This window comes from Nicotiana tabacum, chromosome 19 (genome assembly GCF_000715075.1).
Source record: "Nicotiana tabacum cultivar K326 chromosome 19, ASM71507v2, whole genome shotgun sequence".
Lineage (NCBI taxonomy): Eukaryota > Viridiplantae > Streptophyta > Magnoliopsida > Solanales > Solanaceae > Nicotiana > Nicotiana tabacum.
In genome coordinates, this window is record NC_134098.1 from 6,299,530 (window position 1) to 6,412,304 (window position 112,775).

General features: G+C 36.2%; 4 protein-coding genes across 6 annotated transcripts; 1 reads left to right on the forward strand and 3 right to left on the reverse strand.

Moving 5' to 3' along the window:
* The first annotated feature begins 22,381 nt into the window (after positions 1 to 22,381).
* LOC107812486 (mitochondrial arginine transporter BAC2) lies at positions 22,382 to 31,173 on the forward strand. 2 transcript variants are annotated; one of them, XM_016637610.2, is made up of 7 exons: positions 22,382 to 22,539; positions 24,251 to 24,451; positions 24,569 to 24,644; positions 24,763 to 24,858; positions 25,594 to 26,110; positions 29,374 to 29,509; positions 30,660 to 31,173. In XM_016637610.2, exons 2-7 carry the CDS (start codon positions 24,335 to 24,337, stop codon positions 30,852 to 30,854), a joined length of 1,137 nt encoding a protein of 378 aa, XP_016493096.1. In that variant the 5' UTR covers positions 22,382 to 22,539; positions 24,251 to 24,334; the 3' UTR covers positions 30,855 to 31,173. The 2 variants fall into 2 exon arrangements, with proteins under 2 accessions (XP_016493096.1, XP_016493097.1); XM_016637611.2 differs by having other exon boundaries at positions 22,383 to 22,539; positions 29,374 to 29,591; positions 30,660 to 30,795.
* Positions 31,174 to 31,317: 144 nt separating this feature from the next.
* On the reverse strand, positions 31,318 to 47,445 carry LOC107812485 (non-specific phospholipase C2). The gene is made up of 5 exons (XM_075239619.1): positions 46,929 to 47,445; positions 36,621 to 36,951; positions 35,618 to 35,938; positions 32,558 to 32,737; positions 31,318 to 31,760 (listed from the first exon to the last, which is right to left on the reverse strand). The coding sequence occupies exons 1-5, from the start codon at positions 47,367 to 47,369 to the stop codon at positions 31,456 to 31,458; spliced, it is 1,578 nt and encodes a 525-aa protein (XP_075095720.1). The 5' UTR covers positions 47,370 to 47,445; the 3' UTR covers positions 31,318 to 31,455.
* A 2,479-nt stretch (positions 47,446 to 49,924) lies between these two features.
* Positions 49,925 to 55,735, reverse strand: LOC107787179 (uncharacterized). 2 transcript variants are annotated; one of them, XM_016608715.2, is made up of 3 exons: positions 55,598 to 55,735; positions 50,616 to 51,276; positions 49,925 to 50,343 (listed from the first exon to the last, which is right to left on the reverse strand). In XM_016608715.2, exons 2-3 carry the CDS (start codon positions 51,208 to 51,210, stop codon positions 50,201 to 50,203), a joined length of 738 nt encoding a protein of 245 aa, XP_016464201.1. In that variant the 5' UTR covers positions 51,211 to 51,276; positions 55,598 to 55,735; the 3' UTR covers positions 49,925 to 50,200. The 2 variants fall into 2 exon arrangements, with proteins under 2 accessions (XP_016464201.1, XP_016464209.1); XM_016608723.2 differs by lacking the exon at positions 55,598 to 55,735 and adding an exon at positions 55,522 to 55,584.
* Positions 55,736 to 61,565: 5,830 nt separating this feature from the next.
* LOC107787194 (rho GTPase-activating protein 7) lies at positions 61,566 to 89,921 on the reverse strand. Its single transcript, XM_016608733.2, has 22 exons — positions 89,534 to 89,921; positions 88,821 to 88,857; positions 87,013 to 87,089; positions 82,006 to 82,076; positions 81,855 to 81,933; positions 81,177 to 81,321; positions 80,932 to 81,051; positions 79,673 to 79,750; positions 77,903 to 77,958; positions 77,726 to 77,795; positions 72,429 to 72,516; positions 70,762 to 71,005; positions 70,003 to 70,224; positions 69,100 to 69,429; positions 68,821 to 68,870; positions 65,609 to 65,669; positions 65,450 to 65,533; positions 64,674 to 64,787; positions 64,423 to 64,592; positions 63,983 to 64,052; positions 62,861 to 63,061; positions 61,566 to 62,113 (listed from the first exon to the last, which is right to left on the reverse strand). The coding sequence occupies exons 1-22, from the start codon at positions 89,585 to 89,587 to the stop codon at positions 61,928 to 61,930; spliced, it is 2,607 nt and encodes an 868-aa protein (XP_016464219.2). The 5' UTR covers positions 89,588 to 89,921; the 3' UTR covers positions 61,566 to 61,927.
* Positions 89,922 to 112,775: the final 22,854 nt, after the last annotated feature.

Here is a 112,775-nt window from a genome sequence, read left to right on the forward strand (position 1 = left end):
TCAATTACAATTCTTTCATATAATTCTTTTTGAATAAAAATCCTTCCAAATAAATATTTTGAATATAATTCTTTCAATTAAAAAGGTCACCACGTGACACCTCATTTCATAGTCATAAAAATACGTGTCTCAACCCATTTTTATATTTTTCGTAAATACGGGTCTCAGCCCATTTTTCATATTTTCACGGCACTTCATGCCCATAATCAAATCATATTATTACCCCGGTACCCCGTGCCCTCATTTCATATCACAACTGTACGGACAATTCACGTGCCAAATATCATTATCATTTAATCACAGTACCTCGTGCCCACATTTTATATCACAACTGCACGGACAATTCAATATCCTCATTATTTACTCACGGCACATCGTGCCCACATTTTATTTTATAATCCGCCTGAAAATAGCCACATGCTCCCAATTTCAACATAAATCAGATTATTATCAATTTACCAACAACAAGACAAATTGCACAAAGCATAAAAATAAACACAAAAAAATCACAACATCATATGAAAATCACCAACACCACAACTCCACATCGTCACATATCGTTCCTGACAATAGCCACCCTTATTGCTCCTATTGCTACTCTTATCGCTCCTATAGCCACCCTTATCGCTCCGCCCAGACAACATCAATAGCCACCCTTTTCGCTCCTATTGAACGGGGAGTTAATTCTTAAACCGACAAGTCGGGTCGTTACATTCTCCACCTCTTAAACAAACGTTCGTCCTCGAACGTTCTAAGAATTATTCTGAGGTTACCAAATTGATGATTTTACTTTTACATATACACTCACGGTTGATTCCACGCTACCGCATTTGAGATAACCCGACAACACCATCTCATTTGAGATTATTTCTTTTTTTTTCTTCCATATTTGTAAACTTTAAGACTAATTTCTTACACTCTAAACCTTTTCAAAAGGCTTGATTTTCACAACAACGCATGATTTTAGTCTGAACCGGCTATAGCAACTCGTGCCTACGCACGCATCAGCTTTCTTGATAGTTTGGAAGTAATTCAAAATTTTTCTAGGGTGTTACATTCTTCCCCGTTTAGGATCATTCGCCCTCAAACACATAACATAATTTATCTCTTCTTTCGCACATATCAATCTCCCGAATTTTTTTCTAACTCCTAAATTTTCAGAAATTTCGGCAGAGTCTCCCCTATAATTGGGCCTAACCATCTGCCAGAGTAACACCAAAATAACTCCTACAACACACCCGCAACCCAACAAAACACCACAAGGTATATATCAATAACACTAATCTCAGCATTGCATTATCATAGTGATATCAGGACATGAAGCACATCATATGTATGCTCATCACCACATCTATGGTCTTAAAAGCTGTTCATAATTAATTCCAGCATCATTAATTAATCTCATATTAACCACCACCTTATTTCGAATTTTTACAACACTGACAACAGAACGTGAGGCATGAAGACATCATGATTACTTACTCGGATTAATGAGTCACATTTAACGCCACCTGGGCACTCACTCATAGGCTCAAACTCAATGTTTACATCACGAAAATGGCTGAATATGAATAGAAAAATATACAAGAATTATCAAATAAGCCTAACAGGCATGACTCCCTATTAATACTATTGTACAAATTAAATTTCACAAAGGGAGAATTTAAACTCATAAATATTTCACCACAAGGACCTCGTCCTTATATAACTTCCACCGCGGTTTGTAGCCCGGTTTAAATATTTCACATCATATAAAAATGCAAGGATCTCGTCCTCAACTCCGAATCACAAGTATTTCGCACATTGTGCCAACTGAAATTTCAATTTCCTTTCTTTCTTCTTTTCAATAAATTTCGTAAATATTTTTCATAACACATAATGAATCCTCATACCGGTAGGGCATATAATTCATAAAATTGAAATCAATTATTCCGAAACACATCAAACCCACTGTAATGAATAATAAAAAGTTACTTTTGGACTTATAGTCCTCAATGGTGCCCAAAAATAAAAATGACAGACACAGGTTCACATCTTCAAATCTCTCAACATGGATAAACATATAAGTGGGTCATAAAATTACAAAGCTTACCCATACGCGGAGCATAATAGGAGGACTAACCTCAATATTCAGAACCGAATCAAATTAAGGGAAAATATATTCTTCTTTTTTTAAAACAAAATCAGGATCAAACCTGTAACGTCACCATCTGGTGTATTGGCCTCAGCCAAATCATAGCGATTATATCAACGGGTCGGGTCTCCACCTCTTAGGCTCCACTACCCGACTGTCCTCCACCTCTAGTTGACTGTGCATGTGGAGTATTAACTGGAATAAAGCTTGTAGTTGGAGTGTTCTTATGAAATCCACCCCTCTAAAGTCTGGGACAACCTCTCATGATGTGCCTAGTATCACCACACTCACAACAACCCCTATGAGGCCGCGGTTGCTCGTACTGAGTCTGTGCCGGATAATTGGAATAACCATTATAGGAATCCCATGCCAGTGGTGCATCGTAAGAACTTACTGGAGCACTCCGAGTAATCTGATGTGTAGATTGAGCTGGCCGACTGCTCGAGCCTCCGCTATAATGGGTCCTAACTGAAGAGTAAAATCCATTGAACCCTCCAGATCTTCGAGACCTTTTGGCCTCCTTAGACTCCCTTTCCTCGCCTAAAACACCCTCAATCTTTCTCACAATCTCCACTACTTGTTGAAATGGAGTATCAGTTTGCAATTCTCGAGCCATGCATATTTTAATATCATAATCGAGCCCCTCAATGAATCTGCGGACCTGCTCTATGATTGTAGAAACCAAGATAGGTGCATGACGGGCTAACTCACTGAACCTGATAGCATATTCTGACACTGTCATAGTACCCTGACGCAACCGTTCAAACTCTGTGCACCATGCATCTCAGAGAATCTGGGGAACAAACTCTTTCAAGAATATTTTCGAAAATTGAGCCCAAGTTGGTGGTGTTGCATCGGCTGGTCTACCTTTTTCATAGATTTTCCACCACCGATATGCTGCGCCTGACAGTTGAAATGTAGTAAAGGCAACTGCGCTCACTTTCACAATACCCATGGTGCGGAGAATACGGTGATAATTTTCTAGAAATCCTTGGGCATCCTCTATAGCTGTGCCACTTAAAGTAGGTGGAGTATACCTCTTAAACCTTTCAAGTCTTTTTTGTTCTTCTTCTGATGCCTCTGGCCTGACCTCAGGCCAACCCGGAATAACAGGTTGTACCGATACTACACCCGGAACCTGACCAACGTGAACCTGCTGCTCTGGAGTTATGGTAGGAGTCTGAGCTACTCCCCCAATCTATGAAATATTTGGTGCAATAGAGATCAATCCCGCCTGAGTTAATGTACCAAACATACTCAGGAACCGTGCCAAAGTCTCATGAAGTCCGGGAGTAACAACAGGTGCTTCTGGTACCTGTCCCCCAACTGGAGCTACTGGCGGCTCCTCAACTATTATTTTGACAGGTGCTCTAGTCGTGGCACGTGCCCTTCTTCGACCTCTGCATCGGCCTCTACCTCGGCCCTAGCCTCTTGTAGCCTTAGCAGTATGCGCGGATGCCTGCTCAGCTAACCTGGTAATACTCATTCTCACCATCTGTGAGAGAATAGAGATACAAAAGCTCAAATCCCACAATCAACAAATCCGCACGACAAGAATGAAAGAAGTGGAAATTTCCTAACAGTTTTGTAGCCTCTCGAAGATAAGTACAGACGTCTCCGTACCGATCCGCAAGACTTTACAAGACTCGTTCGTGACTCGTAAAACCTATGAACCTAGAGCTCTGATACCAACTGTCACGACCCAAAATCCCACCACAGGCGTCGTGATGGCACCTAGTCTCTAAGACTAGGTAAGCCGATTATAATTACATTTCAAGCCATTTCTTTTTTTTTTATAAACCAACAGCGAAATAATTACAAATATAACAGCCTCCCAAGACTGGTAGTACTGAGTCACGAACTCTAACTGAATACATAGAATGATCACGAGGACCGAATATACAGTATCGTTTGATTAAAAATTAACAGTACAATGAAATGAAAAGACTCTAAGGGACTGTGACGACCAAGCAGATCTACCTTGAATCCTTGCGATCCCACTCTAACTCTCTCCGAGTCCGATACCTCCAATACCTAGCTCTGCACAAAAATGTGCATAAGTGTAGTATGAGTACACCACGGTCGGTACCCAGTAAGTATCAAGACTAACCTCAGTAGAGTAGAGACGAGGTACAGTCAAGACACTCACTAGTCTAATAACATGTGCAATATAGTATATAAAATAATAGGAAATAAATAACAATGCGGGCAACATAAAATAACCAGTGATGTGCACAGTAAGACAATAAAATCACCATTAATATCGCTCAACAATTGATAAATACAATTACACTCAGTTAAATCAAGTTCTTCAATTAAATATCTTTCACACATCATTCTGACAAATAAAACTCTTTTTCAACTATAATTTCCTCAAATAAACCTCTTTCGAATATAAAATTCTTTCAATAAATCTCTTCTAATATAATTTTCTCAAATAAATATATTTCAATTACAATTCTTTCATATAATTCTTTTTGAATAAAAATCCTTCCAAATAAATATTTTGAATATAATTCTTTCAATTAAAAAGGTCACCACGTGACACCTCATTTCATAGTCATAAAAATACGTGTCTCAACCCATTTTCATATTTTTTCGTAAATACGGGTCTCAGCCCATTTTTCATATTTTCACGGCACTTCATGCCCATAATCAAATCATATTATTACCCCGGTACCTCGTGCCCTCATTTCATATCACAACTGCACGGACAATTCACGTGCCAAATATTATTATCATTTAATCACAACACCTCGTGCCCACATTTCATATCACAACTGCACGGACAATTCACGTGCCAATATCCTCATTATTTACTCACGGCACCTCGTGCCCATATTTCATTTTATAATCCGCTTGGAAATAGCCACATGCTCCCAATTTCAACATAAATCAGATTATTATCAATTTACCAACAACAAGACAAATTGCACAAAGCATAAAAATAAACACAAAAAAATCACAACATCATATGAAAATCACCAACACTACAACTCCACATCGTCATATATCGTTCCTGACAATGGCCACCCTTATCGCTCCTATTGCCACCCTTATCGCTCCTATAGCCACCCTTATCGCTCCGCCCAGACAACATCAATAGCCATAATTTTCTCTCCTATTGCCACCCTTATCGCTCCGCCCAAACTATATTCCAACAAACACATCCACAGCACCCTTATACCCACATAATATCAACGGTGAAATACCACCCTTATATCCTCAAAATAATAATTAACACAACACAACAATTTACACGAGAAATTATCACGGCAACATAACAAAATCAATTTATATCACAATTTCTTAATGGCCACAACCAAATTCCAAAGCTACAACCAAGTCAATTAATTTCCCAACAAATAGCCAAAAGCTCCACACAATGTGTACGACACCCAAAAACAATCAATAGAGATAGAAATTACTTAACATAAAATAAAGTCTTCATTAAATTAAAATTTTCAATAATTATATAAACACCTCTTATCAAGCTCATTTAATTAATTATTTGTAGAGGGAAAATCCATAATGAAATTAAATTCCAATAATTATCAAACCACCAAATTAACGGAATTACATAAATAATCAAGTAACAATCACATCAAATTATCATATAGCAACAGATTCAACAACATTAAGGATTTAGGCACGACAAATAGATGATTAAATATATACCAACAATTATCCAATTTACCACACAATATGCTCAAGACTTTAACTCAATAAAATTTACAAATCTGAATTAAATGATGAATATAATCATGGATTCATGAAATATAAATACTTTATGATATAGAACACTTACCCAAGTCAAAGTCATGAAGAACTCCTCCAAAATCGCCCAAAAACCGAGCTCCAAAATCTCAATCGAAAATGACAAAGTGACTGATTTTTTGTCCTTATGGTGCTGCCCAGTTTCGCACCTGTGGTACTGTTCTATCACGACCCAAAAGCTAACCCCTGTCGTGATGGCGCCTATCGTGGAACTAGGCAAGGCGACTCATTTCCAAAACAAAACGATATTTTCATTTCAAAGAAAATTTCAAGGTTATTTAATATAAAACCTTCATTTAAAGAGTTCAAATAAAAGAAAAACAGAAGTGCGGAAAAGAAAAGCCCGACTTCGGGGTGTCACTAGTCATGAGCATCTACTATAATCTGTCTAACAATATCAAGGCTAACTCAGCCTAGAAAATAGTTAAATACTAGAGGGAGAAGAGTAGGGGGCTGTGATTGCCAAACAGCTACCTTGCTATCTCCAAGAAAATCTGCAACCAGAACACTCAATAACCGCTACCGTGTCCAGCTACACTTGAATCTGCACACAAGGTGCAGGGAGTAACGTGAGTACGCCAACTCAGTAAGTAACAACAATAAATAAAGACTGAGCAGTAGTGACGAGAAATAAGGCATGTAACGTTCATATCAGGAAAATCTCAGTAAAATACCATATGCTTTTAAAAATTAGGATTTGAATCAAACATCTCGTTTAAACCCAGTTTCAGTAAAAATCATTCAAAGATATTTCTCCAACAGTTTTTCAAACAAAGGCTCAATGCAAAGGTGAGCAAAAATGATGAAATCATAAACAGCCCCTCGGGCAAACCTCACAGTCACTCGTGCCACTTGGGCATACCTCACAATCACTCTTGCCACTCAGGCATACCTCACAATCACTTTTGCCACTCGGGCATACCTCACAATCACTCTTGCCTCCCAGTCACTCAACACTCGGCACTCACACTCAGTAGGTACCTGCGCTCACTAGGGGGTGTGTACAGACTCCGGAGGGGCTCCTTCAGCCCAAGCGCTATAATCTGCACGGACAACTCACGTGCGATAATAATAAAGTATGCTGCAGACGGGCAACCCCGATCCACAATCATCCTCACCAATCAGGCCCTCGGCCTCACTCAGTCATAAGTATGCTGCAGGCGGGCAGCCCCGATCCACACCCATCCTCACAAATCAAGCCACTCGGGCATTTCAGTAAAACATGGCATTCGGCCCAAAACATTTATATGCATCAAAATAGAGTCATAAAACTGAGTTATGCAGTAAACAAGTATAAACATGACTGAGTATAGATTTTTAATCGAAAACAGTGAGAGGATGATACGAAACAGCCACTAAGGGTCCAAACAGCATTGGCGCAAGGCCCAAACATGACATTCAGCCCAGTTTATAGAAAATCTTTCTAAATCATATAAGTATCAATGGTTTCAACAAAGTATGCAACTTTACAGTTGCTACGGGGCGGACCAAGTCACAAATACCCAACAGTGCACGCCCACACGCCTGTCACCTAGCATGTGCGTCACTAAAAATAGTAGAATGATACAAAATCCGGGGTTTTATACCCTTAGGACTAGATTTACAATCGTTACTTACCTCAAACCGGTCAAATCTCTACCCCGTAATGCTCTTGCCTCTGGACTCTGCCTCTAAATGCTCCAAATCTATTCACTATCAGTATAATACCATCAATATACGCTAATGGAATGAATTCCACAAGAAAAGCTTCAAAATTATACCAAAACCCGAAATTGGCTCAAAAATTGCCCGTGGGACCCATGTCTCGGAATCCGATAAAAGTTATAAAATCCGAAAGCCCATTTAACCACGAGTCTACCCATACCAATTTTACTAAAATCCGACCTCAACTCGACCCTCAAATCTACAAATCTTATTTCCAAATTTTCCAAGTTCCAATCTCTGATTTACACCTCAAAATCATGTAATCTAGTCGGATTATTCGATGATAATTCAATATTATGGAGTAGAAATGATCACAAGGGACTTACCTCAAGTTTTCCTTGAAAATATATCAAAATCGCCTCTCCCCAAGCTCCAATTTGTCAAAAATGACAAATGGGACGAAGTCCCTGTTTTTATAATTCTGCCCAGACATCCTCGGTTCTGCCTCGATCTTGGCCTTCGATCGAGGTCCTCGATCCTGGTCCTCGGTCCTACCCCTCAATGCTGGTTCTCGATCCTGGCCCTCGATTATGTTTTCGACTCGGCCTTCGACCGTGACCCTCGACCCCGGACTCGATCATGCCTTCGATCGTGGCCCTCGACTCTGGGCTCGATCGTGGTCCTTGACTCTGGGCTCGATCGTGGCCCTCGACCCTGAGATCGATCTGGGCTTCGATTGTGGCCCTCGACCCTAAGCTCGATCTGGGCTCACATCTGGGCAGAAGCAATTTCCAACAGAAGGAAATTGCAGCAGCTGTTCTAGTTCAATTTTTGATCCGTTAACCATCCGAAACTCACCCGAGGCCCTCAGGACCTCAACCAAATATACCAACAAGTCCTAAAACATCATACGAACTTAGTCGAATCCTCAAATCACCTCAAACAACACTAAAACCATGAATTACACTCCAATTCAAGCCTAATGAACTTTGAAATTTCTAATTTCTACAAACAACTCCGGAACCTATCAAATCACGTTCGATTGACCTCAAATTTTGCGCACAAGTCCTAAATGACATAACAGAGGTATTACAATTTTCAAAATCGGATTCTGACCATGATATCAAAAAGTCAACCCCCGGTCAAACTTCTCAAAAATAAAACTTTCGGCATTTCAAGCCTAATTCCTCTACGGACTCCCAAATAATATTTCGGACATGCTCCTAAGCCCAAAATCACCATACGGAGCTATTGGAATCATCGAAATTCAAATCCGAGATCGTTTATATATAGGTCCATATCCGGTCCACTTTTCTAACTTAAAATTTTCAATTATGAGACTAAGTGTCTCATTTCACTCTGAGTTCCTTCCGGACTCGAACCAACTAACCCGATATAATATAATATAGCTGAATAACACAAAAAGAAGTAGGAATAGAAAAACAAGGTTATAACTCTCGAAACAACCGGGCGGGTCGTTACATGTTCACGCACCTGCGAAAAAAATAGCAGCTACCCAGAAATTCTAGCAGCTTTTCTTCAAGTCCGAATTGATCCGTTAACCTTCCGAAATCCACCCGAGGCCCTCGGAACCTCAACCAAATATACCAACACGTCCCAAAAAATAATACGAACTTAGTCGAGGCTTCAAACCAAGTCAAACAACGCCGAAATTACGAATCGTGTATCGAATCGAATTATAATTTTTCAAATCTTCCAATTTCTATATTTTGCGCCGAAACGTATCAAATCAATGAATGACTTCAAATTTTTCACACAAGTCATAATTGACTTAATGGAGCTATTCCCATTTTCAGAATCGAAATCCGATCTCGTTATCAAAAATTAACCCTTCGGTCGGACTTTTTCAAAATCTTATATTTTTCAACTTTCGCCAAAATGTGTCGAATTGTCCTACAGACTTCCAAATCTAAATTCGAACATACGCCTATGTCCGAAATCATCATACGAAGCTATTGCCATCCTCGAAATTCTATTCCGGGGTCGTTTGCTCAAAAGTCAACTCTCTGGTCAACTCTTTCCATTTAAGCTTCTAAATAAGAATTGCTCTTTTAATTAAATTCCGAATCTTCAGTAAATGAAACTCGACCACACCCGCGGGTCATAATACATATTGCGAAGCTGTTCGAGACCTTAAACCACTGAAGGGGGCGTTAATTCTTAAAATGACAAGTCGGGTCGTTACAACACATAACAACAATGAAATGTCACCCTTATACTCACATAATATCAATAGTGAAATGCCACCCTTATACCCACATAATATCAACAGTGAAATGTAACCCTTATATCCTCAAAATAATAACTCAAATAACATAACAATTTACACGAAATATTATCTCGGCAATATAACAAAATCAATTCATATCACAATTTGCCCAATGGCCACAACCAATTCCAAAGATATAACAAAATCAACTAATTTCACAACAAATAGCCCAAGGCTCCACACAATGTGTATAAAACCTAAAAACAACAATAGAGATGGAAAATACTCAGTATTGGACAACGCCTTCATTAATCCAAATTTTTGATAATTATATAACGCCACGTTTTAAACTTATTTCATTAATTATTTGCAGATGGAAAATTCATAATATAACTATTTCCAGAAAATATCAAATCACCCAACTCACGGAATTCACATAAATATACAAGCAATAACCACATCATATTGTCATATAAAAACAAATTCAACAAACGCGAATTGAGGCATGGCAAATAGATGATTTAATAAATGCCAACAATTATCTAATTTCCTACAAAATATGCCTAAGGCTTTAACCCAATAAATATTTCACATATAAGCCCGAGTACGTACTCGTTACCTCGCGTACACAGTTTTTCACATTTTACAAATGGCACATAAGACTCGATGCCTAAGGGGTAATTTTCCCACTCAAGGTTAGGCAAGATACTTACCTCGTTTCGCAACCAATTTCAAGTTTCCAATAAACCTTTGCCTCACGAATCAGTGTCCAAAAGCTTCAAATCTAGTCACAAACAATTCAATATGCTCAACACGAATCGTAGAAAATAATTCTATATGAAAATACTAATTTTCCAGCAAAATCCGAAATTTAACTCAAAAATTGCTTGTGGGACCCACATCTCAGAATCCGATGAAACTCACAAAATCCGATAACTCATTCAATTACGATTCCACCCATACCAATTTTACCAAATTCCGATATCAGATTGACCTTCAAATCTTCATTTTATATTTTTGAAAGATTTTACAAAAAATCTGATTTTTCTTCCATAAATTCACGGATTCATGATGTAAATGAGCATGGAATCAGGAAATATAATCAATATAGGATAAGGAACACTTACCCCAATCTTTACCCGTAAAAATCGCCCAAACCGAGCTCCCCAACTCTATTTTTGTCAAAAATGGCAGAAAACCCCTGTTTATAGGGTCTCAGCTGTTTTGGGCGCCACAAGTGGCGTGGGGCGCTGCCTGTGGCGCTATTTCTAGTACCTTTAAACATTCCAGTGCCAGGGCTAGCGCCCCACGCTACCCTTGGCACTAACGGCGACGGAAAATCGTTCCTGACACGGAAATGGACATAACTCCAAAATTTCAATACGGATCTAATGCTTTAATCAAAACTGAATTTGGAGCTCATTTGCTTAATGTGATACCATGTATTCTTGAAGAATCGATGTCGAAATATCCTAGGTTCGATGCTGAAATATAGCAAATCAAGTCTGATTGACCTCAAATTTTGCACACAAGTCATAATACATCATATAAAGTTATTCAAAACGTCAAATAGTAGAAAAGAGAGTAATAACTCAAATCAACAAGTCGGGTCATTACATTCTCCCCTACTTAAACATACGTTAGTCCTCGAACGTGCCAAGAGTTATTTTTCAAGCCATCAAATCACAGTTCCATCTTACCACGCACATACCCGGGGGTGATCCCATGTCACCCTATTTGACATAAGCCCAACAACACCATCTCAATTGAGATTATTACTTTTATCCATATTTGTAAACTTTAAGACTAAATTTCTTACACTCCAAACATTTTCAAAAGGCCCGATTTTCACATCAACGTACGGTATTAGTCTTAACTGGCTATATCAACTTGTGCCTACGCACACATCAACTTTCTTGATAGTGTTGAGGTACTTCGAAATTTTTCCGGGGTATTACATTCTCCCCCACTTAGGATCATTCGCCCTTGAATGAGAAGTAGAGTCCGCCCTCAAATACATAACATAACTTATCTCTTCTTTCGCACGTCTCAATCCCCCAAATTTTACTAACTCCCAAAATTTTAAGAAATTTCGGTAGAGACTCACCTGTAATTGGGCATATTCACCAGCCAGAGTAACACCAAAACAACTCCTAACAACACATCCACAACCCAACAAAGTACCACAATGTATATATCAATAACACTAATCTCAGCATTACAAGCACTGCATTATCATAATGATATCAGGACATGAATCACCTCATATGTATGCCCATCACCACATCTCTGGTCTTAATAGTTGTTCATAATCTATTAAAACATCGCCAATTAACCTCATGTTAACAAAATCTCATTTCAAACCTCCACTTTACTAACAACGAGACACGAGGCATGAAAACCTCATAATTATTTACCCAAATTAATAAGTCATATTTAACGCCACCTAGGCACTCACCTTGTAGGATAAAACTCAATAATTACAACACGAATATGGCAAATTATGCACAGAGAAATTCATACAAGAATTTTCAAATAAGCCTAACAGGCATAACTCCCTATAAATACTATAGTACAATTTAAATTTCACAAAGGGAGAATTTATACTCATAAATTTTTCACCACAAGGACCTCGTCCTTATATAACTTACACTGCGGCTTGTAGCCCAGTTTAAATATTTCACACCATATAAAAATGCAAGGATCTCGTCCTCAACTCCGAATCGTAAGTATTTTGCACATTGTGCCAACCGAAATTTTCAATTTCCTCCTTTTCTTCTTTTCAATAAATTTCGTAAATAATTTTCACAAGACATAATGGATCCCCATACCAATATGGCATATAATTCATAAAATTAAAATCAATTATTCCGAAATCACATCAAAACCCACTGTAGAGAGTAATAGAATGTCACTTTTGGACTTATAGTCCTCAATAGTGTACAAAATAAAAATAATAGACACATGCTAACATCATCGAATATCCCGACATGGATCAACATACAAGTGGGTCACAAAATTACAAAGCTCACCCATAAGCGAAGCATAATAGGAGAACTCGCCTCAATAGTCAGAACCGAATCAAATTAAGGAAAAATATTCTTTTATAACAAATCAGAATCATACATGTAATGACACCATCTGGTGTAGTGGCCTCAGTCACACCATAGCAATTATATCAACGGGTTGGGCCTCCCTCTCTAGGGCGCCCTCTACCCGCCTGTCCTCCACCTCTAACTAGCTGTGTACGTGGGGTAGTAACTGCATTGGGGCCCATAGCCTGAGTGTTATAATGAAATCCACCTCTCCCAAGTCTAGGACAATCTCTCATGATATGCCTAGTATCACCACACTCATAACAACCCCTCTAAGGTCGCGGCTGCTCGCACTGAGTCTGTGCCGGATAACTGGAATAACCACTATAAGAATTTTGTGTCGGTGGTGCACTATAAGAGCTTACTGGAGCACCCCGAGTAATCTGATGTGCAGACTGAGCTGGCTGACTGCTCGAGCCTCCGCCATAATGGGTCATAGCTGAAGAGTAAAATCCAATGAACCCTCCAGTGCTTCGAGACCTTTTGGTCTCCTTAGACTCCTTTTACTCATTTAGAACACCCTCAATCCTCCTCGTAATCTCCACTACTTGCTGAAATGGAGTATCAGTTTGCAACTCTCGAGCCATGCACATTTTAAGATCATAATCGAGCCCCTCAATGAATCTGCGGACTCGCTCTCTAACTATAGGAACCAAGATAGGTGCATGGAGGCTAATTCACTGAACCTGATAGCATATTCTGACACTGTCATAGTGCCCTGACGCAACTGTTCAAACTCTGTGCTCCACGTATCTCGGAGAGTCTGGGGAACAAACTCTTTCAAAAATATTTCCGAAAATTGAGCCCAAGTTGGTGGTATTGCATCGAATGGTCCACCTTCTTCATAAACTTGCCACCACTGATACACTGCGCATGATAGTTGAAATATAGTAAAGGCAACTCCGCTCACTTCCATAATATCCATGGTGCGGAGAATGCGGTGACACTTTTCTAAAAATCCTTGGGCATCCTCTGAAGCTGTGCCACTGAAAGTAGGTGGACTATACCTCTTAAACCTCTCAAATCTCTTTTGTTCTTCTTCTGATGCCCCTGGCCTGACCTCAGGCTAAACCAGAATAACAGGTTGTACTGGTACTACATCCGGAACTTGAACGATGTGAACCTGTTTCTCTGGAGTCGTGGTTGGAGTCTGAGCTACTCCCCCAATCTGCGAAATATTTGGTGCAACAGAGATCAATCCCGCCTGAGTTAATGTACCAAACATACTCAAGAACTGTGTTAAAGTCTCCTGAAGTCCGGGGGTAACAACAGGTGCTTCGGGTACCTGTCCCCCAACTGGAGCTACTGGCGACTCCTCAACTGCTGTTCTGACAGGTGCTCTAGTCGTGGCACGTGCCCTTCCTCGGCCTCTACCTCTACCTCGACCTCGGCCTCTTGCGGCACTAGCAAAATGCGTGGGTGCCTGGTTAGTTGACCCAGTAGCACGTGTCCTCACCATCTATGAGAGAATAGAGATACAAACGCTCAAATTCCAAGATCAACAAAATTCCGCACGACATGAATGGAAGACGTGAAAATATCCTAACAGTTTTGTAGCCTCTCGAAGAAAAATGCAGACGTCTCCGTACCGATCCGTAAGACTCTACTAGACTCGTTCATGACTCATAGAACCTATGAACCTAGAGCTCCGATACCAACTTATCACGACAAAAACAAATCCCACCATAGGCGTCGTGATGGCACTTAGTCTCTAAGACTAGGTAAGCCGATTACAATTACATTTCGAGCCATTTTTTTTTTTGAAACCAAAAGAGGAAACAAATATAACAACCTCCCAAGATTGGTAATACTGAGTCACGAACTCTAACTGAATACATGAAATGATCTCAAGGATCGAATACACAATACTGTTTGATTAATAATTAACAGTACAATAAAATGGAAAGATTTCAAGAGACTGTGACGACCAAACAACTCTACCTTGAATCCTTGCGATCACACTTTAACTCTCTCCGAGTCCGATAGCTCCAATACCTGGCTCTGCACAAAAATGTACAGAAGTGTAGTATGAGTACACCACGGTCGGTACCCAGTAAGTATGAAGACTAACTTCAGTGGAGTAGTGACGTGGTATAGTCGAGACACTCACCAGTCTAATAACCTGTGCAATATATTAACAAAAATAATAGGAAACAAATAACAATGATGACAATAATAATCAACCAGTGATATACACAGCAGGGCAACAAGAACACCATAAATATTGCGCAACAAATAATGAATACAAGTACAACCAATTAATCAAGTCCTTCCAATATAAATCTTTCGCCTACATATTTTTCAAATAGAAATCTTTAGGATATAATACTTTCAAATAAATCTCTTTCAATCTCTTTCAAATATAATTCCTTCAAATAAATATTCTTTGAACTAAATCTCTTTCGAATAAAAGTCACCCTGTGACACAGCATTTCAAAATCATAAAATACGGGTTTCAGCCCACTTTTATATTTTCACGGCACCTCGTGCCAATTTCTCTATCACAACCGCACGGACAACTCACATGCCAAATATCATCATTTATTTAACCACAGCACCTCGTGCCCACATTTCATATCACAACTGCACAAACAATTCACGTGCCAATATCATTATTATTTACTCACGGCACATTGTACCCACATTTCATATCACAACTATACGGATAATTCACGTGCCAATATCATCATTATTTACTCACGGCACCTCGTGCCCACATTTCATATCACAACTGCACGGACAGTTCACGTGCCAATATCATCATTATTTACTCACGGCACATCGTGTCCACATTTTATTTCATAATCCGCCTGGCAATAACCACATGCTCCCAATTTCAAGATAGGTCACACTATTATCAATTTACCAATAACAAAACAAATTGCACAAGGTATAAAAATGAACACAAGGAAAATCACAACATCACATGAAAATTACCAACGCAATAACCCCACATCATCACATATCGCTCTTATAGCCACCCTTATCCCTCCGCTCTGACAATATCAATAGCCACCCTTATCGTTCCTATAGCCACCCTTATCTCTCCTATAGACACCCTTATTGCTCCGCCCAGATAATATCCCAACACACATAACAACAGTAAAATTTTACCCTTATGCCCACATAATATCAACATCTAAATGTCACCCTTATATCCTCAAAATAATAACTCAAATAACACAACAATTTGCATGGAATATTATCCCGGCAACGTAACAAAAATAATTCATATTACAATTTGCCCAATGGCCACAACCAATTCTAAAGATATAACAAAATTAATTAATTTCACAACAAATAGCCCAACGCTCCACACAATGTGTATAAAATATAAAAACGACAACATATATGGAAAATACTCAGTATAGGACAACGCCTTTATTAATCCAAATTTTTGATAATTATATAATGCCTCGGTTTAAACTTATTTCATTAATTATTTGCAGATGGAAAATTCATAATATAATTATTTTCAGAAAATATCAAATCACCCAATTCACGGAATTCACATAAATATACAAGCAATAACCACATCAAATTGTCATATAAAAACAAATTCAATAAACGCGAATTGAGGCATGGCAAATAGATGATTTAATAAATGCTAACAATTATCCAATTTACTATAAAATATGCCTAAGACTTTAACCCAATAAATTTTACACATATAAGCCCGAGTACGTACTCGTCACCTCGCGTACACGGCTTTTCACATTTCACAAATGGCACATAAGACTCGATACCTAAGGGGTAGTTTTCCCACTCAAGGTTAGGCAATATACCTACCTCGTTTCGCAACCAATTTCAAGATTCCAATAAACCTTTTCCTCGCGAATCCGTGTCCGAAAGTTTCAAATCTAGTAACAAACAATTCAATACACTCAACACGAATCGCATGAATTAATTCCATATGAAAATACTAATTTTCCAGCAAAATCTAAAATTTAACTCAAAAATCGCCCGTGGGGGTGGGGACTACGTCTCGGAATCTGAAGAAACTCACAAAATCCAATAACTCATTCAATTACGAGTCCACCCATACCTATTTTATCAAATTCCGATATCGGATTGACCTTCAAATCTTCTTTTTATATTTTTGGAAGATTTTACCAAAAATCTAATTTTTCTTCCATAAATTTACGTATTCATGATGTAAATGAGTATGGAATCATAAAATATAATCAATATAAGATAAGTAACACTTACCCTAATATTTACCCGTAAAAATCGCTCAAACCGAGCTAAAAAATGGCAGAAAACCCTTGTTTATAGGGTCTCAGCTATTTCGAGCGCTACAGGTGGCGTGGGGCGCTTCCTGTGGCGCTATTTCCAATACCTTTAAACATCCCAGTGCCAGGGCTAGCGCCCCATGCTACCCTGAGCACTGACGGCGACAGAAAATCGTTTCCGACACGGAAATGAGCATAACTCTCTCATACGATGTCCGAATTCGACGATTCTTTTTGTTATGGCTCCAAAATTTCAATACGGATCTAATGCTTTAATTAAAACTGAATTTTGAGCTCATTTTCGTAATGTGATACCACGTATTCTTGAAGAATCGATGTCGAAATATCCTAGGTTCGATGCCGAAATATAGCAAATCAAGTCCGATTGACCTCAAATTTTGCACACAAATCATAATACATCATATGAAGCTATTCAAGACTTCAAATAGTAGAAAGAAGAGTAATAACTCAAATCGACAAGTCGGATCGTTACAATTGGGCTCTAATTTAGATGAAAATCAAGGAACTCTAAATCCTAGTACTGAAGGACTTACGAAATATGATAAAATGAAGGATCATGAGGAGTAATAAAAAATGATTGCTTTGGGTTGTCTACCTTTTTCTTTTGCTTCTTCATCATATCTTATTAGGTATGTTCAAAGGATTTATAATCCTTTATTTAAAGGTATCCCTAGAAATGCTTGTAGATCTAATATCTTTAGACTTCATGGACAATATCATACATACATACGTTATTTGTTTGACCACCTTCCTTGTAGAGTTTCTTTAACTTCTGATATTGGCCATACTGTTAATGGAAATAATTATTTGACAATTATATATCATTGGATATATGACAATTATTATATGCAAAAATGTGTTATCGCTTTTAAATATGATGAAGATCAAAGTCATACTGGTATTTTTATAAGTACTACTATTTGCGAAGTTGTTGCATTTTACAATCTTAATAAAAAAGTATTGCGTATGTCTTTTGATAATACTTCTAACAATAATGCCGCTATTTAAATATTAAGACTATATTTGAAACCACCACTTGACGAAATTTTTCATGTTAGGTGTGCATGTCATGTTTATAATTTAATTGTTAAAAGTGGCTTTATTTTATTTTCGACTGCAATTACTCATGTTAGAAGAGTAGTTAGTGTTATTCAAGGAAATAATAGACAATCTAGAATTAGAGAATTTATGACTAAGTGTACCGACCATAACCTTAATCCCAGATTCATGCTAGATGAAATTGTTACTAGATGGAATTATACATACTTATTTTTAAAATATTGCTACAAATATAGATTGCCGATAACTGAAGTTGCTAATGCGCATTGTACTGATCCAAACCGTATGTTAAAAACTAATACTTGGGAGGCCATTAATGATGTTGTTAAAATTTTACATAAATTTTATACAACTACTGTTGAGTTTTCTGGAGCATATTACCCTACTGTTACTATGGTTTTAGTACATATAGCTGAAATTTCTTTTCTACTATTTGAATTTAATATAATTATTATACAAATATAATTGATGATGTTGCTATTAATGTAGGCAATGTTAATCCCACTATGCATTTGTACTACTTTTACTGTATCTGCTACTATAGATGAAGATGAATGCCTTGATGGTTATAATATTTGGTCTACACTTCCTTCCACTCAAACCAGTAGCAGGAACATTGATGAACTTCAATTCTACTTGCAAAAGCAAACAGAGCCTCGCACAAAGGAATTTTCACCATTAGAATGGTGGCATGAGAATGAAAAATAATTTCCTATTCTTTCCGCTATGTCTCGGGACGTGCTAAATGTGCCAATTTCAACGGTTGCATCAGAGAGTGCATTTAGTCAAGCAAGACATCAACTAGGAGACACCCATCACTCATTGGGAAGCAATGCTTTGGAAATTTTAGTATGTTTCAGAGATTGGATTAGATCGGAACGAAAAAATCAGGGACGTGAAGATGTTGATAAACCAGAAGACGAGTAACTTGGAGATATATTAGCATATGGTAACCCATCTGAATTTAACACTCCAGAAGATGGCCAAGAAGTTCATATTGATTATGAAGAATTTACTAAGGCAATGCAAAACCTTTGAAGTTCTTGATTTATATTTAATAATTCAAATTTGAATTTACTATTTTTTCTGTAATTTAGTTGTTGTAAAATGTAAACTTTAATTCGCAAGTTTGAATTAAAAAAAGAACTTGCAAATTATAAGTTAAATGTTTATCCATCTTCATTGTATTATCTTAAATTCTTAATGAAATATTCAAATATAAGGCTTTTAAAGCCTTTGAAATTTATTTAAACACACTTTTTATAAGATTATTTTTATGTTTTATATTTTTACTTTATCTTAATATAAATTATGATAGTTATACAAAAATCAAAATACACACACAAAAGAAAAAATCAAAAACCGGCCCGACCCCTTAGACCCAGTACTGTTCCGGTTCAAATTTTCACCGGCCAGACACGGATACGATAAAATCGATATTTGAAACCGGTAACCGGCCCAGCACGAAAACCGACCGGTCTCCTTTTCCAATAATCCGGCCCGGCTAAGCCAGGTCCCTTGACACCCTTAATTGCAGTGCATGCTTCTTCGTGAATTTCTACTTTTTAAGGTGAAATTTTCTGTACACTTTGAACTTGGTATTATGGGTTTGCTATTATTTATTTTTGTTTTTTCACCGTTTGCTATCATCTATTATGAAGGTAATTATCATTTTTGAGATTGTGTAATTATAGAAAAACAGTACTTTCGCCTAATTTTTCTTTCTTTTCTTTTTTGTTATTGCGGAGGTTACTGTAATTTTCCGCCACCATCCTTTGCTAAACACCATTTTCGATTTAGCCGCCACCGAATGAGTTTTGCCTGTCATTTTTAGCCACCTTGTGTTTCCATCAAGTTAAATACTAAAACTTTTGAATCAATTTGGTTGGTTTGAAGGGCGGCAGCTACGTCGGCGATGCCCGATGGGACTTGGGAAGGGATATGAAAAGAAAAAATAGTGAAAGAAAGAAGAGAAAAGGAATTAAAAAGAAAAGAAAAAAAAGTGAAAACAAGTAAAATTAAATAATATCTGACGTGGCAAACATTTTACTTCCAAATTGACCATCTTATTATAAGGGGTCGAAGATTTTGCCAAGAAAATGCATTCTCCTATAGTAAACAAAGTTGGATTGTCCATCATTAGAATCTGATCATATGTCAGTAATATTTCCTTAAAATTTTGAATATATGGATGATGATATCATGTGGAAAGTTATCAGACATTCTGATATCAAACTGGTTTTTTGGCTTGAGCTAATATTCCTTAGGGTTAGGGTTTAATATTAGTCGTTTGTGTTTTGAGTTAACATCGATAAACCTTTGATTTTTACCTTAGCTATACCATATTAAACACTTATATATACTCTCATTTTGAAAAATTTTAACTTAATTATAATTTGATATACAATTATAAAATATATACAAATTAGTCTTGAATGAGTATCTATTAATTGTTGCTTTTTATTCTGAAAGAATGAATGAGGGATCTAAATTAGCAAGAAAAAACTGAAAATCTTTTTAAAGAGGTGGGAAAGAATTCAAGAAACACAAGTGGGAGAGAATTCACCAATGGATTTCACGTTGTTGCATGTCACCAGCGAACCGGTTGCTGTTCGCTGGCCGCTATCCACCAATCATTGACATCCATTAGAAAGTTTCGAAACTTTAAATTTAAATTCACATTTTCTAAAATTATTATTCATTTGGATTGTGTGGTATCGCAAACGATCGACAATATCCTTTGGTGCTTATTCTTAATTTAAGGGTGTTTGATGAAGATTAGAGTTGATTCTGGCTAGATTTTCAGATTGAAACTCGTAGAGAAATTAGAACAAATTGTAGATGTGTTATAGTTATATGAAAATTATATTCAAATTGTATTCTATTATAGTTATATTTTTTGTATGAATATTATATGAAAATGATAAATACATAATAATTTCTTTTATACTGTATAAATAGTTGGATGAAGGTTGTATGATATTGTATGAAGCATGACAGACAAATTGTAACTCACAACAGTTTTATTGATATATTAAAATTGTATTAAAAGTGTATTATAATTATATTTTAATTGTACATTATTGTAATTCTATTTAATCTTTGAAATAGGGATTTTTTCCCTACACAGGAGGATGTTGGCGCTTGAAAAAGAAGTAACGGAAGTAAAGAAGAAGAGGGAGGAGAGAGAAAAAGGAAGGCATGTAACTCAATCTCTTAATTAAAGGTGCTAATCTTTGAGTCTTTTTTGAGAAAATATATACAATTTGTATAGTTAATTCGGATAACTAACGAACTTTAGTTAAAGTGGGTAAATAAATTTGTATTATAGTATATATAACAAAAGATCCCCAAAATAATAGGCCATAATGAAACCCGTCCAACATCCAGTCTCGCTTCATTTTTATTTTGTTTTTTAATCTCAATTTTATTTCCAAATTTATACAGTATAATTTTTGGTATACAAATTTGATTTATGTTTGGTTTTGAGTTGTATTTTACACTATTTTGACCCATTTGATCAAGATAACTAACATTCAAAGCAAAATGTCTTGTACTTATTATAATAACCACTATTTATTTATTGTTTGAGTGAAGTTGACATTAGAATTACAGGCTATCCTAACGAATACTGATGCAATATAAGAATTCAAGAAGAAACTAAGCTAAAAACAAAGTTAAGCTAAGGAAAATGAATTAACATATTTCATTCATTGCCTCTCAAGATGGCAAGCTCGATACAAATAGGGGAAATAAGACCTAGGGGTCAAAGTGAAATAAAAGAAACATAGGGGAAATAAAGTAATTACTTATTGGACTGAAATGTAAAAAATAATAACTGATAAGTAAATAACCAACCAACTCCCATGTACACTTCCAGAAACATAAAGTACTACTTCCCACAGCTGATTCATTTTGTTGCTTTCAGTTATTGCAGTAACTTTTTTAGCAAAATAAGTTGTTTTGTTTTAGGATGAATTTTAATTTTAAATTTTTATATATTAGATTGTTTAAGTTAGTATATATATTTTAGGTTTTTTAAATTTTAAATTATGTGAATTTTTTATTTCTAATTGACTATTTAAATCTTTATTATGCTTAATAAAATTATTGAGACACATTTTCAATCAATATTTTTAATATTTTCGCTGCCCATCTTTTAAAAACAAACACATTTCCATATCGTATCAAAAACAGTAAAAAAAGAAAAGATAAACGAACCGCTGCAGCTTGGTGTATGAGAAGCCACCTTTCATTTCATCGCTACTGCAGCCTCCGGCGGCAGCGACTGTGAAACAAACTCTATGTTGCTTCATTTACAAACTCTATGTTGATCCTCCTTTACAGGTTATCCTTATTTCAATTCATGCTTAAAGTTTGATCTTCAGAGTTTCAAAAAGGAGGTCTCGGACTATTAAATTTGAGCGAGTTTCCAATTCAAACAGTAGTGTTCAGAGTTCAAATGCAATCTTAATAATCTCTTGTTTAAAATATATTTGGGGGTTGTAGGGAATAGCTTGAACATCCTTAATGCTCACCATCTGTTTGATGATATTCCCAAATCATCAGGTATTACTAATGAAACAGTGTGGACACCCTTAATGCTCACCATGTGTTTGATAGTAGTCCTCAATTAACGCCGCCAAGCACTAAGCTCTTTCACCTAATTGTTATTTTAAAATTAACTTGTGGAGCTCAAAATATTTTTCTAGTGCTATTATGAGTTTGAATAGTGAAATGGAAAATTTATATTGGGGTTGAGTTTATGGATTTTATAGTCCCTAACTGAGTTGGGTATCAAGATTGAGAAGTTTGATAGTGGTGAAATTTGATCAACTGGGGCTGAACCATAATATTGGTTTTACAAAATTGAAGGAATAGATAAAAATGACTTTAGGTGAGGCTGCCCCAGGGCTTAGGTCAAGTGGTAAAGGTTGAGGGCTTGTGACTTAGCCACTTAGATCACGTGTTAGCCCTGCTGTGTGCGAACTAAGCCTGGTACTTAAGTAGAGAAGGGTAGAGGGGCGGGCCCATTGTTCCCGATTTTCAAAGGCTACAATTGGTCCTAAGGGTTGCTCGCATACGCATTCTTGGTCATAAAAAAAAAAGAAACTTTAGGTGGGAACCGTAGTAGCTTGATCTTTTTACGTTTTAATTTGTATTTTTTTGATTAAGCATTATCTGAATGATAAATGGTGTTTCATGTATACTATGTATATTATTAGACGTCATGCATTCTTAGCTGTAAATGAAAAATATTTTTCGGAGGAAGCTCCAATAGATCTGAGGTTATATTTGCTTCCATTTGAACTACATATGCTCCAAGCTGGTTAAGACTTTATTAGATGTTTTGGTTGAGTTACTTGTTTATGCATAACGGTCCACGCCTTGTGAATGCTGTTGTTTATATTGTGCTGCTGAGTACCTAGTTTATTTCATTTGAGCTTAATAAAATAACTATTGTGGTTGTTGGGAATCGTAGTAGGTTATTTGAGATGGTACAAAACAGAGGAGACAACCGAAATTTCTTTACACTTAAGAGGCTTGCTAGGATGGGTAAAATGCCCCGTCACAACTCCTAGCTGGTTCGTGACAATAAGACTGTACAACAACAACAACCCAGTATAATCCCACTAGTGGGGTCTGGGGAGGGTAGTGTGTACGCAGACTTTACCCCTACCCTGGGGTAGAGAGACTGTTTCCAAATGACCCTCGGCATCCTTCCCTCCAAAAACTCCCCACCTTGCTCTTGGGGTGACCAAGAACTCCCCACCTTGCTCTTGGGGTGACTCGAACTCACAACCTCTTGGTTGGAAGTGGAGGGTGCTTACCATCAGAGCAACCCAAGTAGCTCTGAAGACTGCGAATCTCTAAATTTAGAAATCAATATATGGTTCTCGAAAGTTAAGATTAATAATTTGCAAGTCGTTTTAGAGATGAAATACTGAGACATGTATTATGAAATGAGGAAGATGGACTTCAACGGGTTTGTGGTAGGACCTATTGGAGAAAACATATGCAGTACTAACTGTTGGTGTCACTCTAATGGGAATTGCAGGGAATTTTGAATCTCTGAATATATTGATTGTGACTCGAGGAGAGGAGCAATTGTAACACACAGTCATCCAAGTTAATTTATCCAATGAACGAACTTTTGAAGAATCCAATATTTGCTACTCATGCAGTTGTTGCTGCAGGATCTGCTACATTAGCCACGGCTATCACTTACCCTCTCGATAGCCTTAAGGTCCTTGTGCAGGTGTGGAAATTGATGATAACCCTGAGCATTCACTTAAATTTACTATCTTTCAGTGAGAGCAGCATTTTTAATGTCTCCTTGTAATTTGGTTATATGTTCTGGTGGAATGAAATGCAGGTGGGTTCAGGTGTCAGTAAACAACTCACTGCTGCTGACGTCCTTAATAGGATTAAAACTTTGTCTGGGACTTCAGGTGACTCAATCAACTAGTTTTGTCTTGTGGTAACTATAGGTGATGCTTATCCGTAGTGACAGCTGTTTATATGGACATCTTGCTTATATTTTTCTTAAATCTTTTATGAACATTGAAGGCTTGTATAGTGGTGTGGGGTGGTTGACGCTTGGAAGATCATTGGGTTTGGGAGCTCGCTTTGGTGTTTATGAAATATTGACAGCATTCTACAAAGGTATGATATTCTTCTGTTGCTTAACTTTTTACAACTTTTCTGCCAGTCTTCTGACCAGAAAATCTATGAGGATTTTTGCATGATTCTGTTGGTTTAGATACTTGCCCTGTAAATGGAAGTTCTAGAATGTATAGGAAAGAATCATCGAAAATAATTGATAGAAGTACCCTAAGAAAGGCCATTGCAACATCCATCAAAGGAATAGTTCCCCACCTAGGAGCTACTTTACCATATTCCAAAACAAATGGTTTTAACAAATTTCTGACCTCAGGTCTTCTTAGACAATATCTAGAACTGTTTTCAGTAGTTTCTCTATCTCAACAAAGAGGAATAAGACAACACCATCACTTTTGAATTAAAATAAGATTTCTTTAACCATTATTTTCTCAACTATGTGATTATAACCGTAAATTTTAGATATTTTTTCTATCACTAGTATATTCACACAGTTCCCCTCTATAGATGTTATAATAAAAAGGGTTGAATAATGTTCCAAATTGAACAAAAATTGGTCTACTGTCCATCGATAACTGAACAAGCTCAATTCGGATGGGGGAAGTATGTCTATTCAATGGAACTAGTAATAGCAGCGGAAAAGAAGGGAATGTTGGAATGATGCACTACTATATTATATAAATGAATTGAATATTTTTGAATATAATTTGCTTCTTTTCTCATTATTAGAGGTTTGGGTGCTAATATATTGTGTTTCATCTGCACACCCTTCTTAATCAGATGGTCGAGAAGGCAATTATGTCCATATCTCTGAGGCTCTGTTGGCCGGAATTGCTTCTGGAGCAGTGGAATCACTAATAAGTTCTCCATTTGAACTTGTTAAACTCCGTGCTCAGGTTACTTCTGCTTCCCGAATTCCCAGTTCCATGTCAGTTGTTGAAAAGACTGCTGTTTCGCCTTTAATGTCAAAGTTACTACCAGGATATTCCCCGGATATTAGGGGATTAAACAACACAGTTGGTCTTTTGACCACTCTTCCCACCAAACATCCCAATTTGGTCACTGCCTTAAAAGATTATCCATGGATGATGACAGGGTCTGGGAGACCCCCATCTATCTCTGATGTTAAGAGGCCACTAGACATCATCTCTTTGGAAGGATGGGGTGCTCTCTGGAGAGGTATGAGATCTGGACTTGCTCGGGATTGTGTGTTTGGTGGTATATTCTTTTCGGCGTGGCAATTCCTGCATCAAGCAATGCTTGAATGGAAAGCAGTTGGGATGAATCCCCCACCTAGGTATTGCTTCAATTCTTATGTTAACGCGTTCAATACGTTTGTTGAGATGTTTGTTGAAGAAAAGTTTAGAAAATATTTTAAAAAAAAACAAACAAGTTATTTGAAAAAAGGTTCTTGCTTGGATGACTATCTTTTTCCAGAAATGGTTTGGATTTGGTGTTGTCTAAGAAACAAAAAACTTAATTTGCTATCTTTTACTTTATGGAAGGTTCAATCAAACCCATATTAAGGAATCTACCCCCTTATTATAAAATTTTGAATAATATCCGTAAATCAATATGCATTAAGCTATCAAGGGTTTTGCACCATAGTAATATAAGTTAATATGCTGGAAAAAGTAGCATAGAATGAAATGAATTAGAGACAATGTTGAACAATATAATAGGGAGGAAAGTAGGTGAAGGGGTAACCGTGGTTTCCAGGTTAGTTTGCATGCACCTCGATTATTCCAACTAGTAGTTCCATTCTCCCACCAATACACATACTAGATAACGTTGCCTATCAAGGCTTAGACAAATAAGAAGAAATAACCTAACTTTTTGTTACCTTTTTTTGTGATCTGAAGCATGGTCTCTCATGATTGTTATTCCAGCTTCATTAGCCGCTAGCGATGGCGTTCTTGGTTGCTTAACTTTGTATCATTCTTTATGTGGTCGCAAAAAAAGAGATTAAAAATAATAATAACTAAACACAAAAAACAAAGAAAAAGTCTACCCAGGAGTAAAACTATGGCTCTTCCTACTTTTTCCTTTTGTTACTTGAAACCCAACGTCATTGATTGCTCAACTTGTATCATATAGTTACTGTATTCATCAACATGTCTTCATCACAGGAAAAGTTAATTGAGATGCCTTTTCAGATAACACAGCTGCAATACTGACTAAAAAGAAGTTAATTGAAATGCCTTTCTGACTTTTCATGGTACTAAGCTTCTTTATAAACTCTGCTGAGATGTTCTGGATTTATGTCGCGCATGAAATGGTGTGGTGAATAGAGAATACAATAAATATGTCTTTCAGGCTTGTGCTTTAACTTTGTTGGACTAGCCTTCTAAGTTGCTCCGACACGGCAGTTTAGGTGCCGCACCCGTGTCGACACGACACTAGTAAAAATTCGAGACGAGATACAATTTGATTCCTGAAATTAGAACCAAAACTAGGGTAGATTTAAAGAAAATAGCACACCTTATGTAGGAAATCAATCATTTACTTATCTACAACTTGAGAATAAAAAAGACATCCACACTTTACAAGCTATACGCAAGTATTCCACAAAATTTCTCATAATTTAGAGATATTTTATATTTAATCTTTTTTTAAATATTAGCTGGATCCTCGCATCCGCATCCGTATCCGTATCTTGAAGGTGACAGATCTTTTTGTCCAGATCTGAGTGTCTTTTGCTTTACATATGTATAATTTTTTTTCTTGAAAGTGTGATTTGTGTGTGAGAGCGAGAGAAAAACTATGACCATATTTCCAACTACACACCTTTCCTTTACGGGGATCCTATTATCCAATTACTCCCTGAACTATTTTGGAGTAGAACAAATTCACCCTTGAAACACCACAACCAGAGTGCTGTTGGGTTGTGAACTAAACTCACTTGACACGTATATATTTCATTAAAAATAATTTTTTCTTATTCTTTCCCTTATTTTTCTTTTCTTTTTTTCTTTTCCTTTCTCTTTTTTATTCTTAGATGAAATGATTCATATATAATTCATGTAGTCTTCTTTCTTCTTTCATGCATGAAACGATTGGTATGTATGAAACAATTCCTAAAAACTCTAACTTGTTAAAACTCTAATTTGCTGCTATGCTTGGCTTGAGGCCTTTTAATGGTTATTGTGGTGGAGGACTTTTAGATGGTGGATACCACCAGTGATTATGGGTGGCGTAAAAATGGTGGTTGTTGGAATTCCAAGGACCATTTTTTCTGGTGCGAGAAAATTTTCCGGTGACAGATCTTTTTGTCCAGATCTGAGTGTCTTTTGCTTTACATATGTATAATTTTTTTTCTTGAAAGTGTGATTTGTGTGTGAGAGCGAGAGAAAAACTATGACCATATTTCCAACTACACACCTTTCCTTTACGGGGATCCTATTATCCAATTACTCCCTGAACTATTTTGGAGTAGAACAAATTCACCCTTGAAACACCACAACCAGAGTGCTGTTGGGTTGTGAACTAAACTCACTTGACACGTATATATTTCATTAAAAATAATTTTTTCTTATTCTTTCCCTTATTTTTCTTTTCTTTTTTTCTTTTCCTTTCTCTTTTTCTATTCTTAGATGAAATGATTCATATATAATTCATGTAGTCTTCTTTCTTCTTTCATGCATGAAACGATTGGTATGTATGAAACAATTCCTAAAAACTCTAACTTGTTAAAACTCTAATTTGCTGCTATGCTTGGCTTGAGGCCTTTTAATGGTTATTGTGGTGGAGGACTTTTAGATGGTGGATACCACCAGTGATTATGGGTGGCGTAAAAATGGTGGTTGTTGGAATTCCAAGGACCATTTTTTCTGGTGCGAGAAAATTTTCCGGTGACAGATCTTTTTGTCCAGATCTGAGTGTCTTTTGCTTTACATATGTATAATTTTTTTTCTTGAAAGTGTGATTTGTGTGTGAGAGCGAGAGAAAAAGAAAGCCGAGTGTCTATCGGAAACAACCTTTCTATCTTTATAAGGTAGGGGTAAGGTCTGCGTACACACTATCCTCCCCAGACTCCACTTATGGGATTACACTGGGTTTGTTGTTGTTGTTAGGGAGAGAAAAAGAATGAAAGAACGTAAGCAAAAATATGGAAGAAGAAATGCCAGAAGATGTCGACGTATGGTGTGTTCGAGGGGAACCTGATGTAAAGAAGAGAAGAAAAGAATATTATAGAAAAAGACAAAGAAAAAGCAAGAAAATATATATTTAATTTAAAAATCTACTCCTCACTCTCTTTGAGAGAGTGAAATACGCATACTCTGCCACATAAGTTTTTAGGGTGCAAATAATTCTATTTAAAATTTAGGAATAATTGGGGGGGGGGGGTGGGGGGGGGTGGGGGGAGGTTAAAGAAAAGGTGTGTAGTTGGAAATATGATCATAGTTCAGGGGGTACTTATGCCTTTTCCCTTTATTTATTGTCAAAACTTCTATATGCCATGTGTCTGTCTTGTCACTTCATTATTCCAAGATAGATACATGCCCTATTCAGTTTTAAATAACTTTGATTCTTCTTAACCATCGACTTGTTTTCATTCAGATCTGCTGAAGAAATTGGCCCATTGTCTCCTTTAGCTGTTAGTCTTGCGGCTGGATTCTCTGGTTCAGTTGCTGCTGCTGCTTCTCATGGTTTTGATACTGCCAAATCTCGTTCGCAATGCATTGTGCTGCCTAAGGTGTGTTGCTTGACCAGGATTTCAATCATCTGAATTTGATCACCTGCATGATATTCTGCTATATGAATATCTTCCCAAATAGGTACAAGTATTTGGGAGCTTATTAGTTACTAGTATAATACATATTTGTAAAGTTAAGCCCATAAAAATCTGTGGTTGTGCATATACATGCTGTGTGATGAGTTGGTGTGTCAGACAAACATTTATGGTCACACCCAAGGGTGTGGCCTAGTGGTCAATAAAGTGGGTTGAGAACTATAAGGTCTCACATTCAAATCCCAGCGGAGACAAAAATAGTAGGTGATTTCTTCCCATATGTCCAAGCTTTGGTGGATAGAGTTACTCAGTATTTGTGCTGGTAGAAGGTAACAAGTATCCCGTGGAATTAGTTGAGGGCAAGCGCAAGCTGATCCCAACACCACGGTTATTTAAAGAAAGAGGCAAACTTCTATGTTCAATTCAACTTATTGGCCTTAGAGTTGGGTTGAAGTACTTTTAAAAATTAAAACTGGTCAATTCCTTTCTTTTTTTTTGGTTTGGGGTTGGGGGGGGGGGGGGGGGTGTACAATGTCAACAGTAATCAATCAATTAACAACTCAATCCAAAACTAGTTGAGTTTGGTTATATGAATGCGATGTACCCATTTCGCGCTATTTAAGTCTGAAGTAATTTCTAAGTCATCTGTATTTGGGGGTATAGCTTTTCTCAAATGCTGCTACTCTGCCAGGATCTGACATGAATTCATTAGTTAATGTTAAACGTGCTTTTGTTCATACTGTGGCAATTACGGCTCCGGTGCAGAGTCATGAGACTTTGATAGGTCTTTTGCACATTACATCTTCTGTAGGTGAATTTTTCGTGCCCATTTCCCCCTTAGGATATGCATTTCGGGGGTGAGTAAATGAGAATGTATATTTGCAACCATATAATTGGAGCATCTGTTACATCAAGTCCTGTAGCGGCTATAATCGTACTAAATGAATGCTTCAACTACTTTTGACCTGTTGTCCTCGGGTTTTCAATGTTATTAGATGTATAAAACATGTGTTTCTTGGTTGTTATGGTATTTGTGAGAACATTTGGTGTTCTCTTTTTCCCAATAGGTGCAGCCCTTGTGTATTATCCTATTTTCTTTACTCTTTATGTGCAGTTTGTATCCATGGAGAGGAGGTTTCTTAAATGGCAACTACCTGGGAAGAGATTTGAGAGATGGACCGGGATCCACCCTGCGGATAGGAATATCTTATTTCGTGGCTTGGGATTGAGGATGGCACGCAGTGGACTCGCATCCTTTGTGGTTGTAGGTGGGTATCTTTTTGCAATCAATCAGCTGCTCCCTAAGTGAAGGTAACAAAATAACGGAGGAAGTGAGGACTAACCAATGGATGGAATGATGAGCCGTGTTATCAAGCGCACAAAATTTTCTCTAAGCGGCTGTCAAAGAAGCGTCTTTTTCTCTAGGAACAAGAAGCTTGGAGACGACTATTCACACATTAATGTTGGTTATACGTTTGGTGTCTGCATTTCTGGAGGCTCTGTATTCGTCTTCGTACATTCATTCTATTGACCAAATGGCCTTGTTTTTGGCTTCAATATTCAGTCATTTTGTACACAATTTGGCTGTTGAAGATGTTAGTAAATAGCAATAAACAGAAGTGTTGCTTCTCCTATGATTCCAACATTAGTTGGAACTTGAAGTAGGTACTTTTAACCTATGTTGCGGGACCGTTCAAAATGTTGTTGTACCCGTGTTGGATCTTTAAAAAATATAAGTACTACTTTTGGAGGATCCGACACACCTAATGATATTTTTGAAGAGTCGAGTAACATAGCTTTCAACACTTATAATTGTAACAGGAGTAATATAATTACATCATATCATGGCTTCAACAATACCACATCTTAGTATATTTGTACATTTCGTTTGAATATTTCTTAGTACATCTTTAAGGGTGCAAATTAGTAGATGATCTTGTAGTGAGAGAAGGCCTCATTTGCACAATCTGCTCTTCATCAACACCAATTTTCTTGGCAGAAAATCCAGCTTCAAAGAAGCGTTTTACGGCGTCTTCCATATAAGCTTTCCCTTCTCTTACAGTCATTTTCTTGCCTATCTTTTCTGGGTAACTTGTTAGGAGATGATCACCTTTTAGAACCGCCGCGAGTTGCACTAATTCTTGTTGGAATTCACTTATGTTTGCATCTTCATTTGCTTCTGCCTTTCTGATCTTTGTTGGAGTTGGAAGTTTCTCTGTGGAAAAACACAAAGTTAGGTTATATAATGTTGAGGAACCAAGATTTTGTTATAAGACAAAGGCAAAGGTTATATGGAAGGTGCTTTGGAAAGGGCAACCGAGTAAGGAAGCTACTCGGGAGACTGAGTCAGATATGCGGAGCAGCTATTCACTCCTTTTTAACAGTCCCGTCCAGGATAGGCAATCATTAAACGGAATGTGCAATAAATTTTGAACCCCATTGACATTATACGAAGATCTTCTCTTATGTAAGGAGATTCAACAATTTATATATAAGTAAACATATTTGCTTGCACAATATGATATCCTGATGAAGGGGATTCAAGTGAAACCCCTTTTTCGTCCACCTTGTTTTACACAATGGCGGAGCCACCTTATAATAAGGGGTGTCAATTGACATCCCATCGTCCGAAAAATACACTGGATAGGTAGGTAATTTTTATTTATATACATATATACTTTATGTTGATTCCTCTTGATCTTTTCGTATGATTACTTTTACATAATTTGACACCCCTTAATGAAAATTCTAGCTCCGTTACTGATTTCATAATCGATGATTGGTGATAAGCACCTGCCCCTCTTCCCTCCTCTCAACTTAAAGTATCATACTTTGTCCGCAATAAGGTTCGAACATGTGACGTATACTTAATATACACATGATGTGCTGGCAATATACTACATCCGCCACTGAATTAAATACTTCACTTGTACAAAAACTATCTTGTTATGTTTTTTTTGTTGAAATTAAATGTCAAAGAAATATAAAGTATTTGAAGTTGAGATGACTAACCAGGGCAATCAGTTCTGGGCTCCTTCCTAATTTGTAGAATGTGTTCAAAAGTGCCAGCCCATTCATCCCTTTTAGTAAGAAAAGGTGATGGCAAATCAAATATCTTCTTCACCGTCGCCGGAATCGATGAATGTTCATATTCCGACGTCGGAAACGGCGATCCATTAGGATCATGAACAACTGCAAAACAAAATCAAAAATAGATAATGTCATTTCAATATTCAATAAATTGCTTAGTTTTGTTTCTAATAACACAAGTTTTTACTATTGTTAAAATGTCGAATATACTTGTTCCGTTTTGATATTATAAATTCCACCTCCCTTAATCAAGTTTAAATGTTTGGATGAAAGTCGGGTAATAGGGGAGCGTGATGTCAAAACGGAACAAGTACAAATGTCATTTGACTATTCAGCCATATGAAAATTACAAGTAACTAATGAATATGCAAATCATACCCCCCTCCTCATCAATACAAATCGTAAACTTTATGCTAATGACAAGAAAAAGGAAGAAAAGGTAGAAATTATAACTCCCTTCAATGGAAATCATAAGCCTAGAGGAAAAAAACTAGTATTACCCTATACATATACAGACTACGTATATAAAATTTACACTAAATGCAAAAGTCAACCCTTTCAAGTAATAAAATCTTATGTATTTTTCATAAAAGAGTGTACTAGATTGAAAAAGTCATAATTAAAGAGGAGTAAACTAACGATTTCAAAGGAATAGTCTTTATGATTATTATTTTTATTACCATTTATTACTACGAAAAAAAGTGATTTTATTATTATCTATAGTAAAACTTTTTCTTGTTGTATTCAGAGTCGTTTTAATAAGGTAAAGAAAGAAAAGAATAATATAGCACACGCCAAAGTAACTCAATACTTGGCAGAATTTATATATTGCTACCATCATAATAAATGTAATAGATCTTAAGATCTAGAAATCTATATATTGTCAAACTCACATATAGTACATATAAGAATTGTGTATATATTGTTAGGTTATAGCAACGTAAATTAATAAATTATGACATTAAAAGAAATTGATTGGACAAGAAAATTAAGATGATTTAAAAATAAATAAAAAGATTATTCGAGGCAAAAAAGGAGTGTCCTTCTCGTGTGAAAAAGACCACTTTTGCACATATCTTTTTCAAACAAATTCAGTAAACTCATCTGTATATTCACATGTTACATCATATAAAAGTGGGATGGATGGGCAGCAATTAGTTTAGATTTAAAAGCAATTCACACCGTTAATAAAAGTTGTTGTGAAATGAGGGATCCAACAAGTGAGATGTGACTTGTTGACACATAGATAAGCATTCACTTGTCAACAACAAATTCAATTATTAAGTATAAATCGTGTTCGAGTCAATTTGTATGTCCCTCCATTAATTTCACAAAATATTTGCTACCAACACAAGTATTGTGAAACTCTGTCAGTCAAAGCTTAGACAAATGAGAAGAAATCATTTAGCGTTTTTGTCTTCGTTGGGCCTCGAATATGCGATCTCGTGGTTCTTAACCCACTTCATTGACCACTAGATCATACTCTTAAGTACGTTAGAGAATAATTTTTATATATCAGTAGGGGCGAAGTCACATGTCTTAAAAGGTGGTCAATTGACTATTATTCGTCATTGCGTATATAGGTAAAATATTAGGTTTTGAAGGCATATAATATATTTTGAACACCCTTTGTCTGAGAAATTTTTTTAATTCTTTCAAGTTTGAACACCCTTAAAAAAAATTCTTGACTTCATATATATATCGGGTCTTTCAAAAATTAACTAAAGCTAACAACCTATAAAAGGTGGAATCAATAACTTAAAATAAGTAGGTTAAAGGTGAAAATGCAATTATTATATTAAAAAGTTTCGTACTGTATATTAATTCTTCAATTATTCAAGGTACTTACATGATAGATGCAAATGGGAACTAAGTGACTTCAAATGTCATGCAATTCGGCGGTATTATGCACTTTTGACCAATTATTCTCTTTTTTAGTGGAAATTATTCGATCTAATTGTCGTCTGTTTTAGTGCTTATATTTTATTTGAAGCAATGAGATCTAAAAGTTCAAAATTATTTACTCTCATTTTTTGCATTAGAATTTTAAAAGAAAGCATTCAGAATTAGTTTTATAAACAATAAACCCACCCTTTAAAAGGATTCAAAAGTCAAAACAATTCTTAAGTCGGCAGTACTTGAAATCACTATAAATTATATTTGAATCTAGTGCATGCGACAATTATTTTAATTTATTATACTTAAGTGATAAATGTTATTAAAAAAATACATATCATGCGCTTATTTTTTTTTTTTTCTAGATAATATACTCCCTTAGCGAATCTAGCTCAATATCTATCAATTAAGCTAAACAGAGTAGCAAAGTGAAATTGGTTTACAACATTTTTACTATTTGGGTGTCAAACTATTTGTCTTTCACAAGATTTATTTTCAAAGAATTTTAAGAATGAAAATTATGATATATATCTTTATGTAATTTTTTTAGTTTAGTTTGACTCAACATAAATTTTAAGGACATAATAAAAATTTTGAACCTTATGATCTTACACTAAAGGTATGTATACCGGAAATTACTCTTTGAGTATGTAATATTAACCATATGTGTCATGTCATTCCTATAAGAGAATGTTATTAAGAATATAACAAAAATATTGAAATTAAAAATTTACTAGATGATGTTAATTTTTTTAATAGTTTACAAGTGAAAGTAAGACTCATAAATTAAAAGTAAGAGAGTATCTTATTTAAAAAACGGATTCTCATAAAAAATTAAATCCATCAATCTATGTTCTTTGAATCCTATAATTTTCTTCAGATTTAACTTATATACACAGACAACTAAAATAATATTTACATTATCCGTGTAATTTAACATTTCAAACATGTTATTTGTGTTTTTTGCTTTTTTACAAATTTCACTTATTATGAATACAATTATTTGTTGTTATCTTCTAATTCTTTTAAATTGTCAGTGCGTAAAAATTAGATGAATATATAGGAACAAGTTAAAGGTGCTCATACCTGTGCCCTTTTCAATCCAAGGAGAGATCATAATTGTAGGAACCCTAACACCCAATCTATCAAACTTGAAATCAAACGGTTCTCCTATGATTTCATCAGGGTTAGGGACCCCACTGACAGGTGTAGGGACGTGATCAAAGAACCCTCCGTGCTCGTCGTACGTGATCACGAGAAGGGTTTGGTTCCACTGTGGGCTCGCCCTTAGGGTTTCGTACACCTCCTTCATAAACATCTGTCCTTGATATACATCATGCGATGGATGATCATCGTTCGCTGGCTGTAGCTTTGAATCCATGTACCTCTGCTCCACCACAACATACCCTAGTATTACGAGTGTCAAATTTACTTTATACAAGTTTAAATTCTATTCGCTAATGCTATATATATATAATTATTCCTGATCATCTTGCGCGCATATCAATTAATTTACGGAACATCTGATATTTTCTACTAGCAAAAGTATCAGATAACTTTATATATCAAGTAATCAACAGATGAAAAATATTATTAAGAAATTGTGAATTCCTTTAGATAATTTTGTTTTTATTTATTCAGTTTCTCTCTATAAAGAAAAGTAAAGTTTCTTTTAATTTGATTAGATTACTAAACAAATTCTTAAAAAAATAAAAAATAAATGACAAAATGATTTTAAATTTTTTTGTTTAAAAAAAAAAAAGTTTCAGTCAGGTAAGTTGAGTTATGAATTTTGTTTAACCCAAGTTAGTTCAAACCATTTGATTAAAAATAGAATTGAAAGTAAATTAATTTCGAGGTTAAATTTGATATAAGTTTATCCCAAGTTTGGTTGGAATAAAATTGCGGTACAATTATTAATTATCCCAAAATTATAGTATTGGAGGGTGGGATAACAATCCCGAAATAACTAATCTTCGAATAATTAATTCTTGGATAACTTGTTTCCGAAACGAAACTTAATTGGTTAAACCTGCTTTTAAAAACTCAAAAATTTAAACATAAACCGTAAATTTGACATGATCAATACCTGGCAACTTTCCTGATTTAGCATCATTTTTGAAGGTGAGATCATAGGGATGAAACTTCCCAATGTACTTGAGCTTACGCAAATTCCGGTAGAATAGAGTCGCCGGAATATTCTGGTAGTATATTCCGAAGTTAATTCCGGCATCGTCAAGGTTCTCGAAGATTGTTCTCTGCGGATAACCTTTGGCTAACAGCGACGCATTATTTGAGGTGGCGCCGTGAGATGTGGCGGAGTGAACGTAGAGCCGGTTCGGTTGAGTTGACGCCGGCACCGACGCGAACCACCGGTCGAACACCGCAAATTCCGATACAAGGGTCTTATAGGCCGCCACCTGAACAATAACTAATCTATTTAGGTTAAATTATGTTTTAACTTAAAAAAAACAAAAAAACTTACCCATACCATTAATTGTTAACCTGAATCAAATAAATAATATGTTAAAAGAGATTAAATTTCACTAATAGTGTGAAAATTTTATTACATTGATAATAATCATAATATATTTAACCTTAATTAGTTGTAGATTTAAAAATTATATGCTGACTGCATACAAGTGTTCTACACAATCAATTTAATTTAACGGTTATAACAGAAATTTGGAAGTATAGTTGAAGTGGACTCAGTAGTAAGAATGGAAGATAAAAGTATTCAAGTGGACTCACTAGTAAGAATAGAAGTTATATATATATATATATATATATATATATATATATATATATATATATATATATAGAGTAAAAATCACATAGATTTTAATCTTCCAACAAAACGCCACGAAGGCTTTACTCTCCAAAACGGGAGTACACAAAACCACAAAGGTTTTAGTTTGCAGAATAATAAGAATAACACAAATACAGAAATAAATATTAAATTCCTTAAGATTGTTAGTCCCGCCAATATTGCTGTATTTATAAATAATAATTCTGGGAAATATAAGTTATCGTAATGAAACAGTAATTAATTCGAGCCCACTGAATTCACAGTGTTTCCTTAAGGAATTTAATCCCCTCCTAGTACCAAAGGTTATGGATTATTTCCTCCTAGGATAGAACGAATCACACACTGGTGTAACGGTACTTCAAACCCCAGTATTTCAGCGAACACAAAGTTCGGTAGCAAATCACACTTACAGTTGCTTTGTTTGAAGTTAAAACAATGCAGAACAAAGGAGTAGAAACTCAGAAAATCGTATGGAAATGCTAAGAGGAAGGAGTGCAATGTATAGCCAAAGTTGAGCATTTTCAGTTTGGTGTATCTTTCTTCAACAGCTGCTGCACATATTTATAGCAGTTAGCTTTGAAGATGAATGACCCTCCACCATCCATGGTGGAGCATGCACTAGCTTGTTTGTGGAGCAAGCACTTGGCCATGGTGGGAAGAGCATTAGGCGGTTGCTATTGCAGCTGGTGGTCAATACACGAATTGGAACATATCCGTTAAATGCGGATAATCTTATGTTAATATTTACTATTAACAAATAAATTTGGTCCAAAAAATTAATCAATCAATCGATCATTTGACCAAATCCAAATCCGAAGCCGAGCAGAGCGAGTGACGACGACGCGGGGCTTGCTTTCTTCTTAACTCTTTAAGAGCTACAAGAAGAGCAATTATATATATACCCACCAAAAATCTTTTCCTCTTCCAATATGGGACAATGTCTCATTGTCAAGAGGGGAAAACTTAAAATTTTACTCAAAAATTTCATTTTTCCCTCCATTTCCCATTCACCCTCGTTTTAAGACTATTTCATCTTAAATAACAAAAACCTCAACAATCCCCCACATGAATGGGGAATGGCTATATCACGGAAGTATGCATGGAAAAATTGTGTGATATGGAAAAACTGTGTGATTTGCAAGCAAGGATTAATCGCATCTGGATAAGTAGGTTTCCTTTTGAACTTTCCGTAGTGAGCTTATGTCGGATATACTCGGTCAATCGGTAGATTTGATATCTTTGAACCGTCGATCTTTGGTATATACCTAGACAAACATAAGTCACACAATCAACCCTTAACCGTCTTTAGTTCTCATTGTTGTGTTCGTTTCAACCATGAACACCGTCTGGTTTCATAAGTGCGTAGAGAACTGGCCTTACAAAGTTTTCTTTGAAGCGGCTAACACTTCACACTTACACAGGTGATTCCTAAACGTGTCATCCTGTAGATACACTATTTGATATACCTCGTATCAAATTTAGAAATCATTAAAAAGCCTTAATATTTTATCCTTGGTACTGAATATTGTCTCATCACGAGAACGGACTAAAATTTTATTTGACAATGTTGAACCGTCATTAATGACTTTGTTTGATCTCCTTGAACCTAGATCTTGGGATCTCTAGTCTTCTAGGTAGAGTTACTGCCACAATGACTTGTTCTCGGCCATAGCCCCATTTCACTTGATGATTTCTCAACTACCTCTCTAGTTAGGCCTTTTGTAAGTGGATCCGACACATTATCACTTGACTTTACATAGTCAATCGTGATAATTCCTCTAGAGAGTAATTGCCTAACGGTTTTATGTCTTCGTCGTATATGACGAGATTTACCGTTATACATAATGCTCCCAGCCCTTCCAATTGCCGCTTGACTATCACAATGTATGCATATTGGTGCCAACGGTTTGGGCCAAAATGAAATGTCTTCCAAGAAATTTCAGAGCCATTCAACTTCTTCACCGGCTTTATTTAAGGCTATGAATTCAACCTCCATTGTAGAGCGGGCAATACATGTTTGTTTGGACGACTTTCAAGATACCGCTCCTCCACCAATAGTGAATACATATCCACTCGTGGACTTAGATTGTGACAATGCCAGACCTTGAGGAGTCTTATGGATCTTAATTCCCAGAATTAAATCAGCAACTCCCAAGTCTTTCATATCAAACTTGCTATTGAGCATATGCATAGTAGCATTTATGTTGGCAATGTCATTACTCATTATCAGCATATCATCCACATATAAGCAAACAATGACTATGTGATTTGGAATATTTTTAATGTACACACATTTATCACATTCATTTATCTTAAAACCATTTGACAACATTGTTTGGTCAAATTTCGCATGCCATTGTTTGGGTGCTTGTTTTAGTCCGTAAAGAGACTTAACAAGTCTACAGTCTACATACCTTCTTTTTTTTACCTGGAACCACAAACCCTTCAGGTTGTTCCATGTAAATTTCTTCCTCCAACTCTCCATTTAAGAAGGTCGTCTTAACATCCATTTGATGAATTTCAAGACCATACACTACAGCTAATGCTACTAACATCCGTATGGACGTAATTCTTATAACTGGAGAGTATGTATCAAAGTAGTCTAGACCTTCTCGTTGTCTATACCCTTTGACTACGAGTCTTGCCTTGAATTTATCAATAGTTCCATCATCTTTGATTTTTCTCTTAAAAATCCATTTAGAACCTAAAGGTTTATATCCAGGAGGAAGATCAACCAATTCCCATGTATGGTTGTTCAATATGGATTCTATTTCACTATTGACTGCCTCTTACCAAAATAATGATTCGGAAGAAGTCATAGCTTCTTTAAATGTTTGAGGCTCATTCTCCAATAAGAAAGTCACAAAATCTGGTCCAAATGAAGTAGACGTTCTTTGACGTTTACTACGTCTTGGATCCTCCTGATTACATATACTTTCTTTTGTTTTTTCCCGAGGTCGTTTAGATCCTTCACCAAATGACTCACATTCCTTTTTATACGGATATATATTTTCAAAGAGCTCAGCATTATCTGATTCTATAACCGTATTATTATGAATGTCAGGATTTTCTGATTTATGAACCAGAAATCGATATGCTTTACTATTTGTCGCATATCCTATGAAAACACAATCAACGGTTTTCGGTCCTATCTTTACCCTTTTGGGTTTAGGAACTTGCACTTTTGCCAAACACCGCCACACTTTAAAATAATTCAAGTTGGGCTTCCTTCCTTTCCATTTTTCATATGGAATGGATTGTGTTTTGCTATGGGGCCCTCGATTTAATATTCGATTAGCCGTAAGAATGGCTTCCCCCCACAAGTTCTGTGGCAAACCAGAACTTATCAACAACGCGTTCATCATCTCCTTTAATGTGCGATTCTTTCTTTCCGCAATCCCATTAGATTGGGGCGTGTAAGGGGCTGTTGTTTGATGAATAATTCCATATTCTAAACATATTTATTCAAAAGGAGATTCATATTCACCATCCCTATCACTTCTTATCATTTTTACTTTTTTGTTAAGTTGCGTTTCAGCTTCATTTTTATATTGCGCGAATGCGTTTATTGCTTCATCTTTACTATTCAGTAAGTAAACATAGCAATATCGAGTACCATCGTCATTAAAAGTTATGAAATACTTCTTTCCACCGCGAGATGGTATTGACTTCATGTCACAAATATCTGTGTGAATTAAGTCTAAAGGATTTGAATTCCTTTCAACTGACTTATAAGGATGTTTAACATACTTAGATTCCACACATGTGTGACATTTTGATTTTTCGCATTCAAACTTAGGCAGTACTTCCAAGTTAATCATTTTCCGCAAGGTTTTATAATTGACATGACCCAAACGTACATGCCATAAATCATATGACTCAAGTAAGTAAGAAGAAGCTGAAATATTATTATTGTTTTCCACAACCATTATATTTAGATTGAAAAGGCCCTCGGTGAGGTAACCTTTTCCTACAAATATTTTATTCTTACTTATGACAACCTTGTCGGACACAAAAACGCACTTAAAACCGTGCTTAACAAGAAGTCCAGTAGAGACTAAATTCTTTCTCATTTCGGGAACATGAAGGACATTGTTCAAAGTCATGACCTTGCCAGAAGTCATTTTCAGAAATATCTTCCCATATCCTTCAACTTTTGTTGTTGAAGCATTTCCCATATAAACTGTATCTCCGGGTCCAGCAGGAGCATAAGTAGCAAAAGCTTCTCTAACTGCACAAACATGGCGAGTGGCTCCAGAATCAAACCACCACTGTTTAGGATTTCCCACCAAGTTACATTCAGAAAGCATGACATACAAGTTATCAACATCATCATGCTTTACTACCATATTTGCTTGACCCCTTTTCTTGTCTTTCTTCGGAGCACGACACTCCGTAGATTTGTGTCCGATTTTTCCACAGTTGTAGCAGTTTCCACTGAACCGCTTCTTGCTTGGGTTGTATTTCGGAACAGAAGCCTTCTTTCTCTTTTTGTTATCTTCAAAAATATTTGCTCCCATTATTGTTGAATTTCCACGGCCTCTCCTTTCAGTAGCTTTATTGTCCTCTTCGATTCTCAACCGAACAATGAGATCTTCAAGGGATATTTCCTTTCGTTTGTATTTCAAATAATTTTTGAAGTCCTTCCACAATGGAGGCAACTTCTCAATCATTGCTGCTAGTTGGAATGCTTCATTGATGACAAGACCTTCAGCAAGTAGATCATGAATAATCACTTGCAATTACTGGACTTGGGTAATAACAGACTTGCTATCTGCCATTTTGTAGTCCAAAAATTTTGCGGCAACGAATTTCTTCATCCCGGCATCTTCAGTTTTATATTTCTTTTCAAGCGCATTCCACAATTCTTTTGACATCTCCACACCACTGTATACATTATACAGATTATCATCCAGTCCGCTAAGAATATAATTCTTGCATAAAAAATCAGAATGCTTCCACGCTTCAATCACGACAAAGCGTTCATTCTCTGGAGTTTTATCTGGCAGATCAGGAATATCTTCCTTGATGAACTTCTGTAGACATAACGTAGTTAAGTAGAAGAACATCTTCTTCTGAAAATGACTTCTGGCAAGGTCATGACTTTGAACAATGTCCTTCATGTTCCCGAAATGAGAAAGAATTTAGTCTCTACTGGACTTCTTGTTAAGCACGGTTTTAAGTGCGTTTTTGTGTCCGACAAGGTTGTCATAAGTAAGAATAAAATATTTGTAGGAAAAGGTTACCTCACCGAGGGCCTTTTCAATCTAAATGTAATGGTTGTGGAAAACAATAATAATATTTCAGCTTTTTCTTACTTATTTGAGTTAAATGATTTATGGCATGTACATTTGGGTCATGTCAATTATAAAACCTTGCGGAAAATGATTAACTTGAAAGTACTGCCTAAGTTTGAATGCGAAAAATCAAAATGTCAAACATGTGTGGAATCTAAGTATGTTAAACATCCTTATAAGTTAGTTAAAAGGAATTCAAATCATTTAGACTTAATTCACACAGATATTTGTGACATGAAGTCAATACCATCTCGCGGTGGAAAGAAGTATTTCATAACTTTTATTGATGACAGTACTCGATATTGCTATGTTTACTTACTGAATAGTAAAGATGAAGCAATAAACGCATTCAGGCAATACAAAAATGAAGTTGAAACGCAACTTAACAAGAAAGTAAAAATGATAAGAAGTGATAGGGGTGGTGAATATGAATCTCCTTTTGAAGAAATATGTTTAGAATATGAAATTATTCATCAAACAATAGCCCCTTACACGTCCCAATCTAATGGGATTGCGGAAAGAAAGAATTGCACATTAAAAAAGATGATGAACGCGTTGTTGATAAGTTCTGGTTTGCCACAGAACTTGTGGGGGGAAGCCATTCTTACGGCTAATCGAATATTAAATCGAGTGCCCCATAGCAAAACACAATCCATTCCATATGAAAAATGGAAAGGAAGGAAGCCCAACTTGAATTATTTTAAAGTGTGGGGGTGTTTGGCAAAAGTGCAAGTTCCTAAACCCAAAAGGGTAAAGATAGGATCGAAAACCGTTGATTGTGTTTTCATAGGATATGCGACAAATAGTAAAGCATATCGATTTCTGGTTCATAAATCAGAAAATCCCGACATTCATAATAATACGGTTATAGAATCAGATAATGCTGAGCTCTTTGAAAATATATATCCGTATAAAAAGGAATGTGAGTCATTTGGTGAAGGATCTAAACGACCTCGGGAAGAAACAAAAGAAAGTATATGTAATCAGGAGGATCCAAGACGTAGTAAACGTCAAAGAACGTCTACTTCATTTGGACCAGATTTGTGACTTTCTTATTGGAGAATGAGCCTCAAACATTTAAAGAAGCTATGACTTCTTCCGAATCATTATTTTGGAAAGAGACAGTCAATAGTGAAATAGAATCCATATTGAACAACCATACATGGGAATTAGTTGATCTTCCTCCTAGAAATAAACCTTTGGGTTCTAAATGGATTTTTAAGAGAAAAATCAAAGATGATGGCACTATTGATAAATTCAAGGCAAGGCTCGTAGTCAAAGGGTATAGACAACGAGAAGGTCTAGACTACTTTGATACATACTCTCCAGTTACAAGAATTACGTCCATACGGATGTTAGTAGCATTAGCTGTAGTGTATGGTCTTGAAATTCATCAAATGGATGTTAAGACGGCCTTCTTAAATGGAGAGTTGGAGGAAGAAATTTACATGGAACAACCTGAAGGGTTTGTGGTTCCAGGTAAAGAAAAGAAGGTATGTAGACTTGTTAAGTCTCTTTACGGACTAAAACAAGCACCCAAACAATGACATGCGAAATTTGACCAAACAATGTTGTCAAATGGTTTTAAGATAAATGAATGTGATAAATGTGTGTACATTAAAAATGTTCCAAATCACATAGTCATTGTTTGCCTATATGTGGATGATATGCTGATAATGAGTAATGACATTGCCATCATAAATGCTACTAAGCGTATGCTCAATAGCAAGTTTGATATGAAAAACTTGGGAGTTGCTGATTTAATTCTGGGAATTAAGATCCATAAGACTCTTCAAGGTCTGGCATTGTCACAATCTCATTATATTAAGACAGTACTTGAAAAATTCAAGCACTTGAGCTTACAAGTTGCAAAGACTCCAATTGACGTGAATCTTGCATTAGCAAAGAATAAAGGCCAAAGCATATCACAATTGGATTATGCTCGTGTGTTGGGATGCTTAATGTATATCATGAATTGTACACGACCAGATATAGCTTGTGCTATAAGTAAACTGAATCAATATACGAGCAATCCAAGCCAATCTCATTGGATGGCAATGAAACGAGTTTTGGGATATTTAGAACATACCCAGAACTTTGACTTGCACTACAGTAAATTCCCTGCGGTGATTGAGGGATACTGTGATGCAAATTGGATCACCGGTTCAACTGATTCTAAGTCCACGAGTGGATATGTATTCACTATTGGTGGAGGAGCGGTATCTTGGAAGTCGTCCAAACAAACATGTATTGCCCGCTCTACAATGAAGGCTGAATTCATAGCCTTAGATAAAGCCGGTGAAGAAGTTGAATGGCTCCGGAATTTCTTGGAAGACATTCCATTTTGGCCCAAACCGTTGGCACCAATATGCATACATTATGATAGTCAAGCGGCAATTGGAAGGGCTGGGAGCGTTATGTATAATGGTAAATCTCATCATATACGACGAAGACATAAAATCGTTAGGCAATTACTCTCTTGAGGAATTATCAAGATTGACTATGTAAAGTCAAGTGATAATGTGTCAGATCCACGTACAAAAGGCCTAACTAGAGAGGTAGTTGAGAAATCATCAAGGGGAATGGGGCTATGGCCGAGAACAAGTCATTGTGGCAGTAACTCTACCTAGAAGACTGGAGATCCCAAGATCTAGGTTCAAGGAGATCAAACAAAGTCATTAATGACGGTTCAACATTATCAAATAAAATTTTAGTCTGTTCTCGTGATGAGACAATATTCAGTACCAAGGATAAATCATTAAGGCTTTTTAATGATTTTTAAATTTGATACGGGGTATATCAAATAGTGTATCTATAGGATGACACGTTTAGGAATCACCTATGTAAGTGTGAAATGTTAGCCGCTTCAAGGAGAACTTTGTAAGGCCAGTTCTCTACGCACTTATGAAACCAGGCGGTGTTCATGGCTGAAACGAACACAACAATGAGAACCAAAGACGGTTAAGGGTTGATTGTGTGACTTATGTTTGTCTAGGTATACACCAAAGATAGACGGTTCAAAGATATCAAATCTACCGATTGACCGAGTATATCCGACATAAGTTCACTACGGAAAGTTCAAAGGGAAACCTACTTATCGAGATGCGATTAGTCTTTGCTTGCAAATCACACAGTTTTTCCATGCATACTTCCGTGATATAGCCATTCCCCATTCATGTGGGGGATTGTTGAGATTTTTTTGTTATTTAAGATGAAATAGTCTTAAAATGAGGGTGAATGGGAAATGGAGGAAAAAATAAAAATTTTGAGTAAAAATTTTAAGTTTTCCCCTCTTGACAATGAGACATTGTCCCATATTGGAAGAGGAAAAGATTTTTGGTGGGTATATATATAATTGCTCTTCTTGTAGCTCTTAAAGAGTTAAGAAGAAAGCAAGCTTCGTGCCGTCGTCGTCAATCGCTCGGCTCGGCTCGGGTTCGGATTCGGATTTGGATTTGGTCAAATGATAACGGACACCGGAAAATAAACCAACCGAAAAAAAAAGAGAGGAAGGTGTCCATAGCCGATGAAAACTTGAAATAAAAATAGGCAAATCTAATATTACTATTTAATGTCTCGTAATTAGTTATAGGAAGGCAATACAAAAACAACTATTTGTTACGTATAGTAGCTACCAGCTACTCATTATTAGACTCAATAAATTGGAAAGAAGAAAAAGATATTATATACGTCAAATCCTAGAGAATGTGTTCATATCTACCTAAACTTTTAGAAAATTCTTATCCACAACATTTGAAAATTATACCAAATCAAATCATTTTTAACCTTAAAATTCACATATCAGTGATTATATATATATATCACTTAATTGTAACTAAGAGATAAAAAGTTTATATACAGAATACATGTCCCGCATTCATCGTTTGAAAGAGACATCGGATGCTGATAAATTATTATTATTTATTTATTTATTTCAAAATTTTGCTCCCTTCCTTCAGAATACAAGAGCTAATGTACCTATTTTCGGGGTGAACTTAAACATGTTATTTTCTTTTAAATGTTACAAAAATACTTCTTTAAATTACAAATGTAGTTAAAACTATTTTGAAATATATTAAAATTTTAGAAAAAGTCCATTTATCTCCTCAAATAGTAAACTTAACTTTCTCATACCAAAACATTAAATATTTAATGAAGCTTTCCTCTCCTTTGTTTTTCCCTCCCTATTTTGCACTTGGTTTAATTTATTTATCCAAAAATTAAGAAAAGATAAAATAAAAAAAAATTATAAGAATAATATAGGAGTAACAGTAACAATAATAGTAATTACCATATCAGGCTGGAATCCGTTCATGACTTGTTCAGGCATATTAGAATCCATAGAAAGAGCTTGTTGAGCAAATCCATTCATAGGTGCTGGATTTTTCGAACTGTCATTTGACCCAAATATCTGTTCACGTATTGCTTGAAATGAATGTCCTGGATCAGGATCAACATAATGAGACTGATCACCAAATAAAATCCGACGAGCTTTCGGATCCGTTGTCGAAATCGGGTTAGATTCGGACCCGTCGACGCCATTGATTTCCGGGTTGAGCCTTTTCATCCACCCTAACATGTGGTCGAATGACCTGTTCTCCATTACGAGAACCACTACTGTCTTTATTGGGCTGTCAGCGACAGCCCAATGATAATGATGGTTCCCTATTAGAATTAAGAAGATTAATAGTCCGATGATGCTCGTCGGACTATTAATATTTTTGGATGACATTGTGGTGATAGAGGATTTTTTTTTTCTTTTGCAGTGGTTGTTAGTATGGTCCGTGAACTGACTGAAAGTTGGAATTTATAGAGTTGTGGGCAAGTAGTGGAGTGTTGGGTGGTGAGAATTGGATACTTCTATATTTTGTATGTATATGTTTTGTTGCTTTGTTGGTTGGGAATGGAAAATATCTTCTTTAATAAATGCTTTTATATTTAGATGCAATGCTACATTATGTCAAAGTGCTAAACTTTAGCATATGATATAGAAGGCTGTAGTAAATTTAAATGTAGTCTTTATTCTTAATTAGAGATTTCAGTTTGAGTACTAGGTACGAAATTATCTTTGTTAAAGAACATTTTATATTCCAATGTAGGATTTTCCCATAAGAAAAAGGTAGTCAGTGCAAAAAGTATCTCGCATTTACACAGGATTTAGAGAAGAGTCGTGCCTCAAGGGGTGTGATGCAGACAACCTACTCTAACGGAAGCATTAGTGGCTGCTTCCACGGTTCAAATTCGTGACTTATAGATCACACAGAGAAAAAATTAATATTTCTTCAAGGCTTCTTTTCGTAGGATTTCCCAATACAAATCGGAATATAGCCAGATGCCAATAAAAATATCAGACATCGGATGAGAAATAAAAATAATTACCATATGAAAATGAGAAAAATTAGGCCATTGTAGAGGAAAAGGGAATGGTGTGATAATGAGGGAGAATCTAGCTTTCCGGCAAAGAACGCGGCTGCATTTATGGTGTTTTACTCAAATTTTATAAAATTAAAGTTTGATACGTAAACATCATAAAATATATTTGAATGATCAAAAAATTCATAAGATAGTTACACAATAAATTTTTATAATGAGCATTAAAATTCAAGATTCCCTTTGGTGATAACCTAATCTTTTAGTAAGATAAAAAAAAAAAGCAAGACTACTGAAACACGATCTTATTCACTAATTTGAATTTTATTTACAGATATGATGGATCATTTGTCATTTAAATTTCTATAATTACACAACTTTTTTAGCTAAATTAGGAATGCTTTAGGAGATACGTTTTCATCCTTTAAGTTAGAATATTTTCTGGTTTAGTTAGTTGTTATAATAAGTATTAATAACTATTACCAACAAAGGTTGTGGCAGAGAGGTAACATCTTTAACCAGCGCAAATCCGGATTTAGTCGAGGCCCGGGCCCCAATATGGATACCGAATAACGAATATGAAACCAAAAAAAATAACTATTATGTATTCCATATAATACTTTAGGACATAATGGAATTTAATATAGTATTTTGGTTTCTAACACCTTTTAGGAACATTTTATATTTGATAATCGATTAGCTCTGCATCCATCCAAGGCAGATCCGCAAAGTATTGTAGATTCACTCGCACAATCATTTGCTGTTAGTTTTACACTTTTCATAAAAGTAACACTTAGAGTTTCTACTTATTGAGAAAATGTACCTTCTAAATGCGTAAGAAAGTGGTCTTTTTGTGAGAACATGAGGTTCTACCCACGTTGCCGCGGGTGTCAATGATTCGGTTCGGTCAATTATTTTATAAAATTTGTACCATACCAATTTTTCTGTTATTGGTTCCCCTATTGCTAGGGGTCTCGTGACGCAAGGTTGGTGGACAAGCTGCCTCCAATTATTTTTCTTGTGTCTTCACTTTTCTTTTTGCGCCAAATCGCATCCTTTCGATCAACTTTCATCCAAACACGTTCATACACATAAAAAAAATACGTAATGAGCATAAACAAATTATGCAATCTTCAGCAAATCACATAATACGTGGGACGTAAACTGATATCGGCGACTATCTTTCGTTTAGATTAGAATCAAATGAAGATTTTTTATTGACGCTTCTAGAATACTGATATCGGCGAATATCTTTCACAATTAAAATAATAAAGTATCTTTTGAAGATGTTATTTCTTATAAAGAGTGGATAAACCTAAATTTTCACTTCAGATGTATGAAATTATTTTGATATCTACTTAGTGGTAAAAAATTGAGATTATTACATTATAAGAATTTGTAAAAATACCTTAACCGTCAGTATATATTTCTTATAAAATATAATATAAGTCTTAGTGTGATTGAGTTACCAAGTATCTCTAGTAGTAGGAATTATCAGGTAACCGCGTGAATGATCAAGATTACAAAAATAAAAACAAAACAAAAAATATTAAATAAATTCAAGACCTCTTATTAAGGTTTAGCTTACATAATACGTGTGCGTTCTTTCCCCCTTCTTCTCCCCTTCGCTTTCCTAAGAATAAAATGTTTTCTTTTTAAATATGAAGGCATTCTGAAGCCTTTCACTTTACTTGGAGCTGTACCTTTTTAAAATTTAAAGTTCAGAATGAATACTAAATAAACAACACAACACATTAAACACTACAAAGTAAGAGTATCCATGTTGTCAATAAAATGAGATCATACTTGATATGTTATTGGTTTTCCCATATATTAATATTCATCTAGCAGTTGATTTCCTTTCAAATCATACACTAGTTCCAAACATCTTTTCTAACCATAATCTAGCTCCAAAAATTTATAACAAAAACATAGAAAATACTTTACATTTGATATACTGTAAATTGAGAATAATGTACAAGCACTGGAATAGCTAAACAACCAAGTACTGGAATAGTGAAACAACTAATTACATCATTATGCAGTTCAACAGTTATATTATCCCAGGCATTGATGAAATGGAATTTGCAGAAATGTCTTGTTCGGCAAGTGCAATCTTCAACTTTCAACATTCAGATCGCAGCTGCTTCAGCTTCCATGACTAATATAGGACCCCGCGATTTATTCACATAGCTACTTCTGCAACCATATGAAACGGTCTTTCAAGCATTTTGCAGGTTCCATGATACCGCTGAGCCATCCAAATCCGAAAGATAATTGATTCGCTTGCAAGCTAATGAGGCGTTGCCTGTAAGGCATCAATATGTTCCTGAGTCCTGCATTTAGAACAAACAACATTACCAAATCAGTTATCGACAGACGAGTATGGGAGCCCTGTGCACGAAGCATTCCGCATTTACGCAGGGTCCGGGGAAGGACCGCACCCCAAGTGGGTGTGATGTAGGCAGCCTACCTTGATGCAAGCATCAGTGGCTGATTCCACAGCTCGAACCCGTGACCTATAAGTCACACGGAGACAACTTTACCATTGCTCCAAGGCTCCCCTTCAAAAATATAGAATAAATCTACTATAGCAAATTCTTTGCACCTGAAATGCACATAGTCTTGTAAAGCAGAGCTGTATGAGGATTTCCTCGAGTACTCATGTGAGGCTTCTCCAAACACTCGAGGAATGCAAGGTCTGCCTTGAGAAGCTCAGCTTGGTCATGAGTATCATAGCCCATGTCATGACAATAGCAGCAAAAATCCAACCAATCAATCGGTCTTCTGTCCCAAACTAAAGACCCTCCGTCTTTCCCACTTGACCAGTTTGGTCCACAATAATGACCATATCGAGGGAAAAACTGTGAAAGGAAAGCTCTTGGACCTGTATGCCAAGGAACTTTCGAGACATATGGTCTAAAGCGTATGGTTGACGTCCGAGCTAGAGAGTCTACACTTTCACGAGATTGCCTGCGCCTTTTCAGCTTCTTGTTGACAGTTGTTGGCATCTGAATATTACCCTCAGATCCTTTGGCCCAAGGAACAAATGAAAACAGGGTCCATTTCCAAAACTTAGCATCAAACTGAGCCTTTTGTTTAGGTGCTTCCATTAGGGTACTAGTAGATACAACAGTTGAAGCCATATCCTTTGCAGATCGGGGTTTGAACAACAGGAAATTACTAAGAAATGAAAAATCCATTGCTAGATAGTGGAAGACGCTACCAATACACAACTTCAGCCACCAGAACTTGTATGATCGGAGTACCTATATCCATATGTAGTTGCATCAGATGCAGCAACAAGTTGCAATTTTCAAAAACAATGGACCTGGTTGCTAATTACCAGCTATAATACAAACTAGAAGAAAGGATCTTTCAACCAATTCATAGAAAAGGGGAGGTTGTTCCCGTCCATAGGGAAAAGAGACCTCGTTTTCTTCTTTCTTCCTTCTCTCTCTTTGGTTGGAGAGAGAAGAAAGTTATTATTGTCGTAATACATCATTTGCCCCCTTCTTGCAGACTAGTATAAAGAAGACATTTTGCCGTTGCATTGACTAAGGAAATTCGTAAAATCAAAAGCATAAGGTAACTACTAGTACAGTCCATTTCATTATAAACAATTTATCAGAATAATATGTGCATTCAAATCACACTATAATAGCACTTGCACACAGCACATATACAGTGTAATCCTCACTTTATGGGTCATGCTCGAGTCAGAGGATTTGGAGGGACCATACTTGTTTATATTCAAGTTGACCAGATAATTACATTATGGATTCAGCAATCCAAGCGAATCATTTCTTCATTAATACACAAGCAGTTAATCCTCAATTTTTCATTAATGATATTTTAGATGACTGATGCGTAGAATAGCAAACCTAAGGCATTTACCAACACAGCAACTAACTTCCAATAGCTGTTCATAATAAAAAGATTAGCTACTGAAAGCATAGTGCTTTTCCAGAAAAGAGTATGTTTAGAACTCATGCCTTCGTTTTTTTTTTAAAAAAAATTTAAGAATAAAACTGCAAAGAAATTGTACTAAAGATGCAAAAAAGGGGACGCCAACACTGTACATGAACTGTAAAAAAGAAGCACAGTGTAGTTGCTCGACTGCTTCAAGCTCCTTCAGACAACCAGCAAAGCTAAATTTTTCCGCAGGTTTTCATTCTTGACCCACCAAAGCAATTTAGTCAAATAAAGGGTTAATAAATTGGTGTACATTCATACAAGCTTCTGTAGAACTCAAGGAAACAGGGATAGAGTCTATAGAACAAATTCTTTTCAAGTAAGGTCGTTAGATTAATACAAGATTCTAGAAACATTCTTCTGTTCCTTTCCTTCCGATTTCCCCAAAATAAGCAAACAAGGATCATGCACCACATACCTATCCCCAAATTCCAGCATAGCAGTAGCTTCTTTACTTCATGCTTTCCTTTATTTTCTTTACACTTTTAAAATCTATTTCTTCTCAACCAAAATTATTTTATATTCTTTAGATTTTCACCATCGACAATAATTCCAAAACTAAAATGCATTCTAAATATAGCTTCTTGGCTCTTGCAGATACAATGGTACTGTCTAAATATCTTTAGAACAAGAGAGTGCACAAAATTGGGAGGTTGAAAGTGAGTCCAGGTACTACGTAATGCGTTGGCCGCCGGTTACCAGTCAAAGGGCAAAAAGGAGCCAAGGGGAGGGGGGCTCAGCATAAGTTGTGTAACTGCTTCACCTTATTAAAAAAAAAAAAAAGTGTAACCACCTCGGGAAGTGGACTAAAGATTTCCAGAAGATCGAGGTTTTGCTTAATTTGTCTTTTCTAGGTAACATATAGAGAAATGCTATACTTTATGAAAGTGCATTCTATATACGAGAGCATGGATCACGGATCTTGCACATTTTGAAGCACATCTTCCCGCAGAAAGGGATATATATCTTGCTACAAGCTGATGATGAATACTAACCCACTAGGTCATTCCATAATTCATCCCTATAGCATGAGTGACAAGGTGTATAGCAACGAATGAAGGAGTAAATCCATCAAGTTAAAGCTTGAAAGTAGCCACAAATTAATATTTTCATCAGACTTTTGGTGGACAATAGGCCTCTACATGATTTTTTTTATATGAGGCCCTTATACAATAAAAAAACTTCTGGTTGGAGATTTTCCAAAAGAAATGAATAAATTTTGTTGAAGGTATACCACATTTAATGACATGGAGAAGCTCCAAAGGTGCGTCTTTTCAAATCTTAGTAAGACTGTATCAAGTATCAACAGCTCTTCAGACGGCCAAAATAAGGGCAGCCCGGTGCACTAAGCTCCCGCTATGCGCGAGGTCCGGGGAAGGGCCGGACCACAAGAGTCTATTGTACGCAGTCTTACCCTACATTTCTACGAGAGGTTTCCACGGCTCGAACCCATGACCTCCCGGTCACATGGCAGCAACTTTATAGTTACGCCAAGGCTCCCCTTCTATTCAGACGGCCAAAATCCGTCAAGAAATTCCAAGTCTTGCACGGGCTTCTCTTCAACATTTCTCACTATTTACATTTAATGAAAAGGCAGAGAATGCTTGATGAAAAGACTCAACTACTTGCTTTTGCATGGTGAAGTTGATGCTTCAAAGTAGGGAATTATGTTCCCTTCATCTAGATGCACTTGATTATACCTAACTTGGTCAGATCCTTACTATTGCCATTCCATAGATGCGTTTTCAGCAACTTTAAGAAATACTATAGTTACTGCTGTAAAAATGAGGCCTTATTCATGGGAGACTTTACACTTCTTATGAACTTACTTTTGGTTAGACCCGACTGCTTTGGTTCAACGGCAAGGTAGTAGATGTTATAGGCATAGGTCGGGAGTTTGAATCCTGTTAGTGAACCAAGTATGATATTTAAGTCAAGAATGGTAGAGGGGTAAACCTATTAACCAAGTTTTGGGGCTGGAAACAACATACTTCCTTGTTATCTAAGGGAAAAGGCGGAACTTACTATTTTATGTCGGCTGCCTGACCTACTGTAACCCTCCTCTTTTATCCATGCTTTAAACTGACTCTACTTTGAGAAACTCAAGTAGACGTATGTTGGTTGTGTAAAAAATGATATGACAAAATACATAAATGTCTAAGTATCTTTCATATTCCATATTTTAAATAGATATCAATTAGTAGTACTATATAGATTAATGTATGATTCATGTCAGTAAAGATGCCTGAGCAGACCACTAGCAAGTTCATATAATAATCAAGACACGCATAGCTATCAAGGTTGGGGTGATCCTGCACAGTTGCAGATGTGGTAGTAAATTCGAAATAACCACCGAACAAAAGGGTGGTTCCTCCCTCTCTTAACCAGAACTCTCGAGTTTGAATCTAGGAATGAATCCATTCCTATTCGACAGGGAGCACTTTACCCCTATATTAGTTGGTTGCGGATACTAGATGCTAAAAAAGGACGCGAAGTACAAACAAAAATATCTTATTCCCTTGGTAAGTGAAAGAGGAACAAAACACACTACATAGAGTCATAGATCAAATATAGATACTTTTGAAGGGTTTCTCTGTCTTATTTTCTCCAGATTTTAATATTTCAGTAAAATGAATAAAACATCAAACATATAGCTTCCTTTTAACCTCCCCCCCCCCCAAAAAAAAAAACCAAACACACACACACACACAGGAAGCCCCTAGAGAAACCAAATGAGAGACACAACTTAGCTTAAAGATTTTCGTTACAGGAAAAATATAATTATTTATAGGATTTAAATTATATGCACTGACTGTGAAGATTATTTTACGCTGTCAATGAATTTTATCACAGGTTAGGTATCATTTTTACAGCATTACCAAATTAATGTTTATCAAAATATTTACCTTACAATTATCTAATAAGTGTCGGTCTTGTATTCTATAATTGTTATAATTCCTTCCCATTCCAGTGATATTAGTATCAGCCATGTATTCTATTATTGTTAGATTTCTATCACTATATGTTGTTCCTTTTACCTCATTTTCTTATTATTTTGTTTTCATTATTGTTTGTTGCTACTCCTTATTTTCATCTTTCCTTGGCGCAAGGGTCTATTGGAAACAAACTCTCTACATTCACGGTAGGGTAAGGCCTGCGTACACACTACACTCCCTAGAACCCACTTGTGGGACTATAATGGGTATGTTGTTGTATAATTACCTAATAAGTGGCTTGATTGCGCAAAATTTTCCGGACACTGCATAGAACTTGAACTCTTATCTCTGTGGGTCTCTATATTCTTCTAATTCCATTATCTAAAATTGACCAAAAAACAAGTTTCTTTTCCCATTTCTCTTCTTCTTCTTCTTCCCTCACACTACCCACCGCCTCACCATAAATCAAGAACCAGTAAAACCCACATGCTAAAAGAGAATACAAATTCAATAACATAATCACAATAGAAACATATAAGTTGAATATTATAAAAAAGACAGACCTTCCACTGAAAGTGAAGAGGTCAAACATAAAGCTAATACCTTTTACAGTTTAATACCCAAAACAAGAATGTTTTCTAAAGAAAACAAGAATCAGTCTAGTCAGAGGACAAAGTACCTGAGAATCTTCATTTATTAGCAGTTCAGCACAAAAATGGGTTCATCTGGTGTGTGTGTGTTGGGGGGTGGGGGTGGGGGTGGGGAGGGGGGGGGGGTCTTTTGGTGTCTGTCTTTGGTTAGAGATTATTGTTGATCTGCTTCTAATTATTTGTTTGGCTGTGGAAAAATGTGACGCTGAGATGGGATTTCGAAGGTTCTAGCTGCTTAACACGTGTGGTGGGTCCCACTAGTTTTTTAATTTTATTTTATATTATTATTATTATCTTGAATAACATAATTAATTTGAGTTCGCGGCACAATACACAAATAAACCAAAATTTACAAAAATTTTAAGGTTTAAAGCATTCAAAGAAGTTGAGCAGAAGTTTGTCAAAACTGGTTAAACTTTAAATAATATTTAAAATATAAATACTATGTTTTACATAAGAGTGCTTAAGACTGCTACCTAATGTCATTTTTATTTTCATTTTCGAAAAGATTTTCATTTCAAAAGCAGAAATTGTACCACGTCTCAAATAAATACTTAACACTTTTATTTGTTTTAAAAGGTTAAATAGTTTTTTCTTTGACTATTTTTATTCATTTTGAAAAACTGTATGAAAATTTAAGATTTGTGTATATGATTTTGAATATAAAATATTTTCTTAAAAATCTTTAAGTTGATGTCTAGAAGTCATATTTAAATTTAGATTAGTTGGCTATGTTACATAGTACTTGCTATTCATTTTTGAGGAAGAGAATTGTATTTATTCCAAACTTTAAAAGATATAGGTCAAATTTTGAGTCAAATTCCTATGTTGAAGCTAATTGTGAGTTATTTTAGTTTAACACTAGTCATAGGAATTGACTCAACCATCTCCAAAGTAAATAGGTTAATTAATGAGAACCAAGTTGGTCATAAGACAAGTTCTTTTACTTGTTTTACAGTCCGATACACTTTGTTAAGTTTTGCTTTAGTCTTTTTTTAGATAAAAATATAAATAAAAAATATGAATATTTATAATATTCGTTATTCGATCAATTTTATTACGTATCAAAGGACGAACTCGAGTTTATCTATTTTTTTGTCTAATTTATATTTTACCTGCCCATATTCAATACATATGTATGCCAACATTGCTCACAAAGGGAAAATAAAATTAGTATTTCAAAAAATTGAACAATTGACATATATACAACATGTTCATAGACTAAATGGTTTTGAATAGCTTCATGCATATTTAGGAGGACTTGTACAAATGGGATTAATACTAAATGCACATGGCAAACCTAAGTCAATCATTTTTACTTGTAAATAGCCTAGTGATAGGCAACCATTGTTATCTAATTTTAATCGAGAAATAACCATCTTCTTAATCATTAATCACTACTATCACTAGCTAGCCACCTAAAAATAATTTAATCATTCCTCTTCTTCTGCCATCATTTTTTATTATAAATTATTTATTTGAATTTTATTGTTCGTGCTCCATCTAATATGAGGAAGACTTTTTAAATCTTGGGGAAACTTTTATTCTACGAAATAAATTTTTAGTATAATAGATAAACAAAATCTAACTTAAGGAGTTTGAATCCCAATTTTGGGATGATTTAAAGTTAGAATTTATTTCGAGTTAGTGTTGTTAAAATAGATTTATATCTTAAGGAGTTTGAATCCTAATTTTGGGACGATTTGCTGGAAATTTGAGGTAGTTTGAATTGAAATTTGAGTCAAATTCAAAGTAGACGATAAACATTAAAAGAAGACGGTTTATGTATCACCCTGAGTATTTTTCGTCTATCTCCTATATATCTATCTATACCCATGTATACTTGTGTGTGATATATATGGATATATAGTGAAGTACATATGTCGCAAAAATACTTTTCTAATTCGATTTCAACTTCAAATTTTGACTCCAAACCTCCAAACCACCTCCAATCTTTCTCGAATTTTGTATGTTGTCTTGTTTATGTGTTTTCGACGCATTCGACTATACCTGTTGAACAAAAAATTCTTATGTATTTTGAATAATGTATATTATTAATAACTATTTATTGGCCAAAGTTGATTAAATGATACTTTGTAGCTAAGTGACCATATACGTTTTATTTTTTTGGTACATGTCTGTAAGACTCTCAAAAATAAATCTAATGCGTTGACCGGGAGTGAAAAGAAAGGAAAGAGTAATTTTTAGGGGTGATAGGAATTAGAGGTGTTTAACGGGCGGGCTGGGACGGGCTGTACATAAAAGAAATCAGCCTGTCTGTTTAACGTTTCGCGTTGTTAGCGGGCTGAATTAGTTGTACTTTTTTGGTTTTTTTTTGTCCGTCCAGGTTCGGGCTTAGCGAGTTGGATCGGGACGGGCTATTTTTTTTTTTTAAAGTAAATTTTATTTTTGTGTGTGTATATATAAAAGGTTAAAATTATAATTTATCAAATATTAGGGGTGTGGAGACTATTTTCTTAAGGGGTAGGCCGAAATAGCCATTTCTGCAAAAAAGGGTCTTGGCCAATAGTCATTTTTGAATTTGACCATTGGCAATGGTCCAGAAAATTTATAAAAAAAAAATTGTAACGGATACCGGGTTGAACGGGGTTGTAGCCCATTAAAAACCTATTAACGGGTTAGCGGATTCCGGTGCACTGGTATCAAAAACTGTTCATTTGAAACCCGTTCCCCGCCCAACCGGTCCTAGCCCGCCCCCAATGCTACAGTACCGGTTGCCCCGAGCTGAACCAAGTTGTAAATGGGTCAGTCCGACCTGATTACCATGTATAATTGGAATGAAGAAATATGAAGAAAAAGAATGAAATTGATAAAAAAAATCTGAATATTTAAGTTAAATATATTGTTATAAACATTGTTTGTTTTCGAATTATCTCCTTTCCATCCCAATGACTCGTTAGTTAAGGATTTATTTCATGAATAAAAGGGTCTTTATACAAATAATCGCCCAGATTCATTGTTTACGTTTTCCAGCAGGTATACATAAATTATACATTGATTATACACAATTATACATATATTAAATGACAAGAGTGGGTTGCTCTAGTGGTGAGCACTCTCGCTTTTAACTAAGAGGTTGTAAGTTCGAGTCACCCCAAGTGCAAAGTGGGGAGTTCTTGGATGGAGGGAGTCGTGTTTCAATCGGAAAAAGTCTCTCTTTGTTGTTACAACTATTTTTAGTTTAAGCAATTGGGTTGATCACTATTTAAGTTAATTCTTGATAAATAAATGCAGTCTTTTTTGGTCATACAACAAATTTCAAGAAAATACGACTCACATATCTCCGCCATCCTCTTTTGAACCAAAACAAAAACTTAACTTTTTGTTTATGACATTATCCTCTTCTTTCTCTCCCCCTCTTTTAATCCCTAAAATCTCAAGTAGAATAGTTATTGGTATTGTCAGAAGTAAAAAATCCTTATCCCTTTAAAACAATTTTTTGGCTAAACTAAAGAGATATTAGATCGAAGCCTGTTGAAGATTTGCTTTGTTGTAATTTTTTTAGTATAATAAGTTATTTAGTATTAGGATGAATCTACATTTTTGAATTTAAATTTCTGTTAGATTTTTTAGGTTTGTTGGGATATTTTAAGTTTTTTTGAATTCTTGTTATGAAGATTTTTCTGCATATTATATTCTTAAGTTGGTTATTTAAAACTCTCTATGTTTAACAAAAAAAATAGAAATCAATCAATACTTTAAATCTTCTTGATGCTCCATCATTTTAAAAAAATATTGGTATTAAGAGCTTCATTGGTCTTACGGGATTTGTGAGTTCTTCCAAAGAGCCATTATCAAATCATTTTTAACCAATATCAAATTTTAAACCCATTTTCAAATATGAAAAGCAACAGTCTCTCTTTGAATGACCCACAAACTTTCACTGGTAAAAACTATCAGATTTAGTCAGTGAAAATGAAATCATATGTTGTAGCCTATGATCTATGGAAAGTTGCAATGAAAGATAGATCATTACAACCACTCCATGCAAATTCTACCCTTGCTCGAATTAAAAACCATTCAGAAGAGAACCAAAACCCAAAACTGTGATTCAAAAATCAGCCGTAGATCCAAATTTTTCTAAAATTATTGAATGCGAGACAACAAAAGAAGCTTGGGAAAAGCTTTAAAAAGAGTACCAAGGAAGTGATCGAGTCACAAAAATGCAAGTTTTAAATTTGAAACAGAATTTTAAATCTCCTAGGATGCAAGAAGACGAAACTATCACTAGGTATTCTCATAGGATTTCTTATATTATTAATAGAATCAGGTTGTTTGGCGAGGATTTCAAAGATGATACAATAGTTGAAAAAATTTGTGACGGTTTCGGAGAGATTCGAGTCCAAAATTTCTTCTCTGGAAGAATTTAAAGATCTATCTACCATCTTTATTGCAGAATTAATAAGTACTCTTCAAACACAAGAATAAAGAAGAGCATTTAGACAAGAAATAGTTAATGAACGTGTTTTTTATGCGCAAAACAAAAAAGAAAAGATCAATTATCCTCTTTACAAATACTGTAAAACAGAAAACACGCCTAGAAATGTTTTGTTGGTGGAGATTAATGCAGTCTGTGGTATTTGCAAACAAACAAGTCATGTTACAAAAATGTGCAAGTTCAAATATGCTCAACACAATCCTCAAGCACAAACAGCAGAAGCAGTAATTGAGGAGGAACAATTATTTTAGAGCAACTGAAGTAATGGAGAAGTGTTGAAGATTTGATTCAGTTACTGTTACAATTTTTTAGCATATTAAGTTGCTTAGTTTTACGATAAATCTACTTTTTTGAATTTAAATTGCTATTAGATTTATTAGATTTTTGAGTTTTTTTTTTTTTGAATTCTTGTTATGCAACTTTTCTGCATATTATATTCTTAAGTTGACTATTTAAACCCTCAATGTTTAATAAGAAAGCAGAGACATTCTAATCAATACTTTAAATCTTCTTGCTGCTCCATTTTTAAAATTCGGAGAAATTCAAAAACAGTCAAATTTATAAGTGGTCATTCAAAAATAGCCACAGTTTCAAAAGTCATCGAAATTTAGCCACTTTTCATGTAAAGATAAATCTGAACGAAAACGCTGTTCAAAATTAGGAAAATACTCCAGCATAATATACTGGAACTCCAGTATATTATATTGGAGTTTGGAGTTCCAGTATATTATACTGGAGCCAACAAACTATACCGGCCCAGCATAATATGCTGGAAGTTCATACACAAGTGCACCGAACTCCAGTATATTATGCTGGACCGGTCTCTGTTGCAACAAAATAGTGACTTTTTTTCGTTGACTTGGTAAACGCTGACTATTTTTGAATTACTAGTCCGAAAACTGGCTAGACCGTGCTATTTTATCGCCAAAATTGGGCAACAAAGCCCTTATGTTGCAATATGTGAGACTCAGATTTTACTTAGTGATCCGAATACACTAACACCTATATACCTGATTAATAATACTTTTTATTATTGAAGAAAATAGAGAAAACTGCAACTAGTATTGAGAATCTCACTATCCTAAGTCGATCAAATAGTTGAAGCAAAGGAATATCAAAATAAGGTAACGTTTCTTTGTCTTGAAATGGGTTGTCGCTGAGATGAAATCACCTGAATTTTTTTGTCTTTGCTGGGAATTGAACCATTATCTTCCTAATTAGGGTTTCGCCTTTTTTTGCCTTTGCTGGGATTTGAACCATCATCTTCCTAATTAGGGTTTCTCAGGCGAAACGGTTTTGATGCTTGGGAAATTTCATGTATGAGCCATGAAATGGGTTTTAGCTCCTTATTTACAAGACAAACTAAAGCTAATATATAAAGTAGAATAATTCAGAGTCCATATTCTAGCCTATTAAATGAAAAATAACAAGAACATGTGAAAGAAATATTTTGAGTTTCAGTCCAAAATAACATGACATGCCTCAGAAAATTACAGTACCAAAGCCGTAAGAAAGATGAGCAGAGCATTCCTTCTTCAAGATACGAAACGAGCAGCCGAAAACGGCTGCATGATAGGAATAGCAGGTTTAATAGAGATGACATCACAATAGGATGAAGACATGATATTTTTTCCAACTGCAGCAGGGTCCCTTGTCAACCATACCACACATTAATAGATATTTATTACTTTACAGTATGAAGTTTCAGAATCAATGAGATCGCTAACAAGACCAAGAGGTATTGTCAATACAACCAAAAAGAAAGGAAAAAGGCGACAACGAAAATGATACCTCACAGAATATAGTATTTGAGATAACTACAGACTATGATACACAGCGGATATACAAATGGCAGGAGCTTTCGCAGCTTCCCTTTGGAAGCTTCATACACAATCGTCATTCAGTTCCATGGAGGAGATGAAGGTTTGTACATAGGTTGTTGATGAGATGTTGATCCATAGTTTAGGTCAAGGCTATGGAGTTGCTCCATCAGTTGAGAGCGTCTTTCCTTGAAGAAGTCAAGACGTGTCGTTAATTCAACCAACGTGGAAGATGCAGCCGAAGGATGTCGTGTATAATCCATCACCTGCTAAATTTATGGTCAAAAACCAAAACAAAATGGCGCTAGATTTCTAAATAGCCAATGTAGTAAGCTTGATCTAAGAAAAAGTGCTACTCCTCCCCGGTTTATATTTCTACTACCCTCATATGGCTAGATCAAAAAGTGATATGCAAACTAGGCAAAAGAAAATAGTGGCTTAAAATCTAGCTAAATTGGCACTCAAGAGTGTGACCTAATGGTCAATAAAGTGGGTGCAAACCATGGCGAGACCAGGGTTCAAATCCCAGGAGAGATAAAAATATGCTATCTGATTTTTCCCCATCTGCCTAAGCCCTTATGGGTAAAGTTACTCGGTACCTATACTGGTAAGAGGAAGAAGGTACCCAGTGGAATAGTCAATGCGCGCACAAACTAACACGGACCAGGAGCGGATAAAACATGAGGATACCAGGTAAATCTGAACTCAGTACTTTCGACGCGGAGTATAATTTTATGTGTAAAAATTCACTAAAATTGCAACAAATAGTAGATATGCACCCATAACATTAATGGGTTCAATGCTAAAACCTAAGGTTGAACCCATAGACCTTACATTGTGGATCCGCCTCTGACTCGAACACCACCATTATAAAAAAGATCTAGCAAAATTGTGATGTATTATTCTCTACACCAGCGGGGTCATCCACATGGACTTACGAGTCAGAGCCTTTCTATGCCCCCTTGTACCTGAATTTGTGGTGAGAATGAAAAGATGAAGTTTTCATTTGTTACCTCAGTGGCCTTTGAAGTCAAATGCAGGGGGGCAGAATCAACAGCACCGCATTCACCCACAGACAGACTGGTTGATGTTTCACTACTCTTAGAATCACTTAAGCTTGTCTCTCGGAGTTGTTTCCGAGAAGGCTGCCTAGTACCAGTGGTCGATGTCATTACTTGTCCTTTAATATTCCTCAAATCTGAACCCAGCAATTCCTGCATTGTTTCAGAAGGTTCACCATATAAAAGAATTCTATAAACTATAAGTATAGAAAATCTACAGAAAATTTTTCAACTCTCAACCTTCACATCAGAATCTGGAATAGTTTGCATTAATTTCTCTTTTAAAAGTAAAAGGAAATCTCGCGACTCCGAGCACCTTTACCAGAACTTGGACATGTTCGCAGCTAATTCTCATTTATGAGTAAAGAAATTTAGGCACGGTAAAAAAATCACAAGTTTTTGTCCCTAGAATTCAGTCTTAAACAACTTGAATTTCAACTCCTTGAACCTTTTCAGATTTCTGCAAACACTAAATGAAACAAGAATTTGAATCTAAGACAACTGTTTATAACATTTTTGATTGGGTGAACATGCCATCTAGATAAGAGCCTGAACACCAGAGAATACAACAACAACAACAACAACAACAACGACAACAACAAAACTCAGTGTAATTCCACCGGTGGAGTCTGGGGAGGGTAGTGTGTACGCAGACCTTACCCCTACCTCATGAAGGTAGAGAGGCTGAATACCAGAGAATATACCAGCTAATTATTTTTTCAGCTTTTACAATCAGATAATTTACCAGTCCATATTCTTTCAGGTTCGATATGATTGATAGACGAATTCGTTAATCTTGACATGAAATTCGCAAATTGAAAAGACAAAGAAGTTGATCCAACTAATAATAGTTAATATATACAGCAACAATTGGAAAGAGAGTAGATACATCTTCTACTAAGGAAATAGAAAGAACGCCAAAGTGGTAGGAACAAACACTTTTGATGAGTTGAAGAATGCAATTATCACGAAGATACAATTTGACAAGGATGTGTGCAAGGCCAGAAAAGTTCATAGAAAATGCATGATCATCTATATGCTTATATAAACCCAACATATACAGGATAAGATCACCTCATTTCTTTGTCTTCTTTCATGATTACAGAAAGCAAGTGTCGTGTCAAAATTTTGCTGGTAATATTTCCTGCAGATGAAAATACACTTGGTAAATATAGGGAAACTTTATCAGAGATATGTAAGTTCAAGTAACGGAAAGTCCATGCAATGCTCCATGTAGAATCACTTCTCTCATTCTCTTATGAAAGGGAACACAAAGTGCATCTGTGTACTCTTAACATGATTGCAGTCCAAAAAAATAAACGACAACATGCTAATAAAGATGGAACAGCCCATGATCAAAAAATGGAATTCCCTTCGTCAGTTATAAACAACAATAACATATTCAATTATTGCATTTTTTTTATAACTTCCTTACGTGTTGTGCGCCACTAAGAAGCACTTGAAATTGAAATATGGGCACAAGAAAAGTACAAAAAAACTGAATTGACACTCACAGCTGAGAAGTGTGGTTTGGCTCATTTTGATAACGATCACAAGCATCAGCTAACGGGCCATAATGATGCTGCCGTTGCTGATTAAGTTGATTATGCAACTCAGCAACCTTTTGCTTTAATCTAGCCACATCTGCTTCAGCAAGAGCTATCTCTTCAAGCTCAGCCCTAGTCTTCATAAAAGTAAAATACCTTTTAGAAATAGAGCAAATCGACGGGAAGGAAAATAATAGTTACCCAATCACCAATACAACCTTGGAATCCATAGGACGAGAACCTGACAACTGTCCTGAAGACATGCTCAAACCAACTTCCAGTGCAGCTCTTAGGTCTCTCTCAGCTTGTAACTGTTCTTGTAGTCTAGCCACCTTTGTAAATGTTACACGTGATTAAATATTTTCCATAAAAATAGTGAGCTTGTGAGTGCAAAAGCTTCAGCCTACAAAGTGCAGCCATATCATAAAAGAACACTAGGAATAATACTAGAGTAGCAAAACCTGCTATATTTTTTATTGTCACCAAAAGACGGTTTCTTGGATAAAGTAGAGAAGAAATGGGTGACTGGTAAGAGCATTAGTCAACAGAAACCAATCCACCACAAAACAAGGGAAAAGGACTAAAAAAGCATTTACAATATACTCCCTCAATCCCATTTTATGTGACACTTTCCGTTTTAGCCAGTCCCAAAAAGAATGACACTTTTCTATATTTAGTAACAACTTTAAAATGCCCATTATACCCTTAACGAGATGATTTACAGCCACACAAATATCTATGGCTTATTTTAGACCACAAATTTCAAAAGTCTTCCTTTCTTTCTTAAACTCCGTGCCCAATCGAACACCTTCACATAAATTGCGACGGAGGGAGTATATACTAAGGAAATGAAGTAAAAGGTTACTAAGAAGCATGCTTTGCAATTGAGTTGAGCAGATGCTAAATTATTAAAGAGAAACCAACAAAAGGAATTTTTTTTTTAGCTGAAGTGGACAACACTTGTGGTCTTATCACGGACTAATTACTCTCATACATCTTGTTCAAGGGCCAAGCGACGCTCGTGCAAAGCTTGCTTTCGTCTCTCCAGGCTTGCCTGCAGAATCGCGTTTCCTCTTGCCTAACACAGGTTAAAAATCAATGGTCTAAGCAAAGAAGATCATGAATGTAAAATAAAACAAACTGAGATCTATACCTCCTTCGCAATCCTATGGCGCAAGTCATTTTTCGCTATCTCAAGTCTCTGTATAGCAAGCCTGTTGACATGTCGTAAAAGGCCCATCTTAGAGATGATGTTGAAGGATAATGGGACGAAACGAGGGTTAAAGCTAATGTACTTTGGCCAAAACTTTCATTCATACAGACATCTCTAAAGTTTAAAGCCCACAGACAAGCTTTGAAACAGGAGATTTAGTGTGATTCTTTCAGTGCTGAATTACAAAAAATGCAAAACACAAATTCAAAAGGATACATGCAAAATATGTATATTTGGGAAAGTATTTCTTCAAATTTAGCAGGTATTGACATGAAACGGCATTGGCCCAGTTACACACTAATGCAGCACTTCTCAAATGGCAAGATACAAAAAAAGTAAATGATGCATATTTGCACAGATGCTAGAGATCGCATACCGTGAGCCCCCCCCCCCCCCCCCCAAAAAAAATCTTTTTGTTCCATTAGATGCTAGAGATCATAATTTTTTGATAAGCTACTAAATATCACAAAATAATCTTGGTTCTTCTATTATTCTGTTAAATACTTTGTTAGCTAAGTCTCTTGAATTCTGTTGTTATTTGTTGAACTAACTAGTATAAACTTGCCTTACTTCTGGGATTTTACTGGGTTGTTGTTGTTGTAACTAGTATAAGCTTTCAAAACACTACCATGTAAAGCAGCAGCAAAGGGGACGGCCCCACATACCCTAACGTGTGTCTCTAACTTGTTTCATCATAAGAAAGTAAAGCGAGTGAAAAGCTTCAAAAGCATATCATGGTATCCTGATGACATGATAGCAGATGTTCCTTCACTTAAGGATCCAAGTTTATCAAACTAAAAAATATGAGCTTTTGGAGCTTCGTGCAACTGCAGATGTCATCCAACACAATTATCAGTGTCATAAAATTGTATTTTGCAAACAAGCTGAGCATATTCAGCACCCAAATCACACTCAAGTACCCGACAAGCTTAGATCTATGCTTTTTATCAGCACTCAAATCACACACCCACCCCAATGGCTAAAGCATACGATTAGTGCTATCATTACCATTTCAAGTTATCCCTTTAGAATATCAAGTGAAGTCACCTATTTTACTAGATTAATCTCTTATATAAGGAACCCTTCTTCTAGTGTCAATAACCAAGTCTATAAGAAGTCTTTTTCTATTATTTTCAAATGGTACCACAATTGATCTACGGTAAGCCCATTCCTCGCATATAGAAGTCTGCACCAAAATTGATGTGTGAACCTTAAATTATAATATTATCCCACTTAGTTATGTAAGGGTTTCTAAAGGAGTAACGGCCAAAAAAATGGGTTTCTAAAGGGGTTATAAAGGTCATGATCTACACCTATCCACTGCCTTAAAGTTGTGTGTTAGATGTTAAGATTCTTTCTCATGGTATCAAAACCTCAATGATCTTGATAGACACTCAATTAACCCACCCATGGTGGACGGCCTTACCACCTCCTCAACCAATATTTTGTCCTCTCTTTTTTTCCCCTCTCGTACCCTCAAGGTAGGGGTAAGGTCTGCGTACACACTACCCTCTCCAGACCCACTTGTGGGATTATACTGGGTTTGTTGTTGTTGTTGTTGTCGTTTTTCCCTCTTGGCGTCTGTTGCCACTTCTTGGCAACCTTCCGCTTTGCTCATCTATCTCCTAGGGCTGGTGCCCCACTCTTCAGTCTCCTATGGCCAATGCCCGGCTCTTCTCTCTCCAACGGGCATGCCACATTCCTCTTTCTGGTGGTAGGCACAGCTCCTCTTTTCCTCCGGCAGCTGGGGCCGCTTATTTTTTTCTCCTTGCAACCGTTGCCGCCCCTATTTTATTTCAGTGGCTAGTTTCACTTCTCTTTTCTTTTCATGACTGGAACAGCTCATTTTTCTGACAATTGGCGCAACTAATCTTTCCCATGGCCGGCATTGCTCCTCTCTTTGGCAACCGTTTCTGCACCTCTCTTTCTAGGGGCTGACTCTGCTCTTCTTTGTGGTAACCATTCTAGTGGCTAAGTCCATCTTTTTTACCATCCTTTCAGCAACAGTTTGTTCGGCAGGATTTTGGTAGCAGCTTTCTCTGCTTTAAGAATAGGCAAATTCAAGTAGGTTTCCCACTTTGAATTAGGTGGATTTGTTGAGAGTATCAAGGGAATAATTTAATTATAGATAGAATTGACTAGATTAAGTGCTAAAAGGACCGGTCTGAAAGTGCAAGCTCTGATTTTAGCACTAGCATGGTTTGCTTCCGCCGTGTCATTAGCGTCAATGAGATCTTTCCATCATTTCTTAGGGATTTTAGCTATCACATCACTTCCAGATTATCCAAATGCTTACGCTAGATGGAATGCTCTTAGAGAGGGCTCTTAAATATCCATAGTTGGGATTGGTCGTTTCTTCATGGTTGTAACAATCACTTTATAATTAAATATAATTGACGCACATGCAATCGTAGTGTAAAGTTTAACTTGCATATTCTCAAGTTACTTAAAACCTGTTGCCTGCTGCTACTTCTGCATCTTCCTACGGAGAAAAGGCACTTATTGTTCTTTCTTACAGCTGTATGCTAAGGATTGAATAGCTAACTGTTCATATTCAAAGGGATTATTTTACATAGAATTTAGGGTAGAATATATTTTCTAATCTCCACTTTCTCTTCCGGGTTTTGTGAACCCATTCTATCCAGTTTTAGCAAATTTAATATCTTCCCTTCACTACTTTTATTTGAAGGAAGAAGGACTGGTCTAAATTCAGTTAAACTTCTATTAAAGGTAATATATATTGTTACTGTGAGAACTATTTATTAACAATGATACAATGAGCCCTATATACAATACATATTCTACTCCTACATATGGGACTAGGACATATTCTACTCCTACTACATATAGGAGTAGAATATGTCTATCAGTTACAACTTGACCAATCTACTGCTCCCGCAATACAAAAGCTTGTCTTTCTCCCAACTTTTCAAAAACACGAGATATACCATTTGTTGAAATTAAAATCATCCTGATAGAAAAAAAATTAAAATCCACTTAGGTAGCACAAAGGCATCATCCATTCATCGTCCTAATTCTTATCTCAATGGACTCATATTTCAAGTAATTAAAATAAGTTTCTCTAATACCAGGTGGGAGAAAAAGTGAAAGAAGCCTTTGATCAGTAAATTAAAAAGTGAAAGAAGCCTTACTCTTCCTCCCCAGAGGAATCAATTGATTCTGTTGATGGAGTACTTTTACCCTGTGCAAAAGTAACAATCAAAAAATCAGATTCCTTATTCAGCTATCATGATAGATTGATCTAGTGTACACTATTCTAGAGACGAGAAAATCTATGGAGTTTTCACATCAATCCCATCATGAGTAAAAACAGGACCTGGTACCCGGAATTAATGCCTCGACTATTGCACTAAGAACATAAGAGTATTCGTAGGAAAATCAGGGTTTCAAAAATAGATGCCAACACTCACATTGCCTCTCCCCCAAAATGTCGACCTTTTGACGTTCTGGTTTGAAGGTGTTAACTTGCTGCTCGGTTTCTCTATACATGAATCGGGTCCAAGGACACCAAGGGGTGGCCCGGGATCCATAGAGGAGAGTATCTCACCCATGGATCTCTGAGACTCGGCACCAGCTAATTCGCAAAGAGCATTCGTCTCATTTCCACGTCTTTCCGGTTGTTCACTCAAGGGGACATTAGAACCCGCAAGAGACTGAGAGTCCACTGTTGGTCTCAATTTTACTCCTTGTAAACAACCGTCTCTTGGAGATCCAACATCTGAGTCATTCCCTCCAAACCCCTGCGTCGAAAAATTAATGCGCAGTTCAGATAAATACTCACAGAAATTAAAATATTGAATTAACTTTCTCTGAATTTTTGAGAGGTTATTTGTGAAATAACTTTTCATGTTTACATGATTAAGGAGAAAAAATGGACAAATAACCAATACATTTTGTTCAGACGGGTGCCTTTTAAAATATATATTAACCACAACATGCCTTTGCTTTGCAGGAAGTTTAGAAGTCATCATCGATGACACTTAATCTATTAAGAAAATGTAGCCAAAACCTCACTTTAAGTTCCATAACTAGTGGTTGATTCCATGGCTCGAACTCGTGACCTATAGATCACACACGGAGACAATTTCACCATTGCTCTAGGCTCCTCCGTCATCAATACAAAGAAATAGAAAATGAAAGGAAAAGTAGCTAACCAGCTATCTGATTTACTCAAAAAATCCTTAATTTAGTTCAAACACAAGACACATTAGCGGTTGGGACTCCCGTTCTGTTTGTAAAATTGGCCCAAAATTATACCTGATAAAATATATTGGCCCACAATTATTAAAGTTCTTCATAACAAGAGAAAGAACCTTATAATCATAAAGATCACTGGCAGCGGAACCACTGCTTTCGCTTAATTTTCCACTCAATATTCGATCACAATCATCATCAGTATCTGGGTCGACCTCATTTTCAGCATCATGATAACCATTCTCCTTCATATCCAGATTTTCATCATCTGATGATTCTTCACTCCCACTATTTCCAACTTGAGAATCCGCTGAAATAGAGCACCTATGTAGGTTATCATCCTGTAAGAAAACACAACGAAAAGCTAAGCACGTCCATTAATGTAAATTCTGCAGAGGACAAGCTAGTACGACAAATATAGATTTTTGTAACTTGTAGGACTGCCCAAGTTAAAACCAACAGAGTAAAAAATCAGGGGAAAAGAAGAAAGAGAATCACACCTCAAAAGCAAATTTTAGATACCCCAGAGATATAAAATATTGAATGATTTTCACTCTTTTTTTTTTTTTGAGATATAAAATACCACAACCCAGTATAATCCCACTAGTGGAGTCTGGGGATGGTAGTTTGTACGCAAACCTTACCCCTACCCTGGGGTAGAGAGGCTGTTTCCGATAGACCCTCAGCTCCCTTCCCTCCCAGAACTCCCCACCTTGCTCTTGGGGTGACTCGAATTTACAACCTCTTGGTTGGAAGTGGAGGGTGCTCACCACTAGAGCAACCCACTCTTGTCTTTTTGAGATATAAAATATTGAATGATTTTCACTGTTTTCTTTTTTATGAAGGATTTTGACAGATTTTATTTAAGAGCAACTTACATCGAAGATATTCTCATACTCCTCAAGAAGGGTTGTAATGATAGCCTGAGCATTATTGGCTGCATTAGCAGCAGCAAGAAGCTGAGCAGAGTTATCACCATTGACATCAAAATCATCCTCCAACTCACATTCGCCAGCTAAAAGAGGCCTTAAAAGTAATGGCGCCATACAAGCAGCCACAGCAGATGGCGTCATCCGATTTTCAGATGCATTTGAAGAAACTGTATGCATCATCTTCAGAACTCTACAGTAGCAACTTCACAAGTTAGGTAGGCAAAGTGAAAGGTATTTTAATTAACCCAAAAAAATATTTACATTAGCATACAAAGTTCATCTTCCCTCAAATTAAGACAGGAAAAATAAAACAATGTCCAATCTACAGTGAATTACTAGGAAACTGAAGATTTCAAAAGTTTGTTTCTCTCATAACTAATCTTCTAGTTCAAAAGTTTGCAAGATGGGTCTACAACAACATGGCAGTAAAAGGAAATGTTTAAAATTGGCCAGAATACCTTTGTGGGTTAAACTACCTCTCATTAGAATAATTACAAATAGAGACACAGAGGGAAGTCTAGTATTAACCAGTGAGGTGCATTAAATGGGTGAAACCATTTGGAGAAAGAAAGGGGGAAAGGCCGGGCAGGGTAGTGGTGCAAGGTTTGAAACTCGATGAACAATGGGCCCACCCCTCTACCCTTCTCCACTTAAATACCAAGCTTTTGTCCGTGGCAGGGTTCGAATCGGTGATATGCGTCTAACCCACACATTACAAGCTACGCTCTTACTACTTGACCAAAACCACGGGAACTTCATGTTCTGGCAGCATAGATGATAAATTGAAGTTTCCTTAATTTTGCCTACTAGTTTGTACCATAAATTGGACTCCAGAAAGAAGTTCAGTAAAATATTCAAAACTGCACCTTTTGATTCCTTACTTTCATTTGCTCATTAGAATTTAATTCCATCCAGTTCGACACTTTCTCCAATTAGGTTTCAGATAAATAAAGTTTATTTCACAAAATTAGTTCTGGGTGATAACAATAGTGCAGCATTTGAATTTGGTGCATCAACACACAAAACTATTGAACCAAAGAGAAGTGTGGGGGGGGGCATCCATGCAAATTCACATATGAAGCAAATCAAGGGCCTGAAATATAGATGTGTCTCTTTTCTATTGATCTTCTTGACCTTATGGCAATGATTAAATTAATGTCTCAAAAAAGACTTAATGGACAAGTGAGAAAACCATTGTCCAACAAACCTAATGATCTAAATCCAGATTAAATATTATTCTGCCTCGATAATAAGTTAATGGACAACAGCGCAAACAATTATCCAGCAAACCATACTGATATGTCCAGATCATAAATTTTTGTTTCCTGTAACATTTAGAGATCAGTAAGACTTCCATGGCAATTCATGGCAAAGGAGAGGGGAGATTAGATATTCCACTCAGCACTACCACATTTTGTATAACTCTTCCACTAAACAGAGATTGTAAGCATCCAATTGCCAAAACAGATTCATTATCCATCATCAAGAACTTGCCATACCAAGAAAACTAGCAAAAAATACCACCACCATAAGAGATTGTAACAGAAACTGAAAACACAGGATCAAATTAAAAATTACACAACCATATCAGCAAAATACAAAAAAGAGTTTACCTCTGCAATAAGCGCCTATTTGGATCAGGAAAAGTTTCGAGAATGGCAGAGCGCATAGCATTAACTCGAGCTTCATTTCGATCAATTTCTTTGGGCAAAAAAATGAAACAACTAGAAGTTAGAAAACCAATATGTTTAAATTAACATGCTAAACTGAAGAATGCTAATTAAATACAAGTAGCACATGTAATCATAATGAGCAGAAATAGTTCAAGTGACCAAAAAATGGATCAACAGACAGTTTCCCATCCAGAGACCTCATACAACTTACTAAGAGACATGAATTCACAATTTTCTCCAGAAGCTCCAATAGCCTTTATGTCGATCTATGCCCAGTTGATCTACCGCTATTTTACTTAGCATGTTTTGGATAGGCGTGCATCCTCATAGAGCAAGGGGTAGAAAAGATCAATGAAAGACTAGAGCGTGAGCTAGCTGATCTAAAAACAAGTCCTAAATTTCCCATTTAGCACGTTTTGGATAGGCGCGCATCCTCATAGAGCAAGGGGTAGAAAAGATCAATGAAAGACTAGAGGGCGAGCTAGCTAATCTACCAACATGTCCTAGATTTCTTATCCTAGTTTCAGTGTGAATAAGGATGTTCCATTAAGTACCACTCGTACATTACATACATTTATAGACATGTATTTTCTGAATAGGTAATGAATTATATGGATAATTGAACAATCCTCATATACCAGCAGTATATGAGAAGTTAGAGAACCTACAAAAGCATATGCTTCTCTACAAGGAGCACATAATCTTCTATACAAACTGGAACCTCATTGGTGCACCAAAAAGAAACTAGAAATGAGAGGCTATCATAAAATTGTACATAGTCATTCTCTATCCTTTTAAAAGCACTCCTCTTCTCTCCTTCTATAAGAACCAAATGAGTGCTAGTAGGTTAACATCACACACCCTTCTTCTCTTCACTCTTTTAAAAGCTCAACTGAAAAGAGAGCCGTGTTCTAGCATTCTGTGTCCGGCACCATTCATTGTGAGCCGAGCATCTCAATATCTACAATCACAGAACGAGTTTCCACCTGAAAATACACAAGGAGATGATCCACGGCTTTGCCAGATTTTTTGCTCATACAACACCAAGTGACGTATGCAATCCTCCTCTATCTCAAATTCTCAGCTATCAAGATCGCCCTCATCACTCTTATGTGAGCACATTAAATATATTGTTCAAATACATCACACAAATTGAGCTTAAGCATACTCAAGCCAGGCTCTTATAACATATCGGCTCAAAATTGAGCGTGAGCTGGCTTCATACGCAATAAAAAGCTCGAGGCACTCACATTGAGCTAAGCTTTCTTAACATATAGCATTTATAATTCTACTCAATAAAAAACTCGTGACTTGGACCAAGTGAAGTGCATCAAGGACGAAGAAGGTAGAGTTTTGTTGGATGAGGGGCTTATCCGTCGGAGATGGCAGGCCTACTTCCATAGTCTCTTGAACGAGGAAGGAGACAGGAACATTGTACTGGGTGATTTGGAACTCTCCGGGAGTCGTTGTCACTTTGGGTATTGTAGGCGGATTAGAGTTGATGAAGTGGAGGGGGCTATGCGTAAGTTGAGCAGGATCGCTTTGCCCGGGCCGGATGAAATCCCGGTGGACTTTTGGAAGAGTACGGGCAATGCAGGCTTGGAGTGGCTCACTAGGTTATTTAATGTCATTTTTAGAACGAAGAAGATGCCCGAAGAGTGGAGGTGGAGCATGATGTTTCCTGTATACAAGAACAAGGGTGATATCTAAAATTGCAATAACTATCGGGGTATCAAGCTGTTTAGCCATACTATGAAAGTTTGGGAGAGAGTGGTAGAGCTAAGAGTAAGGAAAAGTGTGTCTATTTCCGAGAACCAGTTCGGGTTCATGCCGGGACGTTCAACTACAGAAGTTATCCACCTTGTTAGGAGATTGATGGAGCAGTATAGGGAGAGGAAGAGGGACTTGCATATGATGTTCATCGACTTAGAAAAGGCGAACGATAAAGTTCCGAGGGAGGTTTTGTGGAGATATTTAGAGGCTAGAGGTGTACTTGTTGCATACGTTAGGGTTATTAAGGACATGTATGATGGAGCAAAGACCCGAGTGAGGACGGTGGGTGGGGACTCGAACCATTTTCCGGTTATGATAGGGTTGCATCAGGGGTCGGCACTCAGCCCTTTTTTGTTTGCCCTGGTGGTGGACGTACTGATGCGCCACATCCAAGGAGAGATGTTGTGGTGCATGTTATTTGCAGATGATATTGTATTGATTGACGAGACGCGAGACGGTGTGAACGCGTAGTTAGAGGGATGGAGGCAGACTCTGGAGTCTAAAGGTTTCAAGTTGAGCAGGACCAAGACAGAATACTTGGAGTATAAGTTCAGTGGTGAGACTCAAGGGGGGAAGGGGAGGTGAGACTGGACACGCAGGTCATCCCTGGGAGAGGAAGTTTTAAGTACCTTGGGTCTATTATTCAGGGGTGGGGAGATTGATGAAGATATCACACATCGTATTGGGGCGGGATGGATGAAATGGAAACTAGATTCCAGTCTTTTGTGTGACAAGAAGGTGCCACTGAAACTTAAAGGTAATTTCTACAGAGTGGTGGTCAGACCGACGATGTTGTATGGGGCTGAGTGTTGGTCAGTCAAGATCGCTCATGTCTAGAAGATAAAGGTACCAGAGATGAGGATATTGAGATGGATATGCGGGCAGAGATGAGGATGTTGAGATGGATGTGCGGGCACACCAGGTTAGATAGGATTAGAAATGAGGTTATTCACGACAAGGTGGGTATGGCCCCCATTGAGGACAAGATGCGGGAAGCGCGGCTTAGGTGGTTTGGTCATGTGAGGAGGAAGAGCACAGACGCCCCTGTGAGAAGGTGTGAGAGGTTGACATTAGAAGGCCTATGGAGAGGCAGAGGTAGGCCAAAGAAGAGGTGGGGAGAGGTGATTAGGCAAGACATGGCGCAGCTTCAGCTGATGACCCTTGATAGGAAGTTATGGAGGTCGAGGATTAGGGTAGTAGAGTAGGTAGTCTAGAGTTGTTCATAACAGTAGTATTTGCACGCAATCTCGCTTTCTGTTAGTAGTAGGTTTTTATGACTAACCGTTGTTTTCTTTCATTGTTGATCACCTTACTATCATGTTGTTTTTATTCTGCTTTTATATGGCTTTTTGGTGTTGCTCCTTCTTGTCTATATTTTTATTAATGTGGTGCTTATGCTTTACTCAACCGAGGGTCTATTGGAAACAGTCTCTCTATCCTCACAAGGTAGGGGTAAGGTCTATGTACACACTACCCTCCCCAGACCCTACGGTGTGGGATAATACTGGTATGTTGTTGTAATTCTACTTCGGAGCTGTCAAAAAGTAAGGAGATTATTTACTTCTTTCTCATTCAAGTTTTGAGAAAAAGTAAGAATTTCAAGAAACGGAGGAATCTCTTGAGACAGATACGAAACGAGGGAATCTTGCAGCAGCTAAAGACATATAAGCACTATGGTGCAGAGGAGTAGGTCATTCCCAACTCCGGGGTCTCCCAAGAGCAAATTAAAGTACCATTTACAAATAGAGGGAAGAATGAAAAAATGTAACTTTTGAGACTTAACTTCTTTTAATGACCGTGTTCGAGCGAGCTAGCATAAATTCAACTAATCCACTAGACAACCAAAACTAACAGTCAAAGGTGTCGTGTAAATCTACACACCAAGAATGGACTCACACCGGGTTTTGTAGTTGGGATTCTAATTGCAATCTCCAGAATGTTATTCGTGTAAATCTACCCACCAAGAATGGACTCACACCGGGTTTTGTAGTTGGGATTCTAATTGCAATCTCCAGAATGTTATTTCTGAACTTCAACATGTCATCCATCCCCTTGGAGTTGGAGACCTTATGAAATGAATTTTCACGTGCTGAACTTATTTGTAGCATTCTTTGCATCAAACCCACTCTTCCTCAGGCATCACTAGCTTCTCATCAGCCTCTGCCACATAACTTTTGGTTTTTTCCAATATCTGCACAACCATTTCCTGACTAGACCATCATTCCACCCTAACCCTGTCAAGGTTACTTGTCAGTTGTCCATTGTGTTTTGAACTCAATGACTTATTCTCTTCGAGCTTTATATAAATTATTCTCCAGGGGGTTCTTTGATGTACATTATCAGGATAGCACAAGGTGGACCATGGACGCATAGTTGCATATTACAATTTAGGCTGAATATATATGGAGACACCTCAAATTAGGCGTTGTCCCAATTGAACATCTGTAGAATGCTCGTGTTCATTGTCCTCTACTAATGTCCTATGAGTTTCGACGCATAAATGTATGTTCATACACACTTTCATCTCTTAATTACTTTAATTACACTTGGAAAAACCTACTAATTGTGATTCAATTTTTGGCAAACTATAGCCAGGAACATCAAGCCACAGCATTCTACACGGTGCAACTCACGCTATCAACCATGTCAGCAAAAGTCTGATTGGTACACTTTGGGCCTACCACAGGTGTTCAATCAGAACAAGTCCTACTTGAGGTGTCTAAATGAAAAATCGTAGCAACTTTAGGTGTCTCCATATGTATTCAGCCTTAAATTTTTGTATGCGTATTGTATGCTTCTGACAATATTGGTAATATCAAAGTTATGCTGATCAATGTATGTTCCAATGGCAAACCAAATTTTACAGTTGTTTACATAACAAATATGGGGCTTTCAACAGTAAAATCCATCAATCAAAACGTTTAGTTTACTAATGAGGTCAAGAGAAAGTTACGTTTGCATCAGGCATAGATTATAAAATACAACAAGATGAGAATCATCTCTCGTTTTTCCTACATATCCATATAGATGGAAGTCGGCCATACTGGCATTTACATTCTGCAAAATTTCAATTCATAGAAGCCTGCTTGAATATATGTAAGCTCATTATTCTACAAACACAAACGTATATAATACTGCAAAACATACAGTCTAACTGAAGATCAAAGGGTAGAAACAAAAAAAAACCGTAAATGTCCCTGAAATTTGATTAACCTTACGGTAGCCAAGACATTCCAGAAGTTTTGGACAAGCCCAAATAGGATCCTAATTGAACTTTAAATTAAGGCACTCTATTCATCGGATCTACACAGTAGACAATAATAAAACAAAGCAGAAAAAAACTATGAGAAGTAGCAGGAAGGGAGCTGTGATGGTCGTAAGAAATAACCGCAAAGTAACATAACTTAAATATTCTCAGAAATAATCGTAAAAATCTCTTAACAAATGTTGCCAAGTTTACTTACTGTAAGCTTCCAACAGAGCAGTACAGCAGGAAGCAGGAACAGGAGATGAGGGCAGCTCCCGAAGCACATGCTGCATAAATGGTAGCTCCAATGTTAGTTGAAGAGAATTAAGGTATTCAGCAGCAGAATGAGATGACACGGAGTATCAAACAAATAATAAGCTCATCAGACCAATACCTTAACACAGTCTCCAATTACATGAGCATCCTCTTCGGGGCCAAATTCAGTTTTGCCTTCAAAAAGTTTTCAATAGGTTAGCAATGCTGCAATGGAGAATATCTTATTCGGAAAAAAAAAAAAAAAACAGGGCACATAATAAGCCACTACAAATTCTTAGTTCATGTTCTCCGACATCATAGCAATTAGCTTGACCATATTTCTAAACACCAAAGACAAGATAGGATAAGAAGGAGAAGAAAAGGATAGAAAAGTGATCACACTTTAATGATGTGTGTTGCAAGTTAGCATAAACAGTATGCAAGTGACTGTTTTGTGGCTAGTTATCAACCAAAGGAGAGCTGCTCGATAGATTTCTTTTTCCCTCTTCTCTAAATCTAGCTAAAAATTAAGATTACATTAACACTTAACCATGAGAGACCAGAAATGGACACGGCACAAATAGAAGTTTGTTTTTAGGTACCTTTAAAAACTTCAAACGATTCTACATCAGCCACTTCAGTGGAAAGTGTGGTCCTTTATTTCCTCTAAAGGATGTGAGATGACTTTAGCACCATTAACTTCATGATTAGAGTTTTTTCAAGATATATTCTAACTAATAGTTTCAGTTGCTTCACTTGAAACCTTTACAATTTCTTTTCATTTTTTAGCGGAGGTGTCAATGCCTAATTGCACGCACCTCGACTAATGCACCAATTACTGGCTATACACCACATCTCGAAGAAGTACGGAGATGGAAAGAATTCTACACTAATAATCTACCAAGAGTTCATACTTCTTTCCATTCTAGGAACCAACTATCTCCGCTGTCAATCTCAGGCTTCCTTCAAAATCTTCATCCACCTACGGCCATTTCTCAGTAACGAACAAGAATTTTACCAACACGCAGCTATCTTGTTGAACATATTTATTATATCTTCTCATTTTATTTTCTAATTTTCCCCCCAGTTTGTTATCTTTGCCAATCTTGTATCCCCAGTATCTCAACCCAATGGAACCTTGCCATGAATTAATTGTTTCCACATTCTACTTGTTAACTTCATCTATTGATGCAACTCATACGCTGTATTTCTTCAATTAACATTAGTGTGAGAGTAGTACACTTGGTTTTGGGTTAACTTGTTGGACCTAATAGTCGTGCATGGCAAGTTTATTTTCAAGCTTTGAGTAGAAATATGAGTCCCTGAGGCACTCACTTATAACATCTAAAATTAACTTGTTTGTACATTCCTAGGTTAATGGAATTTGAATTCTCTGCTACCAATTTTATCAGTTGGCCTTACTCAACTTGGAATACCCAATACTGGTCCATGGTCTATATGCACGTTTGACTTCTGCATAGCATTCTGCATCAACTATACAAAGTGATGAATTTAAGTACGGTGAGTTGTCGAGCAAACTACAAATTTTCAATTTCTTTTACTGTAATAACACAATACAAAAGCCATCTAAACTCTACTCATTTAGGGCATTTCTTTCATAGAAATACTATGACAAGGAAGCAATTTAAGCAGTGGCGGAGAAACATCACCAACATTTAGCTAATCCAGCGAATAGATCATAACAATCATGAAAATATCTGAACAGTATGGAATTTATAGAATCAAGATGCATTGAGTACAACCGTCCGTCTATACATGCACAGCCATAAATAAACTTCAGTTCTTCAACATGGAAAAAAAAAAAAGCATCGTGAAGATATACAAGGTTTTTTCCAAAAAATTGAATTACATAAGAAAGATGTCATCCATCCAATAAAAACAGATGTACCTCCTTCATATTCTTTTACTCTCTGCTCCACTTCCTCGACATCTGCAGACTGTCGCAATATACCTTCGACCTTGGTACCTGTGAGAACAGAAAATTTAGCAGATTCAATTAAAACAGAATCTAACCATCTCTGCATTTATGCATTCTTGTAACAGATACTCACCATACTGCAAATTTACCGTACTACAATGTAAAGTTAGAAAATATATTACACATCATCCAACAAGGATGAGACAGAAAAAGAATATAGAACTATAAATAATAAAAGCAACAGATGACAGGAATTTCATATTTCATATTCTTCCAACTTGATCTCCTATTTTTTTCATTCTTGGAAGACATTTGAGAACAAGGGAGATTAAGTTGTTAAGCCAACAGAGATAACCTTCTTGATCTCCAAATGTCTTCCACTCACACCTATGCTAAGTAATCTCCAACTTGACGTTACCTTTTCCACCATCCTTGGTAACAACCAAAAGATATTAAACATAGAGAAGAACAAGGTCCAGATATGTGAGTAAAGCTACGATGCGAATCAAGGTAGTCAAGGTCCTTGCTTCTTACATAGACAAGAAGTCAAGAACAACTCATAACAATTTGCCTCTTCTTCCTTAAATTGTCCGCAAGTATGATCACATCCTTGACTGTTTACCATGTGAAATAAGCTACTTCTCTTTCCTTGGTCTTCAACAAAATCTTCCGGATCTTCCTTTGCTTTCTCACTAATAGCTCCATGGAAAATGATTTAACCGTGAATACCTTTACCCATGATCGTGCCAGGAACTTGATCAAGAATCATATTTTTGTCTAAGATTCTCTACATTTCGCGTATCGCTTGTATACGAATTTACACCCATTTATATCAATATAATTGTTCCTTTAAAACAGAAAGAACTAAACAGAAAAGAAGAAAAGGAAACTTCTTGACAGTAAGTTGTTCCTGCAGTAGATCAGTGACTATCCAATAAAAGAAGAAAAGGCAAAAGCTACAAGAACTTGGACGCCATTTGGCCTAGGTTACATGGTGACATTATTGTGCGACTTTTTTGGTTATTGTAGTTTCATTTAAGCACTACCATCATTGTCTGAATCATGGCTAGTTTTCTTCAACTGCTATTACTTTTCTGGTCTAGCTTCCTGATGAAAGTACAATAACCAAAAAGGTCACACGACAATGTCACCATGTAACCTAGACCAAAGGGCTTCTCGACATTATTCGTATACGACTCCATTTCCAGGGGAGCAAATGGTGGGCTTACCATACTTCTCAAGAAATCTCAGTGCTTTCTCAAGAAAGGATGGGCCTCCGTCTATGTCTTCTAAGGCAAGTAGAATTGGTCTCCCAACAACTAAAGATTTAACAGGGCGCTTATCCCTCCCTGAATAAAAAGTAAACTGGTCAATGTTTATGCAGAAATAATAAAAATAGAAAAGATCAATGTTCATCTGAGCATTTGAAGATGAAAACAAAGTCTTGGCAGATAACAGTAAAGAGTGCACTAACATTGATGGAAAGACCCTTCAAAGGAATCACTAGTGTCATTCCGAAAAATGCCATTGTGACCCATCACCAGAGCAGCACTTGGCGCTTGGACAAGAGCATGCTCAAGGGCAGTCTTCCACTCGTACAAATCATCTGCGGTCTCTGCCTGCAGTAGAAAGCTTGAGGCTTAATAAAGAAAATTCCATTGATCTCTTTTTTTTCTTTTTTTTTTTTTGAGGGGGGTGTTGATGTACAGTTACTGTAAGCGGAATAATTCTACAATTAAAATGAGTTATTTGTGTCAATTACTGTAAGCGGAATAATTCCACACTTATAAAATGAGTTATTTGTCAAATATAAGATGATAAGATTGCTTAATCAAATACTTATTAAAAAGGAAAAGAGAATGCCTCGTCGAAATAGTTTCAGAAAATTAAAATCATTTAATACTATCACCGGTGCGCTGCTATGACTAGCAAATACACAAAGATTCTAGAGTTTAGAATACCCATAGATGCTTACAAAGAAACTCAAAACGTATAAAGAGATATATTGAAAAAGACTTATTCTGCTAGCAACTGGTCAAGTGGGTCACTTCTAAGTTGCATCACAAGTTTCCGAGAACGTTTTTGAATGTAGCACAGTGATAAAGACAGAGAGAGACACACACACAGAGGGGTAGGGGAGGTAGAGAAGCACCTTAAGTGTAAAAGCTCGTCCATCACGTCCATCTGGAAACAGCACAGTCAATAGCTTTTTATCTTCTCTGACGACAACACTGAATGGCAAGCAGTTGTTAGCAGAAAGACACAGAAAAAATAAGATGACCTGAATATGACGTGTGTATTACCTCCCTGAATTATTTAAATCAATTCCTCCCAAAGTTAGATTCACTTCACCACCTCGCTGAGGAAGCGTGCTCTACATGAGGACATTAATTGTAAGCATATATGTGCCAAAATTGAAACTTGACATCTTTAGGTAATTAGTAGAGACTTGATAATGAAGTGGACCAAAAACAAAATAGTAAATAATCACCAAAGTTTGAGAATCTTGACAAGCTAAAAGTAAATATATCAACGGAGAAAAAAATCAAATGACATGTAAAACCAAAAATATTGTATCTCTTAGAAATCCATTTGATAAATTGATGAAGACAAAGAGATGCTATGGCTTTAATACGTCAAGGTCACTGACATCCACAAGAGAGGAAAAACACATTAAAGTGGATCTGGAGTTTGGAATCGAAGCACTTGATGCAGAGAAACGGGAAAAAACAAGGCAGCCTCTGCCACTGACTAAATGACGGATAGCCAGCTGAATCTAAGGGAAGGAAGACAAATAGAAGCAAATATTTACAAATAACTTGCATAGAACAAGTTCATTTTCAAAGCTCAACAGCAACAAAAAAGGATGCATATAAACTCCAGCAACCAGATGAAAAATATAAAAAATGTTCAGCTTTCTCAAAATCAGATAGGATCTTGTACTTCTGCTCCATATTTTTGGAACTAATCAACGGTCATCGAGCTAGGAGTGCTCAATGAGCTAAGCATCATACTCCCTGTGTCCCATTTTATGTGACACTTTTCATTTTACTCTGTCCCAAAAAAAAATGACATCTTTCTCTATTTGGAAACTAATTAAAAAGTTCATTCTCTTACTAGGAGAGAGAAAATGAAAAAACATGTGGAACTCTCACCACCACTCAGGAAAATTTTGTTATGTTGCATATATTTAGCTCAAGTGTCAAGAATCTTCCTTTATTTCTTATACTCATGTCCAATCAAACAAACTCCATGTAAAATGAAATGAAGGGAGTAATAACTTTTCTTGTTACTATGTTCTTAAGACTTTTGCCTTTGGATAAATCAAGATAAACTTATTTAATAACACACCAAGATAGTGTCAAAAACTAATTACAGAGTCATTGGATAACCACCATCATCTATTAAATCAACCAAGAGCTTGTTACATGCTAAAATCTTCTCTTCACATCAAAAGAATAAGCAAAAAAACATCTTGAAACACATTCATAACCCCTCTCAGTACTATGAGATAATCTCAACCAGAAAATGCATGACGCCATGGCATGGGCCTCTGAATTACCTTGTTCTCCTAGCCGGTCCTACGTAACTCGAACTAGTAATTGTCTCCAACATCATCCTAGGCTCTACCAAGACTTATCACACAAAGAAAGTGTGAGGTTTGGCAACGTAGTAAGACATGATCTATGTCTTTTCCGGTTTTCCCCATTCCTTATAAAGGCTACCAATCCATCACTACCTTCCTCCTCTATCTTGACTCACTTTTTTCACACCTCCCTCATATCCCATCACCTCCCTGTAATAAGACCTCACAGTAGGTTCTTTTGTAATGAAGTAAGTGCTGAAAATATGGTGCATGATAATTGTATTTCAAAAAATTTACAAGTGGATATTGCTTGTGCATTCAACCTCTACACCTATAAATAGCATCACTTGATCCATCCGAAATACTTTCATTAGCTAATAATTACCTATAATCAGTGTTTTCTGTTTAGCCTAATTGTTACTCTTCTAGACACAATCATTATCCTCGACTGTTAATTATCTCTGCTCTTCATTTTATTTTCTAGAATTGTTAGAAAAAGCAAAGGGGAAAATAACAATATTACTATAAACGGTAAAAGGCCAAATATACCCTTGTACTTTCGAAAAAGGTTTAAATATACCCTTCGTTATACTATGAGTCCAAATATACCCATGTCGCTATACTTTGGGTTCAAATATACCCCTCATTTAAACGGAGGTACACGTGTCATCCTCTTATTGGTCAATTCTAAACATCTCCTAATTAATTAAAAAGACACATATTCATACTTGAAATATTTGTAAAAATTGCTTTAAAAAGACTGAAAAATATTATTTTTTTGTAAAAACTGAAAAAACAATTCAACAAAATATTTTTTTTTCAGTTTTTAGAAAAAAAATATTTTCAGTTTTTTTAAAGTAATTTTTTTGTAAAAACTGGAGAAAATTTTTTTTTTGTAAAAACAGAAAAATAAATTCAACAAATTTTTTTTGTTTTTTTAAAACTAATGCACTTGTAGTACCCTGCTTTAGGAAAGTATTTTTTTCAGTTTTTAAAACAAAATATTTTTTTTTTCAGTTTTTTCACTTTTTTTTAAAGCAATATTTTTGTAAAAACTGGAAAAAAAAATTGTTGAATTGTTTTTTTCAGTTTTTACAAAAACAAATATTTTTCAGTTTTTTTAAAGTAATTTTTACAAATATTTCGGGTATGAATATGTGTCTTTTTAACTAATTAGGAGATATTTAGAATTGGCCAATAGGAGGATGACACGTGTACCTCCGTTTAAATGAGGGGTATATTTGAACTCAAAGTATAGCGGCAGGGATATATTTGGACTCATAGTATAACGAAGGGTATATTTAAACCTTTTTCGAAAGTACAGGGGTATGTTTGGCCCTTTACCGTACTATAAAATATTATTTATAAGTGTATACATGAATTGGCTTGACTCGTGCCAGGCACTGTCCTAAAAAACTATTTTTGCAATATAAAATATTTTCCCAAGACTAAACAAGTAAACCTCTTATTAGGGGGAACAAAAATAGCAAAATAAATAATAAACTAGCAAGTTTGAAAAAATAAAATAGAGAGAAAGAATAATTAATATAATAAAAGATAGTGATTATAGTAAGAAAGTAATAATTAGCTAATGGAGGACGTAATCATTAGCTAATGAGAAAGGTCTTGAAGAAGAACAATATGTTGATGATATTTCATATGGATCAAGCGATGTTATTTATAAGTATAGAGGTTGCACCTCTTCATTACAAGTGTCCTCCACTTGTCCAATAAATCTAATGCATAGAGACACTTATTTATGTCTCTTAAGAGGATATAACATTGTATGAATTGAGCCACATAGCACCACATGTACAAGCCACAGCCACTTGTAAATCTTTTGAAATATAATTATCATAAATCATATTTTGAACGAGAGCCTGAAATATAGTTTTTAAGGAAATACAATATTGCTACTACAGTATTGTTGATAATTATTTCCCCCTGCTTTTTCCAACCATAAGTAGATTTCATTAAAGGCATCAAGAAGATGCAAAGGCCAAAAGATATCGAGTGCAAAATAATCAAAAAAGTCTGCTCCAATACAGAGAGATCTATGCAAAGGCTAGGGAAAAAACAAAGTCCAAAAAATTAATAGCGCAATTCACAATAGATTCTTTGATCCTCCTTTCTCCACGACGTTCCATTCTCCATTCACCTCCTGCAAAAGTTCCTCACTCATGTATCCTATGAGAAGTTCCCCAGTCTCACCCATTTCCAATCCTGTATAACTCCCTTACAAATAACATCTCAGGAGATTCCTTGGTTTTCTTTCCTTAGTGGTCAAATTACACTGTGTCCCCATTATTTATCACTTTACACCTAAAGGATTGATTCCCTATGATTAACTAGTTTTAAACACCTAAAGGAAATGTTCCTCTATAGTTGCTTCTCACAAAAAATCGAATTCTCCTACCATTACCCATATTGATACCAGTATTATGACAAACTATTTTTTCCCCTTATCGTATCCTTCCATAAACTAAGTTCAAAGGGATTCATGATCCTCTTTGAGAACAATCCATCAATGTTAATCCATATTAAGTAGTTATCTCCTTTCTCCGTAATACATTTTCCTCTTAGCAAATTCCCATATGGTGACATGCCGAATGTTGACTATTGTCAAATTCCCAGCACTCGTTCATTCATTGAGGCTGTTATTTTCTTCCGATCAACCAAAATGATACCACTTTCTACTTCTTTCTGTCCCACAAGAAGTACCTCATCGTCCAACCCACCAAATGATACTTTTTATTCCCCTCCTTTTCATCCCACAAGTACCTCATCAATTTTTCCTATTTGTTACTGTTTGGCATGCAGAATATGAAGATATAAAATGTTGGTATTTTACATACGATGGATTTCAAAAAGTTACTCTCTCCCTTGGACAGATATTGCATATTTCATCCACTCAACCTCTCCTACGCCCTGTCAGGTGATTCCACAAATCTTTTTTTATAGCCCAAAAATCGCCCAAGACACGTGACCGTTCGAAGTTTGATGTAAAATGGGCCCACCTATCTACCCTTTTTTACTGAAATATCAGGCTTTTGCCTCTTGCACGGTTTGAACCGTGCGAGCGCACGATCCACACATCATGTGTTGCGCTCTTACCACTAGATCAAAGCCCTTGAGACATAAATCTTTATCGTTAAACTTTTCCCCCAGCGAATATTCTAAGTAGGTTATTGGTAAAGTCGACACCTTACAGCTATATAGTTACGAATTGAAGAGGACTATATCCCTTTATGCCTTTTGCAAGTATAATTATGAATCCCCAACTATCAGAAACACAAAATCTAAAAGAAGAATTGAAGCAATGCAGTTGACATTTCCATCATTTCTTCACAAGAATTTCCTATCATGAGCCAAGTATCAAAAGTTGTTCCAATTAAAAGATGTAACCCTCTAATGCTTCTTGAGATAATTAATTTTTCAGCCATTACAAAGAGAAAAACAAAACAAAAAAGAGACATCTACAAATCCTTGAACTAATGCAATCCTACTTTACGCCATCTCCTCTCCAGATTATTTTACTAACATTCTTGTTGTTACTCTTTTAAATGCCATAGAGCAAATAAACATCCTACATAGTCTTGAACTTTTACTAAAAGACTCCATTTTTAGAAGGATGGTTGATGAAATAAATCGAAGTGTCACCATTGATGTTATATCTGGTGTTCCATCAAATAAAAAGAAAGTATTGGGATAAAAAGATACTAACAGGATCATTCTTGAAGAAGACCAAAGATGTGCGTGTAAGGATGAACCAACGCTTTTTCCAAGACTTCCAACCTAGTCCTGCAAGAAGTTAAAATATAACTTTAACATTTTACACAATTTCAAAAAATTAGTGTCCCTTTGGGTTTTCGTTTGTTGGCATAGGAGTCCAAAGAATAAAAGGACATTCATACAGAAGAAAATGAATAAACACGCAAAAGAATGCTCTCAATCACTTGGTGGATCAGAATGTTGTAGAGCATGGGGCATACATTTGCCTAAAACTAAAGAGAAAACAAAAAGCCTAATCTATATCACTTGGTGGATCAGAATGTTGTAGAGCATGGGACATACATTTGCCTAAAACTAAAGAGAAAACAAAAAGCCCAATCTATTACAGGCACAGAGGGGGGAATATTGGTCGAAGATTCTAAAACTTTGTAGCCTCATGTTTTCAAATTTGAACCTCGTAGCCACATGTTTTCAAATTTGAAAAATGAAGGATTCGCCTCCCAGTCCCCATTTTCAAGAAGTAAAGGCTTATGATCTAAGAATACTGGGAAGAGCAATCTGATTCACAGACTTAAAACATTCATTTCACTTAGAGGAGATGAGAAATCTATCTTTTCCGAATGCCTGGTAAGAGTTTTCTCCCCTCTCTCCCTTCCTTTACTCTTCCTCGTCTTTTTCATTGTCACTACTCGCCACCCACCATTTTTATTGAATGTCAATCAGCAAGTCACTAGTCTCTCCTCAAAACCTCCCTCAAGCACGGCTACAAATTTCCTAAGCTCAAGTATTTTAATGCCCACCCACTATGTTATCTCCCGTATTGCGCATTTAAGTTGTAATTACTGAGATTATCATAACTCCCCTCTCTTTTTTCCTCCCTCTTCCCTCCACTTAAGACGGAAATATCTACGTCGGGGGGGGGGAGCAAATGTCACCTAATTATTGGATATCTTCATGTAGACATAAAACTATTTCTCCCTATTCGAAAATCTCCCCACTAGTTCTACAGTTGTCTTCTTTCCCCTCTTTTCCTTTCCTCTAGACTCCAAGTATAAAAGTCGAGTTTTGTAGCATGTTCTTGATCGGCATCTTAGTCTCTCAACTAGTCAAACCTAGTCGATCTTTGTTTTATAAGCTTTCTTACATTAACTCTCGTGGGTTTCGACGTATCTATCTAGGGAAAATTATATTTTCTTTTCTACAGTTTGGATTGAATTGTGTTCTCCTCATCCTTTTATTCAAAGAATTTGTAGTTCTGCCAATGAGTACAAATACTTAGTAGGGCAAGGACCACCAACTCATGATCTTCTCTGATGTCTGATTCTATCAGTTAATTATTATCTCATGACTAGTAACTTCTCATTATCTGGTAACAACAAATTGTTCTTTCAATATTGGATCCATAAAGAAAAGAGATCGGGCAAACAGGAAAACCCGCCCTTCATTTAACCTAAAAGTCCAATCTAGCATGTAAAAGCTTGACCATGTTTTAGGTGACTTCTTTTCTTTATAACCATGATGTTCGGGCCAACTTGCGCGCACCTCAATTAATTCCAAGGATACCTGCTACCTTCCACTAACAACAGGTATCAGGTAACTCCATACACTAAGGTTTGGACAGATGGAAAGAAAACACCTAGTGTTTTTGACTCCTCTGGAGTTCGAACCAGGGACTCCGTGATTCTGAACCTACTTCATTGACCACTAGGCCATACTTTTAGGTGCTTAAGTGACTTGTGTATGATAGAATATGTCAAATAACACGAAGGTATCAAAGAAACTAGAAACAACTTTACTGACCTTTGGAAGAGATGAATAGTGGCCCGCTCTTGAAAACCTGCAGATTGTTACATAATTTAAAATTTCAAAGTCAAGAATATTATCACAAAGCATGATTAGAAGCATTTGCAGCTACCATAGTTTTTGGAGAAAATATGGCTAGAGACCATGAACAATAATGACCATTTACCCAAGTTTTCTTTTGTTTAATCTCCCTTTTGGGTTAAACAAGAACAACTCCAATCAAAAAAAACCATTCTTTTCCCAAATAAGAATCATTTGACTATCATTGACTTCGGGTAGGTGTAACGTGTGCGTATACACTATCCTACTCATACCCCACTAGTGTGATTTTAATGGGTTTGTTGTTGTTGTTGTTGACTTCAAAAAAAAACACAAATTCTCTTCTTCCTTTTATCTGACTAATTCTTACTGACAATTCATTCATGTATACAATCTTTTGGATAAAATTAGTATAACTCAATTAAACAAAATAAAAAACTTTGTTCTCAATATGAATATTCTTTACTACCATTTACCCAAAATTTTCTTTTTCTGATTTTTCTTTTAGGTAAAACCAAGTGCAACTCCAATCAAAAAAGTCCAATTTTCTCCTGCGCCAGAATCAGTTGACTATCATTGACTTCACTATGACCCCACAACTCTTCTTCCTTATTTCTAACTTCTTACATTTCCAAAAAAAAAAGTAAGAAATAAAAAAGGAGAACTATTACCGTATTTGAAGAACCAACTCTTGGACGCTCAAATGCAGCAACTGAAGCTGACATTTCCCTTCTGGGGTTCAATAAACGCAAACAAATAACCCCAACATTGCACCCAATAAAAAGCAACAACAAAAGAAGGAGAAAACTGCGGAATCAAGACACTGAGTTGACTTAGATCAAGAAGATAAACTCAGTAACTGAAGAATCAGAAGAGATCTGAATGGGAAAAAATTAGGGTTTTATTATGAAAATGTGAAGAAAAAGGAACATTAACAGTGACTGAACATAATGGAACAAAATAGAGGGTTATTGCTCCTCTGTATTGTTGTGTCTGGTCGCTTTTGTTTTCTTCTTCTTCTGTTTTGTGGAGGTGGGTGGGTGGATTTGATTAGGTGGCGTAGATTGTAATAGTAGTAAAGTATGTAAGTACTAATTATTTATGGTATGTTTTAGAATGATTGTGTTCACCTTAGTTTGCACATTATGTATTGTTGTATCATATCGGATTGTTATTTAAAATATAAATTTTATTTTGGTTTTTATTTAAATTTTATTGTATTTTTAAACTCGTCGTTATATAACGAAAAAAAAATATACTTTATGAAACTATCGATTTGTTATGACCGCATCGTTTTCTTATTCTTTTCCTCTCATCTTGTCTTTCCATATTATTAAATAATCCTATTTATCTTTTATCCTATTTTTTTATATGATTTTATCTCATACCTTACTTTTTTTTTTATTATATTACAAGTTTATTCTTCATATTGTTGGTACATGACATCATTAAACGACAAAAAATAGTACAATATATCCAAAAATATTGTATACATCAAAACGATACACTATAATATATTATGAAAAGATACATAACAACCATCCAAACAAGCGGTTAGTATTTGCTACCGGTAGCATAAATGTCAGATAATTCTGTCTACTTAGGCTTAGCCTGAAATTTGAACATAAAATCTTATAATTTTCATCTCACTTTATTAAGCACCAGGCCACTTTATAATGACAATATAAAAATATTTATACTTTAAATTAATTATAAATAAATTTAAGCTGTAGTTATTATCCTATAGTAGATTAAATTACTAAATGGTATGAAGAACTTTCATATTGTGTGTGAATATGACTTGAATAATTATTATATGGAACCGCAAGTAATTTTAGGAAAAGGGGGGAAATATTTATTTGTATTGCTTTTTACCTACTTTTGGCCGTGACTTGCTCTGTATATTGATTGATTGCGCAGGGTTGGAGGGAAAATGAGAGTGAACAGAGGAAAGAGGAATGTAGGGTATGCTTTCCCGGGGGGGTGAGGGAGTGGAGGCCACGTTACTCCCCTGCTGGTTTGAGGTAGAGTGAGTTAAGGCTTTTTAGTTGCTAATTAACGAGGACTAAAAACTTAATTGTCAAAATTAACTAAGCTTTATTTGGAAAGCGACTCGATAATTAGAATCGATGTAATCATTATGGTACTAGTATTTACGCGGTCAAGTAATTATGCAATATAGAATTAGGACGACATGCTTGTTTATCATAACGTAATTACAAGCGTACTGTTTGGTTGCACAAATATAATTACACAATTAGATTAAATTTTAAATGAAGTAATTATAAAAACTTAAAAGTTAATATAATAATTTTTAATAAGTATAAATGATATTATATTTGTTATTTAAAATGCATATTTTTTCTTGAATATACATTAATTAGTAATCATATATTTATAACTAATACTGTAAAAATAATTTATGTATATTTTCTAAATTAATAATATTTAGTTTAATTAATTATAAAAACTAAAAACATATGTTTTGTAAGAATATTATGGAATGCATGTTTGATAAAATAAATTAATATTTATAAATATAATTTCATAACATTATTCAAATTTTTGACAAAATAATCTATCAATTCTAACTAAAAAATAAAATAACATGCAATGTTAAATAACAAGTCAGTACTACTAAAACAAGTAAATTTGAACCATAAATATAACATAATTTCAAAATCCAAAAACAAATAGTTTAACATATGTTAAATTCCAACATAATAAGAATAAGCTCCAATACAACTTATAAACAGGAAACATAATAAGTTTATAACTTCATTCAACAACGAAATTCTACTTCAATGACATCACTCATTATAGGCCAAGTTTGTTAATGACTCATTATTTCTAATATTAGGAAGCGTAGTTTCAAAAACTAGAATAGGAACGCGGTTACGCTAAATGAAGAAAAAAACAAATAAGGAACAAAATATACAGCAATTACATTAAATCACAAGAAGTGAAGATAGAGAAATAAAAGATAAATAATGTACAAAGAAAAATATATTTTAAAATTTAAAAAGAAATTAAAAAGTAAAAGAAACAAAAGAAATTAAAATAACGGAATAAAAAAGTTATAAAGAAGATAAATTAAAATAAAAACAAAAATTAAAGAAATTTAAAAGTAATATTGTAATTGCACATTGTAATTACCACCAATTCACACCTCGCCTTAAGAATTGGAGAGTGTAATTACACCTAATTTTATGTTGATCAGGTAATTACTTAGCCATATAAGCATATCAAACTGTGTAATTATATCCAAATTTATTTCCTAGGTAGCTTTCCAAACATGTTCCTAATGTTTTCTTCTCTCATCAAAGTCTAGATTAATGAACAAAAGTCACTTAATATTTTTTGTTTTCATAATAATTAAAATTTGAGACCTCATAATTACAAATTTTTATTATTAAAGATAATAATTATGTTTTTTTATTTTATTTAAGTAAAATATAAAAAATAAAATTAAAAAGTACTTTATTCTTTCAAGATAATTTAAATATATCAAAAATAATCCAATAAATATGAAAGTTCATCCCAAAAGTTATTTTATATTACTTAATAGTTTAAACTAAGTAAGGTTATTTTGGTATATATAATATTTTGCAAAGGGTATTTTGGTAGGAAGAAAAGTCAAAACTACTTCTTCTTCTGCTTCTGAAGAGAAGCTATTTTTTCTGCTTTTTCAAAATTGCTTCTCCTTCTAGCCAAAAGCATTTTTTTTTCAAAAAAAAAAAAGTTTGGCCAAGCACCTCAAATTGAGGAGAAAAATACTTTTTTGAAGAAAAAAAAAATACTTTTGGCCTGTTGAGAAGCTTGGCCAAACAGGCTAGAAGTCCATAAACGGCTAATATAAATTTCAATAAATAAAATAAGATAGAAAAAGAAAAGAGAAATAGTAATCACATTCTATTATAAAATAAACATTGGTAAATTTGTTTAAATAACGTAAATAAAAGGGTCAGATGCGGATGCAGGATTTCAAGAAGATGGGTGCACAATTACAAAGAGGTGAATCTAGAATTTATATTTGATGGGTTTAACTTTTAAGTTTATACTATGAATTCATTACCATTTAGAAATTATAGATTAAACTTAAAAAAATTTCCTTATAATTTTAGTGATTTGTAACATATATATCTATACTCCGTATAAAAAAATGAAATCATTGAACCATGCTACATCATCCACTGTTATTAATTTTAATTATATAAATTTTTGTGATGGAAAATAGGAAATCAAGGATTTCAATGTATTAGATTTGGGGAAAAAATACTTAATTAAAACACAAGAAGGGACATAAGACATACCTACAAACAGAGAATTGAACATCTAACTTCACATGTAAATGTGCATTGAATAATTACTGCACTGTAGAATTTTTCGAGCTTGGGCGCACACATTTATATTTAAGCATATTTTAATAAATATAAAATCATTATATATGGTATAGATAGGAACATGGGGTGCAAGTGCCTCATGCTCCAATACATATATAGCCTCGATAAATAACAGCTCAGTGCACGAAATATTATGTATTCACGTAGAAATTGAAAAAGGACCGCACCCGAAATAATGTAATATAGGTAGCTTATCTTAACAAAGCATTAGTGAATGCATTAACAACTCGAACCAAAAACTTTAAGTTACAGGAAGATAATGTTGCTCAAAAGTTCCAAATAACGATAAATACCATTTATAAGTTTTTTGAGTGGAGAGAGGGGTGTGGGGACCTAAGGTTCAGTGAGTGGGAACTGACATTGACTGTTGTCTGGCATATAACTCGTGGGTTTATTCTTCTGTAGTTAGATTTTAGTCCATGTGTCAAATAGGACAAATCCAGCTCAATTGTGGAATTTTAAGGAGTACGTAATACTTAATAATGCTTTATTTATGTTCTCACAAATATTTCTCATATTTGTACCCTTAAAACATAAATAATAACACAAGTTAAAAATAACAGATCTTGCTCTCTTGTGTTGGTTTGCATAAAATAAGAAAGAACCAAGTTGAATATTTTTTGGAAGCTGAAGAATACTTTTGCACGCAAAATAATAATTTATTGCTATAATTATTCTTTAACAAAACATCAGATATGAGCTTTTAATCAATGAGCTTATTACAAACTGCGGCGGAAGATATGGGTTCAGCCGAACCCACTCACTTTTATTTAAATATTGTATTGCACTAGGAAGTTTATTAAATATGTATAAATATTTAATTACGAACCCAGTAAATAAGACAAGTTATGATTTCTCTTGCATATTCAGAACTCGTAAACTTCAAATCTTGGTTCTGTCTCTGATTACAAACTCTTTCAATGGTAGCTAATTTTGGACAAACTTTTTAAATGCATATGCATCCCTACCTCCTTTATCACTCGTTGATAGTTTAGGAGCCTTAGCTTGTGATTTGTACTATTTTTGACGAAGCTTATATCCCATCATTTTATTAGCCGGCCTTGACCTCTATTAATTTAAGGTCACATTTAATATTCCGAGTTTGCCAAGAAAAAACTATTCAATCTTTGCAACAACAAAATAACCTACTCAATTGCAACACTTCAACATTTGCCAAAAAATAAAATAATTTGTTGAAAAAACAAATTTTGCAACAAATGAAGTGTCAGAAAATTTTGATTATGGAGAATTAAAATTAGCAAAGCTCGAGGCGCGTCAAGGACACTGGCCTTAAAAAAAATTCCACACAGTAAAAAATAAAATTAGGCATATCCCCAGGATTCAACATGGCCTTCCAGTTCTAAACTGGGAACAGAATTAGCTGAAAATTCAAGAAAGAAACTCAGCATATAGGAGGAAGAAGAAGAAGACTCAAAAAGTTATTTTAGGAAGTGTGTCTTTAGTTCTCCAATGACCATGTTTATATATGTGATGCTCAAACGGCTAATTAACGGCTAGGTAACGACTAGTTTGGCTCTATTAAATATAAAATAATTACTGAATAATAAGTAAATATAAAAATAATACCTCAAAAAAGAAAAGTTTTTCCCAATCAAAATAATGCACATTCCCTTTTGAAATACCACTAATTTTTTCAACAATCCCACATATATCTGATGATGATGATGATGATGATGATAATAATAATAATAATAATAATAATAATAATAATAATAATAATAATAATAATAATAATAATAATAATAATAATAATAAATAAATAAAGAGAGTGCATAATTTGCTGGATTTCGAGTATAGTAAAATTCATATGGTATCTTATTGACTATGAACCAGATATAAATAAAATAAGATATAACTTGCACAATAATTAGTGAAGTTAAAAACTTCTATGAACCAAAAATTATTGTTGTAAGTTAGAGATCTTATTAATCGTAAAACACCCTCATAATTATGTTATTACCGCGATTTTGCGTTAATAGGCTATGCGCGCGCCTGGTTTTCATGAGTGCTCTAGAAATTTTTTTGCCATAAATTTCATATGAGCAGCCCCACTCCACACTCATATAGGTCCATCAATCAAGTGTATTCTGCAGCATAATACACCACCTACAAAAGGCTATGTATTATAGGATTAAGATTTTAATAACTCAGCCTCGCATTCCTTGCAGTCTTGCACTATATACACACACCATAAGAAGGGACATAATTTAATAGTGCATATTTGATCAACTAATGACTTATTATGTAACGACTCAACCGGTCGTTTTGAGAGTTGTAGCCCCGTTTCCCCATTTACTGTTCATTTTATGCTTTACAGTTGTTATATGACTTGTCAGGGTAGTTGGTTTGGGTCCGCAGAGGTTTCAGAACGAGTTGAGTCACTTAGTCTCAAGGTTGAAAGCTTAAATTAAAATGGTTGACCGGATGCTGACTTATGGGTCCGAAATGGAGTTTTGATGGTTCTCTTAGCTCCGTCTGGTGATTTTGGACTTAGGAGTGTGTTCGGATTGTGATTTAGAGGTCCGTAGTGGAATTAGGCTTGAAAATGGCGAAAGTTAGAAATTTGAAAGTTTGATCAAGAGTGGACTTTATGGATACAAGGCTCGGATTGGGGTTCCCGACGTTGGAGTAGGTCTATGGTGTCATTTGTGACTGGTTTGCAAACTTTGAGGTCAATCGGATGTGATTTGATATGTTTCGACATCGTTTATAAAAGTTAAAATTTCTTAGTTTTCAATAGGCTTGAATTGGGTGCGTTTTGTGTTTTTGATGTGATTTGGGAGCTTGAGGTAAGTCACTTGCGATTAGATTTATTCAATAATTATGTTTCTCCATTGATTTTCCCGTTTAGATTGTGTGGTTTTGAGGTGTAATTTTGGCAGTTGAGGCTAGGGATTTGAAAATTTTAAATTGGAAATTTGGAGGTAGATTTGGTGTTAGATTTTGGTAAATTTAGTATGGTTGGACTCGTGGTTGAATGGGCTTTTCGGATTTTTTGACTTTTATCGTATTTCGAGACGTGGGCCAGGGGGCGGCTTTAGAGTGACTTTTTGACTTTTGATTAAGAACTTGATATTTTCTTGTGGAATTGATTCCTTTAGCTTGTGTTGATTGTATCAAAATGTTTATGGCTAGATTTGAGGCGCCCAGATGCCGATTCGCGAGGCAAGGGCTTGCTAGCGGAGTGATTCGAGTTGCTTGAGGTAAGTATCATATTTAAAATCAGTTGAGGCACCAGGTGCCTGAATTGTTGTGATAGCCACGTGATTTTGGGTGCGAACATGTGTGTGGATAATCCCATGTGCGGGCACTGGGGTTGTATATTCATGTACGGGTTGTGCTCGGGCTCCTATAAGCCCAGAAATGACTGTTAAGCTTCAAGCTTCGATAACAATTATGTGGTAACATTTTATGCGATCTGATTAAACCATGATGTGTTTACTCAGAGGTTTAAATCCCATGACAAACTTGATAAATGCTTTTCATTGATGAAATTCCCAGATTAGTTACGATAGCACACTTTGCATAGGCCTACACTTTAGCATGTCATTTATACCAGTTCAGGGACATGAAAATCTTATTTCATTCATTATATACCTGTACCCTTGTTTTATTACTTCTGTATGACATTTTTGACTGGGGCCTGCGAGTATTCGGGCGGATTATGTTATTGGCACGTGAGTTGTCCCTGCAACACGCGAGTTGTCCGCGTAGATCCATATATTGATATTATTGGTCCGTGAGTTGTCCGTGCAACATGTGAGTTATCCATGCGGATCCGTATATTGATATTATTGACACGTGAGTTGTCAGTGCAGATTCTATTGTTAGCACGTGAGTTATCCGTGCAGTGTATGAAACTTGTATTTTCTTGATCATTTATGTGATTTACTTGTTTTTCCCCTACATGCCATAATACTGTTGAGCAGGGTATTTGAGAACCAGTGCACATGCATACACAGATATTTGTATCCCGAAGTTTTATGAGCTAGCTTTAAATCTTATACTATGTTAATAAAAAGGATAGAATTGTACTAATTTAACTAGTGACCTCAACAAATTAAGCTTCTCTTGCCTTGTCTTGTTTATTTGTGATACTTATTGAGTTGGTTGTACTCACACTACACCATGCACCTCGTGTGCAAATTCATGCATTTTCGGGCATGCTGGTTGTTAATCGTGAAGTCTACCTGTTCAGAAATCATCGAGGTATCTGCTTGGCGTCCGCAGACCTTGATCCTCTTTTCACTATCTTTCTGTTTTATGTAGTTAGTCTTACTTTCCAGATAGTGTACCAGATTATGTTGTTATATATAGATGCTCATGTACTCGGTGACACCCAAGTTTTCATACATCATGGGGTCTCCAATCACATAGGTTGGGTTATCATCATTGTTGATATTTCTCAAATTGGCAAAAGTCCCATTCCCCTCATGTTTTACTTATAAGTCAAAGGATCGGTCAAATCCTCTTTTGACTACACATTATATGTATGAAAAAATTCCCATCTCTAAAGCAATTGCTTTATCACATTATATCTTAAAGAAATGTGGCTACTATTTCCACTGAAAAAATTATTTTCTTGCAATAGTTTTTGCGCCTTGGAAATCACAATTCAACGACACAAATATTATTGGTTTAATTCCTAGTGGATTACTTGCCAAGAGGTTGCTTAATCAACATCATTGCCAGGAAATTCCATGTCACGAACACAGTTTCCCTTAATGTCATGATGACACCTAGTCTCTAAAACTAGGTAAGCCTAACATACATGCAGAATATAACTAAGATAATAAAAGAACTCTCGAATAACTCAACAAATATCCTAAAAGAAACTCTGCAACTCAACAGAAAACAACTCCCCAAAATTCGGTGATATCAAGTCACAAGGTCTACAAGAAAGTACTGAACATTTACATCAGTATCTATAAAGGGAAAGATAATGATATAGAACTAGACATAGGGTGACTCCGAGGCCTATGGACGCCGACAGATATACCTTGAAGTCTCCAAATCTGAACTCAACTCACTGGTGCATGGGCTAGTAAGAGGTACCTGGATCTGCACAAAAAAATGTACAGAAGCGTAGCATGAGTATACCACAACGGTACCCGATAAGTGTCAAGTCTAACCCCAGTAGAGTGGTGACGAGGTCAGGTCAAGGCCCTACTGGAATAAATAAGAAACTGAACAAGTATATAACAATGTAATAATGATAAATAGTGGAAATGAAATAATGGAGAAATATACCAAGAATAACAACACTGATTTAAGGCAAATAATACATCACGGGGGAAAACAAATCAACCAAAACACAAGTGATGTAATAGAAAAGTATCAATAAGAATCACTACCAAGGTACCGCCTCGTAATCTCATATCACAAAAAAACTCATAATTTTTCCTTATATCAGAGCAAGAGCCTTGCATTTAGTTTTGAAAATTACTTTTTTCCGAAATAGCTTCCAGCGTTTTAGCCCACCTTTATCATACCGCGTGGCTTCAAGTAGTTCCCATACTAGCAACGCGCGTATCAAGTCCTCCTTATCTTACCGCATGCGTTTCAACCTCAATCCTTATACCACCACATGCGTATCAATATCACAACGTATTACAAATCGCACTTCAAGTGCCCAATATTACAACTTGTCAAAGAAGTCAATAATAATGGTATTTCCATAATAAATAGCACATGGCTCAACCACAATATGCACAAGAGTCTAAACAATAACAACTAGAAGTAAATAACTCAACAAGAATAGTATTTCACAACTTTACAACTTTGCTTAAATGTGAATCACGACCTTTATAACTCAATACCAATTTCAACAATAAGATATTCCAAGAAATACCAATTTCAAGTAAGGAACTCAACGGTTAATTAATGAATAAGGAGTAGAGAAAACAATAATTTCAACTAGGCATGTCAAGGCAATTAGCAAGAGGTAATACAAGTAAAGCATGTGAAGATAGACAAATGATGATGAATATAACATATTATGATAACTCAATTAAAGGTATGAAAGGAATCTACATAGCTAGAACCGGTCAATTACCACATTTAGCTCGTGCACACACTCGTCACGTTGCGTACACGGCTTCCACATATCACAATTAACACAAAATAACACCAATCATAAGGGGTAATTCCCCACATAAAATTAGGCAAGACACTTACCTCAAAACACGCTAACTCAATCCACTAGTAAGCCTTTCCCTCGATTATCCAACTTCGGACGACTCGAATCTATCCAAAACAACTTCGTACCATAAATATAAACTATAGGAAGCTATTTCGAACAATAAAATTGCAATCTTTAACGAGAAACAAAAAGTCAACACAAAAAGTCAACCTCGAACTAGCATCTTGGAACCCGACCAAATTTACTAAATATGAACACCCATTCGATAACGAGTCCAACCATACAAGAATTACTCAAATCCGACTTCAAATCTCCTTTCAAATCCCCAAAATTTAGTCTTAGAAGTTTTTACAAATTTTCCCCAAATATTCAACTCAAATCACTGCTTAAAGGATGAAAATAACAATGGATTCATGTAATATAGTTAAATCCGGGTTAGAATCACTTACCCGGATGATTTCCTTGAAAACCCCTCAAAATATCGCCATCAACCGAGCTCTCTAGGTTTAAAGATGAAAATTAAAATAAACCATCAAAGACCTCTTTTTCTGCTTAGCGATTTTGCATATGCGGGCTCTCAATCTCACCTGAGGAAAATTCATTGCAGGTGCGGTTCCCACTAAGATCGGAGATCCGCTTATGAGGACCAAATCGTGCACCTGCGGAACCTGGGCGTATCTGTGCTGTCGCGCCTGCGGAAGGGCCTCCGCTTCTGCTACCCCATGCGTGGCTTGCCTTTTTTGCTTTTGCGCTTCCTCACTCGCACCAGCACGTCCGCTTATGTGAAATACTGACCACCCTTGCGGTACCAGTTGGGAAGGTCCAATTTCGCTTCTAGGACTCGAGGGCCACTTCAGCGGTGCTGCACCTGTGGCCCAAAGTGCGCAGGTGCAATTGCACCAGACACAGAAATGCTTCAACAATCACACAAGTCCAATATTGTTCTAGATTCAGTTCCAATCACACTCGGGACCACGTCTGAATTTACCAACAAGTTACAAAACACATAACAGACCTACTCAAGGCCAAAAATCACATCAAACAACATCGATTCAATGAATCGCAACCCCAATTCAAGCCTATTGAAACTATGAACATCCAACTTCCAAAACTAACACTGGATCATACCAAAACAACTCTAATTGACCTCAAATTTTGCACACAAGTCATAAATTACATCACAAACCTACTCCAACTTTCGAAATCGGAACCCGACCCCGATATCAATAAAGGAAACTCCTGATCAAATCCTTGTCTAATTGGATTGAGCTAAAATCTAACACATGGGACGGACCACCGTGGTACTTTCGGAGAATAGAAACATGGAATAATGGATGAACTGCAACTATACTAGGTGGTAGTGCAATTTTGTAGGCCACCTCACCAATCCTCTCAAGAATCTCAAAAGGTCTGATATACCTAGGGCTCAACTTGCCCTTCTTCCCGAACCTCATAACACCCTTCATGGGCGAAACCTGGAGCAAGACCCGCTCTCCAACCATGAATACAACATCACTAACCTTTCGATCCGCATAACTCTTATGTCTAGATTAGGTTGTACGAAGCCAATCTAGAATCAATTTAACCTTTTCCAAAGCATCGTGAACCAAGTCAGTACCCAATAGCCTAACCTCACCCGACTCAAACCAACCCACCGAAGACCGACACCACCTCTCATACAAGGCTTCATACGGAGCATCCAAATGCTCGATTGGTAGCTGTTGTTGTAGGCAAACTCTGCAAACATCAAGAATTGATCCCAAGAACCCCCGAACTCCATAACACATGCACGAAACATATCCTCCAATATTTGAATAGTGCACTATTGTCCATCTCTCTGAGGGTGGAATTTTGTACTCAATTCAATATGTGTGTCCAATTCCCGCTGTACGGCCTTCCAGAATAGTGATGTAAATTGCGTACCCTGGTCAGAGATGATAGATACCGGCACACCATGAAGTCGGATAATCTCGCGAATATAGATCTGAGCCAGCTGCTATGAAGAATAAGTAGTCACTACTAGAAATGAAATGAGTTGACTTGGTCAACCTATCCACAACCACTTATACTGCATCAAACTTCCTATTTGTCTATATGATCCCAACAACAAAATCTATGGTAACACGCTCCCATTTCCACTCGGGAATCTCAAGCCTCTAAAGCAACCCACCTGGCCGCTGATGCTCATACTTCACCTGTTGACAATTTAGGCACCGAGCTACATACTCCACTATGTCTTTCTTCATTATCCTCCACCAATAGTATTGCCTCAAGTCCTAATACATCTTAGCAACATCCGAATGAATGGAATACTGAGAACGGTGGTCCTCCTGAAGAATCAAGTCACGCAAACCATCTATACTAGGCACACATAGCCGACCCTCCATCCGTAACACACTTTTATCCCTAATAGTAACCTTATTGGCATCGCCGTGCTGAACCGTATCCTTGAGGACAAGCAGATGAGAGTCATCATACTACACTCTCTGATACGATCATATAGAAAAGACCAAGAAACCACGCAAGCCAAAACTTGACTCAGCTCCGAAACATCCAATCTAACAAGCTGGTTGGCCAAGGCCTGAACATCCAATGCTAATGGCCTCTCCGCTGCCGGTAGATATGCTAAACTGCCCAAACTCTCCGTCTTACGACTTAAGGAATCGGCCACCACATTGGCTTTCTAGGGATGATAAAGAATGGTAATATCATAGTCCTTAAGCAACACTAACCATCTCCGCTTCCGCACGTTAAGAACCTTCTCTTTGAACATATGTTGTAGTCTCCAGTGGTCGGTGTAAACCTCACAAGGGACACTATACAAAATTCCACCAAATATTCAAGGCATGGACAATAGATGCTAACTCTAGGTCGTGGACATGACAATTCTTCTCATGCACCTTCAGTTGTCTAGACGCGTAGGCAATCACCCTACTGTCTTACATCAACACCGCACCGAGGCCAACACGTGACACATCACATTATACACTGTAAGACCTAGAACCCGTAGGCAACACCCACACGGGGGCTGAAGCCAAAGCAGTCTTTAGCTTTGGAAAGCTCTCCTAAAACTCCTCGGTCTATCTGAATGGAGCACCCTTCTGGATCCATCTGGTCATAAGAGCACCAATATATGAGAAACCCCTCATGAAATGATAGTAATACCATTCCAAACCAAGAAAACACCGGATCTTAATGGATGAAGACGGTCTGGGACAACTTTGTACTGCTTTAATCTTCTTCGGATCTACCTTGATCCCCTCACTCGACACTACATGACCCAAAAAATGCCACCCAATCAAGCTAGAATTCACAATTTGAATATTGTGAATACAACTTCTTTTCCCTCAAGGTATGGAGCACGATCCTCAGGTGTTGCTCATGAACCTCCCGGCTTCAAGAATACACCAAGATGTCATCAGTTAACACAATGGCGAATGAGTCAAGATAGGGATGGAATGCATTATTTATCAAGTGTAGGAATGTTGCTGGGGCGTTGGTCAACCCAAATGACATCATATGGAACTCGTAAGGACCATAGCGAGTCCTGAAGGCAGTCTTTGGAGTATCTGGATCTTGAATCTTCAACTGATGATAGCCTTACCGCAAATAAATCTTTGAGAACACTCTGGCACCCTATAGATGATCAAATAGGTCATCAATGCGTGATAATTGATCCTTGTTCTTCACCGTAACCTTGTTCAACTACCGATAATCAATACACATGCGCATAGAAACATCTTTATTCTTTACAAATAAGACCGAACACCCAATGTGACACATTAGGCCGAATGAAACCCTTATCAAGCAACCCTTGTAACTGCTCTTTTAACTCATTCAACTCCACTGGGGACATACGATATGGTGGAATAGAAACAGGTTGAGTGCCTAACAACAAATCTATATTAAAATCGATATCCCTATCAGGTGGCATGCCCGGAAGATTTGCCGAAAATACCTATGGATAGTCCCTTACTACCGAAAATGACTTAACGGTAGGAGTATCAACACTGACGTCTCTCGCAAAGGCTATATATGCCTTGCACCTTTCCTAATTATACATTACGCCTTAAGGAAGGATACCACCCATGCTAGGAACATAATCCAAAGTACCCCTCCACTCCAATTGCAACAAACTTGGCATAACCAACGTCACCGTCTTGGCGTGACAATCAAGAATAACATGATAGGGCAACAATTAGTCCATGACCAAAATAACATCAAAATCTACCATACTAAGCAATAATAGATCAACTCTAGTCTCAATAACTAAACACGACCGATACATACAGTTAACAACAATGGAATCTCCCACGGACGTGGACACATAGACAGGAAAACTCAAAGAATCACGGGATATACCCAAATACGGAGCAAAGTAAGATAATACATATGAATAAGTGGAGCCTCGATTAAATAAGACTAATGCATCTCTATGATAAACAGGAACAATACATATAATAACTGAGTCAGAAGCAACCGCCTCCGTCCTAGTCGGAAGATCATAACATCTGGCATGGCCTCTCCCTCTAAGGCGACCCCTACCCGCATGACCTCCACCCCTAGTAGGTTGAGCAAGTGGAGTGTCAACTGGTGCGGTAACCACGGCCTGAGAAGTCTGGGGACGTTGTGGAATACGTGGAGCCTAAGTGGTCTGTGGAGGTGCACCCCTCATGAGTTTGGAGCAGTCCCTCACCATATGACGAGTATCTCTACACTCAAAACAAGCTCTCGGATGACGTGGTAGCTGAAACTGGCTCGGGCCTATTGACCGCTGAAAGCACCCCGTGCAAGAGGTACACTAGACATGGGCGGCTCATAATGGGCAACTTGAGACTTGGGAGTAGCCAGAATACCAATGGAATCTAGAGGTGCTGAATGAACTGGATGGCTCACATAGCCTCTACTATGACGGGTTGTAACTGGGGCACGAGCACCACTATATGTGCCAGAATCTCAAGGGCTTCTAGCCTCCCTGTCATCTCTCTCCCGGCCCCGTATACCCTCTAATCTCCGAGAGATCTCTACCACCTGCTTGTCTGGGGTATCAGTATCCAACTCTCAAGTCAAGCTAAATCTAATACCATAGTTGAGCCCCTAGATAAATCGACGGACTCGCTCTCTGACTATGGAAACTAAGGCAGGGCATGTCTGGACAACTCGATGAACCTGAAAACATACTTTGATACGGTTATAACATCCTGGCTCAACTGCTCAAACTTCGTGCGCCATGCATATCTAAGGATCTGGGGAACAAACTCTCTCACGAACATCTTTGAAAACTTAGCTCAAGTGAGTGAAGTTGCCTTGGCGGGGCTACCCTCTTCATAAGCCCGCCACCATTGGTATGCTGGTCCCAATAGGTGGAAAGTAGTGAAAGACACCCCGTTAGTCTCCACTATACCCATGGTACGGAGAATACTATGGCATTTCTTCAGAAAGCCTTGTGCGTCATCTATATCTAGGCCGTTGAAAGTAAGAGGATGGTACTTCTTGTACTTCTCAAACCTGAGCTGCTCCTCATCAGATACTACTTCCCTAACCTCGGGCTGAACTGGGATAATCAACCGTATTAGTATGATCTTTAGGACCTTATTAACATGGACCTGTTGCTCTAGGGTACGGCTGAAGGAGTCTGTGCTCCTCCCCGACCTGGGATGTGACTGGTGCAAGTGGGATCAACCCTGCACGAGCTAGAGTACCAAGCATGCTCAAGAACTGAGCGAGACTCTCCTAAAGTGCGGGGGTATCAACAGGCATATAAGGTGTCTGCCCCCTAACTAGAGCTATTGGCGGCTCCTCTGTAGTAGCTCGAGCAGGTGCTCTAGCTGTACCACATGCCCATCATCATCCTCTGCCTCGACCCCGTCCACTCGCAGCTCTAGCAGGGGGCGAGGTTGTCTGATCGTCAGATCCATTGATGCGTGTCCTCACCATCTGTGAAAGAATATAAAGACAAGATTTAGATTTCGAAGTCAATAAATTCGCACGATAATAAATCAAAGAAGTGGAGCTTTTCCTAACAGTTCCATAGCCTCTCGAAAATAAGCACACACGTCTCTATACCGACCCGTGAGGTTCTTCTAAACCTGCTTGTGACTCGTAATACCTATGAATCGAAAGCTCTAATACCAACTTGTCACGACCCAAATATCTCTCCGTAGAATATTGTGATGGAACCTAGTCTCTAAGACTAGGTAAGCCTAACATACATACAAAAATATAATTGACATAATGAAAAACACTCTCAAATAACTCAACAACTATCATAAAAGAAACTCCGCAACTCAACAGAAAACAACTCCCCAAAATCTGGTGATATCAAGTCACAAGCTCTATAAGAAAGTACTGAACATCCCTACACATCAGTATCTAAATAAAGGGAAATAAAATGATATAGAACTAGACAGAGGGTGACTCCGAGGCATGCAGACGTCGACAGGTATATCTTGAAGTCTTCAAATCTGAACTCAACTCATTGGTGCCTGGGCTGGTAAGAGGTGTCTGGATCTGTACAAAAAGATGTGTAGAAGCGTAGCATGAGTACACCATAATGGTACCCAGTAAGTGTAAAGTCTAACATCGATAGAGTAGTGAAGAGGTCAGGTCAAGGCCCTACTAGAATAAATAAGAAACATAATAGGTATATAACAATGTAATAATGAAAAACAATAGAAATGAAACAATAGAAAAAAATACCAAGAATAACTACACAGAATTAAGGCAAATAATGCATCATGGGAGAAAACACGGAATGATATGCTAAGAAAATAAATCAACCAAAACACAAGTGATGTAATAGAAAGGTATCGACAAGAATCACTACCGTGATACTGCATCGTAGTCTCTTATCACAAAATAATTCACAATGTTTCCTTATGTAATCGCGGGAGACTTGCATTTCCTTAAAGGCAATTTACAAGAGGAAAGACAAGTAAAGCATGTGAAGATTGACAAATGAGGATGAATATAACATATTATGGTAACTCAATTAAATTCATGAAAGGAATCTACATAGTTAGAACCGGTCAATTACCACATTTAGCCAGTGCACACACTCATCACCTTGCGTACACGGGTTTCACATATCACAATTAACACAAAACAACACCAATACTAATGGGTAATTCCCCATACAAAATTAGGCAAGACACTTATCTCAAAACACGCTAACTTAATCCACTAATAAGTCGTTCCCTCGATTATCCAACTTCGGACGGCTCTAATCTAGTCAAAATAACTTATACCATAAATATAAACTATAGGAAGTTATTCCGAACAATAATGTTGCGATTTTTAAAGAGAAACAAAAAGTCAACTCAAAAAGTCAACCTCGAGCTCGCATCTAGGAACCTGACCAAAATTACTAAATCCGATTACCCATTCAATAACGAGTCCAACCATACAAGAATTACTCAAATCCGACTTCAAATGGCCTTTCAAATCCCCAAAATTTAATCTAAGAAGTTTTCACAAATTTTCCCCAAATGTCCAACTCAAATCATTGATTAAATGATGAAAATAACAATTGTTCACGTAATATAGTCAAATCCGGGTTAGAATCACTTACCTGGATGATTTTCTTGAAAACCCCTCGAAGAATTGCCAACAACCGAGCTCTCTAAGTTTAAAGATGAAAATTAAAATAAACCATCGAAGACCTTTTTTTCTGCCCAGCGATTTCGCATCAACGGGCTCTCAGTCTCACCTGAGGAAAATCCATTGTAGGTGCGGTTCCCACTAAGACCGGAGATCCGCTTCTGCTTACCAAATCACGCACTTATATGTATGCTATTGCGGAACCTAGGCGCATCTGCGCTCTTGCGCCTACGGAAGGGCCTCCGATTCTGCGACCCCAGATCTGGCTAGTCTTTTCCGCTTTTGTGCTTCCTTACTCGCACCCGCGAGTTCGCTTCTGCAGAACACTGACCGCACATGCGGTCTCAGCTGGGCAAGTCCAATTTCGCTTTTGCGGCTAGAGGGCCGCTTCTGCGATGCCGCACCTGCGGCCCAAAGTGTGCAGGTGCGATTTCATAGATACAGAAATGCTTCAGCAATCACACAAGTCCAATATTGTTCTGGATTCAATCTGAATCACACCCGCCCCCCCAAGATCCCGTCCTAATATACCAACAAGTTCCAGAACACATAACGGACCTACTCGTGGCAAAAAATCACATCAAACAACATCGATTCAATTAATCGCAAACTCAATTCAAGCCTATTGAAACTATGAACATTTGACTTTCAAACCTAACGCCAAATCAAACCACAATAATTTTGTTTGACCTCAAATTTTGCACACAAGTCATAAATGACATGACAGACCTACTCCAACTTTCAGAATCGTAATCCTACCCCTAGATCAATAAAGTCAACTCCCTTTCAAACTTTTCAACCTTCCAAAATCTTCAAATTTCTAACTTTTGCCAATTCAAGCCGAAACGACTTATGGACTTCCAAATCAACATCCGGACTAGCTCTTAAGTTCAAAATCACTATACGGCTCTATTAGAACCCCGTCAAAATTTCATTTCGGATTCGTCTACACAAAAGTCAAACTACGGTCAACCCTTTCAACTTAACCCTCCAACTTAGGGAATATGTGTCATATTTCACTTAGAAATTCACCCGAAACTAAAATCAAACACTTCAGCAAGTCACATAACCACAATACAACATAGAGAAGACAATAAATATGGGATTGGGGCTAAAATACTCAAAATGACCGGCCGAGTCGTTACATTCCAATACCATAACACCCCATAAAAAGGTGATCATACAATCACTAGTGAGTTTTTCATATCTGAATCACAAATTCAATATCATCATTGTATCCTTTTAATATAGTGACAAATTCACATACAAAATTTAACTCATAGTATTTCTCGAGTAAGGCACACAATCATTTCAAATGAAGAAAACTTGACTCCTATACCAGGCACAAAATCATCTCAAATGAAATAATACTTGACTTCTATACAAGTGCCTTTTGAAACATCTTTAACACATATAAGAATTTATTTTTCTTTGGTATCTTACATATTCAAATACCAAAGTAAAAAATTTCAAACATAGAAGCAACTTTAACTCTCGACACCCGGCTCCCACATTTTTTAAAATTTCAAGCTAAGGAAATAATATTTTCACAACTCATAAAGAGTTCTACTTTATAAATAATATAACTTCACAAAATATCTTATCTCAAAACTAGAAAACATATATATCTAGAGATAACAAATTCATAATTAAAGATCGCCAACCTTATGAATAATATTTAAACATAAATGTTATTTATTCTCATGATCTCAAGCAATATAAACAAATTGTACTTTTGACAATATAAAATTCAACAACTACTGAAATAATGAATACCATATTGCCTCTTCATAATAGTAAAAGAAAATTTAAAACTCACGAACAGGAAAACTACAAAAGCAACTCTAAGATTATGAAATTAAAGTGTAGTGTCTCTCACAATGCAAAATGCATATACACAGTAACAAACTGCAAATCTCTGCATATTAGCAAATAATATATAATTATATATACTTCTAAAATTTGAAGGACATTATATGTATCATCTTAAGGCCAAAGCTCATTTGCCTATTATATTCTCGAGAATAAGAAGGAAAGAACATAAATTTAGGAGGTATTAGTCCAATTATGCGTACCTGGTAGTTAAATATTTTATCACACAAAAACATGTCAAGTGGAGCAGGTTACAATGTTTAAAGTCCATCAGAATCCATTTTTGAGGTTTTCCAAAAGTACGAATATAGCAACGGCGATGCAAAAAGTGTCAACGAGAATAATGTACTTAATTGGTATTCTCCATAAGAATAAAGAGTGAAATTTCCTTAAAATAGTCGGAATTTTTTTGATTGTGGAGAATAAAAATTAGCAAAGTTTGAGGCGTGTCAAGGACATTATTCTTAAGGATATTTCACTCATACAGTAAAGAATAAAATTAGGCGTATTTTCCAGGATTCAATAAGCTCTTCTAGTTATAAACTAGGAACAGAATTAGGAGAAAATTCAAGAAAGAAACCTAGCATATATGAGGAAGATGAACATTTCAAAATTTATTTTAGAAAGTGTGATTTTAGTTATCCAGATACCATGTTAATGGCTAATTAACGGCTAGGTAACAACTAGTTTTACTCTATGAAATGTAAAATAATTACTAAATAATAAATAATACAAAAATAATACCTCAAAAAAGAAAAAAATTTCTCAATCAAAATAATGCACATTCCCTTTTGAGATACCACTAATTTTTCCAACATGAAGAAAGTCCAAAATGTTATAAATAGAATTGTATTCAAGGTGAATGTCTATCTTTTAGAGAGTTTTTAGAGTTTGTTACTTTGTGGCTAAGTTACTTTTCTCCTATAAATAGAGAGGTTTTATCCCAATATAAATGATATCTCAAAATCAATAGAACTCTCTCTCTCTTTTTTGCAACATTCTTCTTTTCTTTATTGTTTTATTTCACGTTATCAGCACGAGACTCTACCATCTCAAGAAGCTATATGATAAGACTAATATATAACTTTTCTCCTCTTTTAACTACAATTGATATTATGAAATAAAAGTTCATTGCCCTTGAAAATTCGGGCAAAAACTATATGACATGGGTGTTGGATGTTGAAATCCATTTAGATGCAATGGGTCTTGGAGACGCCATTAAAGATAAAAATAAAGCATCTACCCAAGATTGTGCTTCTATTCGATGGTTCGAGAGTATTAGTAGCTTCATATGTTGTATTATGACTTATGTGTATTATCTATTTTGGTTTTCGGGCGATTCGGGATTGATCTGGAAGAATGATTATTAACTATGAAGCTTTAAGTTGGAAGAATTGACCAAGTTTGAATTTTATGTATTTAACCTCAAATCAGAGTTTTGATGGTTTCGTTAGACTCATGTGGTAATTTTGGACTTGGGCGTATGCCCATATTTGCATTTGGATGTTCCTAGAAGATTTCAACACTATTTGGCGAAAGTTGACAATTTGGAGCTTTGGGAAAGTTCATAGATTTGACTGGGAGTTGACCTTGATGATATCGGGTTCAGATTGTTGTTTTGGGAGTTGGAATAGGTTTGTTATGTCATTTTGGACTTGTGTGAAAAATTTGAAGTCATTTCGAGTTGATTTGATGAGGTTCGACACGAGTTTTGGAAGTTGAAAATTCAAAAGTTCATCAAGTTTGATTTGAGGTGCAATTCGTAGTTTTGATACTGTTATATGTGATTTGAGACCTCAAGTAGGTCTGTGTTATATTTTGGGACTTGTTGGTATGTTCGGACGGGATCTCGAGGGGTTTGGATGAATTTTGGGTGGGTTTCAGACCATTTTGGGCCATGTTGGTATTGCTGGTTTTTGTTGTTACATGATGCCTTTGGTGTTCTTCACGATCGCGAAGGTCCAACCGTGATCACAAAATGTGTTTTTAGTGTGTTGTAGATTTGTTCTTCGCGGAAGCGATATGTGGAACGCATTCGCAAAAGGGTAAAATAATAGTTATTCGCGTTCACAACTTGGGTCATGTGTTTGCGATGAGAGCTAGGAGCTGGGAGTCGGAGGAATTGTCTACATGTTCGTGATAGGGAGTCCGCGTTCCCAAAGTATAGTCTGAGTTGTGCATCGTATTCACGAGGTCTTGGATGGGAACATGAAGGGTTATATAAGTACTCTATCTGGACCCTTGTGCTATTTTATCACAGTTTGAGTTGTGGAGCTTGACTTTGTGTGATTTTCACCACTTGGATTGGGGTAAGACTTTTTTACTCGGTTTTGATTATATTCCATAATTCTATCTTCGATTTTGGCTTTTGATTGATGAATTTTAAAGAGAAATTTGGGGGGGTTAATCTAAACTTTCCTAAAGTGAATTATTGAGATTTGAACATCGATTTGGAGTCGAATTAGAGTGAAATTAGTATGGTTGGACTCGTAATTGAATGGGTTATCAGAATTTGTGAGTTTTGTGAGGTTCTGAGGTGGGGGCCCAGGTTTGACTTTTTAGTTGACTTTGAGTAATTGATTAAAGATTCGATCTTTATCGTTTGGGTTTGTTAATATGAAATTATTTGATATTTTGAGTTGTTTTGGGTTAATTCGCACGAGATAACATTTCTGAAGTATTTTTGGGCTTGCTCGATATTTGCTTTGGCTTGCTTGAGGTAAGTATAATATCTAAACTTGATTGAGGCATTAGTTGCCTAAGTTATTTGTGATAGCTACATGATATGGGTGCGCATAAGTGTGGGGGTTGAGCCCATGTGCGAGCACCAGAATATTTATCCATGAGATATTTTTTGCTCTCCTTTTAATAATATATAGATGGTTCTCTTATACACGTCTTCTATTATTAATCTTTCTTCGTTGAATATTTTTTTAATTTATATGTTATCTTCATCAATGACATTATCTAGATATTTACAAGTCGGACTTTTTGGGTTGAACAATGCACCGATGTGTAAAGGAAAATTTTGTCGGAAAAAGGTCATTTTTGCGACCATTATGCGGTTGCAGAATCACTCTACGAACCGCATAATGGTCGCAAAGTGGTTCGGGAGAGGGGCAAGATTCGAGGAAAATCTGCGGTGCACTATGCGACCGCAAACTTGTTTTGCGATGCGTTATGCGACCGCAGAAAAGTATGCGGACCGCATAATGACCGCAGACCGGGTCAGTAACGCCTAGCTTTGGAGGCCAAATTATGCGATGGATTTGTGTAAAACATGATAAAGTGTTTAAGAAATCAAGGTTGAATTATTTGTATTTGAACAAAGTTATCCATCATAGAGGTGTTTGTAATCTTCAAGGATAATTATTACGATAATTATTACTAAGGGTAAAAAAAAAAATAATAATTAATTTTGTCTTAAACTTCTAAAATAATAAATAATTTAAGACAATTATTTTTAGTAACCACACGTAATACTATGAGACGAAGGAAGTAAATCATTAAGCTATCAAAAATATCTAAATTGCTTTCATTCTTGGCCAACAAGTCTGCAACTCCTCACTTTAAGCAATAGATACCTATAGTCACATCAAATATTAATAATAACAATCATTGTTAATTAGAAAGCATATTTATTCCTTCCATATGTATAAGCTTAAGATCCGGCTTAATTTAACAGTTAACACTTTTTAGTTTCTCCGCACAGGCGTGCCAACTAAGCACCCGTTTGCCTATAAATTTTGACAAAATAAGTTTGAATTTTATTTGTCAAATATATGTTTTATTATATATTTTACCAATATTTTGGTAAAATTCCAAATCTCAAAACCGACTCAATCCCTAGTTTTGGGCAAAAATATCACTATTATA

Excerpts from the sequence above, each read along its gene's own strand:
- LOC107812486 (XM_016637610.2), top strand. The coding sequence starts at position 24,335 with ATGAACGAACTTTTGAAGAATCCAATATTTGCTACTCATGCAGTTGTT. Across the intron at positions 24,452-24,568 it reads GCCTTAAGGTCCTTGTGCAG|GTGGGTTCAGGTGTCAGTAA; the intron begins GTGTGGAAATTG and ends AATGAAATGCAG. Across the intron at positions 26,111-29,373 it reads GGGATGAATCCCCCACCTAG|ATCTGCTGAAGAAATTGGCC; the intron begins GTATTGCTTCAA and ends GTTTTCATTCAG.
- LOC107812485 (XM_075239619.1), bottom strand. The coding sequence starts at position 47,369 with ATGTCATCCAAAAATATTAATAGTCCGACGAGCATCATCGGACTATTA. Across the intron at positions 35,939-36,620 it reads TAAATCAGGAAAGTTGCCAG|GGTATGTTGTGGTGGAGCAG; the intron begins GTATTGATCATG and ends TCGTAATACTAG. Across the intron at positions 31,761-32,557 it reads GCCCAGAACTGATTGCCCTG|AGAAACTTCCAACTCCAACA; the intron begins GTTAGTCATCTC and ends GTTTTTCCACAG.
- LOC107787179 (XM_016608715.2), bottom strand. The coding sequence starts at position 51,210 with ATGGATTTTTCATTTCTTAGTAATTTCCTGTTGTTCAAACCCCGATCT. Across the intron at positions 50,344-50,615 it reads CAAGACTATGTGCATTTCAG|GACTCAGGAACATATTGATG; the intron begins GTGCAAAGAATT and ends TTCTAAATGCAG.
- LOC107787194 (XM_016608733.2), bottom strand. The coding sequence starts at position 89,587 with ATGTCAGCTTCAGTTGCTGCATTTGAGCGTCCAAGAGTTGGTTCTTCA. Across the intron at positions 79,751-80,931 it reads GAGATTTCTTGAGAAGTATG|GTACCAAGGTCGAAGGTATA; the intron begins GTAAGCCCACCA and ends CTGTTCTCACAG. Across the intron at positions 64,053-64,422 it reads CCAAACCACACTTCTCAGCT|GAAATATTACCAGCAAAATT; the intron begins GTGAGTGTCAAT and ends TTTCATCTGCAG.